At 35.0% G+C, this 144,179-nt stretch overlaps 2 protein-coding genes across 6 annotated transcripts; one reads left to right on the forward strand and one right to left on the reverse strand.

The window, feature by feature from the left end:
* The first annotated feature begins 3,864 nt into the window (after window positions 1–3,864).
* Window positions 3,865–46,739, forward strand: ZC2HC1A (zinc finger C2HC-type containing 1A). Its single transcript, XM_065895132.1, has 9 exons — window positions 3,865–3,874; window positions 4,312–4,385; window positions 6,702–6,818; window positions 10,412–10,553; window positions 12,872–13,020; window positions 25,742–25,841; window positions 26,479–26,578; window positions 39,493–39,600; window positions 46,020–46,739. Exons 1-9 carry the CDS (start codon window positions 3,865–3,867, stop codon window positions 46,183–46,185), a joined length of 966 nt encoding a protein of 321 aa, XP_065751204.1. The 3' UTR covers window positions 46,186–46,739.
* Window positions 46,740–63,989: 17,250 nt separating this feature from the next.
* IL7 (interleukin 7) lies at window positions 63,990–118,309 on the reverse strand. 5 transcript variants are annotated; one of them, XM_065895122.1, is made up of 6 exons: window positions 118,071–118,309; window positions 109,511–109,644; window positions 70,805–70,885; window positions 69,615–69,746; window positions 67,084–67,137; window positions 63,990–65,023 (listed from the first exon to the last, which is right to left on the reverse strand). In XM_065895122.1, exons 1-6 carry the CDS (start codon window positions 118,078–118,080, stop codon window positions 64,904–64,906), a joined length of 531 nt encoding a protein of 176 aa, XP_065751194.1. In that variant the 5' UTR covers window positions 118,081–118,309; the 3' UTR covers window positions 63,990–64,903. The 5 variants fall into 5 exon arrangements, with proteins under 5 accessions (XP_065751194.1, XP_065751192.1, XP_065751196.1 ...); XM_065895120.1 differs by having other exon boundaries at window positions 64,904–65,023; window positions 109,505–109,644; window positions 118,071–118,080; XM_065895124.1 differs by lacking the exon at window positions 69,615–69,746 and having other exon boundaries at window positions 64,904–65,023; window positions 109,505–109,644; window positions 118,071–118,080.
* Window positions 118,310–144,179: the final 25,870 nt, after the last annotated feature.

The following is a 144,179-nucleotide window of genomic DNA, read 5'->3' on the forward strand; positions in this document are numbered from 1 at the left end:
CTTGTAGTTGATTTCTGGTCTCATAGCATGTGCCTGAAAAGTTTCTTGATATGATTTCAGTCTTCTCAAATTCACTGAGACTTGTTTTTTGGTCTACCATGTGATCTATACTGGAGAATGTTCTATGTGCACTTGAAAAGAATGTGTATTCTGATGCTTTTGGATGGAATATTCTATATTTATTAAGACCATCTGGTCTAATGTGTTGTTTAAGGCTGGTGTTTCCATATTGATTTTCTCTCTGGATGATCTGTTCATTGATGTAAGTGGGGTGTTAAAGCCCCCTACTGTTATTGTGTTGCTGTCCATTTCTCCCTTTTTGTTTGTTAATATTTGCTTTATGTCTTTAGATGCATCTATGTTGAGTGCATATATATTTACAATTGTTATAGCTTTTTCTTGGATTGATCCCTTTATTATTAGGTAAAGTCCTACTTTGTCTCTTGTTACAGTCATTGTTTTAAAGTCTACTTTGTCCGATATAAGTATTGCTATGTTGGTTTCTTTTAAATTTCCGTTTGCATGGAATACCTTTGTCCATTCCCTCACTTTCAGTCTGTGTGTTCCTTTAGATCTGGACTGAATCTCTTGATTAGCATATATACAAGTCCTGTTTTTGTATCCATTGAGCCACCCTATGTCTTTTGATTGGAGCACTCTGTGTCCATATACATTTTAAGTGTAATTGTTGATAGGTATGTACTTATTGCCATTTTGTTAATTGTTTTCAGGTTTGGTTTGTAGTTTTGTTGTTATTCCTTCTTCTTTTGCTCTCATTCCTTGTGATTTGATGACTGTCTTTAATATTATGTTTAGATTTCTTTCAGTTTTTTGTGTTTGTATCTGTTACAGATTTTTAGCTTGGTTACCAGAGGTTTATATATAGCAATCAATATATATGTGATTATTTTAAGTTGATGTGATGTCCTCTTAAGTTTGAATGTATTTTAACAACCCTGAGTTTTTACTCCCCTTCTATGTTTAATGTTTTTGACATCATAGTCTACATCTTTTGGGTATTTCTTAACTACTTATTTTGTGTATAGAAGATTTTACTAGTTTTGTCTTTTAACCTTTCTACTAGCTTTATAAGTGGTTGGTCTACTACCTTTACAGTGTATTTGCTTTTACTAATGAGATTTTTTCCTTTGGTAACTTTCATATTTCTAGTTGTGGCTTTTTCTTTTTCACTTAGAGAAGTGCCTTTTCATTTCTTGTAAAGCTGGTTTTGTGGTACTGAACTTTTTTAGCTTTTAATATTTAAAATTTATTTATTTAATTTTATTTTTGGCTGTGTTGGGTCTTGCTGTGCACGGGCTTTTCTCTAGTCACTGTAAGCAGGGGCTACTCTTATTTGTGGTGCATAGGCTTCTCATTGCAGTGCCTTCTCTTGTTGTGGAGCATGGGCTCTAGGTGCACGGGCTTCAGTAGTTGTGGCTTGCGGGCTCTAGAGCACAGACTAAGCAGTTGTGGCACACGGGCTTAGTTGCTCCGTGGCATGTGAGATCTTACTGGCCGAGGGCTCAAACCCATGTCCCCTGCATTGGCAGGTGGATTCTTAACCATTGTGCCACCAGGGAAGCCCCTTTTTAGCTTTTGCTTGTCTGCAAGACTCTTTATCTTATCTTTCTGAATGATAGCTTTGCTGGGTAGAGTATTCTTGGTTGTAGGTTTTTTTCCTTTCATCACTTTAAATGTATCATGATATTCCCTTCTGGTCTGCAGGGTTTCTACTGAAAAGTCAGCTAATAGACTTATGGAAGTTCCCTTGTATGTAACTAGTTGCTTTTCCCTTGCTGCTTTTAATACTGTCTTTAATTTTAGCCATTTTAATTATGATGTTTTTTGGTGTGGTCGGTTTTGGGTAGATCCTGTTTGTAACTGTCTGTGCTTCTTGGACTTGTATATCTGTTTCCTTTCCTAGGTTAGGGAAGTTTTCAGCCATTATGTCTTCAAATATGTTTTCTGCCTCCCCTTTTCCTTTTGGAACCCCTATAATGCAAATGTTAGCGTGCTTAGTGTTGTCTCAAAGGTCCCTTGAACTGTCCTCATTTTTTTTTTTTTCGGTACGCGGGCCTCTCACTGCTGTGGCTTTTCCCATTGCGGAGCACAGGCTCCAGATGTGCAGGCTCAGTGGCCATGGCTCACGGGCCCAGTCGCTCCGCAGCATGTGGGATCTTCTCAGACTGGGCCATGAATCCGTGTCCCCTACATCAGCAGGTGGACTCTCAACCACTGTGCCACCAGGGAAGCCCTGTCCTCATTTTTTAAACTTTTTTTTCTCTTCAGCTTGAGTGATTTCTACTACTGTCTTTCAGCTTTCTGATCCATTCCTCCATATCATCTAATCTACTGTTGATTCCTTCTAGTATGTTTTTATTTCACTTATTGTTGTCTTCAGCTCTGTTTTGTTCTTCTTTATATTTTACAACTCTTTGTTAAGCTTCACACTGTGTTTTTCCATTGTTCTCCGAAGTTCTTTGAGCATTTTTATGATCATTACCTTGAACTCTTTATTGGGTAAGTTCCTTAGTTCCACTTCAATTCTGGTGTTTTATCTTATTCCTTTGTTTGGAACAAATTCTTCTGTCACCTCATTTGCCTAACTTGCTGTTTTTATTTCTGTGTATTTGGTAGGTTGGATACATTTCTTGATCTTGTTGAAGTGGTCTTTTATAGGAGAGGTCCTGTGCATCCCAGCAGCTCACTTCCCTTAGGGCACCAGAGCTTTATGTTCCAGGAATGTGCCCTATGTGGGTTTCATGGGCCCTTCTTTTGTGGTGGGCTGATTTCTATTGGTGGTCTAGTAGGCATGGATGGCCCCTGGTCTGATTGATTGGCAGGCTCTGCCTTTGTGGATGCTGACAGCTGCTGGTAGGTAGGGCCAGGTCACAAGGTGGCTGATTGTGAAGGCTTAGGGGTCCCTAGGCTAGTGCTGGTCCACTGGTGGGCAGAGCTGGACCCTGGTGTGGCTGGCTGAAGGTGTCTCACAGATGGTCTGCACGCTGATCAGCAGCACTGGGGCCAAGGGAGTCCAGTGATTGGTGCCTTCCCATTGGTGGGTGAGGCCAGGTTCTGGAGTTAGTGCCAGCCCTCTGGTGGGTGGAGCTGGGTCCTGGGTTCTCTGGTGGCAGGGCTGGGTCCCTAAGTGACGGGGGGAACCAAGGTGCCTATAGTCATTGCCAGCCTGCTGTTGGGTGAAGCTGTGCCCCCACAGTTAGCTGCTTGGCCTGTGGGTCCCAAGGACTGTTGCAGACTGGCTGGTGGGTAGGGCTGGGTCCTTGCACTACGAAGCTAGAAGGAGGACTCCCTAATGTTTCTTGCCAGTACGAGCATTCCTCATGGTAGAATGAGCTCCAGAAAATGGCTGCCATCAGTGTCTGTGTCCCCAGGGTGAGTCCCACATGCCTCCTCCTCTCTGGGAGGCTCTCCGAGATCAGCATGTGTGTCTTACCCCAGGCCAGTTTAAAATGACTGCTTCTGCCCTGGGTCTTGGAGCATGTAAATTTTCTGTGTGCCCGCTAACAGTGGAGTCTTTATTTCCCACAGCCCTCTGGGTCTCCCGAAAGTAAGCCCCCTGGGTCTCATCTTTTCATTGCAGGACCCCCCCGTGTTGGGGAGTACAAAGTGGGGCTTGGACCCCTTGCTCCTTGGGGAAAACCTCTGCAATTGTGATTATCCTCGTGTTTGTGGGTAGCCTACCTGTGGGTGTGGGTCTTGACTGTACCATGTCTCTGCCTCTCTTACTTGTCTCATTGTGGATCCTTCTTTATATCTTTAGTTGTGGAAGATCTTTTCTGCTAGTCTTTAGGTTGTTCTCATCATGATAGTTGCTCTGTAAATAGTTGTAACTTTGTTGTGCCCATGGAAGGAGGTGAGCTCAGGGTTTTCCTACTCATCTTCTCCATTCCACTAGCCACCAGTTATTCTTTAATGCTTTGAAGATAAATAATGTATTTAACCTTCAGATAAATTTGGTTTTTAAACTTTAGTAATTTACAAAGAGACAACCTATAAATTAAGAGACTGACAAATTGATTTGGTTAAAATAGAAGAAAACCAGATATTTCCAACATTATCAGTTTGGTTCTCCTTAAAGTATGAATTCTGTATTTGGCATTTGCCTTTTTGACCACTGATAACTTTAAGTCTTCTGCCCATTTTAATTGATGATGTTACTTATTTCAAAATGACATGACATTTTTCACGAGAACTGACAACTTACATATGAAACTAAGTGAAGACATTAAAATTTGGAAGTTTCACAGTTTGAGCCACTGAGTATATTGACTACATTCTTTTCGATTTTAGAAAATGGAAGTGTCCAAGTTGGAGAATTGTTACCTTGCAGGATTTGTGGAAGAACATTCTTTCCAGTGGCATTAGTGAGTACCTTTTTTTTTTGGAGTTTGGTAGATCTTTAATACTTCAGGACAATGGAAAGAACCTTTGGAATAATTTAAAGAGATACTGGCTAGTATTCATTGCTCAGGAGTATCAGTTCCATCTTTTTTTTTTTTTTTTTTTTTTTGCGATATGCGGGCCTCTCACTGCCGTGGCCCCTCCCGCTGCGGAGCACAGGCTCCGGACACCCAGGCCCAGCGGCCATGGCTCACGGGCCCAGCCGCTCCGCGGCACGCGGGACCCTCCCGGACCGTGGCACGAACCCGCGTCCCTCCGCATCGGCAGGCGGACTCCCATCCACTGCGCCACCAGGGAAGCCCTCAGTTCCATCTTTGTCATTCTTCCAGAGTGCTCTCTTTCCTTCAGAGTTTGACTGGTCTTCAAAACTCCTCTCTGTTAAACTATTAAAGTGTTTTCTCCCTTTGTGGGACTATTAACAAAAATAAAACCAAAATAAACTCTTAGAAATACTGTTAGAAATAATGTATTTAAAGAAGCAGAAGGCTATGATGTCTGGGATTTTCTTTAAACTTCAGGAAAAAGTGCTGGGGCTGGAATAGATGAAACAAGATTGCTAAAATGTTGGTAATTGTTGAGGCAGGGATGAGTAAATGGAGCTAATTACACTATTCTGTCAATTCTTATGTATGTTTGAAATATTCCAAAGGAAAAAATATTTTCGTTAAAAGTGCACCTAAAATATATTATGCATTCTTTAGATGCTTAGTATATACAAATAGAAGCACATTTAACTGATTTTAATATAAAATCTCTAGCTAAGTAGAGAATAAGAAAGTCAATATGCCTTATTTAACTTCAAATATAAATATGTATTTATTAATATTTTGATGTGGAATAAAGATTTTTCTTTGAGTATGGGTCTGCTGATTAGAGTTTTGCTACATTTTATTTTGCATCCTCTCATTGTTTCCAGTTTTTCTTTAAAGCAGTGAGGAATTAATGACCCAAAATGTCCACCTGACTGCAGACTCCTCTTAAATATTAACAGCTTTCTTTCTTAAACCTTTCTTGCCCACGCTTAATTCATCCATTTTTTTGTTATTAATTAGCTAATTTTCAAAGCATTAAGCTGAGTTTTCACTGGGAAAATTATGCCTTTTTTTGGTCCTCATTTATGTATTTATTTAATATTTAATTAAATGATATAATCACGATAACAACTACAATTTGTATACATCAGTTTTGGGAACAGGCACTACATACTTTTGACATATACAGCTCAATGTGAGAACAGACATTCTCTAGAAAGTCGCCCATTAGCCATCCTTTTTTTTTTTTTTTTTAATATTTAAGAGATTTTATTCTAATAGTTACAGTTACTGTGTTTGTCAGAATGATCTCCAAAAACAAGTATGTAAAACAGTGTGTATTGAAAATATTAGAGGCTCCATAACATTGAATCAGCCAGTTCTGAGGTTCCTATTTTCCCAGATAAAGTTTAGCAGCTCTGACTTGTTCATTGTTTATCAAAATACAAAAGAAAAAAAGGGCATTTAGCATCCTCTATGTTATTAGTCAACATGTTTTATTTAGGGGAAGGAGAATTACTATTTATCCAGTAGGTTAATTTGAGGTCAGTTAAGAGAGCTTCCATTATAATGTCTTTAAAATGAATATATGAATGACTGAATGAGCTGGCAGCCATATTAAAACAGCAACAACAAACCCCCATCCCCCCCACCCAAAAACTGTAGGAGTGGGACACTAGGTAGCACAAGAAAAATCCTTGGTAAAAAAAAGGTGGAAAATTTGAGTTCCAGAGAGGGGGAAGGGATGATAGTGGAGTAAGGACACAAACCTGACCACCTTGTCCTATATTCTGTGTTAACAAACTACTATTTTGTTAACTTGAGTAATCCCAACTATTATTATTATGTTAGCTTTTGTAATCCTAATGCTAATGTGTTTTCCATTTACATTCCTTTTTCTAGTATCTATTTTCAAGTATTTAGTAATAAAGGTAACTTTTTTCCCACTTCAATAGCTTTGACTTCCTTAGTTTCCTTATTCTTAGCAGTGTAAAAACCAGGAGACTATTAAATAACTAAAAAAAAATTTGGGAGAGTATTTATCAATACTTTCTTGTTGTGAGAAAGATAACTTGTAACATGCGTTGCATATATTTTTTTAACAATTTTAGCTAAAACATTTCTTATTTATGGATTATTATTTATTTCATCTTTCAGGTTTTTAAACTGGTCTCAAATGACAATTTAAAGTTTTATAGTCTTTTTGTAGAAAAGAAAATGACATGTTGTATTTCCTCATCTTGACAGAAAAAACATGGACCTATTTGCCAGAAAACTGCCACTAAAAAACGGAAGACGTTTGATTCAAGCAGACAAAGAGCTGAAGGAACTGATATTCCAACAGTAAAACCTCTTAAACCTAGGGTAATTATATGACCTTGTGAACAGTATGAACCTTGCTGCTATGTGTAATGAAAAAATTATAATAGTCTATTATACTAAGATTGAAGAATAAGCAGAATTCTGTGTCATGTTCTCAGTTTAGAAGTGATCAGAAACTTGTTTATTTTGAATTTCGACAAAAGGGAGGCCAAAGTACTGTCCAACTATTACAGGGAGGTTTTTGTAGCATTGGAGAGCCAATTGCTTAGCTATAGGCTGAGAATAGCTGAGAAGTCCTCATACATTCATTGTGAGTCGTTAATTACTTCAGCTATAATTAGGTTTATGTCTCAATATGTTACACTATTACCAGTAGTGTAATCCCTGTGGTATACAAAAGGAAAGCTATTAGTTACAAACATCTTAGCATAATAAATATTATCTTGACTGATTGATTTGTCAGCATTTATCATCTTATTATGCTTTCTGGGGAAAAGTTTTATACGTTGCTCAGTTGTTCATATATGATCATTGTCAGCTTATTTTCTTCTTTCTAACTAAAAGCAATGAATCTCCTATGCTAATCTCTCCTTAATACCACCTTTCATGATATGTTATTTGCTAAGAATAAATCACATAAATGCTTTGTCCGACATAGTTTTAAAGAATTATTTCAGTGTAATAGTCAAAATTTGAGTACCTGACTTAAATAGGTTTTTGAAACAAACTACTTTCAGTGATAATAACTTTTCCCAGTGTTACAGGAAAACATTTCCCTATGGGGCAATTAATCTTACTAATAAAATCCTTTGATAACAGAAAAGTCAGTTCATCTTTGTTTTTCAGTTTATGAATATTTAAAGGAAGGATGGAGAAGCTTGAATAAGGTACATAAATTATTATTTAAAGTTTCTCTTGGTAACCTGCCAGATGTATGATTGTATTAGCTTTAATTAGCTTAGATAAATTAATTAAATCTTGGTATAGCATAGTGGGTTTGAAAGCTGGCTCAAGGTTCAGACCGCCTGGATTTAACCCTGGCTCTGCTACTTTGTTGTGTTGGGTGAGTTCACACACAGAGGTCTTATTTGTATCTGTATCTGGTACATCAGAGAAGAGAACTGTTTTGTATAGCCTAGAAAGCTACCCTGGGCTGTTCTTTTCTCCCAGAAACTCTTGTAAATAGCTGTACCAGGAAAACCTAACTCATTCAATGATGGGTAATAAAAAACATTAGCTAAGCATTAATATAATAATATATATAATAATACTTTGAGAAGAAAAGGTGGATGAGAGCAGCAAAAATTAGTAATATTCACTGTGGAGCAGATGAATGTTGTGATCAGAAATCTCACTATAAAGTAAGAAACTCTAAAGAATCAGTCATCTCAAACATCTAAATCTGCTTTTATTTAGTTAAGATTTTTGCATCTATATTCATGAGAAAAGTGGCCTGTGATTTTTCTTTTCATCAGTTCTGTTGCTGTCATAGGACTAGTTGGGAGGTTGTTCTCTTGTTTTCTGTTTTTGAAAGAGTTTTTAAAAGACTGGTGCTGTTTCTTCCTTACATGTCTGCAAGTATTCAACAGTAAAGGCATCTGGGCCAGGAGTTTTCTTTGTGGGTCTTTTAAATAATAGATTCATTAAAAATAAATAAATATAAGACTATTATAATTTTTCTGTTTCTGGTATCTGTTTTGTGGTGTTTGTCAAGGATATTATCCATTTCATCTTAAATGTCCCATGTATTTACCATAAGGTTTTTTTTATAATATCTTCTTTTCCTTCTCATGTTTGTAAGAACTGTTTTCCATTCCTTGGTAATTTTTGTTTTCTCTTTTTTTCTAGATTAGTCTTGCCTTATAAGTGTTTTTAAAGAACAGTCTTTTGACTTTGTTGGCTCAACATATTCTTGATTTGAAAAACAAAGACATAATAGGAATAATCAGATATTTCAATATTATGACAAAATGAATTTCTTTGCAGCACACAAGCCAGCATTATGTTTAATGGAAAGATACTTAGAGGTAGTTCCATTAAAGTCAGGAACAAGATTAAGCTCCAACCAATACAGTAAGTGCTAGTCAGTAGAGTTAAATAATAACAAGAAATTAGTTGCATAGGAATTGGAAAAGAGGGGGTAAAACTATCATTATTAGGTGATGATATACCTGGAAAACCCAAGAGATCAACTGAAAAATTACTACAAACAATAAGAGAAATCAGTGAAGTAATGAGATGTAATGTTAATATACAGAAATTATCAGGTTTCATACTTCAACAAACAACTCCTTGAAATATAAAAATGATTAAAAGACACTTATAAAAGAACAACACAAAATATAAGATATTTAGGAATAAACCTTATAATAATGAAGGTGCAAGACTTCCACAAAGACTACTTTAAAAAACCACTGAAAGACACAAACGAACACTTCTTCAAATGGAAATATATCTCATTCTTGGATAGGTAGACTTAGCAAAATAGAGTCCTTAAGTTCCTTAAGTTGTTTATGAATGTAATGTTTAATTTTTCTGGTTAAAATGTAGTTTAAAAAAATAGACAAGCTGAATCTAAAGTTCATATGGAAAAATACACATATAAGAATAACCAGAAAAGATTGAAAGAAAAGCAGAATAAAGTAGGTTTACCTTAGTGGATATTAAAATATTATTATAAAATCTCAATATTTAAAACACAGGTACTGACACACATAGTCAGAACAGTACAACAGAGAATTCAGAAATAGACCCAAATGCCAAAGAGAATATGAGAAAGGTGTTCTCTCAATTCACTGGGGAGAAAAGTTAATAAAGGATGGTGAGATAACCACATAGCCATGTTAAAAAAACAAAGTAGAGTCCATATGTCATAAATCAGGATAAATTCCAAATGAATAAACAATTTAAGAATGGTTCTAGGTAGAAACATGGAAAATTTTTATTTTACCTTGGTGTGAGGTTGGGCCTTGCTAACTGAATGCAAATCTGGAGACTATAAAAGGAAAAGTAAGTTAAACTACATTTAAAAATAATTCTGCATATCGGAAGACCCTTAAACAAGGTTAAAAGAGATGTATTGTGGGGGGAGGGGTGGGGCTAGTCTCCTATAAAGAATTACTAGAAATTGTTAAAAAAAAAAAAAAAAAAGCCAATAACCCAATATATACGTTGACCAGGCTTATAAACAGTTCACAGAAAAGACAATACAAGTGATTCTTTATGATATGAAAAGATGTTTGCTCTCATTATAGGAAAAAAAGCAGTTAAAACCACAGAGAGAACTATTTTTCACCTCTCTAATCAGTTAAAAAACCAGAAGTTTAGTATCATACTACGTTGGAGAAACTATGGGAAAATAAGGAAATACACTCTTAGTGGTGGCTTAAGTGTTTGTAACACCTATAGGAGGCAATTTAGCAGTGTCTGTCACAATTAAAATTGTATTTTAAAAATTGCATATAATTTAGTTGCCTAAAATTTCTTTTCAAAATTATAAATTTGGGAGGGAGATCATTTAAGGACTCCTGATGAGGGAACATTTAAAATAATATGGTGTTTTCTTGAGTTTTATTTTAATTTATTGAAAATTGTTTTGAAACTGTTTTTTGTTTGTTTTTTTAATTTGTTTGCAGCCCGAACCACCAAAGAAGCCATCTAATTGGAGGAGGAAGCATGAAGAGTTCATAGCCACCATAAGAGCAGCTAAAGGCCTTGGTCAGGCCCTTAAAGAGGGTGGCAAACTTCCTCCCCCTCCTCCACCTTCTTATGATCCTGGTATATGTCATATTGTTGACAGAAATTGTTCATGTGGGAAAGAAATATCGATAGTATTGATAGATTTCTTATAAATTTTAAGATATTAAACTTGTAATAATTGAACCTAATGAAGCATGATCTTTAAAGTTTTCCTACAAAATAATGGTGACAATCCAGGCATTTAGGCTTATAAAGACACATCAGTGTTGGACATAGAAATGCATTATCTTTTTATCTCAATACTTTATAAAGCATTTAATATCATTTAAAAATTATGGTAGTAACTATTAAATGTTTATTGCAGGAAATTTTTTTTTTTTTTTTTTTTTTTTCGATACGCGGGCCTCTCACTGTTGTGGCCTCTCCCGTTGTAGAGCACAGGCTCCGGACACGCAGGCTCAGCGGCCATGGCTCACGGGCCCAGGCGCTCCGTGGCATGTGGGATCTTCCTGGACCGGGGCACGAACCCGTGTCCCCTGCATAGGCAGGTGGACTCTCAACCACTGCGCCACCAGGGAAGCCCCTCCAGGAAATATTTTAATCATGCATAATGTCTATTGAAATGTAGTCATTCAGTAAGATTCAAATAATTGTGTTGCCTGGTTCTTTGGTATCTTCTAATTTGGGAAGCGAAAAAAAATCATAATTTTGTTTCTAAAAATGTATTATTCTAGTGGGGTAACCACCATATAGACGGATATACCTAGATTATGCCCTAAATTCATGTATTTTTATGTTTTCTTCATTGGGTGGTTAAAAGTTTCTTGTTTATTGTTCCCAAAAGCAAGGCAAGATGCTGGCAGCAACATATGAGATAATTGAGATGATGAAAGATTTAAAATAGGACCATTGACATTTTGACAATGGTTAATGGAGTAGCCTCAAGAGGTAGTTATTTTAATATAACAAGTTAGCTGCATTAAAATTGTGTTAGTATTCTAAGTTGGGATTAATTTCTTAGTAAAGAGAAAGTTAGGTATGATCTTTATAAGGAGAGGTTGATAAACAATTTCTATAAAGGACTAATAGTTAATATCTTAGGTTATGCAGTCCATAAGGTCTGTTTCAACTCCTCAACTCTGCCACTGTTGCAAGAAATCAGCCACAGAAAATATGTAAATGAATGAATGTGGCAGTGTTCCAGAAACATGCACCAGGCAGGCTGGATTTGGCCCATGGGCCCTTGTTTGCCAACTCCTGTTTGAGTCTTAGTAATTAACTTTAATGCTATATTTCTGGACTGTTCCATTTGGGTTTGCATCTCTTCTATTTCTACCTTAATTTTCCCCATGAAGTTGAATTCTCTCTTTGTTTTAGAGGTATTGGTATATTGCATCTTATTCAACACAGTTATATTTCCCATGTTTATGTTAAGTCGGGGCGGGGGGCAGTTCTTCAGGATAATTTGGACTTCAGAAATTTTTTGATCTCTTAGTCCTGACAGAACAACTTCTTTGTTATTAGAGATTTTAGACCTATTTCACTAGTTAGCAGGACAAATTTCTGAGATTCAGATGAGTGTAAATTCTAAAGGGCAAAAAACTCCATCTCAAAAAGTAAACCTATTGAAATAAATTGAGATTTTTTTGACACTGCTAAGTTGTTATATTTATTTCTTCTCTGTATCTTATAGAGTTGAAATCTTTCACAGTGCTATAAAATTTGGTTCTTTCTGGGATAACTTTAAGATTTATTTTGTGAGAAGTTTTGTTTGTACTATATATTGCATTTGGGGAGAATATATAATCTGCAACATTTGCTGTTTCTTAAATTTGAATTAATTATGTTAGGAGATATATTTTTATTATTCCATCTGTTGGGATCTCTAAGAGAAAATAAAACTGTATAAAGTCTATTAAATTATTTCTTGACAGCTTTCCTCTAATTGAAATTAAAGATTTTAACAGAGGAGCCCAAATTAAAAATTTTTATTTTATGTAAATTTTTATTTAATGTAATGTGTTATTAACTACTTAACCTAGTCTACCTTATGAAAATATATATTTGTGATGAAAACATATGGTAATATAGAAGCAAAAAATAATTAACATTTTTCCTTTACTTATTCATTTTTATGTAGGGACGATTTATCTTTTTTTTCCCCTCAAATTTGATTCTAAGCTGGGAGAAAATTGTAGTTTATCGTATACTAGCATACTTCTTTTCTTAAATGTCTTTACTAAGTTTAGATAAGTCAGGTTGGGTGGTTATAAGAAAGTGAGAGTTTTTGCTTAGCAGTTGTTATTTATGTTATATGTCTTGAGTTACTAACTTATAGCTCTTTATGTCCCATTTCAAGTATTATGTTACTAATCTGTTTCTTTTTTCTGTTTTAGACTATATTCAGTGTCCATATTGCCAGAGGAGATTTAATGAAAATGCAGCTGATAGACATATAAATTTCTGTAAAGAACAGGCAGCACGTATTAGTAATAAAGGCAAATTTTCTACTGATACCAAAGGAAAATCGACTTCTCGGACACAGGTAATCATTGTGGTCATTTCTACAAATAAATGAGAAAATGACTTTAAGTTCACAGTTTTGTGTTTATTCTTTATAGCACATTTAACTACAGTTTCTCACCTGCTAAAATTTATATATTACTGTTCAGGGATTTAGTAAGAAATTTGAATGGCTAGTTGAGAACAAAATTTGAAGTGGACTTGAGTTAGTAAAGACTTAAAAATATACAGATTTAAAGAGGTATTAGGAAAAAAGGGAGAAAATTAGTTTAAAATAGATGCAGCAGATTCAGAGGAAACTAGAGGGGTTAGATGAATGAGAAAATTGCAATAAAAATCCACATTTGAAAATCATGTAAGTTGTGAATGTTTCCATGTTATATATGAGTAACACATTTGAGGAAATGAAAACATGGGGTTACATCCAGACTGCTACTTTTGAACTTTTAGACAAATGACATTAATGTATGTAAGCCTTCATTTCTTCATCTGTGAAGTGGTAATCTACATAACTATAGTGAGAAGCAAATGAAATGATGTATGTGAAAGCACTTAGAGAACCATAAACCATATAAGGATTTTGTTATATTAAATTTATTTTTACACTACTGTTGTTTTTCTTTAAGCATATTGTCACATAAAAACTTTGACAATATCATACTTTTAAGCACATTTTATTTTTCACAAAGCTTTCATTTGTAAACTTTTTTTTAGTACTGTAAACTTAGCAAACAGTAAATAATCAAATCTATTTTTTTGTTACTTATGAATAAAATATTGGATTAAAAGACCACATTGCAATTGAGACCTCCTTGAGAGAATCCTCTTATTGAATTTTTGTTAATATTATTGGAAATGGAGCATATCATTATTACCATCATCATTGTGGGGAAAGAATAGCGAAGAAAACTCATTTAGAAGAATTTCCAAAACAGATGGAAAGCAATGTATATCTTTTGAACAGTTAAGAACATCAATAGGATTTTGTTTTGTTTTAAGAATAAAATAGTAGAGCAAAGGAAATACAATAGAATGTGTGTATTCCAACAGCTTGGTGCCAAATGATTTGTAAATGTAAAATCCAAGTAGTTTTTAAGTTCCCACCTTAAATTTTATCAGTTCTGATACCATGCCTAGTCATATATATTTATTTCAGTCTGACCCCATATTTTCTCATCTGTATTCATTCAGGAAGTTTTTGAGTACTTTCTTTGAACCAGACACTGTACCCGGTACTGGATCTACATTAGTAAACTAAGTAGAGTACTTTTCCTAAACACGCTTAAATGCTTCCTTGTCATATTTAGCAGCTGTAATCTGGCCTGATTACAGCCCACTTTTTGATCCTGCTCTAATCAAAATAATGATACAAACACAGTGAAGATCAGGTTTTTATAGGTAAAAACAAGAAGTTCTACCGTTCAGTTAAGCTGTCATAATTCTTCACTAGGAATTTTATCAAATTTAGGCATGGTTGTATTAAAGTAGACCCATGAAGACACAGGAAACCAAAAATAGCATCTAATGTATGCTAAATTACATGTCTTGTTATTTTAAAAGAACAAATTATTTTGAAATAACTCATGCATAATTTAGATCCTGCAGTAGTCTTTCATCAGATTAGGCTAGGCTGAGTTACCTTATGAGTTTAAAGCAATACGATAAGTATTTTATGATTTAGGAATTTTCCTAATCATATTCTGATAGGAAATCATATTCTGATTTCCAAATCAGTATTCTGATTGATTCTTACCCTACTTATTCTAAAGTAATGAAGTTTTAAGTCTGGAAAGATGATATGCAAATTTTAATAAATATTTTTCTGATTATTAAAAGGATTCCTATTCTTTATGGAAAATTTGAGAACTATATATATTTTAAAAGTTATCAACATAGTTAACATTTTAAATATCTCTAAGCTGTTATTTTTTACAGCATTTTTATTCAGATTTTTCTTAGAATTTTCCCGTTATTTTCTTTGTAAATTATACACATAGAAAACAAAGCATAAAACATAAATACATACATAACCACAAGAAAGTTGAGAAATACAATATTGTTAGTCTTACAAAAGCCTCCACTAGTGTTTCACTCCCAGAATGTAATGTTCTCTCACTCCTAGGCCCCAACACCCATGAAGTAGTCACTATTTTGACTTTACATATAATCAATTTTTGCCTTTTTATATAGTCTGCAGACCACATTAATATTTTTATTTACTATAGCTTTATGAATTTTTTTTAATTGAAGTATAGTGGGTTTACAATATTATATTAGTTTCAGGTATATAGCATAGTGATTCAGTATTTTTACAGATTATACTTCATTTAAATTTATTACATAATAATGGCTATATTTCCCTGTGCTGTACAATATATCCTTGTTGCTTATTTATTTTATACATAGTAGTTTGTATCTCTTAATCCCTTATGCGTATTTTGCCCCTCCCACCTTCTCTCACTCCACTGGTAACCACTAGTTTGTTCTCTGTATGTGTGAGTCTGTTTTTTTGTTATACTCACTAGTTTGTTTTTTTTAGATTCCACATGTAAGTGATATCATACAGTATTTGTCTTTCTCTGACTTCACTTACTATGATATTCTCTAGGTCCATTTATGTTGCTGCAAGTGGCAATATTTAATTCCTTTTTAATGGATGAGTAATATTTCATTGTGTATATATGTATATACCACATCTTCTTTATCCATTCATCTGTCAGTGGACATTTAGTTTGCTTCCATGTCTTGGCTATTGTAAATAGTGCTTCAGTGAACATTGGGGTGCATATATCTTTTAGAATTAGTTTTCGTCTTTTCCAGATATATGCCCAGGAGTGGAATTGCAGGATCACATGGTAACTCTATTTTTAGTTTTTTAAGGAACCTCCATACTGTTCTCCATAGTGGCTCTACCAATTTACATTCCCACCAACAGCGTAGGAGGTTTCCTTTTTCTCCACTCTCTCCAGCATTTATTATTTTTGACTTTTAGACATTCTGACTGGAGTGAGGTGATACCTCACTGTAGTTTTGGTTTGCAGTTCTCTGATAATTAGCTGTGTTGAGCATTTTTTCATGTGTCTGTTGGCCATCTCTGTCTTCTTTGGAAAAATGTCTATTTAGGTCTTCTGCCCATTTATTTATTTATTTATTTATTTATTTTTTGCGGTACGTGGGCCTCTCACTGTTGTGGCCTCTCCCATTGCAGAGCACAGGCTCTGGACGCGCAGGCTCAGTGTCCATGGCTCACGGGCCTAGCTACTCCATGGCATGTGGGATCTTCCCAGACCAGGGCACGAATCCGTGTCCCCTGCATCAGCAGGCAGGCTCTCAACCACTGTGCCACCAGGGAAGCGCTCTTCTGCCCATTTTTTAGTTGGGTTGTTTGTTTTCTTCATGTTGAGTTGTATGAGCTGTTTATAAATTTTGGATATTAATCCCTTATCAGTCACATCATTTGCAAATGATTTTCTCCCACTCAGTAGGTAGTCTTTTTGTTTTGTCAGTGGTTTCCCTTGGCGGTGCAAAAGCTCTTAGGTTTAATTAGGTCCCATTCACTTATTTTTTCATTTATTTCCTTTGCCTTAGTAGGCATATCTAAAAAAAATATTGCTATGCCTTATGTCAAAGAGTGTTCTGCCTGTTTTCTAGGAATTTTATGTTTTCTGGTCTTACATTTAGGTCCTTAATCCATTCTGAGTTTATCTTTGTATATGGTTTGAGGAAATGTTATAATCATTCTTTTATATGTAGCCATCCAGTTTTCTCAGCACCACTTAATTAAACAGACTGTCTTTTCTCCCTTGTATATTCTTTTTTTTGTTGTTGTTGCGGTATGCAGGCCTCTCACTGTTGTGGCCTCTCCCGTTGCGGAGCACAGGGTCCGGATGTGCAGGCTCAGTGGCCATGGCTCATGGGCCTAGCCGCTCTGCGGCATGTGGGATCTTCCCGGACCAGGGCACGAACCCGCGTCCCCCGCATCGGCAGGCGGACTCTCAACCACTGCACCACCAGGGAAGCCCTCCCTTGTATATTCTTGCTTCCCTGTTGTAGATTAATTGACCATAGGTGCATGGGTTTATTTCTGGGCTCTCTATTCTGTTCCATTGAGCTAGGTGTCTTATTTTTGTGCCAGTACCATACTATTTTGATTATTGTAGCTTTATATTATAGTCTGAAGGCGGGGAGCATGATACCTCTGGCTTTGTTCTTAGCTTTATAAATCTTGGTATCTGGTAGAACTTTTTCTCCTACCTTCTGTTTTTTAAGGTAGTTTTAGCTAATTTTTGTCCTTTGCATTTTCACATAAATTTGAAATTATCTTTTTAACGTCATTGCACACATGTGCACATACATACTCACCTGTATTCGATTTTTGATTAGGATTGCATTGAATCAGCTGGGATTGAGTTTATATCTTCACTGTCTTGGGTTTTCCCAGACTCAATATTATCAGTCTTTTTCATTTTAGCTGTTGTAGTGAGTGTATGGTGGTGTATTGTTGTGATTTTAATTTACATTTCTTTGAAAACCAATAGTTTTAGTATCATTTTGTGTTCTTTTTTTTTTTTGCGGTACACGGGCCTCTCACTGCTGTGGCCTCTCCTGCTGTGGAGCAGAGGCTCCGGCCGCGCAGGCTCAGGGGCCATGGCTCATGGGCCCAGCCGCTCCACAGCACGTGGGATCTTCCCAGACCGGGGCACAAACCCGTGTCCCTGCATCGGCAGGCGGACTCTCAACCACTGCGCCACCAGGGAAGCCCTCATTTTGTGTTCTTATTGGTCATTTGTGTTTTCTGTGAAGTATCTGGAAGGTTTTTCTGGTCCTTTTTTAGGTTCTCTTATTGAATAAAAGCATGTGTTAAATATTCTCAGTCTTTTCTCAAATGTGTATTAACAATATTTTTTTCCCTTCTGTGTCTTGGCTTTTTTTTTTTTAAGGATGGCTTTTGAAAAGCAAAAGCTTAAAACTTTGATAAAGTCTAATTTATAAATTATTTCTTTTATGATATTTTTTTCTTCTTGGTTCTAAGGAATCTTTACCCTTACCAAGCTTGCAAAGATTTTTCTCCTTTATCTTCTAGAAATTTTATAGTTTTAGCTCTTACATTTAGATCTGTGGATTATTTCAAGCTAATATTTGTATGATGTGAAGTAAAGGGCAATTGTTAATTTTTTTCTATATGGATAATCTGTTGTTTCGGCACCATTTGTTGAAAAGACTTCTTTACCCAATGAATTGGCCTAAGCACCTTGTTTGATCATTAGTTGAATGTATATTTTTAGTTCTATTTCAGGACATACTGTTCTGTTCCATTCATCTGTATGTCTGTTCTTTTATCAATACCACACTATTGCCATACTAAATATTATACCATATAAGCCGTAAAATCATGTAGTCTAAATTCTTCAACTTGTTTTTTCTTTTTAAAATTACTTTGGTTATTCTAGGTTGTTTACATTTTATATAAATTTTTTTGTTTTGCTAATTTCTACAAAAGTCTACTAGTGCTTGATTGGAATTGCATTAAATATATAAATCATTTGGGGAAAATTAACATCTTAATATTGAATTGTCCAGTCCATGAATTTGTTATATTTCTTGCTTATTTAGGTGTTCTTTTTTTAATTGAATATAATTGATGTAGAACATTATATTAGTTTCAGGTGTACAACCTAATGACTCAATATTTGTTTATATTACAAAGTGATCACCACAATAAGTCTAGTTAACATCCATCATCATACATGATTACCTAATTTTTTTTCTTATGATGAAAACCAAAATTTATTTCAAGAGTGTTTTCCTTATCTTGTTTGATCTTGACGTTGTTTCTAATCTTGCACCCTACTATTTTGTTAAATTCACTTATTAATTATAATAGCTTACTGTAGATATCATAGGGTTTTTCTATGTACACAATCATGTCATCTGTAAATAAGGACAGTTTTACTACCTCCTCTTCAATCTCTATGCCTTTTTCTCCCCGTAATAATTTATTACACTAGCTAGAATTTTCAGTCCAGTGTTGAGTAAAAGTTGTGAAAGAGAGTTGCTTTCTTCCTGTTCTTAGGTGAAAACCATTCAGTTTTTCACCATTGAGTACGATATTGCTGTGGATTTTTGTTGATGCCCTTTGTCAGGCTGAGAAAGTTCTCTTCTAATTGCTGAGAGTTCTTTTTTAAACCAAGAATGCATTTTGCATTCTGTCAAACGCTCTTTATCTATTGAAATACCATAGTTTTTCTGTTACTCTGTTAATGTGATGAATTGCACTTATTTATTTTCAGATAAACCAACTTTGCATTCCATGAATAAATTCTATTTTGTTATGAATTATTGCTCTTTCTATAAATTATTGGATTTGATACGCTAAAATTTAGAATTATTGCCTCTATACTTGTGAGAAATATTGGTGTGTAGTTCTCTTCGTTTGATGTTTTTAGCTGGTCTTGGTATCAGGGTGATGCTAGCCTCATATAGATTTACAGTTATTTCCTCCTCCATTTCCTGAAAGAGCTTGTAAATTCTTTTTTTGTAGACTTTTACAGTAATGGTATTATTCCTATTGTGTATGTTTGCTAAAATTCACCAGTGAAGCCATCTAGGTATGGGTTTTTCTTTTTCTCAGAGCTTTTCATCTACATCATTTTCTTGGGTAGATACAAAGCTGTTCAGATTTTCATTTCTTCTTGGTGTCAGTTTGGGCAATTTGTATCTCTTAAGTAATTTGTGTAATTGGATTTATTGACCTAAGGTGTTAACTTCTTAATCTAGAAATATGTTGTTATATCCTCTTTTTCATTCCTAATACAGGTATTTTGTATTCTCTTTTTTTCCCCTCTGGTTAGTTTCTTTCCCTTGATTATTCTGTTTAGAGATTTTTTGATTTCATTATATCTTTTCAGAGAAACAGCTTTTGGTTTTATTGCTCTAGCATTGCTTTAGTTACATCTCAAAAATCTGAATGTGTTTTTTTTCTTATTCAGTTCAAAACATTTTTTTTTAAAAAATATTTATTTATTTATTTTTGGCTGTGTTGGGTCTTCGTTTCTGTGCAAGGGCTTTCTCTAGTTGCGGCAAGCGGGGGCCACTCTTCATCGCGTTGCACGGGCCTCTCACTATCACGGCCTCTCTTGTTGTGGAGCACAGGCTCCAGATGCGCAGGCTCAGTAGTTGTGGCTCACAAGCCTAGTTCCTCCGCGGCATGTGGGATCTTCCCAGACCAGGGCTCAAACCCATGTCCCCTGCATTGGCAGGCAGACAACCACTGCGCCACCAGGGAAGCCCAGTTCAAAACATTTTTAAATTTGTGACTTCTTTTACTCAAAGTCTAGTCAAATATGAGTCATTTACTTCCAGATACAGTCATCCGTTGGTATCTTTGGAGGACTGGTTCCAGGCACCCCACCCCACGCTCCCTGCCCCACCAAGGATAAGTCCCTAATGTAAAATTGCATAGTGTTTGCATATAACCTATATCCTTACCACATATTTTAATCAGATCATCTCTAGATTACCTATAATATCTAATACAATGTAAATGCTATGTAAATAGTTGTAAATACAGTATAAGTGATATGTAAATAGTTGTGTGCATGTGGCAAATTCAAGTTTTGCTTTTTGGAACTTGTTGGAATTTTTTTTGACCTGTGGTTAGTTGAATCCATGGATTCGGAACCTGTAAATGTGGAACCAGTGGATATAGAACCCGTGGATACAGAGGGCCAACTGTGTTTGGAGCTGTTCTAGATGTGTTGTTGTTTTAATTCTGTTCTGGTCTGAGAATATACTTGGTAAGATTTTTATCTTATTGGGATTTGTTTAATTGCCTAGCATGTGGTCTCTTAATGTTCTGTGGCATATGAAAAGCAGAGTGTATTCTGCAGTTGTTGGGTATAAAGTTTTTTTTTTTTTTTTTTTTTTTTTTTGTGGTACGCGGGCCTCTCACTGTTGTGGCCTCTCCCGCCGCGGAGCACAGGCTCCGGACGCGCAGGCTCAGCGGCCATGGCTCACGGGCACAGCCGCTCCGCGACATGTGGGATCTTCCCGCACCGGGGCACGAACCCGTGTCCCCTGCATCTGCAGGCGGACTCTCAACCACTGCGCCACCAGGGAAGCCCGGGTATAAAGTTTTATAAATGTCAGTCAGGTAAGGTGGCTGGTAGCTTCATTCAGATCTTCCATGTTCTTTTTATTCCATCAGTTACTAAGAGAAATGTGTTAAAATCTTTATGATTGTGAGCTTTTCTATCTCTCATTAATTTTGCCAGTTTTTGCTTCAAGTATTTTGAATTTCTCTTATTAAATGTGTTTTATATTTACAAATGTTATATCTTCTGTATTTATTGATTCTTTTATCATATAGAGTGTCCTTTTTTGTCTTTAATGACATTCCTTGTGTTGAAATTTGTTTCATCGATAACATAGCTGTTTCAGCTTAATTATCCTAATTTTCCTTCTATTCTTTAACTTAAATTTGTAGATTTGCATCTTCTGTAGACAGCCTATAGTTTTCTTTAATCCATCTGACAACCTCAACCTGTTTGTTGAAGTGTTTTGGCATTTACACTTAATGTAATCATTGATATGTTTGTGTTTAGGTCTGCTATGTTGCTATTTTCTATTTTGTCTTTCTTTATTTTTGTTTTTATTCCTCTGTTACTTCTTCCTTGCCTCTCGTTTTAGTAGAAGACATTTTATTTTCTCTATTGGCTTTCTAGCCATAAGTCTCTGTATTTTTTAAAATTGTTACTCTAGGAGTAACAGAATGCATCTTTAACTTAACCCTGTCTATTGATATGTTTATATACCTCTCACCAATCTTAGTGCTGTGGTTGTATATATGTAAAACTCTGTAGGCATTATAAAGCCATCAATACTCTTGATGCGTATTGTTATAAGTGTTATATTTACTGCTTTAAAATCTGTCTTTTAAAGAAATTAGGAGAAAATAATATGTGAACATATATTTATACGTATATAGGCACACACACTGTGTATATATTTATGCATACATGTATATACTCTGTATTTTATATTTACTCACATATTATAATTTCCAGACCTCCTCATTTCTTTTTATAAATCTTTGTTGCCATATTTAGTCATTTTCCTTCAGCCCGAATAAGTTTCTTTAGCCTTCTAATAGTACAGATCTGCTGGCAATGAATTCTCTGTTTTTGGTTATCTGAAAAAATGCGTATATTTTACCTTCATTTCTCTGTTGAGATTCCCTATATTGTTCATTCACTGTTACCATATTTCCCTTTAATTCTTGTGTATATGTTCCTTTACTTTTTGAACATATTTATAATAACTGTTTTGAAATTCTTAATTACAAAGTCTTACACACCTGTGCCCACTTGAATTCAGTTTCTGTTGACTTTTTTTTGCTGAATATGGGTCATGCTTTCCTGTATTCATTTTCCTTTTCTTGTCTCCCCTTTCCCCTTCCCTTCCGCTTCCCTTCTCTTTCTTGTTTCCTGAAATTAAGCCCAGAGATACACAGTTTCCAGAAGGACTGCTTTTGGATGATTTCTAATCTCTTAAAATCCTTTTTTTAAATCTATAGGAGGATTATATCTGTATCTATAAGGAGGATTATAGATTATCTATAGGAGGATTATACAGCTGCTTCATTTCTCCACCATTGAATTTGTAATCTGTTATTTTTAATTTCTTCTTCTAATTTTCTATGTTACTTTCTATAGTTTCTAATTCCCTGTTGATATTTTCAAAGTTGTCTTTTATATCTTTGAATGTAGTAAGCATAATTTTTTTATGTTATGTGTCTGATAATTGTTACATCATGTGACCTTTATGGATATGTTCTTGCTTTCTTTTTTCATTTGTGGTTCCTTATGTCATTATGTTTGTAATTATTATCGACCATTTTCTGCTGTTGCCCTTAAAATGTTATTCTCGAGGATTAATCTTGTGAAGTGCCTTTTTCAGAGAAAATTTGTACTTGTTTATTCCAGGTATCTACCAGTCTGGAGACACATTAAATTAAATTACTGGCTTTAGTTTGCTGTACCATCTAGTAATGCATAATCATAAAGCAAATCCATGTGATGGCCAGACCCTGTTACAATCTCACATGGTGTTGGCCTGGCAGTTCTTTTTCCTCTCATCTGACATTCAGTGCTTTTAAAATGATTTTTTATACTTTCCTGAGCATTAAAAATTTTTTAGTTGAAGGGTTGGTACAAATAGTACCTTTTACCATTTTATCAGAAATGAACGTCCTCCACGTTCTTTAAGTTTTTTCCAGTTTCAATAAAAAGTCTTCGTAAATATAAATATGTTACTAACACAATTTATTAGATTTGTGATCTGTATAAAAACACATGAAGTAATCACCTAACAAATACTTATATGACGAATGAAATATGTATTGAGTATAACTATAAAGTCAGAGTTTGTTCTTTTGATCATTAAAGTAAATTTATACAAAATGGTTGCTAGCTAGAGTCATCCTGAAAGCCTACCAGTAGAATTTCAGCTTGATGTTGTAGAATAGATAAAATACAGGTCAGTAAGGAAGGAGTCATATTATCTAGGTCAGGGGAACAGCAAGTTACTGAGAGACAGATGAATATGTTTTAAACAAGAGGCATTCAGAGTAGTATGAGGATTCAGTAAGGAAACTAACGTGACTAGTTTTGGTTGAAAGTAATAGGAAATATTATAGGAGATAGATAAAGTTGGGCTAGGTTCTGGTCATCTCAGATCTGACCAAAAAATTGAGTAAAATAGTAGGAGGTCTCTACGGAGGGGAAAAACAAAGCACCTTTTGAAAGGAATATTCTGCCTTTTTCTGTTTGTAAGCCATTAATTAATAATAGTAATTCCTAATATGTGATTAAAAATTTCTAGTACCAGTATATAATGCTGCCAGGGCCCTTCCTGCCTAAAATTTGACCTCTCAATGTGTAATATGCTATACCAGTATCTTTTATTAATGCTAATCATTTTCCTCTGTTTTTGGTAATTAGCACAGTATGAGTGGGTCACCAATCCTGTTTCTTAATCCAATTTTATTGACCCTATTTTTAGTAGACATGCCTCTAATATTTTGACAAATCTTTGTTAGGTCTTTTTTTCCATATTGTTAGTTTTAAAATCTTGCCTAATGTCTTCATTAGCATTGGTATTTTAGTAGGAGAGACTGACACTAACTAGAAATACCCCTTAGGTTTTCAAAGAAACAGTATATTTATATGGCTCATCTCCAGAGTCTCCTAGTCATTTGTTCATTTGACAGACAGTTATCGAAGGCTTTCTAGTTGCCAAGTGCTTAAGAAATTGCAGTTTCTGGCATTATACTGCCAAATGTCCATGTTACTTGTGTGTGTGTGTGTGTGTGTGTGTGTGTGTGAGAGAGAGAGAGAGAGAGAGAGAGAGAGAGGGACCATTTTACCAAGATTTGTTTTTGCAAAAGGTCAGATACTGAATTTTGAAGAGAGATAATATTTGAGTTCAAAATTTGTGCTTAGCAGTTTTCATTAGTAGCATATCTTAAATTTTATACTGATTATAGGTTATAAATATGATTTGATTTTTGAAAATTAGATTTAAAAACAATTTTTCTCATTAAGTCCAGAGCAATCTAAATAATGCATTGGGCTCAAGTACACATACATGCAACCACAGTAATCACCTTATAGTTGGAGTATAGGGCTAGAACTAAGGTGGCGTGAGTCTTAATTCCTATTTTGTTGTTAAGTTGGGGTGTAACCCTGGGCAAATTCACTTCTTTATCTTGGAGTGGGTGTTCAATAAGATTCTTTTAAATTCAGTAACAGAGCAAAATTTGGCTCAAGTAAGAGACAGTAAAATAAAATTAATGGTGATATCTCTAGAGAAGAGAGAAAAAATGAGAATAAACGAGATAAGCTAAAATACCCTATCTTTCTCAGCCCACATTCCGTTCATCTAACATGGTCTGGTGAGGTTAATAAAGCCAGAATTAGCTCTTTCTCTCCACATTGGGGCAATAATCCATTAATCAGCTATTGTAAAACTTGTTCAGACTGATAGGTACTCTTATGACTTTTTATCAGTAAGAAATATGACTGGATTATATATATGAAATATAAAACCATACCCAGGAACATGTAAAAATCTTGACCTTTAAAGCTACACCACTGAGTGAGCATCATTGGGCGTTATTATGGTTGGCATTGGTTGGCATTTAAAATCTTAACATTGAGGGCTTCCCTGGTGGCGCAGTAGTTGGGAGTCTGCCTGCTGATGCAGGGGACGCGGGTTCGTGCCCCAGTCTGGGAAGATCCCACATGCCACGGAGCGGCTGGGCCCGTGAGCCATGGCCGCAGAGCCTGCGCGTCTGGAGCCTGTGCTCTGCAACTGGAGAGGCCACAGCAGTGAGAGGCCCGTGTATCACCAAAAAAAAAAAAAAAAAAAAATCTTAACATTGAGGAAATTTTTTTTCCATTTCATCCATTTTGTTTTCTTTGAATGGGGAAAAGTTGCTCTTAGTTTATTTTAGCAGTACAACATCTGAGCCAAACTTTTAGTACTCCAGTTTTGAGAAGAAACATATTTTGGGAAACCTCTCTGTGAGGTGATATATTTTAACCTACACTTTCTAAATTTGGATAATTCAGGAACTAATAAAAAGATTGCTCATTTAAGGTAATGTATGCTTTTGAAATACTGGTTTACAATCCATAATCAAAGAGTGATGATGATCAAATATTTTATTTTCATTATTTTAGTATAAGCCTCCAGCACTTAAAAAGTCCAATTCTCCTGGAGCCACCTCATCAGGATCTTCACGATTACCACAGCCAAGTGGCACTAGCAAAACTGTTGTAGGTAATGAGATCCATGAAATAACTTGATTTTTTTTTTTTCTTTTAACAGTGTTGGTACAAAAGGAAATGAATATAGTATTCTGTTCTGGATTATTCAAAATAGATTTATAATTAGGATGAGATGTGGAGGATAAGTAATTATTTTGGTTTAAAAATAAAGTAACTTTCAGTAGCTTCTACATTAGATATTTTATAGTCCTTTTTTTTTTTTTTTAGCTATATGTCTACCCTCCGTGTTGTAGTGATATATCATCTCTTGAGAATAGTCAACCAAGTTCTTTTCTTGATTCTTTGACCACAGTATTTTTCCCCTCATTTCTACCTTTTCCTCTCTGAACTTGACAGTTATCCTTAATAGACAAATATTTAATGATTTGAAGAAAATATTGATTACTGAAGTGTATCTTTATTTGTATATAAATTGTAAGAAAGAAATACAGAAATTATAAATGAAGGATGTGTATGTTGTTCCCTGGAAATTTTATTCAATTTTTTTTTTCTTATTTGATAACTCATTTTGTTCTTTTGCCACAAAGATTTATTGCCACTAAAGCACCGTTTTCCTTGTCAGATGCTCTGTTTTATGTGATTTTTGTTTTTCAGACTGTCGTTAAAACTAATACCTTTTTTATTATAAGGTGTTCCTTCAGGTAAAGTGTCTTCAGTTAGCAGCTCTTTGGGAAGCAAACTTCAGACCTTGTCTCCCTCCCATAAAGGGATAGCAGTCCCTCATGTAGGGTAAGTCTACATTGAATTTAATTTATTAGTGATACATACATATATATATACACACACGAAACTAAGGTTTTATTTTGTTTAGGTAATTGGCTTTTTCATTAATCTTAATTTCTAAGTTTGTCTTTTAACATATTGCTCATCAGGAGCTGACACACTGCTATTGAGAATCTAAATTAGTATAACCAGTTAGGAAGAAAATCTGCTGGCATTTATTAGGAGTCTTAAAAACATTCATATCTTCGATTGAATAAATTTATTTCTGGGAATCTAGTCTAAGGAAATCACTTAAAATATGGTAGATTTTTATAATCATTATTTTTTAAGCACGTATCAGGCACTGTGCTAGACATTTTACATTGTTTTTATTAAAACTACCCACTGCCATAGGATGAGAGGATCAGAGAAGCAGAGTGATTCGCTCAAAGCTACACAGCTGTTAAGAGTTGGAAGCAGGATACAAATTGGAGTCTCTTTGGCAGTAAACATTGGTCTCTTTTCATGTTTTTACTATAAAGTAAAAAAAATAAAATCACCTAAATGTCTAGCTTTGTTTGAATAGTAAATTGTGAAAATCTACAAAAGGATATTATACAATCATAAAATATATATAAATTTTAAAAAGATGATCCTGCTATTATAGGAGAAGTATGTGGGATACAAACTCCATGTATACTTTGATAGAAGCTATAAAAATTTAATAATTTTAAAATACTTTTTGTCTTTCTATGGTTTTATATACATGGCTTTTAATAAAGTAGCATAATTAAGCTTTCAACAATTATTTTAATCTGGGAAAATTTGTTGATAACACTAGAGTTTTTAATAGAAGTCTTTCTATTCCAGTAGAAACTCACTTTCCATTTTGATAAACTAGAAAATTAAGGCATTGCCATATGATTATTAGAATGTGGCCTTATTCTTTATCTTTACACATACTGATAAAGTTGATTTAGGAAACATAGCATACCTTATTTTCAGATCTAGTTTCTCTCTTTGGTTTTTATGTAGGGAATATATATGATGGTATCTATCCATAGAGACTAACTTCCTTTTGTTTCCTAATTTGGACTACATAGAAAGTGTAAGACCTTAAAAAGAGTTTAATGTAATTATTGTAGAAAAAGAACGAGATCTGATTAGTTAAATGTCTTTCCTCTTTGCTGTGCTTCCAAAAAGAAGAGATAGGCTATCCTTAAGAAAGAGACAGGTTATCAGTAGAACAGGTGGTTGAAAAGTTAAAAAGTTCTCATCTTCCAGTGCTAAAAAAAAACATCGATTTTTTTTTGTTGTTTTGCTTCTCTGCTGAGTTGGCCCACTAGATATTTAACTGAAGTATAGACATAGCAATATGTTTTAACTTTACAAACAGTAGTTTCATTTAGTTGATTATGAATTAAAGGCTGGTAGTTTTTTAGTACCTTTCCTATCATACTGGTAGTTTTATCAGTTGACACTATTAAGTTGTGCTGACACTGTTTTTAAAAGAGGACATGTGAAGCTGGCTGGTAAGATGAAAAGGGTTACTGACTTTGGATTAGAAAGCTAGGCTTCTAGATCCTACTTTGCCCCTAAATACCTATATAACTTTGTGCATATCTCTTCTCTGTCTCGCTCTGACAACTTTCTGTGACTGCTTACACCTTGACAGATGATCTAAGAAAATCTGACCAACGTTTATTTATCTTTAGGAGAAAATTTTTTACTAACTAGCAAAGGCTTTAGGCACAAGAATTTTATAAGTTATGCACTGCTACAGTGCTATAAAGATTTAAAATTTTTGGTGGTCCCATATTATATTAAACTGTCAAACGTTTAAATCCCAATTTTATATATGATCCTTATGTGTTAAAGACGTTTCCAACTACTGGAAGGAGAGTGGTGATGTGTGCTTCTGATCAATATATTACTGTATTAACTGGAACATTACTGTATTACTATATTGAATAGAATCCTTCATGACTATTTAGTGGCACAGCTGGTTATGTTTTTTAGATTACTGAGGTAATGATTTGTCTCTTGCCCTTACTAGATTATAAGCTCTGTGATAGCAAAGCCCTGTGTCTGCTTTGCTTACAGATATAACTACAAAATGTAAATAGTATAATGCTTGGCATATAGGCACACAAATTTTTGGTGAATATATGAAAAAAATAGTGAATCAGTAAATTCCTCATTTGTCAATTTTTTGACCCATCACAGAACCATGGTCTGGTAGTGGTAAGAAAATTACTAGAGGTTTATATGATAATAATCATTTTTATTGACACAGATAATTCAGGATTGAGTAAAGATAGAATTAAGACATCTGACTAGCTGTGATGTTCAAGCAGTTGAGCACCCTTCTGAGATTAGTAAAATGAGTCGTTTTAGTGGCTTGATTATTTAGAGCCTGGTATATATAATCTTTATTGTGGTCAGCTTTAATCATACATATCAGTAGTCTGTAATGTTTAGCATATATTGGAGTAATACCACAGAAAAAATTATCTTTTTACTTGGAAAAATTCTCATGTTTGATAATTCTAGACAACCTGTGGGTTGACTGATTTAAACAGAATTTTTATTTAAGCAAAACATACCCCTGATAGAAAATTTTTTTCTTAGCTAAAAGATGATTTTCTTTACTCCTAGAGATTTTAGATGTATGATGAAACACAGAGCTTTTAAATAAATATTGCCATGCTTGAATTGTATCAGATTTTACATAGTCATGCCTTGAGAATTGTGTTTTGTTAATGGTTAATTACTAGCTTAAATGAATACTTCAGCTGATAATTTTCAATAGCTAAAGTATCAAATTTCAGATATTTACTTCTGTTCAGTTACTCTGAAAAATAGGAGTTTACTTTGAGATATAATGTAATAGATGTGGTAAAACTAGAGAAACAGAATGCATGTAATGAGCACTTTTTAATAAAAAAAAAAGAAATTAGTTTCTCATACTTTATATTAACAAAAGTGAGAAATAAATGTCTAGTTTTTTTGTTTGTTTGTTTTTTGTGGTACGCGGGCCTCTCACTGTTGTGGCCTCTCCCGTTGCGGAGCACAGGCTCAGCGGCCATGGCTCACGGGCCTAGCGGCTCCGCGGCATGTGGGATCTTCCCAGACCAGGGCACAAACCCGTGTCCCCTGCATCGGCAGGCGGACTCTCAACCACTGCGCCACGAGGGAAGCCCAAATGTCTAGTTTTTAAGTATATTTTTGTATGAGTGGAAGCAGGCTTTTCTTATAAGCCAATCTTTTGATGTGTGTGGTTTATGTGGACCATTATTTAGATTTTTCTGAATTTCTCTGTCTTTTATTATTGATCTAGAAATGCCACAACCTAGAATTTCAGAGTTTGGCTTCTTTTGTGGATAACAATGATTTAGGCTGTTGGACTAGGGAAGCTCACTTTGCCATGGAATTGAGATACTACATTATCTGTATAGGATTGATGAGTTTAGGATTAAAATTAATTTGTCATTAATTTTATGACAGTTTTCAAAACTTTGAGTGCCTCAAAGTATCAGAGCTATAGATGTCTACAAAGATACAAAATACCACTTGATAAATTTTTTTCCCCAAATTATTTCAGACATTATTTTTTTAATTTTATCTCTTCTGCTTTGTTACAGTCATATAGGACTGAGTGGCTTATTTTCTAAGGGTTCATTCTAATGGTATCAACAATAAACAAGGACCTTCCCTAGGTTAAAGTTTGTCTCAGATTAGAAATAGATTGATACTGTTGCCAAATATTTTTTAAAATGCTCATTCAGCTATGAGTATTTGGAAAGCCTGCCAAAGTATTGTTCCTTTCTAGATATACTAATGATATCATAGCAGTTACATGCAGCTAGAGATAGTCCTTTTAAAAAGTCTAGGTCAAATTGAAGAGTTTATCATCTATAGAAATGTATTAGCTTGACAAAAAGTTGTGTTTTTGTCTAGGAATACAGGATAATCTAGTGATATTTATCATAACTCTTTATAGTAAAATTTTAAAGATCATCATTGAAATCTGCCTTTCATTTAGATTTTCAAAATCTTAAAATACTGGCATGCTTTCAGGTATGGAATTTTGATATTTTAGAACAGGTGATCTTTTTGTACTTGTTTTTTATTTTTATTTTTTTGCGGTACGCGGGCCTCTCACTGTTGTGGCCTCTCCTGTTGCGGAGCAAAGGCTCCAGACGCGCAGGCTCAGCGGCCATGGCTCACGGGCCTAGCGGCTCTGCGGCATGTGGGATCTTCCCGGACCGGGACACGAACCGTCTCCCCTGCATCGGCAGGCGGACTCTCAACCACTACTCCACCAGGGAAGCCCCCAACAATTGTTTTTATTGGAACATTGCCACAACTAATTGTTTATATATTGTCTGTGGCTGCATTCGTGCTACAGTGACAAAGTTGAGTGTGACAGAGATGGTGTGGCTCACAGAGCCTAAAATATTTACTGTCTGGCTTTTTACAGGAAAAGTTTGCCACTCCCTTTTTTTCTGAATGAGTGAGTTATCATAGGAATTAGATATTTATAATTTGAAGGTATGGGTTTTAAGGATTCTTCATTTATTCCCAAGGATGGAACTGTTTTTAAGTCATGTGGAATATCTAGGAAGTTAGGCCAAAGATTAGTGTTCCCGTGAACCAAAGGGTTTTTTTTATAAAAAAACTTTTATTAATCCATTCAAACACATTTCTGTGGTTGAATTGAAAGAACAATAAGGGATTAAAAATACTTTCATGTTGATTCTGACCAAATCTAGGTGCCAATTTCAGGACATATCCTTGAATTTCGTATGGGATTCTATGTTATGTGTAGAATTGCTTATTCTGCACCAAATTTACCCTATGTAGGTGTGCTTGCTTGGCTTCAAAATACCTTCCTTTTTTTTCCGTTAGCAGTAGAAAGACTTCTTTTACTGCTGAATGGATTTGTTTATTCCTGCCTTAATTTCTTTCAGACCTTGGGTGTATCACTGTCATTACTGAGTTGGACCCTTTAAAAGAAAAATAGCATAGAGGCACTCTAAAAACATTGATATTGATAGTCCATAATTATTACTATCAAATTGAAATTTCTCGAACTTTGTAAATAATGTAAAAATACATTATAAAGTAGATTTCTCATTGTACTTTTTCAAAATTTATTAACACAGTAACCCCCGATGTAGATAGATGTATAAGTTCAATATTAAAATCAACAAAGGTGATTTTTTTTCATAACTTGAAACATCTAAGGCCCCTGAGGGCAGGCCAAACATGTAATAGAGAACTCCTGGTTCCTTTACTTGTTTTATTCACTTCCTTAAGTCAGTTACTGATGGTGTGCAAGACCAAGAAAGACATAGAAAAGGAAGGAACTTTGACCAAAGAGCAATCAGTTGGGTTTAAAACTTTAAATTGCTTTTGAAAATATGTCACTACTTTTGCAAAGATTTCAGTTCTTTTCAAATATCCCTTTATCTTGTTCCTGCTTTGACTTATCTTTAGTGCTACTGAAGGTATAGGGACAGAAAAGAAGGGGTTTAATAGAAAAGGAGACATGAGCAAAGAAGTGTTCTTGTTCACTAAAATAAATATGAAGATGGTAAATGGTCTGGATCCGAGTCAGTTTAGGGAACCATTTAAGTATTTGAAAGGTCTTTCATAAACTGATAATTTTACCTTTTAAATTTTTTATTGAAGTATAGTTGATGTACAATATTATATGTTTCACGTGTACAACATAGTGATTCACAGTTTTTAAGGTTATAATCCATTTATAGTTCTTATAAAATATTGGCTATATTCCTTGTGTTGTTCAGTATATCCTTGTAGCCAGTTTATTTTATACATGGTAGTTGGAACCTCTTAGTCTCTTGCCCCAAACTCTCCCTCCCTCCTTCCGTCTCCACACTGGTAACCACTAGCTTGTTCTCTATATCTGTGAGTCTGTTTCTTTTATGTTATATTCACTATTTTATTTTATTTTATAGATTCCACATATAAGTGATACCATACAGTATTTGTCTTTCTCTCTCTGACTTATGTTCACTTAGCATAATAATACCCTCCAAGTCCATCCATATTGTTGCAAATGGCAAAATTTCATTTCTTTTTAAGGCTGTATAGTATTCCGGTGTGTGTGTGTGTGTGTGTGTGTGTGTGTGTGTGTGTATTCATTACATATGTGTGTGTGTGTGTGTATGTGCATATATATGTATATATCACATCTTCTTTATCCATTCATCTCTTGATGGACACTTAGGTTGCTTCCATATCTTGGCAATTGTAAGTAATGGCACTATGAACATTGGGTGCATGTATCCTTTTGAAGTAGTGTTTTTTTGGATCTGTACCCAGGAGTGGAATTACTGGGCCATATGGTAGTTCTATTTTTAGTTTTTTGAGAAACCTCCTTACCGTTTTCCACAATAGCTGCACCAGTTGACATTTTCACCAATAGTGTACAAGGGCTCCCTTTTCTCCACATCTTCACCAATGTTTGTTGTTTGCAGTCGTTTTGATGGTAGCCTTTCTGACAGGTGTAAGTTTTGATAGCTCATTGTGGTTTTGATTTGCATTTCTCTGATGATTAACAATGATGAGCATCTTTTCATGTGCCTGTTGGCCATCTGTAGGTGTCTTTGGAAAAATGTCTATTCAGGTCTTTTGTTTGTTTTTTTTAATGTTGAGTTGTATGAGCTGTTTATATTTTGGATATTAACCCCTTAAGGGTCATATTACTTGCAAATATTTTCTGCCATTCAGTTGGTTGTCTTTTTGTTTTGTTAATGGTTTCTTTTGCTGTGCAAAAGCCTTTAAGTTTAATTAGGTCCCAGGATAATTTTAAAATGTATTTAATTACCCCAACATTGACTATTATTTCACGGTATTTAAAATATATATGTAAGCAAAATTTATATGTAAAAACACTTAAATATATAAATTCATTTATATAAAATTATATTTATTAAAAATTATAGAAAGTACATTATGTATAGATTTATGTATTATATAATCTTGATTACATTATGAAATTTTTAAATTTTATTTTTGTACGGTTAGACCTTGATAATAACATAACAGTAGCAGATTTTACTGGAACATAAGTTCAAGTGATTTGAGCTTAATACAACATATGCTAACATTTAGCCTAAGTAACATTTGAACACACACATACATATACATAGGTAGATATATCAATTGAGTTGAATTTCATAACACAGGTATGTGGTACGGTAAAATCATCATTGGAACTGCCTTTTAATTATGTTTTTAAAATCTGAAAAATACTAGCAGTTTTTGCATATATGGAAAATATGTAATATTCCCACTAGATAATTACCTTTAGATTTTTATTAGATTTTACTCATCTCCTTTGTTTTATCGTACATAAGATTTTAATAGCTCTTATCATGTTAGAGGAATCCATTTTTAAAATGTTTCTAAATTTTTAAATTTTAATTGCAATAACTTTTTTCTGAGGTAGAAAGTAAGATCTTTTATTTCTTTTTCCAAATCCACAGATGCCTTTTGTGAGATAAACACTGTTTGGAACAATAATGTTTTGATTGTTATTAAGTAATTTAAAGAGAAATCTGATTTCTTAATTAAAATTCGAAATAGGTGAATTTTCCAGTAATCTCTCACAAATAAAGCCCATAAAATTAATATTCTGAGACATGAGTCTCAGAATTAATGTTCTGAGACTAATGTCTTGGAAATTTCAGGAAATTTGATATATATACATATATTTAATGGAGGCATCTAAAAAATCCTTTAAAATGTTTTTGGGAGTATGATGTAAACACCTAATTTAAGTATCACCACACCAGCAAAATATTAATATCACCTTTTACATCAAAATGCCTTCTATGTATAGGATACTGAAGGAACAGAAAGTGGATAAAATGTGTCCTTCCTTAGAGACCCTTATTATCTAGAAGAATGAACAAATTCTTTTTAGACACTAAACTCCTTAGTAAGAACAAAGCATCAGGTCTGTCTTATTTGCCACAATATCCCCAGAATTTAGCACAGTGCCTGATACATAGTAGGTGCTCAGGGTTTAAATGAGTTTAAAAAAAAAAATCCCTTTAAAAAAACTATACTTTTTTTTTTTTTTTTTTTTTTTTGCGGTACACGGGCCTCTCACTGTTGTGGCCTCTCCCGTTGCGGAGCACAGGCTCCAGACGTGCAGGCCCAGCGGCCATGGCTCACGGGCCTAGCCACTCCGCGGCATGAGGGATCTTCCTGGACCGGGGCACGAACCCATGTGCCCTGCATCGGCAGGCGGACTCTCAACCACTGCGCCACCAGGGAAGCCCGATACTTTTTAAGTTATCAAGCAGTGATGTGTCATTCAGTAGTCATTTAAGACAGTTCTAGTTTCCTAATTTAATTTTCCCTGCTCCCTACTATGAATGGATATTGGTTGGTGATAATATAATTTGGTTGTTGTAAAACAATGAGTTCTTTGCAAACCTGTAGTTTTTCTGTTATTCACTAGCTGGAAATCCTTTATACTTCTGGTTAAAAAAAAAATTAGTAAGCTTCAGATGGCATGGCCACTTAACATTTTTACATGTGATTTTTAGAATTGCCATCCCCATTTTCATAGGATCATGTTTTACATTTCTCTGGATAAATTTTAGAAATAGTCATTCTTTGTTAGAAAGTCAGATAGGGATAAAGATAAAAATACATTATTTGATTCATTATTTTATATTTGGAATTTTTAAAGGTAGTGGAAATCATAAAATAAAATAATTAAGAAGAAAACAGAGAAAGGTTCTATGATTCAAGGAAGGGGAAAATTATATTATTTGTGAGCTCCACAAGAACAAACGTCAAATCTGTCTTTATTTACCAGACTAACAACTTTCAGTTCATCTCTGGCTTCACGAATTTTCTTTGAAACAAATCCTTCTAAAGTTTTTTTTATTGATTCCATTGCCCTGCTGTGTATAAGTGTGGGATTTGTTAGGATATTTATCAAAACTGGCAGGGTGGCCTGCATGGTCAGAATATTCATATCTAATAATGGACATTGTATGAACTATCTGAGGATTCTTTTTTGACGTTAGTCCTTACCCTGGCAGATAATTAAGAGCTTGGGGGTTGGATTACTGATGAACCAGAATAATGTCGTAAAAAATTTTTTTTTTAATATAAAGAAACAAACAGTAGCATTCTCCTTATGGGTACACCTTTATATATTTTAATAGTAAGATGGACAAGTTAGGCCCTCCACTTCGAACTGGAAGACATGTGCAAAGGTTGCATGACAGTGATACAAAATCAGACAGTGCCATCAAAAGACATGAGTTATTACCCATTTACAAGTAAGTATTTGTAACTCAGTTTGATTAATCTTTTTCAGATGTTTCCTTAAAGGCTTTATATAATGGAATACTGTAAATTTGTACATTCCTATACTTAAATTTTTTTTATTTTAATCATTTTTAAGCCAAGAAGTACTAAATACTCTTCTAGGATTTATCACACTTTGATTTTTGATGAACATTTCTATTGTCCTAAATCTGTTTTTAGAGCTTTCATTTTATTCCATTAAATTTTAATTTTTAGAGGGTTGAAATAGGAGTCACCTTCAATAATTGTTATTTTTATGAAGCTCTTTTTTAGGAGTAACATTTTTTAAAGAAGAATACGGGGAATATTACATCATATATAGCACTGTTAGATTATCTTTTAGTTAAGCAGATGATAAATTATTATAAAAAAGCTGGAGAAAAAAGAAAGAAAACATTCAATCCAGGATCCTCAGTCTTTTTGTTAGATGGTTACAAATTCCACATAAAACAGGGAAATGGTTATGACACTGCCAAGCATACTCCCCTCTGTGTACTGGCCTAGCAGACTGAGTGAGGCAAGAGTGGCAGTGGCAGTCTTGGAGCTCTCCTGCACAGGCCTTCAAGGTTTACTAATTTGGGCCCCCAAACCAAGTCTAGCCCTCTCAACTTAAAATGATGAACTTAGGGTCTCATAAGTTAAACTACTTATTAACATTGAAAAATATGTTGTTAAATAGAGTTTGCTTAGTTAAATTTTAAACCAAGGCCCGCTACAACATTCTCTTAACACTAGATTATAATAAATTTAACTAGATATACAATAAAATAAAGATGGGAAAAGTCTTTGATGCATTAGCAGCCGTCATGTGTTATTTTTAAGTAGTTAGTGATAAATCCTAGACGGAAAAATTTGTGCCCTGAGCCTTTTTCTTTGTACTCCAGCTCTCTGTACCCTCTGAAGCAGATCTCAAAGAGACAGTGATTAGCAGTGAGGTAGATTAAATGCAGTTCCAAAATTAAACCTTCTTTGTTATTGCTTGAACTACAGCAGGCAGCAGGCAGACTATAGATACATAATATGGGTAGCACTTTTCAGACTCTGGCCAGGAAGAAAAATGTGTTGACCATGTGAGACTGGGGCAACGTGTTTTAAGTACTGCTCAAAATGGTTCTAGTTCTCCAGTCTCTTAAGAATGGTTTTCAACATTCCGATTCTACTTCATAGGTGTTACTAAAAGTACACGATTGGCATTGAATAATGGCAGCTGTAGTTGATAACCTTATATTTTTCTTTAATTTTTAAAATTTTCTAATTATTTGAATAACTATTGATAATGAAGTTGTGTGTGTATGCATGGGTTTGTTTGCATTATCTATATATCTCATATACATATTATATGAAGGTGATAGGATTTCTAACAAGACTTTATTCTAGAGCCCCCCCAAAAAAGAAATGTGTCCTTCCTGATTCTCTTATAACTCTTATTACTTGGAGGAATTGCCATCCTTTGGCAATGAATTTTCAGAGATTGAGTTCCTAAAAAGGCATGTGATAGTTCTACAACATCCCTAGAGAGGCTGTATAAAAGTAGAGTAGAATATACCTCATGGATGGGCTTGCATATTGAATATAAGATTTGTAATAAGACCCACCTAAATTCAAGTTCAAACACTCTGGCCGTGTAATAGCTTTGCACTTCACTTAATCTCTGAATATGAGTTTCTTCAACTTTAAAATGGGAATAATATCTTCTGAGATTTTTGTGAAGATTAAAGAAGCAAAGTATGTATAGTACCTGCTATCATATTTGGCATGTAATGGGCATTTGAAAAATAGTAGATGTTGTTATTTCCTGCATGTATTTTGGAGATAGCCCTTTAAAATTTTGGGAGGCTCTCTCCAACTTTGCTGTATAAGTAGAAAAGGAAGAATTTCAGCCAGTTTGAGAACTTCCAATATAAAGGCATTTTTTAAAGTATCCTACTTGATCATATAACACAACATTGCTTATCTCTGAAATGAAAAGATTTGACTAAATTTCTAAAGAGTGGGAGGGAATTAACACTGTATTGAACATCTTACCCCTGGTTCTGCAACATACTGACTGTGTCTGTCACCTTGGGTAAATTACTCTTTGCCTCAGTTGCCTCCTTTGTAAAATGGAATTATTAATCCTTCCGACTCATAGGATTATTTTGAAGATTAAGTGAGTTTTATATGAAGGCAATTAGAAAAGTAGCTATACCAAACGTAGTAAGCACTGTTATATAAATGTTAATTTGTAGTGGCAATAGCCATAGTAGTAATAGTAGTATTACCACCATCAACTATGCTAAATGTTTATAAAAATTACAATTTATATATCTAACTTTCTGTAAGATAAGCGATGATGGTCATATTTTATAAATGAGGGAACTTGGACTCAGAGAGGTTGCCACTACCAGAGAGTTGTTCAGAAACAGTTGGAATTTGAATCCAGATTCATCTGAATTCCAAAGCTTATACTTTTACCATTATTACCTCATATAGTTTACAAGCTTTCTTTGATTCTGACAGTTTCAGAAAGGGAATTCAGTTATGATCCAACCACAACTTCTTCTTTACTGGTAACAGGTAGCCCAGGCTGTATAGTTGGTGAAATTAAATCTTTATATTAACCCACTTATTTTAGTTGCTCTTTCCAACAACAGACTTTAATAAATAGAATATTATCCTTTTAAAATGGTTAGCTGATTTTTTTAACCACACCTCATACGCTTTTAACATTATTATTTAACAGTTATTCATAGGCGCTTAACGAAACACATCTCTATTTTGAGGGAACTGTAGATTTCAACTTTTAAAAATTTGAAACCTTTTAGAATGATTAACTTATAAATTTCATCTAAAGAATATATACATATGTCAAATGATTTTATGTACCATCAAGATAATGTTAGTAAATGCAGAATGCTTTGGTTTATCCTTAGTATTAAGGATTTCAGTTTTGAAATAATCATTTGGATTTTAATCTTTTGAATTTACCTCTCTACAGCTTCTAATTATTATTATTTTATATTGGAGTATAATTGCTTTACAATGTTGTGTTAGTTTCTGCTCTACAATGAAGTGAATCAGCTATATGTATACCTATATCCCCTCCCTCTTGGACCTCCCTCCTACCACCCCCTCCAGCCTCCCCCATCTAGGTCATCACAGAGCACCGAGCTGAACTCCCTGTGCAGCAGGTTCCCACTAGCTCTCTGTTTTACACATGGTAGTATATTTATGTCAAACCTAATCTCCCAGTTCGTCCCACCCTCCCCTGCCCCCTGTGTCCACATGTCCATTCTCTACGTCTGCGTCTCCATTCCTGCCCTACGTATAAGTTCATCTGTACCATTTTTCTGGATTCTACATGTATGTGTTAATGTACAGTATTTCTCTTTCTGGCTTACTTCACTCTGTATGACAGACTCTAGGCCCATCCACATCCTTCACATGACCCAATTACATTCCTTTTTATGGTTGAGTAATATTCCATTGTATATATGTACCTAATTATTTTTCTAATCATGTAAATAAGCAATTCGAGAAAGAAATGCTTACTATTCAGTAGGTTTTTCATTATGCCATCTCTTTCTCTCTTCTAGAGCTAACATCAAACCTCGAAATTCCACACCACCTAGTTTGGCTAGAAATCCTGCCTCAAGTATGCTTGCAAGCAAAAGAAAAACATATACTGAGAGCTACATGGCCAGGTATGTTTAGCGCTGATATTCTAATAACTAAAATAAAAATGAGTATATGCTGCTTTTCAAGGACCATATACAAAAATTTCTATCAGGCTATTTATAGAAAATCTAATTTTTCCTTTGCTATATGATTTAATTTGGCTTTTATGTTATACACTAAAGAAATAGTTTGCGCATAAATAATGTTTGCTTATACCTTATAATCTTTATGGTAAATACTCAAGGATGTTTGTTCATTTACAGTGGATGCATTTGTTTTTTATGTCTTAATTTTAACTGCAACATGCTTATTTTTACCTCTAGAAATTGAATTGACCCTTTACACCACTGCTATTATAATTTTCAGCAGCGTTTTAATACATTTAAATTCCCCTGCTGAGATTGTGATTATCTGTGTACTTCCCTTTCTGATCTGTCACAGTATTTGTACAGCTTCGACATTCACTCTGTTTTTAAGCATATAATGAAATCATTTCAGTTATATTTATTTTTTTATATGTGTCCCAATTTATTCCAGAAAGTTTTAAGGAAAGGTACAGAAGGCCATGATGTATAGTGAGATACAGCATTTTTTTTTAAATGAAGGAAGAATAGGAAAAGGAAAGATGAGAAATGGAAAAAGGAATGGGGTTAGTCCACAAAATGTGTGTCACGAGACCCTGGAGATGGACTAGCCCTGGGCCACAAAGTGGAGTTTGAACTTTGTTTTAGGAGCCAAAGTACAGGAGAGGATAGGAGTAGTTACATGATTCATGATGTCTAAAACAGAAAAATAAATCACTTTCTCTGTGAAAGTACAACTAGTTCTGAGGCTTCAAAAATTCTCCTTTGATTTCTCATAAGGAGACACTGGATAACTTAATTGTTAACTTCTTAATTAACATCCCTACTGAATCCATACTAAATATGGCAGTGGATTTCATAGGGTGTTTTTTTTAAGATGCCCTCAATGCAGGCCTATAATGTGACATCCTATGATTCACCAAAACCAGTTGTGATGTGGGTGTGTTATGTGTAACTGTATATATTGTCTGCTTTTGTTGTAAGTATGTAACATGTACATGGTCATTATTCAGATTTAATCCGGGGATAGATTTTCAAGTATCTAAGATGCTAGCTCTCCATTCTGGTTGCCCATTAAAAAGAAGCATCTGTGGAGCTTTCTGAAAATGAACACGTCAGGGTCCCTCCCTGAGATTTTGGTTTCTTTAATTTGGAGAGTGGGATCTGGGCATCTGTCATTTGGAAAGTTTTAAGAGTGATGCCTATGCATAAGATGAGGACTGTAGAGGGATTGGTGAATTGCTGTCTTTTCAGCTAGATTCTGTAATAAATATTGTTTGTCTCACCTGAGGTTTTAATACATGTTAAATATCAAAGAAGTTAACTTATGTTTCTTAGAGTCCTGGAGTGTGGTTGTACTATGTTGTTGTATATGTGTGGAACCATGTGTTTTGAATCAATGCTGAGTATAAGATTAACATTCTTATAAAATGGAAAACTTAAATACATATGATTGAATAAAAAGATCATTTTATCTTTCCAAAGAGGTGGACAAAAGAAGTGTCAACAGGCATGAGTAAAATTCACATTAAAAAATGTTTGGTTTATTCTTTTTTTTTTACTTTTTAGAGCTTTATATGTGATAGGAAGGCTTGAGCCTTACTCACTTGATTTATACTCTGCCCCCATCCCAGACAGAAATAATTATAACCATAACAGATAGAGAATTCTCAGAGATTTACTTTTCTAGCAGTGTGATAGACTACATTTCCAGGACAACCCCTCCCACCCAAAACACCTAGAAATGCTGGATAAAAAAGAAAAAATATCTTTCTGAATGTATAGCTTAGCTCTCAGAAAAGTAACGGGAACTTCTACAGACGAAAATATAAAGGAAGCTAGAGGTCAAATTGTAAATTAACTGTCACACTGCAGCTACATTTGAGGTTTTCAGTGATCTTCACTATGTAGAGACTTGGGTTTTAAGGTCATTGTGGGAGAGAGGAGTTGACTTCTTGGACTTGTACAAAATGGAGTGTTAAAAACAACTTTTCGTTACCCTTCCCACCGTGCCTCTTGCTCTAAGCCAAGACTCTTGAAAGATTCAGTAAGGAGTCTTCTTAGACTCAGCCAGAGATACTTATATGACAGTATATTACATTTGTCACTGGAATTGTTTACAGAAATATAGGATAATAACAGGGCAGTGTCAGGTGTTTCTCTTTCATGGGACCCCTTGCAGTGGTCCTGGAGCTCGTCTTCCTTGGCTGTCTAGCTGACAGCTCAGGTGTGAGAGAATAAGTTCTCATAGGTGGGTGGGTGTAGGGACAGTTTAATGAGAAATCCTTTGTCCCCAAAGGGGACCAGTATCTCATATAACAGTTTCATAGGCATAGCTTCCAGGTTATCCTGAGGGAGATATCCAGTTTCAGTGGACTGCTTATAAACACCGTTGCCTAGAAACACAGCTGGCATTTCACCTATATTGGGTTTTCATTAAACAGAGCTAGGAAGTTATCCCAAGGTCAAATATGTACACAGAAAAGGAGAAAGAGTGTGTTAACCCTTCTCTCACAGTATTCAAAGGGTTATCTCTCAGTGAAAGGATGGACTAGGGAAAAAAAATTTTTTTACCACTCAGGAATAAGAGACTCCAAGGAAACTTGTCTGTCTCAGCCATGGCTCAGAGGGATGTGAGAATTCCCACCAATAATTCATAACTCTAGGCGCACCTTCCCATGAGTTTAAGGTTTGAAAGCACAACATCTGCATATTCTAAGAAATTCTTAACTGAAAAAATAGCTTAGATACTCTTGGTTTAAGAGCTTCCTTGGAGCTTGTAAAAGCAAAAGCAAAAAGAATCATCTCTGGTGTGAAATGCTGTTAACCCAGGCCTCCTGATTCTCACAGGTAAATAAACATGAGCTTGCAATTCTGAATTACAGAACACACATGGAAATTTCACACTGTACAAGGAAACAAGGAATCAGTCATGAAGGCAAAAAAAAAACAAACACATGTGCCCATGACTTATGATACCGAAATCATCATAATTATGACTTGTAAAATAAGTCAGTTTGAAGTATATAAGGAAATAAGACAGGGAATTGAAGTCATTAACAGTTATAATATACTATCAAAAAAAGATTAGAGCATCTTTACAAAAGAACCAAACAACTCAATATAAGGGAAGAAAAACCTCAAAAGATGGTGTTTAAATTGTAGATTAGACTCGGCTGAAGAAGAGAGGAGTGAACTAGAGGAAAGATTCGAAGACATTATCTAGAGTGTAGTCCTAAGAGAGAAGGAAAGCGTGAGAGAGATTAAAAATCATAGGTGGTAAAATAAGGTCTAAGATTTGTTGAGTCAGAGGTCGAAAGAAACTAGAGTGAGTGAGAGGCAACATTTGAATAATTTATACCTGAAAATAATCCAGGATTAATGAAAAGCATGAGTTCTCATAATCAAACAACAGCAATCCCAAGCAGGACAAATAAAATGAAAACAACATGTAGATGAATTGTAATGAAACTTGGGGAGACAGACCATGAGAAGGTCTTAAAAGCAGCCACAGCAGAAAGACGTTACTTAGACAACGTGAGGATCACCCAGCTAGAACAGAGCTCGCTTGCAACACTTGGAGCCAATAGACAATGGAATCGATCCACACGTTCAGGGTGCCGACGGAAAATAACTGTGGACCTTTGATTGTTCACCAGCTGAACCAGTGGTTCTCGAGCTTTAATGTGCATCAGAATCCCCTGGAGCACTAATTTCAACACAGCTCGTTGTCCCCACCTGAGGATTTCAGAGTCAGTGGGTCTGGAGTGGGGCACAGGTTTGCATTTATAGTAAATTCTCACTTGATGCTGATGCTGCCAGATTAGGAAATCACTTTGTGAACCACTGAACTATACTGTCAGTCTAAGAATGAAAATGAAATAAAGCTGTTTTCAGACAAAAAATATTGAGAAAATTTACCAGCTGTAGACCGTGACTAAAAGAACATTCAAAGGGAGTATCTTGGGAAAGAGTAAAGTGTCCAGAAGAGGAGGAATTTTGCAAGGAAGACTGGTGTAGAAATCAGTAACTAAGTAAATCTAAACTAATAGTACATGAAATAATAAAGATAAAACAGAAATTAATGAAATAAAAAGATTATAATGGAGAGCATTAAGGAAAAAACCTGGTGGTCAAATAGGAGCTTCCTCCCAGATGGTGCTCAGCAACTGCAAGAGATCCTGATGAGACCAGTAGATCCGAATCTTGGCTTCTGTATCTTTGTTGGCAGGAGGTAGAGAGGGAGCTTCAGGATTCTGTGTGGTACTTCACCTTTAATTAATTCAAATTCTCATCAGCCTGCTGTCATCAGGTTGAATTTTGTCAGGCCCTTTGTTCTAATTTACTTCGTTGTCACAACATGCTCCAAACTCTTTCATTCTTCATCCCCTCTACTGCAATCCTAACGGCTCTGACCAGTCTCTGCCACCCTGTACCATGTCCTCTTTGCTTTATTGTTTTCTAGCTGACATGCTATATATGTTATTTATGTTGTTTCTTCTCCATAAAACTAAGCTCCCTAGGCACAGGGATTCTTATCTGTTTTGTTACTGCTCTTAACTCTAGGATCAAGAGGAGTACTTTACATAAACTAGGCTCCCAGTAAATATTTTTAAATGAATAAGTGAATGAATAACACATGATGAAGACTCACAAAACGAGAAGGTTGGTTGATTTAAAATGATAAACTTCTCAAGATGGATCAACAAAAAAGGAGAGACGGTACAAATAATATGCAGAATGAAAAGAGGAATGCAACCACAGATGCAGCAGAGATTTAAAATTATAAGAACAACTTTTTGCCAGTAACTTGAAACAGATAAAATGCACAATTTCCTAGAAAAATATAACTTTTGAAAACTTATTTCAAATGAACTAGAAACTATAATCATTAAAGAAATTGGATCAGTAATTAAACTATGCTTGCTTCCTCACTACACGAGTGCACGTACACACACATACGGTGTACACACACACACACACACACACACACACACACACACAAAATGGGCTCATGATAGTTTTATATAGTAAGTTCTACCAAACTTTTCCAGGGGAGTGAGGTGAAAAACAACATTCTTCAACTTATTTTCAAAGGTTAGTGAAACCGTGATATCCAGACTAATGAGAGAATGCAAGATTATGATCAGGCTTACTTATAAACTTGAAAATACATATAAAAATCTCCAAGAAATTTATCAAACCCAGGCCACAGATGTGAAATTCATGACACTGTAGATTCATCACAGAAAATGATTAATTTAACATTAGAAAGTCTATTAATATAATTTTTCACATCAACAGATGGAAGGGTTAAAAAATATTCGTCAAATAATAATATATGATTTACCACCTATTTTTGATTTTTTTAAAAAAGCTCTTAGAAAATTGGGAATAGAAGGGAATGTCATTAAATTGACAAGAACGCTAGATTTACTAGAACCCTACATCACTCTTCATATTTAGTGGTGGCATGTAAGAAGCATTTTCTGTAAAAGCAGAAAAAACACAAGAATGTCGGCTATAATTTCTATTTTAATCTAGCTAGTGTAGTAAAAAAAAATAAAATTACAAGACATGGAAATAAGGACACAAAACTGTTATATTTACATATATATATTATGATTATATATAGAATATCCAAAAAAAGACAAATTAATAAATAATAATGAAGTCTTTTAATAAATTTGCTGGTTTTCTTATCATTATATTGAAAGTTATTGCAGTCTGTTTATCGGCAACAAACAGAAAATGCAGTCTTCAGAAACACACACACACACACACACACACACTCTCCCTCTCTCTTTTTCTCTCTCTCTCTCTCTCTCTCTCACACTCACTCAAGGTATTTAGGAATCAATTTAAAAACCAAGCAAGAAGTTTAACTTTGATGGAGAAAATTACAAAACTTCAAAGATGTTCAAACCTAAGTAGAAATATACCTTCTTTATAAAATATAAAATTCAATATTATAAAGCTATCTATTCTCTCCTAAATCAGTGTATAAATTCTGTGCCATTTTCAAACACAGTTTATGAATCCTGACAAGTTCTTTTCATATGAAAGAACAAAAGCCTAACATTAGCCAGGACAAGTTAAAGAATAATACATGAATGATTTATGAAGCTATAGTAATTAGTGTGATACTGATTCAAGCGTAGACAAATAGAACAATGGATCATGATGGAGTGGTTAGAAAAAGACCCGATGGATTTTGTTTAATCTGAACTAGAAGAATATTAACAATGAGATTAAGCAAGCTTTTAGTTACACTTAATATTATGTTCTGTTTCCCAAGGCTTACAGATTGAAAACTACTGACATGAACTTTGTGTTTCTACTTTCTTTCTGTACCTCCCCAGGCCAGATGGAGACTATGTCTCTTCACTTAATGGTGGAAACGTTAAAGGCATTGAAGGAAACTCAGTGGGACACTTACCAAAATTCTGCCATGAGTGTGGGACTAAATACCCTGTAGAGTGGGCAAAGTTCTGCTGCGAATGTGGCGTTCGAAGAATGGTTCTGTGAACAGAATCCAAACAGGAAAAGAGCTAAGTCCAGAATTTTATGACTGTTGCTGCTTGGACATCTAGAGCACTTCCTCTAGTGATCTTGTGCTAAAATCATTCATAATACTTTTTTCAACAGTTTTTGGAGCATAATCCTTTGGCTGTGTAATGTGTGTGTGTATATATGTGTGTGTACATATACTGTATATAATAAATACCTGACAACCTGAACTGTGCCATACAAGGAGATGTTCACTTATCAGTCAGAAAATTTCAAGTGGAATCATTAACTTAGGTATTACTTTTCTGTTGTTCTTAAAGCACATTAAGCATACCTCCACCAACTCTCAAACACTAGTGCTTAGCCCTTTAAGTTTTAGGATGATCATTACTTTGAGCAGAAAATCAGAATAAACATTTTTATTGTTGGTGCCTATTTTCAGGTAGTATCATTTAGGATGGGATGCTTGGAATTTTGGAACTGAAGAGAACATTTTTAGTTACACTTAGTTATGTGAGGTCATTTTTCTGTAGAGCTCTTTAATTATTAATTTTATAAATATTTTTTAGAAGGAGAGGGGAAAAAACCCCCTATGGTCTCTGTTGCCCTTTACTCGGTGTATTATTGATTATATAATTTAGAGATCTTTGCTCAATTCTTTAAAATGCAATTATGCAATTTTTTTTTCAGAGATACAAGGCTGAAAATACAGATGTATCTTATTCTAGTTATAGCTGAATGCTTTTTTAACTCTGTGTATTAGTTGAACATATATTCTTTCTACTGCTAATTGTCTTCAAATTTCACTTTTTTCCTTTCATTTCCATAAACTCATGTCTGAACAGTAATTTTAATTTGCTACTTCATTTTTGCAAAGTTTGCATATTATTTAATAGATGCAAAAAACTCCTTGCAAAATCTTGCATTTATATCTATGTACTTGATTTAGAAGAAATCATATTAATGGATTTTAAAACAAACCATCTCACCTAATAGACAGTAACTTCAATAATTAATCATTAGTGCAGGGCATGCAGGTTTAAAAGGATTTGAATTTTAGTCACTTGAAGTATAGTTATATGTAGTCATGGGTAGGTTAAGAGAACATCTAATTTTTCCTACTCATATTTCCTTTCTAGTGTTAAGCACTGAATCACCATTCACATCACAATAAAAAGCCACTGAAAATGCATTGCTTTAATGGATAGCTGATTTATTATGTAATTAAACATTCACAAAAATGTAATTATATTCCTCTTTAACTTTGACTAAAATACCGCGTTTAGTCATTGTCACTTTCAGTGTATTTAGTATTTAGTAGTAGACATCTTTGATTGCTTGTGCAGCCATATTCAGTAATTCAGTAGTAGTTTCTGTCGAATCAAACCTAACAGAGCCTTGATCTTATTATAAAGGTACAAGCATATCTATTATAGGTAGTTTCTAACTTCTTATTTATGATTCTGATCAATTGTAAGGATCATTGTAGAAATTTGTGGCTTATAACTTTCTCTGAAATTTATTTATACATATACTTTATAATTTTATTCATTAGTTTTTTTGTTTTGGGTTTTTGTTTTTTTTTTTTCCATTTGGGCAGGGAATAACTTAGTAGGAATGGGAATTATTTACCTTATAGTTTCTTTCCTTTCTATTAATTTTTTTTCTGGTTGCCTTTACTCAGTCATATCGGTCAAAAGGAAGGGTCAAAAGTCAAAAAAAATATTACAGCTTATTCCATCAACTAGAATAAGCTGTAATAAATTTAGGAGAATAATGTACATATTAGGATTCCATTTCAATAGTTTGTTCTTCTGTTCTAATTATCATAAATCATATGAAGAAGAACTTCAAACTCTTGTCTTGATCTAGAATTGAGCACTGTCTTCTTTCAAATATATTTTTAAAGATCACATTTTTTGTCTGCCCAAGGAAGGGATAGATGAATGAGCTTAAAGTGGCACATGTTTGTTTCTCACTGAATTTTACTGTGGCAAGTAAATGTTATAATGTGCTACATGGAAATGGGTTGGTAAGAAATCATCTAATTCCAGAACCCAGAGATTATTATAAACAGTAAGTAGGTGAAATATATTTATGAATTATGAACCATGATGCAATGTATTTAAATGCATTTTTATATTACTTGCATATATTATTCTCATGTTGATTTGTTGTGCAATAGTTCAGTTTTTAAGAAATTTTCCTTGATCTATGCATCACTTATTTTATTTTTATTTATTTTCACAAGTATTTTCCATTGTGGTAGGATAAAAATATGACTGTAAGCATAAATTAAAAATGTAAAAATTGCTTATGTAATATTCTGAAAGTTATTAGCTTGGAAAAGTAAGATTATTGTGGCTGTTGTTGTCTCTTGTTCACTGTTTTTTAATTACAAATAATGTCTTCATTTTTGAACCTATTCAATAAAGACATGAAGCAAAAAAATGCTAGTTGGTTTTCACTGATGTCTTATTATCTTTTATCCAGAAACAGGTAGAAAGATAGGAATGTACTGAAATATAAAGAAAATATTTGAAGTCAGAATATAGACTTTTTAATGAGAAGAGTTTTCTTTGGCAGTATTTTTGTGCTGTCAGCTTTTAAAGAAATTATTACTATTTTATTGAATTGAAATGTTTTATAACTTCAAAGCATTATAAATATGTTTCTTCACAAGATTTTTAAGGCATAGAAACATTCTCTTCATAGCCAATAAAATTTAGCAGTTGAAAACATTAGGGAAATCAAGGTTGATAGGAAACATTATGGATATTTCTAATTAGGTAATATACAGTTGAATGGCAGAAAGTATTTGTGATGAATACTTAGTGATTTAGATCATCATATTTAAAATTTTAAACAGGAGCTGTCTCTAGTGAAAATATCAGATTAGACATGTTTAATTTGCACTCAATTTTCCTTAGTCTAGAGGTGGACACTTCCTACCATGAGTAGAAGCTTAGGGAATGAAAAAATAGAATAGGTACATAGCTACAGAAAGTCAGCAGAACTCTTATGTCTTTATTAGCATTGCAGATATATGTATTTTTATATGCTAAGTATATTTTCAGTTTTTTAATGGTGAGTGTAATTTTAGTACTAAGATAGGTTGATTTTTTTCAACTGACTATGTTATTGCATAGAGCGGTGGAGAATCATTGAAACAAAGTTTATGGTAGCCACACTCATTTTTATTTTCATTTAGAAAATTTTTAGTTAAATATTATTGTCATGATATTCATTATTTTTATACAATTTTGCTTTTATATGTGAATTGCTTTTTTGCCACTAGAGGGTGCTTTTGGATAATTTATATTGCCAGCCTCCAGTTATTACTTGAAGGCCGCTCAGCAATAAGTATGATATTTTTTTGATAACGTGAAATTACAGAGATTTATAAGATGTAGTTTTTTGCTGTTTATTTCGTCGTGATTTTAATATCCCATATGTTTTTTGTTTGTTTGTTTTTAAGAAACCTAGTGTAGCTCATTTTGGGTACCAGCCTGGCAGTTTTTGATAGAAATATTTCATATTAACACCTCACATAATTTTGTTAGCAAAATTATGTATCTCAAACATATTACTTATGCACATTACCAAATAATTCTTGTACTATTACTTTAACATTTCATCTTAATTGTATAACAGTTACAGTCTCCTTTTAAGTTGGGGATTTTTTAATTTCCTTCAATCAGCTAGTCTTAACATTATATCTAACATGCGCAAGTGACATCGATTTAGATAGGAGCTAAATAAGTGGTTAGACCAACTAATGTAAGATGCACAAAGCTAAAACTTTCCAAACAGTTAAAAAAATGCTTTACATGTTCTTAAATCTATGAAATGCGAGGAATCAAGAGATATAAGTAAAATGTGATTTAGTCCCTGTCTTGAAGTTGATAATTTATTTGGAAAAGCTGTTATATAAACAGACAATTACAACTTAGGACAAAAAGAAGGATTTTTAAAAATTGAAGTATAGTTGATTTACAGTGTTGTGAAAGGATTCATCTTAATGGAACTTTTCCTTATAGAAGTACCAACAAAATGCTTTATTAAGTGTTGAAGCTTCTTATCACAAGTCATACAGTTGACCATTTCCTATTTTCTTTTTTTTTCCTTCCTTGTCCCAATGCTTAGGAGAAAACTTGGTAGAATATAAGTGAGAGCTGCACCACCTTTTAGTGGGGAAAAGGCAAGTGGCAGTGGAGAAGGATATGTGTGTGGTGGGGTCTGTCAGAGCTGTAAAATGTGAACTATGTGGACTGTCCTGAGGACTGAGGAAAATCAGTAACTTTTTCACCATAAAAGTTACTGAAAATTCCAGCTGTTCAATCTTATCTCACATAACTCTTCACTTTAACTTTCACTGTCCTTTTTTTCCCCTGTCCTTTTTTTTTCTTTTCTCCTCTCTTTGCTCCATTTCTATGCCTGTTTTGAATCTGCAACAATAAGGCCAGGGATAGGAGGCTGCCAGTGTTGGTGAGTAGATTATACTTGTCAATGAAATGCTGATTTTTACTCATCAAATCAGCGATTTTAAATTATAATAAAACTGAAAACCGTCTGGGGCATTAAGATAAATGTCCTTATCTACTGATGGCGGAGATATAAGTTGATGATACTTTTTGAAGAAGCGGACTAAATTTACTTTAAAAGCCTTAAAAATACACATGCCTCATAACCCAGTAATTTTATTTTTAAGATGTATTTCTTCTTGAAGGAGTAATCTAAAGAAAAATATGCAGAAGACATTTAATAGTACTACTATTTGTAGCAATAAAAATTAGTTAATAAAGCACTTTCAAATAATTTTTAATGGCATGATGAGGTTATGTTTTATTAGGACAAATAGCCTAAAATAGGGAATGTGTGTAAAATATGATTCCAGCTATATAAAAGATTGCACAAATAGGCTTGAAATACATTCCTTATCATATTTTCCTTGTTTCTACTAAGTATTTGTGATGTTACATATACATAGAGTGTTCTGCCTATGTTTTCCTCTAAGAGTTTGATAGTTTCTGTCCTTACATTTAGGTCTTTAATCCATTTTGAGCTTATTTTTGTGTATGGTGTTAGGGAGTGATCTAATCTCATACTTTTACCTGTCCAGTTTTCCCAGCACCATTTATTGAAGAGGCTGTCCTTTCTCCATTGTACATTCCTGCCTCCTTTATCAAAGATAAGGTGACCATATGTGCATGGGTTTATCTCTGGGTTTTCTATCCTGTTCCATTGATCTATCTTTCTGTTTTTGTGCCAGTACCATACTGTCTTGATTACTGTAGCTTTGTAGTATAGTCTGAAGTCAGGGAGCCTGATTCCTCCAGCTCCATTTTTCGTTCTCAAGATTGCTTTGGCTATTTGGGGTCTTTTGTGTTTCCATACAAATTGTAAAATTTTTAGTTCTAGTTCTGTGAAAAATGCCAGTGGTAGTTTGATAGGGATTGCATTGAATCTGTAGATTGCTTTGGGCAGTAGAGTCATTTTCACAATGTTGATTCTTCCAATCCAAGAACATGGTATATCTCTCCATCTATTTGTATCATCTTTAATTTCTTTCATCAGTGTCTTATTTCTGCATACAGGTGTTTCGTCTCCTTAGGTAGATTTATTCCTGAATATTTTATTCTTTTTGTTGCAATGGTAAATGGGAGTGTTTTCTTGATTTCACTTTCAGATTTTTCATCATTAGTGTATAGGAATGCCAGAGATTTCTGTGCATTAATTTTGTATCCTGCTACTTTACCAAATTCATTGATTAGCTCTAGTAGTTTTCTGGTAGCATCTTTAGGATTCTCTATGTATAGTATCATGTCATCTGCAGACAGTGACAGCTTTACTTCTTCTTTTCTGATTTGGATTCCTTTTATTTCCTTTTCTTCTCTGATTGCTGTGGCTAAAACTTCCAAAAGTATGTTGAATAAGAGTGGTGAGAGTGGGCAACCTTGTCTTGTTCCTGATCTTAGTGGTAATGCTTTCAGTTTTTCACCATTGAGGACTATGTTGGCTGTGGGTTTGTCATATATGGCCTTTATTATGTTGAGGAAAGTTCCCTCTATGCCTACTTTCTGCAGGATTTTTATCATAAATGGGTGTTGAATTTTGTTGAAAGCTTTCTCTGCATCTATTGAGATGATCATATGGTTTTTCTCCTTCAATTTGTTAATATGGTATATCACATTGATTGATATTTGTATATTAAATAATCCTTGCATTCCTGGAATAAACCTCACTTGATCATGGTGTATGATCCTTTTAATGTGCTGTTGGATTCTGTTTGCTAGTATTTTGTTGAGGATTTTTGCATCTATGTTCATCAGTGATATTGGCCTGTAGTTTTCTTTCTTTGTGACATCCTTGTCTGGTTTTGGTATCAGGGTGATGGTGGCCTCGTAGAAGGAATTTGGGAGTGTTCCTCCCTCTGCTATGTTTTGGAAGAGTTTGAGAAGGACAGGTGTTAGCTCTTCTCTAAATGTTTGATAGAATTCGGTTGTGAAGCCATCTGGTCCTGGACTTTGTTGGAAGATTTTTAATCACAGTTTCAATTTCAGTGCTTGTGATTGGTCTGTTCATATTTTCTATTTCTTCCTGATTCAGTCTTGGCAGGTTGTGCTTTTCTAAGAATTTGTCCATTTCTTCCACATTGTCCATTTTATTGGCATAGAGTTGCTTGTAGTAATCTCTCATGATCTTTTGTATTTCTGCAGTGTCAGTTGTTACTTCTCCTTTTTCATTTCTAATTCTATTGATTTGAGTCTTCTCCCTTTTTTTCTTGATGGGTCTGGCTAATGGTTTATCAATTTTTGTTTATCTTCTCAAAGAACCAGCTTTTAGTTTTATTGATCTTTGCTATCATTTCCTTCATTTCTTTTTCATTTATTTCTGATCTGATCTTTATGATTTCTTTCCTTCTGCTAACTTTGGGTTTGTTTTTTTTGTTTGTTTTTCTTTCTCTAATTGCTTTAGGTGCAAGGTTAGGTTGTTTATTCGAGATGTTTCCTGTTTCTTAAGGTAGGATTGTATTGCTGTAAACTTCCCTCTTAGAACTGCTTTTGCTGCATCCCATAGGTTTTGGGTCGTCGTGTCTCCATTGTCATTTGTTTCTAGGTATTTTTTGATTTTCTCTTTGATTTCTTCAGTGATCACTTTGTTATTAAGTAGTGTATTGTTTAGCCTCCATGTGTTTGTATTTTTTACAGATCTTTTCCGGTAATTGATATCTAGTCTCATAGCACTGTGGTCGGAAAAGATACTTGAAACAATTTCAATTTTCTTAAATTTACCAAGGCTTGATTTGTGACCCAAGATATGATCTATCCTGGAGAATGTTCCATGAGCTCTTGAGAAAAATGTGTATTCTGTTGTTTTTGGATGGAATGTCCTATTAATATCAATTAAGTCCATCTTGTTTAATGTATCATTTAAAGCTTGTGTTTCCTTTTTTATTTTCATTTTGGATGATCTGTCCATTGGTGAAAGTGGGGTGTTAAAGTCCCCTACAATGAATGTGTTACTGTCAATTTCCCCTTTTATGGCTATTAGTATTTGCCTTATGTATTGAGGTGCTCCTGTGTTGGGTGCATAAATATTTGTAATTGTTATATCTTCTTCTTGGATTGATCCCTTGATCATTATGTAGTGTCCTTCTTTGTCTCTTCTAATAGTCTTTATTTTAAAGTCTATTTTATGTGATATGAGAATTGCTACTCCAGCTTTCTTTTGGTTTCCATTTGCATGGAATATGTTTTTCCATCCCCTTACTTTCAGGGTGTATGTGTCTTTAGGTCTGAAGTGGGTCTCTTGTAGACAGCATATATATGGGTCTTTTTTTTTGTATCCATTCAGCCAGTCTTTGTCTTTTGGTGGGAGCATTTAATCCATTTACATTTAAGGTAATTTTGATACGTATGTTCCTATTCCCATTTTCTTAATTGTTTTGGGTTTGTTATTGTAGGTCTTTTCCTTCTCTTGTGTTTCTTGCCTAGAGAAGTTCCTTTAGCATTTGTTGTAAAGCTAGTTTGGTGGTGCTGAACTCTCTCAGCTTTTGCTTGTCTGTAAAGATTTTAATTTCTCCATCAAATCTGAATGAGATCCTTGCTGGGTAGAGTAATCTTCTTTTTTCTCCTTCATCACTTTAAATATGTCCTGCCAGTCCCTTCTGGCTTGCAGAGTTTCTGCTGCAAGATTACCTGTTAACCTTATGGGGATTCCCTTGTGTGTTATTTGTTGTTTTTCCCTTGCTGCTTTTAATATGTTTTCTTTGTATTTAATTTTTGACAGTTTGATTAATATGTGTCTTGGCGTGTTTCTCCTTGGATTTATCCTGTATGGGACTCTCTGTGCTTCCTGGACTTGGTTAACTATTTCCTTTCACATATTAGGGAACTTTTCAGCTATAATCTCTTCAAATATTTTCTCAGTCCCTTTCTTTTTCTCTTCTTCTTCTGGAACCCCTATGATTTGAATGTTGGTGCATTTAATGTTGTCCCAGAGGTCTCTGAGACTGTCCTCAGTTCTTTTCATTCTTTTTTCTTTATTCTGCTCTGCAGTAGTTATTTCCACTATTTTATCTTCCAGGTCACTTATCCGTTCTTCTGCCTTGGTTATTCTGCTATTGATCCCATCTAGAGTATTTTTAATTTCATTTATTGTATTGTTCATCGTTGCTTGTTTCATCTTTAGTTCTTCTAGGTCCTTGTTAAATGTTTCTTGCATTTTCTCTATTTCCAAGATTTTGGATCATCTTTACTATCATTATTCTGAATTCTTTTTCAGTAGACTGCCTATTTCCTCTTCATTTGTTAGGTCTGGTGGGTTTTTATCTTGCTCCTTCAGCTGCGGTGTGTTTTTCTGTCTTCTTGTTTTGCTTATCTTACTGTGTTTGGGGTCTCCTTTTTGCAGGCTGAAGGTTCATAGTTCCCGTTGTTTTTGGTGTCTGTCCCCAGTGGCAAAAGTTGGTTCAGTGGGTTGTGTAGGCTTCCTGGTGGTGGGGACTAGTGCCTGTGTTCTGGTGGATGAGGCTGGATCTTGTCTTTCTGGTGGGCAGGTCCACATCTGGTGGTGTGTTTGGGGGTGTCTATGGACTTATTATGATTTTAGGCAGCCTCTCTGCTAATGGGTCTAGTTGTGTTCCTGTCTTGCTAGTTGTTTGGCATAGGGTGTCCAGCACTGTAACTTGCTGGTCATTGAGAGAAGCTGGGTGGTGGTGTTGAGATGGAGATCTCTGAGAGATTTTTGCCATTTGATATTATGTGGAGCTGGGAGGTCTCTTGTGGACCAGTGTCCTGAAGTTGGCTCTCCCACGTCAGAGGCACAGCACTGACTCCTGGCTGCAAGCTATACAGACAAAATCTCACACAGAAGCATACACATGCACACTCACAAAAAGAGGAAAAGGGTAGAAAATAATAAATCTTGCTCTCAAAGTCCACCTCCTTAATTTGGGATGATTCTTTGTCTATTCATGTATTCCACAGATGCAGGGTACATCAAGTTGATTGTGGAGATTTAATTCGCTTTTCCTGAGGCTGCTGGGAGAGATTTCCCTTTCTCTTCTTTGTTCGCACAGCTCCTGGGACTCAGCTTTGTATTTGGCCCTGCCTCTGCGTGTAGGTCGCCGAGGGCGTCTGTTCTTCACTCAGACGGACGGCGTTAAAGGAGCAGCTGATGCGGGGGCTCTCGCTCACTCAGGCCAGGGGGAGGGAGGGGTGCAGATACGGGGCGAGCCTGCGGCGGCAGAGGCCAGCAGGATGTTGCAGCAGCCTGCAGCGTGCCGTGCGCACAAACTGGATTTTGAGAAATGTATTTAAGTTAATGTAATTATATCCATCTGGCAGAGCTAATTTTAGGATTAGCAGTAATGTGTATAAAATCTTTGCCACAAGGTCTGACACTTAACTGGTTTTCAATAAATGATATAAATTACTTATTATATAATTTTGGATATATGTACATGTTATATGTTCCTCAAATAATTATTTAATTCCTATTATGTGCCAGGCACTATTCTAGGGGCAGTGAACAAAACAGTCAAAAGTCCCTGACCTTCCTCCATTCTAGTGGAGGAAGATTGAAAATAAAGAAGATAAATCAATAAGTATATGTTGTATTAGAATGTGATGAGTGCTATGGAGAAAAATGAAGCAGGGAAGAAACGGTTAGAATGAGATAGGAGGGAGAGTGGACATGAGTGGCAGTTTTAAGTAGGGTGTTGAAGGATGATGACAAAGTGACATTTGAGCGCACAACTTCAAGAGGGATGAGCCCTTACTGTTTGTCCTTTTTGTTTACTGTGTTGAATTGTTTGTTGGATCGTTCCCCCTAATTTTAAGTGCTTTCTGTTAAGAGTATTTAATATCTTGAAGCATGCAGGTGGACAAGAGAGAAAAGAGTATTTCATGCGGAAGATAAAAAAGAACAAAGGCTCTGAGGTAGGACCCCTGGAAATATGGAATGGTGTGAGCAAGGAACAGAAGATTAGAAATTTAAGGTAGCCAGATTGTTCATGCTGTAGAAGCCACCAAAATGATTTTGGCTTACTCAGAGTAAGATAGGAATAGGGAGTGACATGATCTGCCTTAAGCCTATACTCTGAATATGTGTTCTTTGGCCCCTAAATGAATGAGAAATAAAAGGCAAAAGAAAATAGTCGTCACCCATTCTATCCTAAAATGTCCGTGTGTATCGATCAAATTAAGTTCTCTTAACACTCAGCTTCGTGAAAGAATTACATGATGCAATTTAGAGTTGAAACAAACTGAAACTTTCCAACCACACCTGAGTATAACAGAAAATGAGCTACATCATTTCACAGGTTTCCATTCAGTAGAAATGAAGCCCTATTTGTTATTGACGCAGCTATTTTGTCTTACTTAGGGAGGCAAAGTTTAGTCATTAATTTTACCTTCTTAATATAGTACCTAATATTCATAAACTTATATTTCATTCTTACTTCCTCATTCATCAATGTAAAATAATCTCAACATAACCTTCAAATGTGAGGAACAGAGATCCTTCTAAGATACCTTGAAAAGCAGGAGTGAGGGTTACTAAAAGATGCATGTGGACTAAAACTGGAAGGTCATTAGGTCCTGAGGAAGCTCTAAGTATTGGTCCATCTGCCAGCCTCTATGCTTCTCTTAGCTCATCTGTCCATTCTCTAATTGCCGATCTTCTTCACTCACTCCTGTGTACCTTTCTTGTTCTCCCATTCCTTAGCTTGCCAATGCCCAACTTAATAAAACCTTAAAACATTCTATTTCAGACTTAACTTTGGGCAAATTTATTTAGGATTGTGGCTCAAATTTCTGGAACAGAGCACCTGAACTAGTTCCTCTTCTCAAGCTATGTGACATAAATCAGAGATCATTACCCAGTCTATCAATTAGTTGTACTTTGAGTAGATGCCCTATACCCTCTTCCCATTAGTTGGGATAGAGGCATGAGTTCACGTGGTTAAGAACAGAGTCACTTAGCAGAAGTCATGGGTGGTGCAGACTCCATTACAGGAGGCGTGGATATGTCAGGGAATGACTGACATGTTTAGAAAACAAGTATTTGTTTATATTTGTAATAGTCTTCAAACTAGCAAATTTGAAAACTGAAGTGAAATGTTTTATGTAGAAAATTTGTTAGTAACTCTTTATTAGTATTAATCTGGTGCAAAGATTCTCAATGGCAGTAGGGAGACAAACCTCTGGGAAATGCGTATCCAAATTTTCTGATGATATAGTGGAGTAATGTATAGTTTAAAAAAGCAAATTCATTGTATCTCTTACTTTCATAATACCTCAAAAAGTAAAGCTTGACAAAATCTTGGCTGGTTGGGGTTATGTTGAAGGTAAATTAAGAATTTAAAAAGTGATTTTAGAAGTTTCTACATTCATGGAACACATGACTTCTATTTACAGATGACATGATTTTCTATGTAGAAAATCTCGAGGAATCTACCAAAAAACCTAGAACTTAAAAGTTTAGTTCTAACAAGGTCATAGGATCCAAGGACAATATACAAAACTCAGTTAATCCTATATGGCAGCAATAAACAATAGGGATTTGAATTTTAAATACAATAGCATGCAGGCACATACACACACAAATAGTTATGCATAAATGTAACAGTATATGTGTATGCTGAAAACTATAAAGCACTGATGAAAGAACACAAAAATTAAGGATATATATACTGTGTTTATTAATTCAAAGAATAAACATAGCATAGATGTCAGTTCTCCCCAGTTGAATCAATGCAATCTCAATCAAAATTCCAGCAAGTTTTTGGGTTTTTTTGGGGGGAATGGAGTTTGTGGTTTGACGGCCTGATCCTAAAATGTATATGGAGAGGCAAAATAACTAGAATAGCCAAAACAATTCTGAAAAAGTAAAACTTGGAGGACTCATTCAACGCAATTTCTAGATATTATAAGGCCATAGTAATCAAGTCAGTGTGATTTTGTAGAAAAGATAGACATTTAGATCATTGGAACAGAATAGAGCATCCATAACTCAATCCACACAAAAACAGTCAACTGAAATTTACAAAAGCACAAAAGTAATTCAGTTGATAAAGTATAGTCTTTTCAACAAATGGCAAATGATTGTCCATATGCAAAAAAATGAACCTTAATACACACCTTATATTCATACAGAGTGAAGTAAGTCAGAAAGAGAAAAACAAATATCGTATATTAATGCATATATGTGGTATCTGAAAAGTTTGGTATAGATGATTTTATTTACAAAGCAGAAATAGAGACACAGATGTAGAGAACAAATGTATGGATACCAAGGGGGAAGGGGGTGTGGGATGAACTGGGAGATTGGGATTGGCATATATATACTATAGATACTATGTATAAAATATATAACTAATGAGAACCTACTATATAGCACAGGGAACTCTACTCAGTGCTCTGCGGTGACTTAAATGATAAGGAAATCCAAAAGAGGGGATATATGTCTACATATAGCTGATTCACTTTGCTGTACAGTAGAAACTAACACAATATTGTAAAGCAACTACACTCCAATAAAAAAAATAACTCAAAATTAGTCATAGACCTAACTGTAAAACATATGTCTCTAAAAACTTTTAGGACCGTAGTTTCAACTCTCTCTCTGGGACAGTTCAGCAATGGCTGGAGACATTTTTGATTGTCACTACTTGGAGAAGGATGCTATTGGTGTCGAGTGAGTAGAGGCCAGGGATGCTGCTAAACATCCTACAATGTACAACATAACCATACCCACAACAAATAATGCTAATTTTTTAGTTTGGATAAATGTACTATGGTTTTGTAAGATATTAGCATTAGAGGAAACTTGGTAAAGGGTATATGGGAACATGCTGTACTCTTTTTGTAACTCTTCTGTGCATCTGAAATTATTTCAAACTAAAAAGTAAAGCTTGTGTATCACTACTTTAGGGTAGCAGACTACTTCAAAGTCAAACATTTGGTAATTTCATAATTTATTTCTATGACAGCATCATGTACTATAGTTGAAGCATTCTGTTTTGATTTCTGTTGCAAAATGACTTGAATCCTTCAATGAAATTTATTAAATGTGTAAATATTGCCAGTATGTATTAAATGCTAAAATTTTTGAGACTAAGAAAATATTTTCAAAAGTCTTCTCTTAAAAGGGGGTCTTCTTTGATTATCTAACCTAAAATACTACCTCTTTTCACCAGTCTGTTTTTTTTTCTTTTCCATTAGAACTTGTTTTCTGTAGTAATTTTGTTTATTTATTGTTTACTGTTTCCTCTCCTAGAATATATGCTTCATGAAAGCACAGACTTTATTGTACCAATAGGATCAGGACCATCACATTAGAGATGGGTGCTTATAAGTAGTTGTTGAGTGAATGAATTATCTATTTGTGTTGCATCTTCCTGTTAAGTGGTCAGTATTTAAAAGTTGGAGCTTCTTCTTTAAACCCACTGGCTCTGAATATATTAGTCCCAACCCTAGTAATTTCCCCTGAGTGAAACTCTTTCCTAAGCAGAAAGATGTATTGGTCTACACACTTAAGATTTTTCACAGCAAAAGACAAATCCCTTTCCTCCTTTCTGTTGGGAAGGAGGCAAGGAGATGACAGAGTAAATAACTGTTGTTTTGTACTTTTCTGTCAGATCTTTCTGGTTCTACTAGAAGGCTTTTATCTCACCATATTGGATGCCCTGCAAACTAAGCTCCTTTTATTTGTGATAGTATTTGGACCACTGCCAGGACAATTTATTAGATTTTCTTCTGTTTAATTATTTTTTTTAAGTAAAATGCTCCTGTTAGAACCAGATTATTTCAGACATAAGAAAGTTTGTGATAAGCATCAAAGATGGAAATTGGCAAACACATGTCCACTTTCCACATGGTAGCATCTGGTGATTGAGTTATTTGCTGAGCTTAGCAGTGGAGACACAAACAAAGGAATTGTCAACCCCACCTGGGAACGTGTGAAAAGACTTCAGAAAGGGTGGGACCCTTAGAATGAGCCTTGAAAGAAAAGGAATAAATCAGCATGCAACAGTAGCTAAACTTAAATTGTGAATATTGCCACTTGTCTACATTTTCTTCATTTTAAATGTGATAGAAAATTAATTCACCTTTAGGATGGTATCTTAAAGAACACTAACCAATCCCCCACTTAGAAAATTTCTTATACAGGAAAATGTACTTCTTTCTTACCATTTTGTAAGGAGAGGTAGAAAAACAAACCCCCAGTTTATTCCTAAGTGAGAATAACCATTTTTGCATCTTTCTCAAATACTAGTTTTGTGGATCTAGATGAATACATATATTTTGATATCTAGACATTAAAAACTGTTGGAATTGGCAATTATCAATGTATCTACCTAGTTTGTTTCTCTTATTCTGTAAGATTTCCTATTAGGTCAGAATCAAGACTGAAAGATTTTTCACAACTAATAGCGTTTAGAAATCAAAGAAAGTTCCATTGAGATTGTGAGAAGATGACGTTGAGGGGTCATGTTCATTTAAATTAGTTATGTTTTAGGGCCTTATCTATCTTTAAGTAATCTGTATTATAAAAATGTATTTTCTGGATTATTTAAATAGGTTTTATTAATTAATTTACAATTCATCTTTATTAACTACCATATGCATGGCTTTATCCATTAGGTGCTGAAGGAAACAAAAGGTCATACATTCTTTCAGGGGAGAGAAAACATTTTAAACAACTGTGAATAGAAAAATTAATAATAATTGTATTTAAGATAAAGTAGTAAGAGGAACATGATCAAATAATAATGCACAACCCAGGCAATTAAGTTCTATGGGCAACTAAAGGAGGAAACATTAGCGTTAGAGGCAGACTTTTGAGATACTGCGTGTTCAGTTCCAGACCACCGCAATAAAGCGAGTCACGTGAATGTTTTTGGTTTCCCAGTGCATGTAAAAATTATGTTGACACTACCCTGTAGTCTAAAAAGTGTGCAGTAGCATTGTGTCTAAAAGAAAAAGCAACGTACATACCTTAATTAAATACTTTATTGTTAAAAAATGCTAAGCATCACCTGAGCTTTCAGTGAGTCATAATCTTTTTGCAATAGTAGCATCAAAAATCACAGATTACCATAACATATAATAATAATAAAAAAGTTTGAAATATTGCGAGATTCACCAAAATGTAACCAGAGACATGAGCAAATGCTGTTGCAAAAAATGGTACAGATAAACTTGTTTGACACAGGGTTGCCACAAATTTTCAATTTGTAAAAAACCCAGTATCTGTGAAGTGCAATAAAGCGAAGCACAATAAAACAAGTTCATCCCTTATCTACAGCTATCATGGAAGTCACAGCAATTGAGAAGAAAGGAATTAAGATGCCCCTAGAAGTTTGAGGAGGATCTGAATAGAATTTGGAAGAACTTTCTAAGCAGTAAGAACATAATGACTAAAGGTATGAAGATTGCATTGACAGAGTACTATACAAACCGTAGAGTAGAAATGTGTGTTTCTGGAGAAATATTTACAGTAGATTTGATGAGATGTCTTTCTTAAACTGGCTGTCAATGAAAGAATGGCTTAAAGAAAAGAAATGCTTCTAATTGTAATAGAACTATCTTAATCCTGAAAGGAGTACTTCCTTCAGCAGATCCCTTTAAAGCTTATTTTAAAAGACTTCTAATGGAGTTCCTTTGTATAAAGCAATATTCCTCAAAGTGTGATAGGTTAATGGTTTTTACATAAAAGTGTTCTGTAGTCAAATTGTGGAAATGCTATGTTAGTGTTAAACTTTTTTAAAAAAATCTTTATGAGTTTACAGAGTTTTAAATTACTTACATGAATTATGAGTCTCCAAGAGAAAATTATCTGACCTCAGAACTCTCTGGGGTTTTTATTATTATTATCATTATTTTTAATAATCAGTAAGTTTTAGTGTTTCTTGAGACAAAGTTTAGAAAACGCTGATTGAAAGCATCCACATACATATTTGAAAGAAAATGTTCATTGAGATAAAACAAGTCTAACAGGGGGATAGAAATAATAAAATAATATAGTATCCAAGGTCATTATTAACCAGCCTGCCTTGTCTTTACTTACCTTGCTAGTAGCTAGGAAACACAGAAGGGAAATATAACCATAAAAGCCTGGGTATTTTTTTCCAAGCATTTGACACACCATGCTGAATAAAAATTTTTGAGTACGAATTTTCTGTAAAATTCAATTCTATCATAAAGAAGTGATAAAAATCAAGGTCAAAGGTTAAAATAAAATGGAAGAAAATTTTAATAACTTGTAACAAAGCATTTTAAAATATTGTTCCTTATTTTGCCACAATCACAGAATTTTTTCAACACTGTTGGGAACGTTACAGACAGCCTTCAAGGAAACATCTTAAAGAACAGTTTTAAGTTTCCCTTTAGAAATTTAAAATTTCACCATTTCATAGCTGATGGTTTACCAATAGCACCAGTTCATCAGGGTGGAAATGTACCACATAGTTGACCTGTTTAGTGTGTAAGGAAGAATAGCCTATTTTGAAAAGTCCATCTGAAGAAAAAGCTTGCTAAGAATCATTTGCTCCTACAAAGTGTTAGTAAACTCCCTTTTCTGGAGTTAATAATGAAAACTAAATAGAAGACATAGCTGAGTCAACACCTCATTAATGGGGTAATCAGTGAATTCTATACAACAGTCTGTACAATTCTATACAGCTACCTGCACCAGTGAGGAAGAAACTCCGTATAGGTTGGGGAGAGTGAGAAAGAGATGCAGAGAGACAGACACGAACTGAGAGGAAGGTCTTACCTCCACACATTGAGGATGGCACCTGAGCATCGTCAGTAGATCAAATAAAGCCAGTCAGCTCTTAACCAGGTGGTGATGAGGCTGTGGTGGCTATTTTAGAACTTTTGGCTTGCCTAGAATAGTGTTTTCAGTTCCCTTTATAAGTAAGTGAAGACTGTTGGCAAACCTTTCTAAGCTGCATCTGGTATATACAAAAGTTTCTTTAAAAAGACTAAAATTTAACATGGGAAGTAAAGCAGTGTTCCTGTTCTTGTATAGTTTGGCGGTCCAGGTCTCATGTACATTCTCAATAATAAGAGAATAAAGGTTATATTTCAGTGAAAGAAATCAAATAGTGGTGCAGTATTAAAAATCTTGATCTTAAAAAATTCTGTTGGGGGAATTCCTGGGCCATCCAGTGGTTAGGACTCTGCACTTCCACTGCAGGGGGCCCAGGTTCGATCCCTACTTGGGGACCTAAGATCCTGCAAGCGCATGGTACAGCCAAAAACCAAACAAACAAAACTCCTATTGGGATTCATTAAGTGAATCTGACAGTGTTAATACATAGGTCATTTATTATCAAAGGAGAAATGTTATCCAAAGTAAGCAATTGTAATACTGTATGAAAATATTTTTATATACAAATAGAGTGTCAAAATTAAATATATACATTCCATTAATTAAAAGCCCAACATATATTATTCTCTTAAAAATATAGTTCCCAAATTGCAAACTCATTTAGACAAATTTTATTACACATAAATGACAAAAGTAACTAAGTACTATGGTTTAGCATCCTTAGAACAGATGACTTTCTATTTTGTGAAATTATTCTTTATCTTCATTTTAAAACATCTGTTATATCATTTATTAAAGGCACTGTGTTATACATTCGTGTTTAATTACATCTCTCAATTATCTTGGATTCCTTTATGCTACTGCTTCTTTAAGCTGTGTGACTCTTGTTCTCATGGGCCTTATGCATATCTCACTGTAACTCTGAAACATTTCCAGCACAGATGACAATTTCCACTCTCATTGCAGTATGCTGATGCATAGTGGGCCATAAAATTATTTTGGTAATAATGAAATGTTAATTTTTAATCCTTGTAAACTTTATACATTTCACAGAATTTATATGTCTTCTGAAAATTTTAAACAGGTTTAAAAAGTATTATTGCAACTAATATCTTACATAATTGTCTTACAAAAATCAGTTCAGAATTAATACCGATTCATATATGTCCTCATGCATGTGAAATAGTTCGTTGATTGCAGCGTTTGGTTTCCACTGCTTATGTCCATCTTCTAGCACTACAGTAAGGATTTCTCAATTGCCGTAATCCGTTTTTACCAGGATGCATTCAGTAACTTCCAGAAGGCATTTTACCCTGGAAAATTGCATAAGCAGATAGATTCTTGGAGGATACAAATAAAGCTCTTAAGTTTTTATATTGCCACTCCGTATTTTTCAATGTTCTTTAGCGCCCCTCAAAATTTTATTCCAACAAGTTTTTATCTTTTGTAGTAGTATCTTTAGGAAACACAGGTCATTCTGTTTTTTCTGTTCCTTTAAAGATTTATTCTCTTCCTAGAGAAATAATATAAAAAAAGTTTTTAAGTTCACATTTTTATAAAAATACACATTTTAAAATATTTAATCTTTAATATCCATTATGCTAGCTTATACTAAAAATTTGGTTTAATTAAAAAGAATCTTGAATGATATTTTTTAAGACTATGGTTTCTAACTATAATTGTGATCATTGATGTGTAGGAAAGTCAAGGTTGTTGCGGTTTAAGATTTAGGATTAATTAAAGAGCTATGTTAGGTGGATGTCATTTTCACCACTGCAGCAGTGGACATAAAGAGTGCTATTTAAACTTTTGTGAGAAAGATTTGTACATTATTCAGTTGAGTTTTTTACAATGGAAAAAATGTTTTTATGGAAGGAATAATTAATACTGAAAATATTCCGTTTATTTGTCAAAGATGATTAATAAGGACATACCTGATAAAGCTTGTTCCCTAGTCTTCCCTAGAGTATGGAAGATGCCTGCCTCATAAGCTAGTTTTCACTCCCTGACAAAAATCTTAATAAGGGCTACCTGTACAACCTACAGAAAGTGGAGAAAGAGATACCTCACACGGAAAAGACATATAAGAGAGTAGCTGTACATATACTCAGTTGTATTTCCGTGAGTCTCTGGGAAGTGGATTAGTACAGGGTTGAGTAATTTCTTCATTTAGATAACAACCAGTTATTGGGTGTTTGCTAGGTCAGGTATTGTGCTCAGTGCTATACATACATTATTTCATTTTATCTACTTAATAATTATGAAATTGATGATTTCACCTTTCACATTTGAGGAAACTGAGATGTAAACAGGATAAATAAGCCACCATGGTCACACATCAAGTAAATATAATGACTGGGTCTTAAGCTTGTTTGTCCTATTTTTAGTTTAATCACATTCAGATCTCTTTTAGCTATATATTTAGTAACAGTAACACATACCCTTTAAAAGATTAGAGGACAGATTTCAAAGATAAATATGAAGGAGAATTTCTCATATTCTTCTCTTTAATGAGGGTCCTAGGACATCTTTAAAAAGTACAAATCGAAGTTTATGTGACTAAGCAGGTTTGAAATACATAGATGTGAATATTTCATGACTTTTCTCAAAGATCAAGATTGAACATTCATTAAAAAGACAAAAAAACAAAGAACCATGATTTTGCCTCTGTAATCCTGGGAGCACAGATGTTATCTCCTTTTTCTAAACTTTCTTTCTAAATTCCCTTAGCCAGAGGCCCTCAATGTATTTATTTATATTGCTCAGTTATTCATTTCAACTATTCCACTTCAGGTGGAATTCCTAGAGTTTCCTGAGTCCCAGGGTGTGCAGACTCACACTGCTTCTCTAAGAGGAATAAGGAATTTCCATATATATATATATATATATATATATATATATATATATATATATAGTGGTCAAATAACATAATAACGGAAGTGTGAAAAAGGAATCTATCACTCTCATGAACCAGGTGTGTTCATTTTTCTATGTCTCATCCTAGTTAATATTTATATCATTGTAATGTATAATCAGATTTAATTAAATATTCTGACTTTTTCATTCATATTTTCTACATTGTAATATAATTTTGTGTAATAATCTAATAGAATGTGTGCAAGTATATATAAATATAGAATATTCAAATACTATTATACATATACAGTATATACTGTACAGTCTATACTAATAAAATAGGTATAAAATGGGTTCTCATTTTTAGTATGTATTTCTTTACTATAGTAACATTTTTTCATTGTATCTTGTTGTCTAGTTTATTTTCTCCTATATTGTTCATGTCCTTTGCTATTACCTACTGAGGTTTTAATTTTGTTTCTTTTTAAAAAATCAATACTCTGACTTTTTCCCTAGCTTCTTTAATTTTAAAATAGTGGTTTTTAAAAATTCAGTTTAAAGGGATCCAATTTCTAAGGGGTAACTCCCTTCTCCTTTTACCAACATTATAATGAATATTTTCAAAATCGAGCATATAAAAGGAAACAATTCAAAGAGAAATATTAAGGAATTAAGTTGAGTAAAAAGCTGATAAGAAAACTATACAATCACTCTTACCAAATTCTTAGTGGGTTGGGCTTCACCCAGGGAAGTTGATTTTCTTCCTTTACCCTTAAAAACCAAGTCATATTTACAATATTGATTATTAATCCTTTATTACTCCTTCCATTAATATAATTGCTAATTTTCATATTACTCTCAGCCCATCTAATCTGTTTGAATATCTACTCTAAATTATTTATTGTTAGTGTGGCAGAATACTAATTTCATTTAGAACTTGAATAAAAGGGAGAAGGGAGAAACAAGAGAGGTTAGTCTTCCGAATAACCTGGATGCATAATTTTGCAAATATGCCCAGCACTGTGTTAATTGCTGTGAGTTATGAAAAGCTAATATAGAAGGGTATACTAACAGAGACAAAAAATTAGAATTTTAATCAACATGAAAATAACATTAGCATTAAGTTGTTAAATCCTTAGCATAAATTTTATTAAGCTTTACCCATCAGAAGCAAAATGAGATAACTATAAAAAGCTTGTAGCATGCCTAACTCACGAAGAAAATTCAATATAGCTGACCATCTTTAACATCTTGCCTTCTCATTTCAAGAAAAATTTGGATTGTAGCAGGTTAATTTTGTAACATAATTTTATTTAATTTCAAGATTAGTTGATTTTGGAATATGGTAATCAATGCAAAGCTCAACACATGAGAGAAAGAATTGCAAATATACAGCATACCTATAACCTTTAACCCTTTCTAGGCCAAGAGGTGATATCGCTAGTTTGCTCTGCATTCTTTTCAGTTAAGCCCTGACTTGAAGCTTATGCACAACATAAGCCATTACTAAGTAACTGGATGTGTAAGCAACATGAAACGAACTTGCTATTCCTGCATTAGATAGTACAGTAGTCTCTCTGTATTTGTGGGAGATTGGTTACAGGACCCCAGTGGGTACCAAAATCCAAGGATGAATGCTCAGGTCCCTTATATAAAATAGCACTGAATTTGCATATAACCAGGCACATGCTCCTGTATACTTTAAATCATCTCTAGATTACTTACAATACTCAGTATAATGTAAATGCTATGTAAATAGTTGTAAACACAAAATAAATGCTGTGTAAATAGTTGTTGATGTGTCTTGACAAATTCGAGTTTTGCTTTTTGGAAATTTCTAGAGATTTTTTTCTGAATATTTTTGATCCACGGTTGAATCTGAGGATGCGAAACCCATGGATATGAAAGGCTGACTGTACTTTAAATCACTATAAATAAGGATTAAGAGATGGTAGGCTAGAATGTAAAGTCTTCATGAATCTTAAGCTTGGCCTTAAAGGATGCATAGAACAAGAGAGATCAGATTTACAGAAAAGAGAACAGTAGAAATTCCATATAAGGGACTAACATTAGTAAGGGGACAAGATTGGAAATAAGCTTGGCAAATCCACAACACCAAGAGGAGACTGGCTTGCATCAAGTAGATAATGTAATGATAAATGAAGTGGTCCAACTTATACGGTCCAATATATATTTTCATCACTGTCAGTAGGGCTCAAGGACAATCTTACCATTTTACCTTCTATGGGCAACTATGGGAGTAAAACTAATAATAATAATAGTAATTATAAAACATTTATTGAAACTTTTTAGTACTAAAAAGTACTAAAAGTATATTATGTCATTTTCACATCCTATAATGTAGATACTATATTTTTCTCCACTTTGCAGATGAAGAAACTGTTGTCTAGTCTCAAGATAATGTCTTCCAAATTTTGTTTTATTGTTTATATTTCATGACCACTAGCAGTGAAGTAGGAAAAACTTAGCCCTATACTTATCAAAATTATTGAGGCAAAAAACTTGAAAGTTGTTGGACATAAATATGCCCAATTTTTATATACAAATATATTTGTTAAATACATTTGATTACCCGTTTTATTGGCTATGAGTTCTTATAAGTGTGTACATATATGGATTAAAATTAAGACATTTTAGAAATAAAAATTTACCATTCCTCACCCAACTTATCACACTAGCCTCCTTGAAAGTTATTATGACAATAAAATTTATTATTTTCTTTCATTTATTTACTTTCCTTTTTTCTTTTCTTTTTTTCCTTTTTTTGCGGTATGCAGGCCTCTCACTGCTGTGGTCTCTCCCGTTGCAGAGCACAGGCTCTGGACGCACAGGCTCAGCGGCCATGGCTCATGGGCCTAGCCGCTCCGCAGCATGTGGGATCTTCCCGGACCGGGGCATGAACCCGCATCCGCTGCATCGGCAGGCGGACTCTCAACCGCTGCGCCACCAGAGAAGCCCTATTTTTCTTTTTTAACTGAAGTATAGTTGACTTACAATGTTGCTTTCATTTATTTTTAGTACCTTTTTAAAAACAATTTCTTTGCCTTAGCCAAGAGATGAATAGGTATTTTACAGGTTGAGGCTTTCGTCTTCTAGAATTGAGTAAATGTATTTCAATTTTCTTATAAGCACTTAGATTTCTATGTTAACGGATTTGATCATCAGAGAATGACAGTATCTTATCACTGGAGTTGTTTACATTTTTGTTCAAACAGTCCTCAGCTTACCTTGTTGGTGCAGTTCAACAGTGTTAATGTGCCCTGTGAAACTGTTGATAGGTGAAGATTGAAATCGTCACTGATATTCATTTTAAGGAATTGCTTCAACTTTCGAGCAGCACGATATAAAAACGAAGCTTCCTATTACAGAAAAAACATCAGAAAGGCTGTTTCAAATAAAATATTAAGAAGTGATAAGCTTTCCTAAGGAGCCTAAGGCCAGAACTGTATTGCTAAGTAACACCCCACCTCCACCCCAGTTTTCTTCTATTCCAGTTAATCGCATGACTGAAGAGCAACTAGACTGAAACTGTTTAGCTCCCAGGTGACAGCCTAAAGTGTCTAGAACCCAGTTTAGTGATTATCTGACTTTTTAAAGTCTCTTTTCTTTGCTATGTGTGATCTTATCGCTTATGAGTGAACATATAACAAGTTTATTCAATTTTAAACAATATAACTAAAGGAGAGGTCTTCTGGAAGCAATAATAGGGAAAGGTATGTGTGACTTTTCTTATTGTTATTATTTTTGCCCTTTTTGAGCTATGGACAAATAGCTGGCAATAAGAAAATAAAGGGCCTATTCACCTAAAACAAGTTTTTCAAATATTTAATGTAAGAAATTTTTAAAAAAGAAGAATTTATGGATATACTCTTAAATGCCATGAAGTTAACTCAGCTATTGTGAGTTTTAAAAAAGTCTATTGAATAGCACACTAGTTTCTGCAGAAAGAGATGACACAAATTTTTGTTGGAAGTTCTGTAGATTGTAATATTATACCAAATAGAAGTGGTAGTGGTTTGAAGATAAGCAAATATTGAAAGAAAAATTTTCAAAACGCCTACAACTAAATTACACCCGTTACTTGTGTGTGTGTGTGTATGTGTGACAAGGATTTTCCTGCATAAAAATTTTAGAAATAAGAGATGTGTCTTTGAATTCAGCAGTTCTTCTAGTATTTTCAAGGTGAAAATGAAATGCTAAAATTAAAAGGAATATTTATCAAATAAGCATAGGGCTATTTGTAAAAGAAAAGTGTAAAAGACCATAGTATAACTTAACATATCAATGGGAATTGTCGGGTTAGAGCCAAAAGACTGTGTTATTAATATAATAAATATAATTAACAGAGATATAAAAAATATAAGCTTCTATGAAATCAAGCTTGAATGACATATAAACTCCAAATAATTGTCATTACCTTATTATCATCACATGAATGTTTTTTAAAAAAGTTAGGTTCGTTATTCAGGCAATTGCTATCAAAGTCTATCATGCTGTCCTGTAATAAATAATATAAAATAATATGGTTAAACTGGGGACCTTTCTATCATGTAGTAATTATAAAAATAACAATGTTATAATACTTGGTATTTATATGTGCATTTTAAGGAAAATAACTTTAGTCTGACTTAGCTGACTAGGCAGGAAGAATAGTTATCTATAGTTGAAGAATAAACAAGTATATACACAAACCCTCACGTATTTAGAGCTTCCCCCAGACTCCATAGGTTAATCTCAGAAATCATTGAGAGAAACTGGCTTTTTGGGGGAAATAAAAGTACCTATTTTAGAAGTTATACTATATAGACAACATACTATAAATTTTGAAATCATGAAGTTGAGATCCATTTAAGAGGTTATTTGGTCCAATTTCCTGTCACTATCAAACAGCAACAAAGGGAATTTACTTTAGAATGAAGGCAAAGCCTCTTGACAGTGAGTAAAGTTGAAATTCATTCTGCAGTATTTTAAATAATCCAGTTGGGGATGTTTGAGGTAGAATTTAGCTGAGAAGAAAGTGAGATTGAATATGTGCATTGTCATTGTCATGTAAGAGGCGGGGAAGGCGGACTGGCACATTCTCATTTTTCTTTTCTAAGGAATGTAGTATTAGAAGGTGGGGATTAGCTGAATCAAGAATGTACTTGAGGGCTTCCCTGGTGGCGCAGTGGTTGAGAGTCCGCCTGCCGTTGCAGGGGACACGGGTTCGTGCCCCGGTCCGCGAAGATTCCACATGCCGTGGAGCGGCTGGGCCCGTGAGCCATGGCTGCTGAGCCTGCACGTCCGGAGCCTGTGCTCCGCAACGGGAGAGGCCACAACAGTGAGAGGCCCACGTACCACAAAAAAAAAAAAAAAAAAAAAAAAAAAAGAATGTACTTGACATATTAGGAAGAATTTCCTAAGGATTCAGATTCTTTATGCACAGGATTGGACTAGCTCTGTCCAGCAAACTAAGCATTCCATGATATCAGAGCTTCTAGAAGGACTTCAAGCAATTTTAGCCTATGTGTTGTCATCTAAGGAACAGATAAAAAGTGGAGTAATGGCAGGATGTAATCATGAGCTTCTAATCTTCATCTACCTCTCAGAAAAATATGCATTACTCTTCTCACCACTGAAAAGCATAAATGGTCTCTGGATTCATCTTGACTTTAAATGTATCTGTTTTATCTATAGGAATTACAGCCTGAACACGTAATCATTTATTTAACCATTCAACACTTACTACAGGCCAATGGGCAAAGTCCTCTGCCAAGCTTGATAGGGGAACAAAGACAAGAAAACATAGTCCCATTTTCTTATGCCATTTGATGTAAAGGGCAGATGCTGCATCCTTGGACACTTGTACATCACTTCTTATATTTGTAAAAGTATGCTTATGTAAACAGAAGATTTGTTAGTGCCAAACATCCCAGTCATACTGCAAATATCTCAAGTGCAAATAGATATATTTTTCTATAACTATCCTCATGTTGCCATTATACATATTCCTGAAACGATAGTAGAAAATTAATGTTTGCCTGTTAAATCATTTTCCTATTGACTTGCATTTAACCCTAAGAAGGATAATAAATCATGTATACATTTCTCTCTGATAAAACATGCTTTTCATTTTTGCCATGCCATCCATCAAATAAAGAAGATAAACAAATGTGCAGCTAATCTGTATGATGTTTTCCAATTTACCAAAAATATTATATGAACTAGTACCTATTTCTTGGAGCATTTTAATCAATTGCATGACACACGAGTATTTGAAAAGCCATATTGGTTAAGCCACTTCATTGCTCCAGGTATTTAACAAAACTCATTTTTGGCAGATACAGAAAGGGTGTTTTTATACCAGGTAATTTGTTTGCCAGATGTGTACAGCAGTAGATAAAACTCTCACTTAAAAGTTTGACTCAAAATGTTGACTCCTATAAAAGTCACAATTATAGTTGACTAGTTGACTTTAGTGCATTTTATGAATAGATTTAACATAAGCATACATGAGTGCCAACTACAGTTGCTTTCTGAAATTGTTTCCATTTAAGCCCTGTGAGAAGGGTGGCTCAGACTAAGATATGTAGAATCATGGAGTTGGAAAGAAACTTATATATCTATCTTTTGATTTAACAAATAGTAGAAGTACTTTATCAGTAATAGTTTCTTACAGGCATCTTGACATATTTGAATATTTCTTCATCTTTATTATGAATATGAAAGAAACAAGCCAAGATCACATTGACTGTGAACTCAGTATTTTCCAGTGTAAAACATTATGTTACATAAGTTGTTCCTAAAATATCTAACGTTTTTTCGATTTGTAGAATTGCATTTTCTTTCATTTTAGCGTAGTTTTCTTCTATCTTTGAATTTTTTTCTAATGCATGCACAGTAGCCCCTTCCCCAGAAACACTAATTATATACACAGCTGATTTTCTATTTCACTTTTTTCTTTTATATATTTATCTTTGATTTTTTTAAGATTCAATTTTGTGTGGTTTTCTCCAACATGTCTTCCATATGCCTGTTCTAATGGGGAACTCATGGTTACATGTGTTCTAAGTGAACTAATGTCTATTTACTGCCCATAAATGATTCTCATTGGCAGCTACATAACTGATAGCTGTCTTCTTTCTATTCTCCTTCTATTTTGTAGGTCTGGGCTTGAGGATTGGGGTTTTGACATGAAGAAGAAAGATTCGGTCTCGTGTCTTACTATTCTTTGAAAATGATCTTGGTCCCTACAGAAATCTTTTTCATTTCTGATTATCACTATCACAGCACACTCATGGCCCAAAGTCTTATGGCATATAAAGACTCATTTGGAGGACCTTTTGAAAAGTGAAACTTATTTTTAATGAAATCTGTAGCCTGTATGAAAATTGAAAAAGTCTGTATTGTTCTTGGAATCCTATTTCAAATGTTACAAATTTTACCATTAGGTAGCTTACCAGATTATTGTAAGAATTGGTAGTTAATTCCTTGCTTAAATTAAAAGTCATTCATTTATTCTTCAATCAAATACTTGTCAAACATCTACCATGTGCCATATAGTAGTGAAGAGAGAATTGTGATCAAAATCACAGAGGGTTCCTTCCTTCAAGAAATTTACTGTCTGGTGGTAAAGACAGACATCAATCCAATAATCACAATCAAATCTCAAATTAATAATTGTTATGAATAAAAAGTATATGCTACCATAAAGCCTATAAAGAAGGATTTTACTTAGGAACCTCAGTAAAGCCTTCCCTAAGAAAGGAACACTTCAACTGAAATCTGAAGCATGAGTAAACTAGAGAAAAAGAAAATAGAGGAAGCGTAAAGATGTAGAAAACAGCATGTATGGCTTCAGTTAAGTGGGAGGGAATAATGGCAGATAGGCTGCTGGATGAAAGAGAGCAAGGGAAACCTGGTATATAGCTGAGAAAGCAAGAGAAATCACCGGTTTCATACGAAAGAGATCTGGAGGAAACTAAATTATGCTGGGGCTTAAGGACATGTTAAGGAGCTTTGTCTTGATCCTAAAATCAATAATTAATGACTAAATACCTTTTTCAAAGTTCATATTAATAGCAGCATGGTAAATGGTTTGGAAAGGTTCAAGAAAGTATGTGTGTGAATCTTTAGGAGACAATTACATAGTGCTTGAAATAATGGTTTATTGGACTTGGTGGTGGGAAAGAATGTAGAGATAGGTGAAAAGACTTGAGAAATATTTAGAAAGCAAATATAACACTATTTGAGAATTAAAGTTAAGGAAGATTGACAGACCAGGGATGATTCCTGGGTTTCTGGTGTGTGCAGCAGGATATACTGTGTTGCCATTCACTGAGATAGGGAATAGTAGTAGAGATGGTGTGAATAAAATATGTTTGGTTTTAAATAGATGAAGCTTGAGTTTACATTCAGAGATCCAAGAACATACATAAAGAAGCCAAAAAGTTAGAAAACCTGGGGAATAGACTGTTTTAAGAAGGTGGTGATCCATAATATACAATGGTAACCGAAAGGTCAAGTTGTCTTGTACAAAATCTATTCACATAAAGAAAGCAAGTCTAAATTAGAAAAACAGCTGATAATAGATGGTAAAATGAAGTATTAAGCAGATATGATATTTGTTTTGAGATAATATTTATAAGCAAGAACATATGCTTATAATAAAACATGCTTATAATAAAAATCTTTCAAAAGAAAAAGGTGTTATATATAAGCATATATTCAAATGTATATGCATATGCACAAACATGAACATATGTATAAGAATTGACTAATTAATCTTCATTTAACTTGCTGGGATAATCAATATTCTACTCCTTCTGTAAAATATATTGACTAATGCTCACAGTATACCAAAGACTCCCAACTCCAGTTTCTGATATACTCGTGTTTTTGCATTCACAATTGGAGTTGCATATTTACTAAGTCAATTCCTTAACACTAAGTTATACTTATTATTTAATTAGATCACTTAATTTAATACTATATAAGTCAAAGAATATTAGAATGAAAATACAGTTGTGTGTAGGACTTCCAGTTTCCAGTCTGGGAGGTAAGGAGCTTAGAAGTCACCATTCCATCATAACAAGTAAAATGCTGAACAAACTGAAGAATCAGCAGCTCTTCTTATATCTGTCAGAGAAGTGAGGTCACAGGGTAAACTGCCTCCCCAAATATTGGAGAAACAGACAGCTGATGCAATAATTACAATTTAGAGAACCAGAAACCCAGGAGCGGAAACCTCCATGTGAACCAATGCTGGGATAGAAAAACCTGAACTGTAATTGATGAATTACTGGAAGCTCAGAATGGACAAGTCTTAGAGATAAAATTCCAAGGGGACCTAACACTGGAGGTGCCCCCTTTGCTCACACTTTTTCTGAGCTTTACTTATAGGAGTTCTATGAGATCCTCACAGTGAATATGAGAAAAATCCCCATGTGCTTCTGGCAGAGAGAGGAAAAAAGCATTGATTTTGAAATATGCCAGAGTGTTATGGTATTCTTAACAAGGCCTCCCCTTATGAGAACCTAACCTGCTGGAATTTTATCAGAGCCTAACCTATCTGGGGTAAGGGAAATACCCAGCTCCAGTCCTTGCTAGATATCCTTTCTCACCTAAGTGGGTAGGTATTGAGAAGCACTGGTAAAGTTTACAATCCAGGGGCACAGACTCATCAAAAGACTGAGACCTAATCAAAGGACTATAGAAAGCTTCCCATCTCCCCACACCTTATCACTATATTACTAAAAGCTCATTTACCACTGGTTTATTTATGCAGAACATCATGTCCACCTTCCAACAAAAAATTACAAAGCATACTAAAAGGCAAAAAACACAATTTGAAGAGACAGAACAAGCATCAGAACCAGAGAGAGATATGGCAGTGATGTTGAAATTATCTGACTGGGAATTTTTTTTTTTTTTTTTTTTTTTTTGCGGTACGCGGGCCTCTCACTGCCATGGCCCCTCCTGTTGCGGAGCACAGGCTCCAGACGCGCAGGCCTAGCAGCCACGGCCCAGAAGCCCAGCCACTCCGCGGCACGTGGAATCCTCCCGGACCGGGGCACGAACCCGCGTCCCCTGCATCGGCAGGCGGACTCCCAACCACTGCGCCACCAGGGAAGCCCCTGACTGGGAATTTTTTAAAAAAATTATTATTATGCTATGACCTTTAATGGGAAAATATGCAGAAAAAATGGATAATGTAAACAGAAAGACAGAAATTCTAAGAAAGAATCAAAAAGAAATGCTAGAGATAAAAAGCACTGTAATGGAATTATGGGCTCTTTATTAAATTAGACATGGCTGAGGAAAGAATCTCCGAGCTTGAGCATATGACAATAGAACTTCCAAAACTGAAAAGAAAAAAATAAAAAAATACCAGGGGAAAAAATGGAACAGAATATCTAAGACTGTGGACAACTACAAAATGTGTAACATATGCATAGCAAGAATATCAGAAGAAAGAGAGAAAGGAACAGAAGCAATATTTGAAGCAATAATGGCTGAGAATTTTTCCCAAGTCAATGCCAGACATCAAACCACACATCCAGAAAGCTCACAGAACACCAAGTAGGATAAATGCCCCAAGTCATATACCTAGGCATATCATATTCAAACTTTAGAAAATCAAAGATAAAGAAAACATCTTGAAAGAAGCCATGGGGGTCGGCGGGGGAAAATTACTTACAAAAAAGCAAAGATAAAAATTGCGTCCAATTTATCTTCTGAAATCATTCAAACAAGAAAAAAGTGAAGTGAAATATTTAAAATATTGAGAGAAAAACCCACCAACCTAGAGTTCTGTACTCTGAGAAATTAGCCTTCAAAGGGAAAAAAGAAATAAAGACTTTCTCAAACAAAAATTGAGGTAATTTGTTGCCAGTAGAACTGCCTTGAACAGAATGTTAAAAGTTCTTTAGAGAGAAGAAAAATGATACAGATCAGAAACTCAGAGCTACATAGAAAAAGAAAGAGCATCAGAGAATGAATAAATGAAGAAAAAAGTAAAAACTTTAATCTTCTTATTCTGAATTGCTCTAACACTTTGATTAAAATAATAATGGCAACAATGCATTTAACTATATATGATTTGATTACATATATACATATATATACATACATATAAAATACATGCTTATATACAAGTGAAATCAATGAAGCAGTGATATGAGGGACAGGAGGAAAGAAAAGAATTACTGGGGATATTTTGTTATTTTGAGGTACTTGTACTACTTGTGAAGTGGCACAGAGTTATTTCAAAGTGGACTTGGATTAGTTGCAAATATATATACCAAACTCTAGGGCAACCAGTAATGAAAGTTTAAAAAGAAGTATAATTGTTATGCTAAGAAAGGACAGAAATGGAATCATAAAATGTCACAATCATAAAAGATAAAGTGTGAAGACAAAAATAGGAACAAAGAATAAGAGCGAAAAATAGAAAACAGTAAAAAACATACGGTAGATATTGGTCCAACTATATCAATAATCACTTTAAAATGTCAACAGTCTAAATACACCAATTAAAAGACAGAGATTGTCAGAGTGGGTCAAAAAAACACAACCTAATTATATACTCTCTATAAAAAACCTACTTTTAATATAAAGACACATATAGATTAAAAGTAAAATGAAGAAATATATACTATGCTAACATTAATGAAATGAAAGCAGGGTAGCTATGTTCATTTTAAACAAAGCCAACTTCAGAGCAAGGAAAGTTATCAGGATGAAATGGACATTACATAATGATAATGGAGACAATTGTCCAAGAAGATATGATAATTCTTAATGTGTATGCGGCTAACAACAAAGAGTCTAAATGCATGAGGGAAAACTGATAGAATACTAAGAGAAGTAGATGAATCCACTATTATAGTTGAAAACTTTAATATCTTTCTATCATAAATGGACAGATTCAGCAGGCAGAAAATCAGTAAGGACATAGTTGAACTTGACAGCACAATCAATTAACTCTATATAGTTGGCATGCATAGACAACTTCATACTTCATCCAACAGCAGCAGATTACATAGTTTTCTCAAGAACACATTGAATATTCTCCAAAGAGAGCAAATTATGGGCCATAAATTGAATCTTAACAAATTTAAAAGAATAGAAATCATATAATGTCTGCTATTAGATCACAATAGAATCAAACTAGAAATCAATAACAGAAAGACAGCTGGGACATCCCAAAGTATTTGGAGATTAAACAATATACTTTGAAGTTATATGTGGATTGAAGAAGAAATTTCAAGAGAAATTTTAAAATATTTGAAATAAATAAAAATATAACATTGAAATCTATAGGATGCAGTGAAAGCAGTGCTTAGAGGGAAATTTATAGTATTGACTGCATGTGTTAAATAAGGAAAGTATCTAAAATCAATAATCTAAGCTTCCACCTTAGGGAACTACAAAAGGAGAGAAAATTAAATCCAAAGTAAGCAAAAGACAAAAAAAGAAAAGTAATAATAAAAGTTAAAGCAGAGATCAATTAAATTGAAAACAGGAAATCAATAAACTCAACAAAACAAAAAACTTCTCCTTTGGAAATATAAATAAAATTGATAAGCCTTAGCCAGATTAACTAAGAAAAAAAAAAGACACAAATTTCCCAATATCAAAAATGAAAGAGGGGACATCATTACAGATCCCATGAACATTAACAAGGATAATAGATACTCTAGATGATAATTGATAATCTAGATGAAATTGACCAATTCCTTAAAAGATACAATCTGCCAAAATTTACCAAGAAATAGGCAATCTGAATAAGCCTATATCTATAAAAGCAGTTCAATCAATTGTCAATAAGCTTACAAAACAGAAGCACCAGGCCCAGATGGGTTCACTGATTATTTCTATCAAACTCTTGAGGAAGAAATCATAGTTATTGTCTATAATATCTTCCAGAAGAAAGAAGCAGAGGGAATACTTCCTATCTTGTTATATGAGGCCAGGCTTACACTAATACCAAAACCAAATGAAGACAGTACAAGAAAAGAAAACCACAGATCAATATGTCTTGTGAAAATAGATGCAAAAATCCTCAACAAAATATAAGAAATTGAATCCAACAATGTATAAAATAATTATACACCATAACCAAGTGATATTTACCCATATATGTAAGACTGGTTCAACATTCAAAAAAATCAAAGAATGTAATCTATCACTTTAAGAGGGTAAAGAAGAAAAATCACATGATCAAATTAATAGATGCAGAAAAAGGAGTTGACAAAATCCAACATCCATTCATTAAAAACAAAACAAACAAGGCCCCCCCCCCAAAAAAAAACCTCTCTGTAAACAAGGACTAGAGGGGAACTTCTCCAGCTTGATAAAGAGCATCTTCAAAATCCTATAGCTAATAGCATACTTAATGGTGAGAAACTCAGAACTTTCCTATGATCAGAACAAGGCAAAGATGTCCCTCTCACCATTGCTTATCAACATTGTATTTTGAAAAAACCTAGGTGATTCAATATGACAAGAAAAGGGGAAAAAAAGATATAAAAATTAGGAAGGCTGAAATATAGCTGTCTTTTTTACTAGATGACATTGTAATTTATGCAGACAATCCTAAAGAATCAACAGAAAAAAAAAAACACACAAACCTCCTGGAACTAATAAATGATTATGCAAGGTTGCAGTATACAGAGTTAGACAAAAGTTAATAGTTTTCTTCTATACTAGCAATGAACAAATGGAATTTGAAATTAAAAACACAACACGTTTAGAGTACTTAGGTATAAATGTAACAAAATATGTACACGATCTTTATGAGGAAAACTACACAACTCTGGTGAAAGATCAAAGGAGACCTAAATAAATGGGAAGATAGTCCATGTTCATGGATTGATGGATTGGAAGACTCAACGTTGTTAAGATGTTTGTTATCCCAGCTTGACCTATAGATTTATCATAATCTCAAAAATCTCAGCAAGTTATTTTGTGATATCAAACAACCTGATTCTAAAACTTATATGGAGAGGCAAGGAGAGGACTTGTTTACTAAGGTTGTTCATACAGACAGGTGGGGAATCAACAGATTAACATTCTGTCATTTAATGACTGCATTTGTGATTAGGCTTACATCCACAGTGACTGATTTCTTAAGAACTTAAATGTTTTTATATATCATTTAATATCAGCATTCTAGCCAGAGGTGATTTTACCTAGACAAGATGAATACCGAGATAGGAGTGTAACGTTCTCTTGCCACCTAGGGTCCCATAAAAGTGACCCAGCATATATTGAAACCATAGATTCCTGCCTTAGCTATATCAAACCTCAGACATTTTTAAAATTGAGACATAATTGACATATAACCTTTGTTTCAGGTGTTCAACAATAATTTGATATTTTTATAAATTGCAAAATGATCACCACAATCAGTCTAGTTCGATAAGTTTAGTTAACATCCATCACTACACATAGTTACAATTTTTATCTTGTGATGAGAACTTTTGAGGTTCACCCTATTAGCAATTTTCAAAATATACAATACAGTATTATTAACTGTAGTCACTGTGCTGTACATTACATCCCCAAGACATAATTCCCAGTTTTCTGGGATCATTCTGGATTATACCAGAATTACAACATGTTTGGTTAGCTCCCCCTTGCATTCTTAAAAGTGTTTCAGTTTGGACAATAACGTATTTTCTCACCCTATTTGTACTATGGTGTTTTGATTTTGGTTTGCATGATATAGTTTTCCTATCTTTTAACTTTTTTAATTATTTTGCACGTAAAAATATTTTAATGTCATATATATTACTTGCTTATCATTATTCAAACAATACTGAGATATATAATGAAAACCTTAAAATTTTTCTCCACTGCCCCCACTAGAATCACCTACCTGAGGTGATTCATATTAGCAGTTTGATAAGAATACCCTTCTTGCTCAAAAAACCTATGCATATGTGTAATGTACATTCATGCATACAAAACTCACACATATACATGCATATATAGGGATTATGAAGGCACTTTCCTTTACCATTTAAAAATATAGGATCATAATATATACATTACTCTTCAGCTTGTTTTTTATTATTTTCACTTTATATTATGAGCATCACTCTAAGTCAAACATATCTAGAACAGCTTTTTAAAAATAGCTATATAATATTCTACATTAAGTGTATTCCAAGGTTTATTCAACCCTTCTCTTATTGATGAAAAAAGTCAATATTTGCTCCAACAAACAATACTACAATAGACATCTTTGTGTGTGTATGTGTGTTTATATATTTGTATGTGTATATTATCTCCTTTTATATTAATGTTTGCATTTTTGTAGAATTGGTTCCCATAATTAAGACTTGCTGAAGGAAATGGTATATTCATTTAAAAATCATTATGTTCAGTAAAAATGATTCATGCTTCTACCAGCAAATAAGAGAGCCTGTTTTGTCACATCCTTGTCAGCACTAGATGTCATAAGCCTTTCACAATTTTACCAATCCTGATATGTGTAAATTTATGCCTCATTATAGCTTAAATTTTCACTTCCATGACTACTAGAGAATGAGCATCATTTCATGTTAATTGACAGTTTGCATTTCCTTTTCTATGAATAGCCTGTTCTTAACAATTTTCTTAGGTTGTCTGTCTTTTACTGATCAGTTTCTACATTTTATATAAGGACTTTTTAAAAATTTTCTATGTTTTGTTTCAGGTGTATTTCTTACATAATGCATTTTTTTTTTTACAATTGGTTTTAAGTTCAGAGATTAAAATAATTCATATTTATTATCAGATATTCTTTACTATTTCTTTATGTTCCTTTTCATTTGTTTTTTAATTTTGGTATATCGTTGGCTTTAGCAGTTATTATTTGTTATGAATAACTATGCTCTGATATTCAAGAAATGGGGGAGATATTTAATAGCTAAAACGTTTCCTACTAAATTTTATGCTAAAATTCTAAGGTGAATATACAGTACTATTAATTAACAACTATAAGTTAATTAATCAAAACTCTGAGGCTACCAAAGTGTGGTTATGTTATTTCCAGTCCTTCCTGTGACCAAGAGTAGCCAAAGTAAAGCAATTCTAATGAAATTTATTGTCATTTTGCTTCTCATTTAACTTACATTCATAAAATAGTATGTTTTATATTGCGTGTCTCCATAGTACATAAACAATAGCGGAAATAGAAAGTTAAGTGCTTTAACAATTAATATTGATGGTCATTCTGTAGAGAACAGGCCAGGAATAAAAGCAAAAAACACCAGTCCAAAAATAACATTGAAAATGACTATATTATCAAATATAGTGTATCAAAATAATATAATAAAAGTACCTTCAATATGCTTTTTATGCAGAAAAGTTAGAAAAGAAAATTTGTTAATGTGAATTTCAACTTGTGAAAATACCTCTATAGAATTTCTTTGATGAGGCACAATTATAAAAAAGTCAATCATACAAAATACTATATATAAAATAGATAACAAGATCCTACTATATAGCACAGAGAATATATTCAATATCGTGTAATAACCTGTAGTGAAAAAGAATATGAAAATATATATATATGTATAATGGAATCACTTTGCTGTACACCAGAAACTAACACAACACTGTAAATCAATTGTACTTCAATAAAAAAAAATTAAAAGTCAATCAGCCAGCAAAATTCATTAGAAACTCTTACAGTGTTATGAATACGAAACAAAGGGGGATACCACGAAAGGGTAATGAATAAATCTTAGTTTTATTATTTATTTATTTATTTATTTGCGGTACACGGGCCTCTCACTGTTGTGGCCTCTCCCGTTGCGGAGCACAGGCCCCAGATGCGCAGGCTCAGCGGCCATGGCTCACGAGCCCAGCCGCTCCGCAGCATGTGGGATCTTCCCGGACCGGGGCACGAACCCGTGTCCCCTGCATCGGCAGGCGGACTCTCAACCACTGCGCCACCAGGGAAGCCCTAAATCTTAGTCTTAAACCTATTTTTTATCTTGTGTAAAATTGTATATGCCTTGCATGTCTTTTCTGGAAGTGAATATATTTGCTATATTTATGGGATGCCTTTCCAGTGTTAGCAACACCCCTTAGATACATAACTTGATATTTTATTCATTTATGTTAATCAAGGTGTGGCTAGGTAAGCTTGGGGATAAGAAACAGTGTTCCAGGACTGGTATTATTCAGCAATTGTCAGATTTCCCTAGATATCAATGTTCATGTCAAATAGAAACACTGAATAATTACTGAAACCTGGCAGCATATTCATCTATAGCTGGTGTAGTGCCACAGATCAAGAAGTTGTGCATATCTACTCTGGATGTGTAGGAATGTTATTATGAGACATATATAAAAGTTTCATACAGGGCATCCATTCTCTATTTCTTCTAAATAGACTGTAGTCCTACATCAGTGCAAAGGGAAGAACACTGAAACTGAGGTGTGGATAACTACATCTTAACATTTCCACTATTTGCATTAAATAATTTTTCAGCAGTAATGGACTTCAGAGATTATGCAAGCCAAATTTCTAATCTTATGAATTAGAAAAGTAAGGCACAACAGCAGTTAACTGACTTGTTCAAAGTCTCAAAGACAAAGTGGCAAAGCTGGGACTCTGACCCAAACATTCTCATTCCAGAACAGTAGACCTATAACACCATGCTGACATATGGTAGCCTCTCCTTGAATTTACTCATCTGTAAAACTGAGTTCGTTGAACTTGAGAAGTAGTTTTCATACAGGATTACCCCAGGTAATCCTGGGGTTCCACAGGATGACTTGGGGGGCGCTTATAAATAGGCATGAGATGATGCATGATAGTCAAGGTTCAGGGCCTCACTGGAGTTCTATGTAGGGGTCATTTGAAAAAAAAATTTCATGGATTAATAAAAATTTGAAATCACATTTATTAATGATTTACTTCCAAGTTCTATAGATGCGAAATCGTCATGTATAAGTTTGAAGTTCAATAGAATTTCACCCTGATAAATCAAGCAATTTATAGTCTCCTCTTTTTCTCTCCAGCTGCTGGGGGATATTTCAGTCCCACTACTCCTTTTGGGAACTTTGCTCTAAGAACTCCATCAACTCACTTAGTATTTACTACTTTTTATTTACTTGTTTCTGGTGCAAGAACTACATTTCATCAGTTTTTAAGTTTTCCATTGTATCTTCATAAAATCAAAGAGTTACTGCTTGATTGACAGTATCAATAGTCACACATTCCCAAACTTTCAGAGGACATCCACTGTCATATGTAAACTCTGAATACTGAAATAACCATCTTTCTGAATGTTTCTCATCTCTAATTTATTTTATATGAGCCATATGAATTATCTTTCTAAATCCCAGATCTAATTCTATGAAGTTTATGAAGTTTAAAAAACCATCAATGGCTCCCTATTACCTAGTCCTAGAAAATCAAGTTCACATTCCTCAGGTTGCCACACAAGGTCTTCCAAGATCTGATCACAGCCTAACTTCCAAACTTTATACACTCACATCTCAACCAAAGCTCAAGCCACATAGGTCATTGACCGTTAAAGGCAACTCCCCAACTCCCATACCTAATAAGTTTCTGTCTCTAAATATTTTTATCTTTAATATCAGCATTATCCCATTGTGTTATAATTCTTTATTTAAAAGTTTGTCTTTCCTTCAAAACTGTGATCTTACAGGACTGGGACTTTGTCTCGTAGACTGGTCTTTTTTATACTCATATTCAATATCTGACAGCTTACGAACAAGGGATTAATTTCCAAAATATACAAACAGCTCATATAGCTTAACATCAAAAAACAAACAACCCAATCAAAAAATGGGCAGAAGATCTAAAAAGACATTTCTCTAAAGATGACATACAGGTGGCCAACAGGCACATGAAAAGATGCTCAATTTCAGTAATTATTAGAGAAATGCAAATCAAAACCACAATGAGGTATCACCTCACACCAGTCAGAATGGCCACCATTAAAAAGTCCACAAATAATAAATGCTGAAGAGAGTATGGAGAAAAGGCAACCCTCCTATACTGTTGGTGGGAATGTAAATTGGTGTAGCCACTAAGGAGAACAGTATGGAGGCTTCTGAAAAAATTAAAAATAGAACTACCATATGATCCAGCCACTCCTGGGCATGTATCCGGAGAAAACTCTTAATTCGAAAAGTTACATGCACCCCAGTGTTCATTGTAGCACTATTTACAATAGCCAAGACATGGAAGCAACCTAAATGCCCATCAACAGATGAATGGATAAAGAAGCTGTATATATATATATATATATATATATATATATATATATATATATATATAAAATGGAATATCATTCAGCCATAAAAGAGAATGAAATAATTCCATCTGCAGCAACAGGGATGGACCTAGAGATTACCATATTAAGTGACTTCAGACAAGACAAATATCACATGATATCACTTATACGTGGAATCTTTAAAAATGATACAAATGAACTTATTTACAAAACAGAAATATACTCACAGATATAGAAAACAAACATGGTTACCAAAGGGGATGGGGGGAGGGGAGGAGAGATAAATTAGGAGTTTGGTATTAACATATACACACTACTATATATAAAATAAATAACCAACAAGGACCTACTATATAGCACTGGGAACTATACTCAATATCTTGTAATAACCTATAATGGAAAAGAATCTGAAAAAGAATGTATATAGAGATATATATCTATATCTCTATCTATATATGTATAACTGAAAAAAATTAACAACTTGCAGGTAATGACTAGCAGACATTTTGTAGATGCATACAAAATTGCATTAAAACCTGGACTCCAATCTTACTTCCTTAAGACCTACCCATTTTTCAAAGTCCTATTAAAATTGTAATTCTCCAGTCACTAGAGTTCTTAGAGTGCATATCATACATCTTTGAGTTGGCAGATTATAATCGGCAGATGCTTAATAAATGCTAAACTGAACTATTAAGGAACAGAAGTTAAGATTTTACAGAGATCTAGAAAAACTCATTGCAAATCTGCCAACGTATGCACAATGATCATTTTAGGAGATTTTAATCACTCATCCATCTTAAGGTTAATATGCAGTAATGGTTACATATTATGTCATAAGCATGGCAATCAGCAATTAACAAATGTGCCAAATATAAAATTCTAATCACCGGTGCTTGTATACTGTATTCTCTAACTGCCTTACTACTTGCCTGAACTTTATATATTACTGTCCAACTATAGGACTCATAGGATTTTATGAATGAGAGAAAATGAGCAGCCAAGTACTAGACTGAATCTATTTAAAGATTCTGCTGAGCTGAGGTGCGATGGTCACGGGTAGAACAAAGATAGAGATTTACTGAAGAAAAATGTCAAGGAAAGCAATATAACCAAGCATGGTAGACCAAACTATCATGCAGAGTCTCAAGTGCTTTATTCTGAAAGCAAAACTGTAAACAATGCCTGGTCCAGCAACAATAAGCAAGACATTAGGTAAGTTACATGTGCATGTATTGGTAGCACATAAACCAAGCGTGGTAAGAAGTCATGAGTATAACTAGTATGGTAAAACCTGTAAGTCATGTAATAAATTTTACAATGTCACACATGTACATTAACATCTTTACACTATAATTTAAAAATGACATTTCAAGTTTTTTATATAAATATAGTAAAGTATGTGCATTCAGTCAATAACTGTTTTTGAGGGGTCTACTCTGTGCTAGGTAATATTCTAGATGCTGGAGGATAGTGATTAACAAGAGAGTCTCTGCCCTCACAAATAAGAAAATTTCAGATAGTAGCAAGAGGTATGAGGAAAATGAAAGAATATAAGACATTGCAGGGAGAGGAGAGACCACTCTAACTCTAGAAGGAAGTGAATTTTATGCTCATCAATTCACTTTTCACCGCAGAGTCTGCATTTTTCTTTTAGTTGGTTGGATTTTGTGGCTACTGTAGCAGATTTTTTCTTCTTCTTTAAGAAAAGGCTCATGAGTGCTCTGTCCCCTACATTTTGACATGGATGCATAATTTTCTACCCGTGCACTTTATACTTAAACAATAACTTGGCTAGGTATAAAATTCTTCAAGTCACATTTTATTTCCCTCGGAATTCTGTGGCTATTATTCCATTATCTTTTGTATTTAGGTGTGGAAAAACTGAAGCCATTTTGATCACCGCCCCCTCCCCCCCCAGGATGATGTGCCGTTTCTACCCGAACGCTTAAATTATTCTTCTTTTATCTTGAAGTTCAGTCATGCTACCATGATATAATGTACTGGCAATCATTTTATATTAATTTTTAAATAGTATATGATATTCCCCTTTGTTAATTCCATTGTTTCAGTCATTTGGAGGAAAATTTTCCCCTGTCACAAATTATTTTACTTTTCCATTTGAGGGTTATCTTTTGTAGGAACATTTATCTATAAATTGCCTTATTACTGTCCCTGGTATTTCTATATAGTTGCCCTGTTATTTTCATCTGAAATTTACTGTGGCCAACTCTGTTCTAATATTTATTCTCTACTCCTTATCCTATGACACTTTTCTCACCTACCAGACAACATTGTCTTTTCTCAGCACTTCTAAATGAGGACATGGTATTGTCTCTTCTATCTGCTCTTATGAAGCCCGGGAACACAGGGTGGATGGATAGGGGTGTGTGAGGGTGGTAGTAAAGCAGGGGAATGCAAGAAGGCAAAGTTATGGTCAGTTGTATTGGTGAGCAAGGATGTGCTCCTTTTTTAACAATTTATCTTTTTAAGTTCATTGTGGGGTTTGATGAGCTGCCTTTCTTGGTGAGAGAGTGGTCACTTGGTCTTCAAGATTTCCTTCCAATTAAGAGTGAAGCGTTTTGCTTTTGACAGAGACTATGATATTCAGGGGTCATTTGCCCACTTCACTTGGCTTTCTCCAGCAGACATGTCCACTGCCTCTCTCCAAGGTGGAGTACTACTGAGATCTGTTTCAGAATTTTACCCACTTTTGTTACCATCTATATGAGTTTTCTATGACTGCCATAACAAATGTCCGCAATCTGGGTGGCTTAAAACAATAGAAATTTATTCTCTCACAGTTCTGGAAGCCAAAGTTTGAAATCAAAGTGTTGACAGAATTCCATGCCGCTCTCCTAGCTTTAGGAGGCTGCTGGTGTTCCTTAGCTTGTAACTGCCTAACTCCGATTTCTGCCTCTGTCTTCACATGGCCTTTTCCTTTTGTCTCTTTCCCCCTCTTTTCTTCATTTCCAAGGACGCTTGTCATTGGATTTAGGACCCACCTAATCCAGGACTATCTCATCTGGATATTCTTAAATTAATTATATTGGAACAGACCCTTTTTCCACATCAGGTCACATTCACAGGTTCTAGGTGTACATATCATTTGGGGTGCCACCACTCAATTCACTACACTATATTATTATTTTTGGAGGGGTGTCATTTTAGGAGATGCTGTTAGTCATGTGGGTTCTTGAAAGATTTTTCTCATTCTCGGGCTGCCAGCTTTCAGTGACTTTTTTGCATAAAGTGTCTTTTACTTAGTTTGATTCTCTATTTTATACTTTCGTAAGGTTTTAGGTACCCAATTTTAGCTCATTATAATGTGCTTCCGTCTGTCATCTTACCCCACCAGTACATTTTACTTTATGAATGACAGGGATACATATACCTTTAGACTCTATTGTGTAATCATTAGATTAATATGTTAAGTCCATTATGAAGGTCAGAATCTATGTTATATCATTTCTTTGCTGTAATGAGTAGTTTTAAAAAGAGTATGATATGCCATCAAAATAGGTATGACATACTTCAGCAGATTGAGAGTACTCATGATGTCATATCTTTTCAATTTTTCCAATTAAACTAGTTCTATCTCCACTTGCTAAATTTGTAGAAATCTCAAATTTTTGAGATTTCTTTTTGTTCTCCTGAATTGTCCAAGAATACAGAGTTTGTCCAGTGAGAACAAACTAGGTTTCTTTCCAAATGCCATCTAGAGAAAACAAGATTATCTGATCCATTCACAGCTTTTGGTTTATGCTTTTCCTGTTTTTTTTTTTCAAATTTTTGTTGCAGCTAAAAGGTATCAACACAGAAAACCAGTGTAACATAGTTTGATGTTCTTGCTGGTCCAGATACCTGTACAAGCTCCAACGGTGCACAGGTCTGAGTCCCAAATTTATAATTATCTAATTCATACTTATATGCCCAGCATTGTCTCCAAAGAGATCTGCAATGTCAGGGTTCTCGGATCTGAAAGTGATGCCAATCCTTACACTCTTTTCCAGAGTAAACTTTTCTCAACAGATATCTTGAACCTGGCGTTGAGTTCAGGTGACCAGTCAGTATTCTTTTCTCTCATGATGAATTCACCCTGTCAGTGAATATCAGTCAGGAACAATTCACTCTTTCGTAAAGACTGTCATGGGACCTCAAAAAAATAAGAGGTTGGGTTCTTAATCTCATTCTGCCCAGGAAACTACCTATGGAAATGTAATTATTTCCTTCTTAGCAACCAGTTGTGCATAAAAAAGCATATTGGACCTGTAGAATTTACGTCACCATAAAATAAGTATTACTAGTCTTCATTTATTTTTAATTAATTATTTTATTTTGCATCTTTTGGTAAAAAGAATAAACTGTACTTTCTTTTTAAATTGAAGTATAGTTGATTTTTAATGCTGTGTTAGTTTCTGGTGTACAGTAAAGTGATTCATATATATATATATATATACACACATATATATATATACCTTATACATTTTCATACTCTTTTCCATTATGGTTTATTACAGTATATTGAATATAGTTCCCTGTGCTATGCAAAGGACCTTGTTTACCTAAAAAAAGGACAAAGTTCACATATATCCCCTCCCCTCCATCCACAGTTTCCTCTATTATTGATGTCTTGCATTAGTGGCGGCTTTGTTACAATTCATGAATCAATATTGTTACATTATTATTAAGTTCATTGTTTACATTTGGGTTCACTCTTTGTGCTGTAAAGTTCTGTGGGTGTTGACAAATGTATGCCATGTGTCCACCATGAAAGTGTCATATTGAATAGTTTCACTGCTCTAAAATTCTCCTGTGCAGCACCTATTCTTTCCTCCCTCCCACCCTTCTCAATCTCTGGAACCGTTAATCTTTTTACTGTCTCCATATTTTTGTCATTTCTAGAATTTCATATAGTTGGAATCACACAACAGGTAGCCCTTTAACACTGGCTTCTTTTGCACAATATGCATTTGAGATACCTCCATGTCCTTCTGTGGCTTGATAGTTCATTTCTTTTTATCATTGATTATATTCCACTGAATGGATATACCACATTTGTTTATCCATTTACCTGTTGAAGGACATCTTGGTTGTTTCCATTTTCGACAATTATAAGTAAATAAAACCTCTATGAACATTGGCATGACAGTTGGGAAGAACATCTTAACAATAGTGAGTCTTCCTATTGATAAATATGGAATATCTATTTACTTAGTTCTTTCATCAGTTTTATTGTTTTACTCATATATATATATAGTACTTACTTTGTTATTGTACTTATTTTTACCTGATTACTTCATTATCATGCTAATGTAAATGGTGTTGTGTTTTTAATTTCAAATGACAATTGTTCATTACTGGTATATAGAAATCAATAGTCTTTTGTAATTAACCTTGTATCTTATAACTGTACCTTTCTATAATTACCTATTAGTTCCAGGAGTTCTTTTGTTGATTCTTTTGGTTTTTTTTTTTGTCAAGACAACCATGTCATCTAGAAACAGAACACATTTTTATTTCTTCTGTATGTATTTTACTTCTTTTTCTCATTTAATTAGATTAGCTATATTTCTCAAATGATGTTGATACGAGTGGTGAGAGGATTACATCATTAACTTGTTCTTAGTCTTAAAGGAAAGCATCTAGTTTCTTACAATTAAGTATGGGTGTTGGCTGTAGATGTTTTGTAAATAAATTTTACCAGATTGTGTAAATTACTCTCTATTCCTAGTTTGCTGCAAGTGTTTATAATGAATCCCTGTTGGATTTTGTAAAATCCTTTTCTGCATTTATTGACATGATTTTTCTTTTTAGCCTGTTGATATTTTTGATTAATTGATTAAATTATATTAAATTGATTAAATTATAAATAAATTAAATTATCAGTTATGGAACCAACCTTGCATACCTGGAGTAAATTCCAGTTAGTCGTGATGCATAATTAATACACTATTGGAATTAATTTGCTAATATTTTGTTGAGTTTTTTTTCCCACCTACGTTCATGGAAATATTCATCTGGAGGTTTCCTATCATGTAATGCCATCATCAGGTTTTGGTATTAGGGTGATGCTGGCCTCATAGAATGAGTTAGTAAATATTCTCTCTGTTTTTACTTCTACAAGAGTTTGTAGAGAGTTGGTATACTTTCTTCCCTAAATGTTTGGTAGAATTCACCGGTGAAACCATCTGAACCTGGAATTTTGTGTTTTGGAAAGTTATTAATTGTTGATTCAATTTCTTTAGTGAAGAAAATAGACCTATCCAGATCATCTATTTCTTCATGTGTGAGTTTTGGTCACTGTGTCTTTTAAGGAATTTGTTCATTTATCTAAATTATCAAATTTGTGGGCATAGAATTGTTCATAATTCATTAGGCAAGGTTCTCCAGAAAAACAGAACCAATAGGGGGTATATACATACATACATACATACATATATATATATATATATATATATATATATATATATATATATATATATATAAGTAATTAGCTCATGTGATTTTGGGGACCGGGAAGTTCAAAATTCGCAGGATAGCTCAGTAGGCTGGCGGTTCAGGGAAGTTGATGTTGGAATCTTGTATCTGAAGGCAATCTGGAGGCAGAATTCCTTCTTCCTTGGGAGAACACAGTCTTTACTCTTACAGTCTTCAAGAGACTGAATGATGTCTTAGTCTGCTCAGGTTGCTATAACAAAATACCACAGACTAGGTGGCTTAAACAATAGATATTTATTTCTCACAGTTTTGGAGGCTGGAGAGTGCAAGATCAAGGTGCCAGTCAAGTTGGTTCCTGGTGAGAATCTTCCTGGCTTTCAGAGGACCATCTTCTCACTATGTCCTCACATGATGGAGAGAGGAAGCTCTGGTGTCTCTTCCACTTCTTATAAGGGCACTAATCCCATCATGAGTACCCTACTTTCATGACTTCATCAAAAATTACCTCCTGAAGTCCCAACCTAATACCATCACAGTTGAATTTAGGGCTTCAGTATATGAATTTTGGGAATAATACAGGCATTTAGTCCATAACAAACAAGGATCATCCACATCATGAAGGTAACTTAACCTGTTTTCTTCATAGTCTATAGATTTAAATGTTAATATCATCTAAAATATACCTTCACAGCAACATATGGACTGGTGTTTGACCAAGCAACTGATTACCATAGCCAAGCCAAGTTGACCCATAAAATTAAACATCACAGTAATATTCCTTTATTATTATTTTAATATCTATGGAACTAGTAGTAATGACCCGTCTTATTTCTAACGTTAGTAATTTGTCTTCTTTCTTATTTTCTTGGTGAGCCTGGCTGGAGAGCGGTTTACCAATTTTATTCATCTTTCAAAGAACCAGATATCAGTTTCAATGAGTTTCTCCATTAATTTTTTGTTTTCAATTTGTTCTCTAAATATTGTTAATTCTTTTCTTCTGATTAATTTAGCTTTTTTTAAACATCTTTATTGGAGTATAATTGCCTTACAATGGTGTGTTAGTTTCTGCTTTATAACAAAGTGAATGAGGTATACTTATACATATATCCCCATATCTCTTCCCTCTTACATCTCCCTCCCTCCCACCCTCCCTACCCCACCCCTCTAGGTGGTCAAAAAGCACTGAGCTGATGTCCCAGTGCTATGCAGCTGCTTCCCACTAGCTATCTATTTTACATTTGGTAGTGTATATATGTTCACGCCACTCTCTCCCTTTGTCCCAGCTTACCCTTACCCCTCCCCATATCCTCAAGTCCATTCTCTATATCTGTGTCTTTATTCCTGTCCTGTTCCTAGGTTCTTCAGAACCACTTTTTTTTTTTTTTAGATTCCATATATATATGTTAGCATATGGTGTTTGTTTTACTCTTTCTGACTTACTTCACTCTGTATGACAGACTCTAGGTCCATCTACCTCATTATAAATAACTCAATTTCATTTTCTTTTATGGCTGGGTAATATTCTATTGTATATATGTGCCACATTTTCTTTATCCATTCATCTGTCAGTGGACACTTAGGTCACTTCCATGTCCTGGCTATTGTAAATAGAGCTGCAATGAGCATTGTGGTACATGACTCTTTTTGAATTATGGTTTTCTCAGCATTTATTGTTTCTAGATTTTTTGATGATGCCCATTCTGACTGGTGTGAGGTGATACCTCATAGTAGTTTTGATTTGCATTTCTCTAATGATTAGTGATGTTGAGCATCCTTTCATGTGTTTGTTGGAATTCTGTATATCTTCTTTGGAGAAATAGCTATTTAGGTCTTCTGCCCATTTTTGGATTGCATTGTTTGCTTTTTTTGATATTGAGCTGCATGAGCTGCTTGTAAATTTTGGAGATTAATCCTTTGTCAGTTGCTTCATTTGCAAATATTTTCTCCCATTTTGAGGGTTGCCTTTTCGTCTTGTTTATGGTTTCCTTGGCTGTGCAAAAGCTTTTAAGTTTCATTAGATCCCATTTGTTTATTTTTATTTCCATTTCTCTAGGAGGTGGGTCCAAAAGGATCTTGCTGTGATTTATGTCATAGAGTGTTCTTCCTATGTTTTCCTCTAAGAATTTTATAGTATCTGCCATTACATTTACGTCTTTAATCCATTTTGAGCTTATTTTTGTGTATGGTGTTAGGGAGTGTTCTAATTTCATTCTTTTACATGTAGCTGTACAGTTTTCCCAGCACCACTTATTGAAGCGACTGTCTTTTCTTCATTGTATATTCTTGCCTCCTTTATCAAAAGTAAGGTGATCATATGTGCGTGGGTTTATCTCTGGACTTTCTATCCTGTTCCATTGATCTATATTTCTGTTTTTGTGCCAGTACCATACTCTCTTGATTACTGTAGCTTTGTAGTATCGTCTGAAGTCAGGGAGCCTGATTCCTCCAGCTCCGTTTTTCTTTCTCAAGATTGCTTTGGCTATTCGGGGTCTTTTGTGTTTCCATACAAATTGTGAAGGTTTTTGTTCTAGTTCTGTAAAAATTGCCATTGGTATTTTGATAGGGATTGCATTGAATCTGTAGATTGCTTTGGGTAGTAGAGTCATTTTCACAATGGTTGATTCTTCTGATCTGAGAACATGGTATATCTCTCCATCTGTTTGTATCATCTTTAATTACTTTCATCAGTGTCTTATAGTTTTCTGCATACAGGTCTTTTGTCTCCCTTGGTAGGTTTATTCCTAGGTATTTTATTCTTTTTGTTGCAGTGGTAAATGGGAGTGTTTCCTTAATTTCTGTTTCAGATTTTTCATCATTAGTGTATAGGAAAGCATGTGATTTCTGTGCATTAATTTTGTATCCTGCTACTTTACCAAACTCATTGATTAGCTCTAGTAGTTTTCTGGTAGCATCTTTAGGATTCTTTATGTATAGTATCATGTCATCTGCATGATTAGTTTAGTTTTAATTTGTTCTCTTTTTTCTATTTTCCTAATATGGAATCTTAGAGAATTAACTTACCTCTTTCTTCTTTTTTAATATACGCATTCAATGTCCTAGGTACTGCTTTTACTGTGTTACACACATTTTGTTAATATGTATTTTATTGTTATTTAGTTCAAAATATTTTACAATTTCTCTTGAGACTTCTTCTTTGATACATATGTTATCTAAAAGTGTGTTTTTTAATCTCCAAATATTTAGGTATTTTCCATCTGTTTTTCTGTTGTTGATTTCTAGTTTAATTACATTTTGGTTTGAGAGCATAGTTTGCATGACTTCTATTTTCTAAAAACTTGTTAAGGTATATTTTGTGACTCAGAATATGTTCAACCCTATTGAAAATTCCATGTTAACTTGCACAAAATGTGTATCGTGTAGTTGTTGGATTAATTATTTTACAAATGTCAATAGGTCTGGTTAATTTACAGTGCTTTTTAGTTCAATTACATCCTTACTGATTTTCTGTCTGCTGAATCTGTCAATTACTGCTAGAGGAGTGTTGAAATCTCCAGTTATAACAGTAGTTTTATCTATTTCTTCTTGCATTTTATCAGTTTTTGCTCCCAAGGTTTCAATGCAGTTGTTAGGCACAATCACATTAAGAATTGTTATGTGAGCTTCCCTGGTGGTGCAGTGGTTGAGAGTCCGCCTGCCAATGCAGGGGACACGGGTTCATGCCCTGGTTTGGGAAGATCCCACATGCCGCGGAGCGGCTGGGCCCGTGAGCCATGGCCACTGAGCCTGCGCGTCCGGAGCTTGTGCTCCGCCACTGGAGAGGCCACAACAGTGAGAGGCCCGTGTACCGCAAAAAAAAAAAAAGAATTGTTTTCTTAGAGAATTGACCCCTTTATTATTATGTAATTCCCCTGTTTATTCCTGAGAGATTTCCTTGCTCTGAAGTCAGCTTTGTCTGAAATGAATATAGTTACTTCAGCTTTCTTTTGATTAAGGTTAACATGACATATCATTCTCCATCTTTTCACTTTTAACCTTTATGTGTCTTTATATTTAAATTGGGTTTTGTGTAGACAACATAAAATTGGGTCTCATTTTTTTTCATCCACTCAGAGAGTCTCTGTCTTTTAACTGGTGTATTTTTATTTCATTTTTACAACTTTACAAAGTCATTAATTTTTAGTTTTTTAAGGAACCGCCATACTGTTCTCCATAGTGGCTGTATCAATTTACATTCCCACCAACAGTGCAAGAGGGTTCCCTTTTCTCCACACCCTCTCCAGCATTCACTGTTTGTAGATTTCTTTTTCTTTTCTCTTTTAGATAAAAGGATCATTTTTATTTATTTATTTCATGCAGTTTTTTTTTTCTGACAAGTTGATTAAGATATAATTCACATACCATACAAATCAGCCATGTAAAAGTGTACATTTTAATGACTTTTAATACAGTCACAGAAGTGTGCATCCTTCCCCATAAAATGTCAATGCTACTCTCTCACTTCATCCTACCTTCCCCTTCCCATGCCCCATGCTCTCAAGTCTGCTTTCTACGTCTGCTTCTTTATTCCTGCCCTGCCACTAGATTCATCAGTACCGCTTTTTAAAATCACATATATATGCATTATGATACAGTATTTGTTCTTCTCTTTCTGACTTACTTCACTCTGTCTGACAGACTCTAGGTCCATCCACGTCTCTACAAATAACTCAATTTCATTTCTTTTTATGGCTGAGTAATATTCCATTGTATATATGTACCACATCTTCTTTATCCATTCATCTGTTGGTGGACACTTAGGTTGCTTCCATGTCCTGGCTATTGTAAATATTGCTGCCATGAACATTGTAGTATGTGACTCTATCTGAATTATGGTTTCCTCAGGGTATAGGCCCAGTAGTGGGATTGCTGGGTCATATGGTAGTTCTATTTTTAGTTTTTTAAAGAACCTCCATACTGTTCTCCATAGTGGCTGTATCAATTTACACTCCCACCAACAGTGCAAGAGGGTTCCCTTTTCTCCACACCCTCTTCAACATTTATTGTTTGTAGATTTTTTTTTTACATCTTTATTGGAGTATAATTGCTTTACAATGGTGTGTTAGTTTCTGCTTTATAACAAAGTGAATCAGTTATACATATACATATGTTCCCATATCTCTTCCCTCTTGCATCTCCCTCCCTCCCACCCTCCCTATCCCACCCCTCCAGGAGGTCACAAAGCACCCAGCTGATCTCCCTGTGCTATACGGCTGCTTCCCACTAGCTATCTACCTTACGTTTGGTAGTGTATATATGTCTATGCCTCTCTCTCACTTTTTCCCAGCTTACCCTTCCCACTCCCCATATCCTCTAGTTTTTTGATGATGGCCATTCTGACCAGTGTGAGGTGATACCTCATTGTAGTTTTCATTTGCATTTCTCTAATGATTAGTGATGTTGAGCATCCTTTCATGTGTTTGTTGGCAATCTTTACATCTTCTTTGGAGAAATGTCTATTTAGGTCTTCTGCCCATTTTTGGATTGGGTTGTTTGTTTTTTTTGGTATTGAGCTGCATGAGCTGCTTGTATATTTTGGAGATTAATCCTTTGTCAGTTGCTTCATTTGCCGTTATTTTCTCCCATTCTGAGGGTTCTCTTTTCTTCTTGTTTATGGTTTCCTTTGCTGTGCAAAAGCTTTTAAGTTACATTAGGTCCCATTTGTTTGTTTTTATTTCCATTTCTCTAGGGGTGGGTCAAAAAGGATCTTGCTGTGATTTATGTCATAGAGTATTCTGCCTATATTTTCCTTTAAGAGTTTTTATAGTGTCTTGTCTTACATTTAGGTCTTTAATCCATTTTGAGTTTATTTTTTTGTATGGTGTTAGGAAGTATTATAATTTCATTCTTTTACATGTAGCTGTCCAGTTTTCCCAGTACCACTTATTGAAGATGCTGTCTTTTCTCCATTGTATATTCTTGCTTCCTTTATCAAAGATAGAACTACCATATGACCCAGGAATCCCACTACTGGACATATACCCTGAGAAAACCATAATTCAAAAAGAGTCATGTCCCACAATGTTCATTGCAGCTCTATTTACAATAGCCAGGACATGGAAGCAACCTAAGTGTCCATTGACAGATGAATGGATAAAGAAGATGTGGCACATATATACAATGAAATATTAGCCATAAAAGGAAACGAATTTGAGTTATTTGTCGTGAGGTGGATGGACCTGTCGTCTGTCATACAGAATGAAGTAAGTCAGAAAGAGTAAAACAAACACCATATGCTAACACATATATATGGAATCTAAAAAAAAAAAAGAAAAGGTTTTGAAGAACCTAGGGGCAGGACAGGAATAAAGATGCAGACATAGAGAATGGACTTGAGAACATGGGGAGGGGGAAGGGTAAGCTGGGACAAATTGAGAGAGTAGCACTGACATATATACACTACCAAATTTAAAATAGATAGCTAATGGGAAGCAGCTGCATAGCACAGGGACATCAGCTCAGTGCTTTGTGACCGCCTAGAAGGGTGGGATAGGGAGGATGGTAGGGAGACGCGAGAGGGAGGGGATATGGGGATATATGTATACATGTAGTTGATTCACTTTGTTATACAGAAGAAACTAACACACCATTGTAAAGCAATTATACTTCAATAAAGATGTTAAATAAATAAATAAATAGAATAGTTCCAAGAATTTCCAATATCATAAAAAGAAAAAAGTCATTAATAGAATGAAAAGACTTACCTCTTAAAAGGTTACTTTTCCTGTTAGATTGTAACTGATTCAGTCATGCTGCTAAATTATATACACAGGAAATTTGGTTTATCTTCTAGCATAACTTGATTAATAGAGAACTAATTTAGTCTTTATTTAGTCAATTTAAATCTTTTCTCAGTTAATTACAGTTATTTAAACATAATATACTTAGACATATTTCTAAAGTAATATGCGACTAGAATTTGATCATTTATTTTCTTAGCTGCCTCTGTTAACATACCGATCAAATGCAAGATCAACAGATATTAGGGGAGAGAGACTTTAAAGAATTAAAAAGTTTCTGAAAAGGAGAGAGAAAGAGTATTAGATTTGATTTTGGAAAGATAACTCAAGTGCCAGTAAAGAGGACAGATGCACTCAGGTGACAGGGAGATCAGCTGGGGCTTACTGAAGGCTATAGAAGTGGTTCCAGTGAAATTTTATGATTGCCTGAACTAAGACTAAGCTAGTGGAAGTCAACAGAGTGAATGACTTATACAGATGTTAAGGAAATATACTATTCTGTAGGATTTGGTGATGGATGAGATGAAGGAGCAAATGTATTAAGAGGGAGTCCAGGTTTTGATGACTAAATGATTGGGCAAATGTTGCTCCCTAAGACAGAGAATGTAGAAGGAGGAACAGGCTAAAAGTGATGATAATCAGTCTTCCATTGTGCCACATACATCTGGGTAGAGATTTCTAATTGGTATTTGACTTGAATGGTTTTAAAGTTCACAAAAGAGGTATAGACTTGAGGGTATTTGAGAGCTATCTATGGAATTTAAATCTGTGAGGGCCCCTGGAATAGAGACAGAGACAGAATTAAAGATATTAGAAATGATAAAAAAAATTATAAACTATTAATCATTAGATTTTATAATTTAAAGGGCAGCCCTTTATATGCCTACAATTAGAATGAGTCATTCCTAGAAAGTATTTGGCCATATTTATCAGCCTTTATTATTTTTACCAGACTCTGTTTTGGTGGCTAAGAATTACATCATTCAATCATATGAGTCATATTTAGGCAAAACGATTTTTATGGATAAAATAATGTTGTATAACATCTAAAACTAGCTCATATTGGATATCAGAAAAGTACTTGACATTTGATTCATAACAAATTTCTAAACAAATAGATGTTCAACAAAAAGAGACTTCTTAGCCTATTTGAAACAAGTTCTGGATTTCCATCAAATTATGGTGTCAATTTACAATTCATAAGTTATTTATTATACATTATCACAATTCATATTATTATTTACATGAAAAACTACAACGTGCTTCGTATTGTGCTGAGCATTCTGTGGGATACAAAGATGAATCAGATGTAAACTGTCCTTAAGATACTTATAGACTTGTATGGGGAACTAAGACACAGACTTAGGTAAGTATACAAGGAGTACAGAGTTAAGAATCACAGACAATTTTAAAATGAAATTAAGAGAACAATCCTATTTGCAATAGCATCAGAGCCACATAAAATATTTAGGAATAAATTTAACAAAATAAGTTCAAAGCTTACAGTCTGGAAACTACAAAACATTGTTGAAAGAAATTAAAGAAAATCTAAATAAATGGGAAAACATCCTATATTCAAGGATAAGAAGCATTGTTATGCATTGTTAAAAAGGCAATACCCATCAAATTGATCTATAGGGACAACAAAATCCTTAGCAGAATCCCAGCTGACTACTTCTGAGAAATTAAAGAGATGATTCTAAAAGTCTTATGGAATTGCAAGGGACTGAAACAGCAAAAACAATCTTGAAAAGAACAAACCAGAAGGATTCACACTTTCTGCTTTCAAAATTTAATCCAAAGCAATGGTAATAAAATTCTGGTAGTGGCACAGGATAAATATGTATATAAATGGAATAGAATTGAAGAGTCTAGAAATAAACCTATACATCTACAGTTAACTGATTGATTTTTGACAAGGTGCTAGGACTAATCAATGGGGAAAAGAATAGTCTTTTCTTCTACAAATATGGTTTATTTGTTGTTTTATAAGATAATTATTTTTGAATAAATTTCACTCCAGTCCTTGATTATATATCTTTTGGCAACAGATAGCTTATTATTAATTATTATTATTATTAACTTAGAGGCATAATGTTTGACACAGAGCATTCCACATGATAGAAGATTGATAAATATTTATAAAAGGAGGAAAATAATCAAGTTAAGGCCAGTAATGAAGGAAGGGAGGAAGAGGAAGAAGAAAATATAACATGATTTCTTTTCCCTGTCTCAAAAAATTTGCGCACTACGATAGACCCCAGAGATAATTAAATTTTCACATTTCATAGGGAATTTAAAAGTACTAACAAGGTTAAATGAGCTATCCAAGATCACAGTGCTTGCTAATAACAAAGCTAGTAACAAATTAGGTCTTCTGATCCTTCACTCAGTGTCCTTTACACTGCACTGCAATGCTATTTCACTGAAAAGAAATTTAATCAAGGCTATCAATGAAAATATATTTTTCCATGCTGCAAAAGATTGCTTTATTTCTCCTTAAAATAGATGTTTAATCATGGATTCTAAAATAAAATGGATAACTTTAAAATAATGGCTAATTGTATTTATTGTGTAGCTTTTCTTACTGTGGTTGAGCTAAATACTGAAAAAAACAAAGAAGGCTCATAGAAGCTGATACCTGCAGAGTGTAATATATGGCTTTGCAGATTTTATGCAATAGAATTTAGGTATCAGATTAAAATCAGGGTACTATTCTAATTTTTCCTTTAACTTTATGAATTCTTTCCATACGCGTCAAGAACATACGTGAAGTTATCCAGTGGAATTCCCAGATCGCCAAAATTCCTCAAAAATAGGAGCCTCTGGGAGTAGGGCCCAGAAATTTGTGTTTTAACAAGGCTTTCAGTTCATCTGAAAGATGCTAAAGTTATGAATCACTGCCTTAGTCTACAACCATCAATGATTTACACCTAAATCACTGAAGTTGTTTCCTACTGTCTCCTTGCTTTCCATTCTAACACACAAATTATCTACATGGTTGCCAGAAAACAGTTATAAGATAAAAATCTGATGATGTTATTTCATTCTTCATTCATTCATCAAATATTTATTGAGACTTCTAACCCTTCAGGGTACAGCAGTGAACACAAAGAACAAAGATTTCTATTCTTGTGGTGGTTATATTCAATGCCTTTTATTCCCCTCCAAATTCCTCAGTGACTTCCTAGTGCTTAGATAAAAAATTCAAACTCCTTTTTATAATAGGCCCAGCACTCAGTGGTCTAGGCTTCCTCTGAGGATTTGGTTCTCTTCTTGTATCCTGTAACCCAACCACACCATGCAGTTGCTTTCTTACCTACATTCATTTGCAAGGTGATCTATCCCCTTCCCGGGGGAGACCCCCAACCCTGTTCTGCTCCATTTTGCAAAACCTACATGCATTTTAAGATTCAAGAATTATTTGTGACCAAAATTCACAAGAAGAAATAGATGATCTGAATAGGCCTATATCTATGGAAGAAATTGAATCAGTAATTAATAACCTTCCAAAACAGAAAGCACCAGGTCCAGATGGGTTCACTGGTGAATTCTAACAAGTATTTAAGAAAGGAATTAGACCAAATTTCTACAATCTCTTTCAGAGCATAGAATTAGAGGGAGCACTTTCTAACTCACTCTATGAGGCTACCATTACTTTAATAGCAAAATGAGATGAAGACATGACAAGAAAAAACTACAGGCCAATATCTCTCATCAACATAGATGTAAAAATCCTCAATAAAATATTAGCATATCCAATTCAGTAAAATACAAAAAATAATTATACACCAAAACCAAGGGGGATTTATTCCCAGCATGCAAGGCTGATTCAACATTGGAAAATCAATTAATTTAATCCACCACATCAACATATATATTTTTTAAAATCACATGATCTTATCGTTTGATGCAGAAAAAGCATTTGACAAAATCTAACACCAATTCATGAAAAAAACTCTCAACAAACTAGGAAAATAGGGAACTTCCTCACCTTGATAAAGACTATGCAAAAAAACTACAGCTAATGTCTTACTTAATGGTGAGGAACTCAAAGTTTCCCCACTAAGATCAGGTAGAAAGCGAGGATATCCCCTCACACCACTCCTTTTCAAAACTGTACTGGAAGTACTTGCTAATGCAATAAGTCCTTGTTAATGCGATAAGTCAAGGAAATAAAAGGTATACAGATTGGAAAATGAAGCATAAAGCTGGAAAAGGCAAAACAATGAGACAATATAAATATCAGTGGTTGCCAGAGGTTGGGGGGAATGGAAAGATAAATAGGCAGAGCATAAAAGGACTTTTAGAGAAGTGAAAATACTCTGTATGATATTACAACACAATGACAGATATATGCCATTATACTTTCTCCAAATCCATAGAATGTACAATACAAGAGTGAACCGTAAGGGAAAACTGTGGACTTTGGGTGATTATGATAAGTCAATGTAGGTGCATCCTTCATAAAAAATGTACTTCATAAAAAAGCGAGTAATGTTGATAATAGGGGTGGCTATGCATGCGTGAGAGCATGGGTACATAAGAAATATGTACCTTTCTCTCAATTTTGTTGTAAACCTAAAACTGCTCTAAAAAGTTGTCTTTGAAAATAAGTCAAGACAAAAACATTCATGTGTTCTATGAAGTCTTGACTGACCTCCTCCCTAAAGAGGGAAATGGCAGCTCCCATTTTGATGCCTACATTGTGCCCTATTTTATATGTAATTCTATTTTATAGATGTGACTACATAAAATAAAATCTGTATATCAAAAAAACAAGATAAAAAGTAAATGATAAACTGGAAAATGTTTTCATCAAATATGACAGTCATAAAGTTATCATACTTAATATATAATGAGCTCTGACCAAGTGATGGGAATATCAATAAAAGCCAATAGGAGAATGGCAAAGGATCTTGAGGGCTATAAGGGAGAAGATATCCTTAAGCTGGTCTCCGCCTTGTCCACTGTTATTGCCTCTGTCCATGCCACTGACTCGGCCATGATTACAGGTGTGTGGAGTTTTGTGGTGTAATTATTGCACAGAGGAATGGCATCACCAGAGTTTTGTACTGCATTTAATTCTAAAGCTTTTAAACAACAGAATCCCTATGTAGAATAAATATCAACAATTGATTTAATATAAGTGATGAGGAACCATAAGAGCCAAAACAATCTTTAAAAAGAACATAGTTGGAAGACTCACACTTCCAATTTTAAAACTAACTACTGAGCTACAGTGATCAAGACTGTGTGGTACTGACAAAAGGATGGGTATATAGACAATGGAATGGAATTGGAAATCTAAAAATATACTCATGCATTTTGGTACAATTGATTTTCAATAAAGATGCCAAGACAATTCAATGTGGGGAAATAGTCTGTTCAACAAAAGGTGCAGGAACAACTGGAAAAGAATGAACTTGGACCCCTATCTCGTATCACGTACAAAGATTAACTAAAAATAGATCAAAGACCTAAATATGAACTAAAGCTATAAAACTCTTAGAAAAAATGTAAGTGTAAATCTTTGTGACCTTGGAATAGGCAATAGTTTCTTAAATATGACACCAAAAGCATTACCAAAAGAAGGAAGAATAAATAAATTGGACTTTATCAAAATCAACTTTTGTGCTTTAGAGGACACCATAAAGAAAATGAAAAGAAACACAGAGAATGGGAAAAAATATTTGCAAATTGTACATCTGATAAAGGTCTAGTATCCAGAATATATAAAAAACTCTCATAACCAAACAATAAAAAGATGACCCAATTTAAAAGTGAGCAATGTATTTGAAAAAAAAAAATTCTTCAAAGAAGATACACAAATGGCCAGTAAGAATGGTCAATATTGAAAAGATGCTTGACATCATCAGTCATCAGGGAAATGTAAATCAAAGGAAAAGTGAGATACCACTTCACACCCACTAGGATGACTAGAGTAAAAAAGTCAGACAACAAGTTTTGGTGAGGATACGGGGGAATTGGAACCCTCCTCATACACTGATGTTATGAGTGTAAAATGGTACAGTCATTTTGGAAATAGTTTGGCATTTCCTCAAAAGTTAAAAATAGAGTTACCATATGACCCAGCAATTCCACTTGTAGGTGTATATCAAAGAGTATTCCACAAAAACTTGTACAACTAACATTTGAAGAAGCATTACTTGTAATAACTAAAGAGTGGAAACAACTTATCCATTCAACAGATGAATGATAAACAGAAATGTGGTATATACATTCAACAGATTATTGATCTATAAGAATAAATGAGGTACTGATTCATGCTATAATATGGGTGAATCTTGAAAACATTACGCTCAGTGAAAGAAGTCCAGTACAAAAGGCTGTGTATGGTATGATTCCATTTGTATGAATTACCTAGAAAAAGCAGATCCATAGAAACAGAAAGTAGATTAGTGGCTACCAGGGTCTGCTAATGAGGAATGGAAAGATAGAGTAAATGGTTTTATCACTCTTTGAGGTGATGCAAATGTTCTGGAGGTAGATAATGATGATGATTGCACAGCTTGTGAATATACTAAAAGCCACTAAATTGTACACTTTAGAGAGTACATTGAATTTTATCTCAATGCAAAATAAACACAGAAAACATAAACGATGGATACATGTTGAAAAAAAAAACAATCAATGTCACTAGCAGTCAAAGAAATGTAAATCAAAGCAGAAGGTTATTTTTCCACTACCCTGGCAGATATTATCAAAAATAAAAATGCTGACAAAAATGATGATCTCATATATTGTTGTAAGAACTGTAAACTGATGGGTCCTTTCTGGAAAATAATTTGGTAACATGTATTAAGAAGCTTAAAGTGCTGATTCTATTTAACCTAGTCATCCCAGTTCTAGGAATCTGAATTCCTTATTTAGTAGACCATATAGAAAAAGGACTTTTGTTATTTATTATGCACCTCCCATTCCCTCTGAGCTAGGTGGAAAAATGAGTCTCACTCTTACCCTGGGCCCTATTTGGACTCTATGTAATAGTTCCCATCATTCCTATTTTCTTACTTCTACAACTCAATTCTACCTTATTGACCTGCACTGGATGATTTTAACAGTATTCAGAATATCTGTGCAGCTCCCTGTCACCTTTCCCCACAATTCAACCAGTTCAGTCACCATCTAGTGTCCCTGATACTCTTCTTTCATTATGTTCTCATCATAACTACCTTGTGTTTTCCCTCAAAAAACAAACAAACAAAAAAAAACAGGGCTATTATCTGCTTTGCCTCATAATAATGAGGGCTTTTTCTGGAACCTGATTGCTTGGGTTTGAATTCCAGCCTTGCCACTTGCCAGCTATGTGGTCCAGGTCTCAGTTTTCTCATTACATGGAATTATCGTAAGAATTATATAATTATTACATGGAAAGTAGTCAGAGCAGTTCTGGCACATAGTAAACCCTGAATTTGTGTTAGTTGTTATTATTATTATCACCTCATAGAGATATTATGAAGCTCAAATAAAATAATGTGTATGAAACTGTTTTTTAATGCACTGCTATTATCATTTTGTATTATAGTGACATGTGTATAACTTATCCTCATAAATTATAGAAAAGCAAGGACTATCTTATTTTTAATGGCTCACATTGCACATAGTAAATGCTCAAAATTTGCATTGTAATTCAATGTTACTTTTATGATCAAATCACTATTGACTTTTGGTTGTCTAAATACCATCACATCAAGACCACTGACAATCTTGTTATAACATATATCCACTTGTGTCTTCCACTACGTCAGCAGTCTTTTCAAAGTGGAGTCCACAATGAACAATCCACTGCAAGTATGGGAGGAAAATTTTTAGGAACTCTATCTACATTTTTTCCTCATCTTTTGTAAATTTTCATTATTTGGTATTTATCATTACTAATGTGTGCAAAATTACTATGAAAATGCTATGACATATAAATAAATGTTAATGTATATTGGAAGTGCAGGCTCAAGATAGTTTTACTAAAGGGTGTACCGTCTAAAAAGTCTGGAGATCAGCACACTATCCCACAATATGGTTTCTCTCCTAGGATCAAGCTGATCTATTCAACTCCTCCTAGAACACAGTTTATATCTCTTTGTTTCCAAATCTGACTCACAACCAGTCTTTCTGAAATGAGAGTATGGCAGCCACTCCTTTTCAAGCTGCAACTTGCCTTCTTCACACCAAGACTTAACCATCACCAAACGAAAGCTCCTTAAAAGAAGGGTCTGTATCTGGTCCACCTTTGTGTCTACTGCCACACCTCCACCACCCCACCACAAAAAAGGGGTTTCCATAATAACTGGCACATAATAGGCTCCACATAAATGTTTGCTGAATGAATAAACTGGCAGAGAGATTGCTATTGGAAGGCAGGAGAGTGTGCTGGTTAACAGCAGAGGCTCAGATCCTGGCTCTGCCACTTAACTGGGTGGCCCTGGGTCTCAGATTTTTCCTCTGTGAAATGAAGGTAATAAGAGTAAGTAACAAGTAAAAAACATTATCTTAACTCATAATGATTAATTTAGTAGCATAATTTAATGCAAAAAATGCCCCAATTAATGAAATATAAAATGGGGCAATTACCATGTAGTGAGCACTTTTTTTTTTTGTCAGTGGACAAAATCAGCATTTCTCTGTGATACAGTGTTCAATACATATCATCTTGAGTTTCCCATATCCCTCCAAGAGGTGTAACACTGAATTTCCCAAGGTGCCATGCCACTTCTCTATGAGTATGCAGAAAAGACAGTAGAGTGGAAGGAGGGGAAAGGTTAGACAATTTCCTCCCATCTTATGAACATCTGAGATGGTTTTCCTTTGTCATTTGGGGTTTCAAGTACTGGTCACTGTTAAAACAACACATCCCATTATTTTAATACAGCTCTTAAACTGTAAAAAAATTAATTTTGGTAGATGACTTATTTGTCTATGTTGAAAACCCCAAAGAACCAATAGCAACAACAACAACACCTCCTGGAACTAAAAAGCAATTACAGAAAGGGTTCAGGATACAAGGTTAATATACAAAAGTCAATTGTTGTCCTATATACCTGCAATAAATAATTGGAATTTGAAATTCAAAACAGAACACCGTTTACAAAAGTACCAAAAATACAAAATACTTAAATATAACTCTAACAAAATACTAACAAGATCAACACAAGGAAAAGTGCAAAATTCTGATGAAAGAAATTAAAAAATTAAATAAATAGAAAGATATTCCATGATCATGGATAGTAAGATTCAATATTGTTAAGACAGATAAGATGTGAGTTCAGATACCTCACCAAAGAAGATATATAGATGGCAATAGTATATGAAAAGATGTTCAACATCATATGACATTAGGGAATTGCTAATTAAGACTACAATTAGGTACCAAGACACACCTATTAGAATGGCTAGAACTTAAAACACTAACAACACCAAATGTCAGGAGTTCTCATTCATTGCTGGTGAGAATGCAGAATGGTACACTTTGGAAGACAGTATGGCAGTTTAATACAAAGCTAAACATAGTCTTACCATATGATCCAGCAATCATTCTCCTAGGAATTTATCCAAATGAGTTGAAAACGTATGTCCACACAAAACCCTGCACACGAATGTTTATAGAAGTTTTATTCGTGACTGCCAAAAATTAGAAGCCACCAAGACATATCCTTTAATCAGTGAATGGATAAACAAACTGTAGTACATCCATTCAATTGAATTTTATTTAAAAATAAAAAGGAATGAGCCATCGAGCCACAAAAAGTCATGGAAGAACTTTAAATACACGTTGCTAAGTGAAAGAATCCAGTCTAAAAAAGCTACGTACTGCATGACTCCAACTATATGACACTGTAGAAAGGTTAACCACAGAGACCATAGCAGATCAGTGGTTGCCATGGGTTCAGAGGCAGGGAGGGAAGGAGGAATCAGTGGGGCACAGGTAAGTTTTAAGGGCAATGAAACTATCCTGTATTATACTGTAATGATGGATCCACAACCTGATGCATTTGTCAAAACCCATAGAACTGTGCAGCACAAAAAGTAAACCCTAATGTCAACTACAGAATTTAGTTAATAACAATTGTATCAATATTGGTTCATCAATTGTAACTAATGTAGCACACAAATGCCAGGTGTTAATAATAGGGGAAATTGTGTAGAGGGAAAGTGGGTATATGGGAATTCTCTACTTTCTCCTCAACTTTTCTGTAAACCTAAAACTACTCTAAAGAATAATAGCTATTATTTTAAAAGTCCATAGTAAGTTAAAAAAAACAGCAAATTTTATATATATACACATGTATAAAAATACCTAAGGATATTCATGTACACACTTTCAGATAAAATAAAATAACTATACAACTTTTTCACAATAATTTTTAAACATTATATTCTGTTATTTTCCTTCTCCTAATATAATATGTTTTTACAGGGACCATCAATGGGAGGTGAGGAAATGCAGATAATTATGCTAAGTTATGTTCAGAAAAATTTTGGTAGTGAAGGACAGCTGTGGGAGTCTGAGGTCTAGGAAAGAATTCTTTTTACAGGATATAATAATGCCAACTTAAAAAGAAATATTGTTAGCAGCCTATTTCAAGGAATATAAATAAATATTAGAACACAAAACTGCATACCAACAGTATATTTCAATTTTTCCCAGTGAGTTAAAACGTGAGGAAAACAAACACATACCAAATCATTGATGTTGACCATTAGAACATTCTGATAGGCTCCGCCGTCTTTACCTTCAATATCACAATCAGATGATGCTACTGGCAACAGAACAAGGATCAGGGGAGGAATTCCAAAGATATACCTAAAAGAAACTAAATTCAACAATAAGTAAGAATAAGCTAAATGTCATAAGTCATATTATATCATTTGATGGTGGTATTTCAATTGGCCTGACCACTTATTTCTAATAAGTTTTAAAATGTATCTTGGTTTTACATAGTGTAGGAAGAACTCTAAAGTTCAATATTATGTAACTACCAAAGAAAGACAATATTTTAGAGTCTAGGTTTCTTTCAGTTTTTATTCAAATAAAACTCTTTGGGAATATGCAGAACAAGTGTGATGACAGCAAAATCTCTTTGCCTCATCAACAGAAAAACAGGTAAACTACAGGTTAATAATTATACATTTTTGAAATTTTTTGATCTAAGGCACGGGATTGTATATTTATGTAAAACTTGATGGTTGTTCAAGTGTCCAGCTGCTTCCTGGAAACAACATCGCAGGAAGTTTATCTGCATGGTACTGCACGGTGATTATATTCTTTCTTTTTAATGATGGATCCTAGAAGGCTTACCCTCCTCAGAACTGTGACAAAGTTGATATTTATATTATGAGACTCCTTATCTTTTCAGTATCTTCTTTTTCTAAATGCCCAGAGACTGACATTCTCTTCAAACACAGCCCTGTTTAGCTTCTTGACATGTTAGGAAAACCCAATAAATAAATTCATACCCTGTTAACTAATGATTTATATCTGTTTTTAAATAAGTCTTCTCATTTAGGGGCAACTGTTAATCAAAAGGAATGAAATTATAAATGGTATCATTTTGGGCAGTAGTAATACACTGCTAGAAAGCCAGTGATTCCCTGAGGCATTAAAATCTGGTTTTATAGGGACTGATTTTATTTCTTCATAAGCCTGCTGGAGTGTCTTGTTTGCATCTTTCTGTAAACCTCAAGTATTGTTGACAATATATGTCCTGTGATTTTCCCCAGTGAACTTTAACTGTTCTTGTTGAGTGCAAGATATTTCACATGTATGCCTTCTCCTGATTAAGATTACAAACAATACTCCTTGGAATCCAAGGAACTAATATTGTGAAAACAACCTAAAGACTGTCAAATATATCATAAATTTCCCATAACATTCTCATCTATTACATCATTACCTGTCATATAAAAATTAGTAGCTCTCCCCAGTAAGTTGTGTTCCATTAGTGACCTATATTTTTATAATAGAGAATGTAGCCTGGGCAGCAGATAGGGGAACAAACATGAATCCTACATCTAATCTTAATATGTCACTGACACCTAACAAGGTGAGAGAAACAAGATGAGATGTGGAGTCTATTCAAACTCTGCCACTAAATTTCTATATGCATGATGAGCAAGAATTCGCTTTGGAGATTAATAATGATGATGAAGCTAGTTACCTTTAATTGAGTACCTGTCATGTACCAAGCACTGTTCAGTGCCTTATACTTACTATCTAAGGAGCAAAAGGGTCCTACCTGCTAGTTAATCTTTTTATAAAACATAAATAGTAAGGTGCCAGGTCTGGATTCTAACCTGAGCTGGTTACTTCACCAGGATTTGATCAGAAATGCCCATTATCTTCTGATAACATGTCATCACTTTGGTCTTCTGAATGAAAGCCACTTCCATGTACTATTATACAGCCTCTCTTTCTTCTACCACAGTCCCTTCCTCCTGAAGATTCTCAAACAATGATCAATTGCTAATTATTTACTGAGTCCTAGCTTTGTATAGATTGCACAGAGCCAAACTTTTTACTTTCTCTGTCATCTTAGAGATGTCCAGCAGGGATACTTTACGAGGAGTATATGGTAAGGAAAATTTATACAGCATATAACTTGAAATGAGCTTTAAAAGAAATATAACAAAATAATTAAATACTAGAATGCAAAAGAGACATTTTTACTATTATACATAAACGTCATTTCAAAGGTCCACATTTTATGTTTTAATAAAGGAGGAGTTTTATTTTCTATGAGCACTAGTTGTTGTGCCCTCTTCACTCCAAATTTCAGTAATTAGTGCTCCCAAAATTCACATCGACCCATTTACTCATTGGATGGCATTTTGTCAATGCTTTCAAATGATGGCTTAGTGGAAAATTCAGTCTTTTTTGAGTAACTAGTTTCTCAATTCTAAAACAATATTTGCCTTATCTGGAAAGCATGTCTTTGGTTGCTGTCTTTGTTGTTAAATAGGCTAGCCCCAGATAGACTAGGGCAATGCAAAGTACAGAGGGAGATGCAGGGTTTTGTGTTGGTATGCCAATGAGTTGTGTGACTGACTGAAGGACAGAGCCTCATAAAAGCTTCACTTTAGACTAAATGATCTCTTAATGTGGCTTTCAACTCTCAAGCACCTTAATTCTAAGAACCTACCTAGCCATCCAAATACAATAACTCTTTAGATTTGAAATTGCCTGACCAACAATGTTGCAAACACACCCAGAGCTTCAAATCCACATCTCAGAGGTTCCCAGCTTTCTCATTAATGACTTACAGTTTGGTCTGCAATTGAAGTCTTTTCTCCACACCACATAGACAGTAACATATTAATATTGCCTAGTTTGGGCCGCTTTTGACATTGTTGTCACAATAGAAAAGGACTCTGCTTTTATTTTTGTTTTAGATTATACATAGATACCCATTCCTTCCCCCCACCTTGAACTTTCCCTTAGGTTACAAAAAAGACAAACCATAAAGAATAATGCAAGGCAAGCTTGGGCTTGTGGAATTTTCTTCAGATTTCCGGAAGGGATTGAAACTGGAGAATTTGTTTTCAGTAGGGAATTTGGTTAAACCAGAATGATGGCTGTCTAAAAAAAAAATCTTGTTGGTTTTTAAATTAAGCCAAATAATACATTTAATCTTCAGATGCTTAAGTTATGGGGTCAAAGTGAACATGAACAAATTAGTTTCAACAGTCCTTCAAATCCAATCTTTCCTTAGTGTTTAAGACCAATCAGTGTTTATTGATTGTCTATTATAGACATTATATAGACCTATTTTCCCTGGGATTTTAAAGAAATGGTCAAAAGACATTTAAGATGGAATTAAAGACATTATCTGAATATATAAGACTTGGCTTTAATATGAACAATTGGCACAAGTAAGTGAGTAAAAAAGAAAAAGTGAATAAACAGTAGGCAATAACCATATGTTATATGAAAATCAGCTTTTTAAGGTTACAAAAATGAATGTGATTATGCTCACATAAAGAATTCTAATACATTCCACAAACATATTAAGATTGGATTATAAATTCTATCCACAAGTCCCATGATAAACAACAGTTAAAGATATTTCTGAAGCCATCCTAGAATACTGCATACAATATTTCATTTAATCCCATAACCATTTCTTGAGGTAAGTACTACCAATCACTAACATTTTTGCTGGTGGAGAATCTGGGACCCAAACATTTTTCCCCATATAAAATATGTCTTGTAAGAGGCATGACTCAAATCCAAAAGTCTAGAAACTAAGCTGTTAGCCACTGAGCTGCACTGCTTCCTATAAAAATAACTGCATGTGTGTAGTCAAGGGAAATGTACAAAAGTCCATCTTCCTCCAGATGAATCTCACTACAGCGCTTCCTTGGCCAATTCCTGAAACACGGCATCACGTACTCCTATTTCAGGAAAAAAGACACTGATTATTTGCTTTATTGCATTAGGTTATGTGTCAGAGATGAGGCCAGAAAAGCAATCTCACATCACGTGTGTGACATCAACATGTAAGGTGGTCCTACAAAATAACATTTTCCATTTTTGTTTAAGGTATTGCAACACTGATGTGGTACCCTGTGTAACCCTTCTTTATACTTGTTCAGGCTTTTTAATCTTTCTCAGTTCTCTGTTTTTATTGCTATTCCATTTTTGGGTCCTCAAATATGATTAAATTATCTAAACTAGATAGCACAATTGAGGACCACATAGTACGTCCTCAACTACTTCAACTCCCAAAAGAAGAGGCAAAGTAAAAGGAGAAAAAGTAACCCACAATAGAATTAGAAATGAAAAAGGAGAAGTAACAACTGACACTGCAGAAATACAAAAGATCATGAGAGATTACTACAAGCAATTCTATGCCAATAAAATGGACAACCTGGAAGAAATGGACAAATTCTTAGAAATGCACAAACTGCCAAGACTGAATTAGGAAGAAATAGAAAATATGAACAGACCAATCACAAGCACTGAAATTGAAACTGTGATTAAAAATCTTCCAACAGTCAAAAGCCCAGGACCAGATGGCCTCACAGGAGAATTCTATCAAACATTTAGAGAAGAGCTAACACCTATCCTTCTCAAACTCTTCCAAAACATAACAGAGGGAGGAACACTCCCAAATTCCTTCTACAAGGCCACCATCACCTTGATACCAAAACCAGACAAGATGTCACAAAGAAAGAAAACTACAGGCCAATATCACTGATGAACATAGATGCAAAAATCCTCAACAAAATACTAGCAAACAGAATCCAACAGCACATTAAAAGGATCATACACCATGATCAAGTGGGGTTTATTCCAGGAATGCAAGGATTCTTCAATATATGCAAATCTATTAATGTGATGAACCATATTAACAAATTGAAGGAGAAAAACCATATGATCATCTCAATAGATGCAGAGAAAGCTTTTGACAGAATTCGACACCCATTTATGATAAAAACTCTTCAGAAAGTAGGCATAGAGGGAACTTCCCTCAACATAATAAAGGCCATATATGACAAGCCCACAGCCAACATCATCCTCAATGGTGAAAAACTGAAAGCATTCCCACTAAGATCAGGAACAAGACAAGGTTGCCCACCCTATTCAACATAACTTTGGAAGTTTTAGCCACAGCAATCAGAGAAGAAAAGGAAATAAAAGGAATCCAAATTGGAAAAGAAGAAGTAAGGCTGTCACTGTTTGCAGATGACATGATACTATACATAGTGAATCCTAAAGATGCTACCAGAAAACTACTAGAGCTAATTAATGAATTTAGTAAAGTAGCAGGATACAAAATTAATGCACAGAAATCTCTGGCATTCCTATACACTAATGATGAAATATCTGAAAGTGAAATCAAGAAAACACTCTCATTTACCATTGCAACAAAAAGAATAAAATATCTAGGAATAAACCTACCTAAGGAGACAAAAGACCTGTATGCAGAAAATTATAAGACACTGATGAAAGAAATTAAAGATGATACAAATAAATGGAGAGATATACCATGTTCTTGGATTGGAAGAATCAACATTGTGAAAATGACTCTACTGCCCAAAGCAATCTATAGATTCAATGCAATCCCCATCAAACTACCACTGGCATTTTTCACAGAACTAGAACAAAAAAATTCACAATATGTATGGAAACACAAAAGACCCCAAATAGCCAAAACAATCTTGAGAATGAAAAACAGAGCTGGAGGAATCAGGCTCCCTGACTTCAGACTATACTACAAAGCTACAGTAATCAAGACAGTATGGTACTGGCACAAAAACAGAAATATAGATCAATGGAACACGATAGAAAGCCCAGAGATAAACCCACACACATATGGTTACCTTATCTTTGATAAAGGAGGCAGGAATGTACAGTGGAGAAAGGACAGCCTCTTCAATAAGTGGTGCTGGGAAAACTGGACAGGTACATGTAAAACTATGAGATTAGATCACTCCCTAACACCATATACAAAAATAAGCTCAAAATGGATTAAAGACCTAAATGTAAGGACAGAAACTATCAAACTCTTAGAGGAAAACATAGGCAGAACACTCTATGACATAAATCACAGCAAGATCCTTGTTAACCCACCTCCTAGAGAAATCAAAATACAGACAAAAATAAACAAATGGGACCTAATGAAACTTCAAAGCTTTTGCACAGCAAAGGAAACCATAAACAAGACTAAAAGACAACCCTCAGAATGGGAGAAAATGTTTGCAAATGAAGCAACTGACAAAGGATTAATCTCCAAAATTTACAAGCATCTCGTGCAGCTCAATAACAAAAAAACAAACAACCCAATCCTAAAATGGGCAGAAGACCTAAATAGACATTTCTCTAAAGAAGATATACAGTCTGCCAACAAACACATGAAAGAATGCTCAATATCACTAATCATTAGAGAAATGCAAATCAAAACTACAATGAGATATCATCTCACACCGGTCAGAATGGCCATCGTCAAAAAATCTAGAAACAATAAATGCTGAAGAGGGTGTGGAAAAAAGGGAACACTCTTGCACTGCTGGTGGCAATGTGAATTGGTTTGGCCACTATGGAGAACAGTATGGAGGTTACTTAAAAAACTACAAATAGAACTACCATATGACCCAGCAACCCCACTACTGGGCATATACCCTGAGAAAACCAAAATTCAAAAAGAGTCATGTACCAAAATGTTCATTACAGCTCTATTTACAATAGCCCAGAGATGGAAACAACCTAAGTGCCCATCATCAGATGAATGGATAAAGAAGATGTGGCACATATATACAATGGAATATTACCCAGCCATAAAAAGAAACGAAATTGAGCTATTTGTAATGAGGTGGATAGACCTAGAGTCTGTCATACAGAGTGAAGTAAGTCAGAAAGAGAAAGACAAATACCATATGCTAACACATATATCTGGAATTTAAGGAAAAAAATGTCATGAAGAACCTAGGGGTAAGACAGGAATAAAGACACAGACCTACTGGAGAACGGACTTGATATGGGGAGGGGGAAGGGTGAGCTGTGACAGGGCGGGAGAGAGTCATGGACATATACACACTAACAAAGATAGTAAGGTAGATAGCTAGTGGGAAGCAGCCGCATGGCACAGGGATATCGGCTCGGTGCTTTGTGACTGCCTGGAGAGGTGGGATAGGGAGGATGGAGGCGAGGGAGACGCAAAAAGGAAGAGATGGGAACATATGTATATGTGTAACTGATTCACTTTGTTATAAAGCAGAAACTAAGACACCATTGTAAAGCAATTATACCCCATTAAAGATGTTAAAAAAAAAAAAGTAACACTATCCTTAAGCTTCTAGTGAACTCTACTGGAAAAAAATCATTATCAACATCACTCATAATTATTATTATTAGGAGTTTAGAATTCTAATATTTTGGTTGCTGATAACTTATGATGCACGATTAGCATAGATATACTTCAGGAAATAGAGGTTCCTTGTTAGTAATGGGCACCTTAGCTTCCTTTTCTTGTTTTACCTCTCCACTCCAGATCAGAGGTGATGGAAGGATTGGATCTGGGAGTGGTCCAGAAAAAAGCAATTGCAGGAGATCCATGGGCATTGTAAGGAAAACAGGAATATACCTAATTTCTAATTCTATATTAAAGTTCTGGAGGACGCCCATTACAAATCTTCTATACGCTAAACCCGCTCCCCACCCCCCTTTACTTTGCTACTGATCAGGTACTTCTTGACTATGTCAATTTTTGATGCTTTAATACCTGTGAGTAGGGATAGGTCTCTTGATCTAACGATGCCGCCAGGAAAGGGCACAGACCAGGCATCAAACACAAGAACAATCTGCTCCCCATTCTGGCACCCTCCCGCACCCGTCTCCTTTTGCTTAAGGAAGTATTTACTATAAAAGAGTAGAATTTCCCTCAGCAAATCCTCTCCACTCACATCTCTTTTCCCCCTTTTTTCTTCCCGTCAGCTTTTGGACCCGTTACCTTGGCCATATGGCTGCCAACGGGAATCTAGCTCGCCTCAACTCTGCCCTTGTCCATTTTAAGTCCGTATTTCGCACAGATAAAATAGACTAAATCTCGGCAAGGGTCTAGAATTTAGAATTATGCCTGTTAATCCTGCCTCCGTCCATGAGTATCCATATAGGAAAGAAACCAAAACCCGAAAGTGGCCTTGTGCCAGCCTGAGCACTTGGGTTCCCAGCAAAAGACACAAGGTACAGCCCCAGTTGGAAACTCCCAGCCTCAATGAGGAAAAACGGGGTTTTCCAGAGACCTGTCCCCTTGAGGTTTAAAAGCGTGTCCCGTGGGAGCTTCGCTTTCGCTTCTCTAAGGGGTTGGAGCTGCAAGAGCCCAGATCCTCGCCGATCCCGGGGCACCTGTGAGTACCGTGGCGCGACCAGGAGGCCGGGGAGGGTGGGTTGGGCGCCGGGTTGACAGCGGGCAGCGCTGGCGAGGGGAGACTGACGGAGAGCATTGGGATCTGGGCGCGGGCTGCCACCGCTGAGCGGCTCGGAGGCTGCAGCGCCCGGTCTCGGGACAGACCCACGCAGCCCGCCAGGCTCAGCAGCCCCAGGTGCAAGTGGTGATGGGCCAGAGTACTCGGGTGAGGCTGCCGGCTGCCCAAGGGCAGAGCAGCCAGGGCTCTCCACAGATCCAAAGTGCAAGGCCGGGCTCTTCCCGGACGCGCCTGGGCGCGGGGCCCCGCAGCATGTCCCAGAGTACCCTGGCGTGCCGCGCGAGCGAATTTATGCGCCCGGGAGAGGAGCGCTTACCATGGAACATGGTCTGCGGGAGGCGGGCGTGGTCATGATGACCGCAACTGCAGCAGGAGCAAGCTCTCACCGCCCATAGTCACTCCCAGGACCCTGGTCTTCCGCGGAGTTGCCGGGAGTCCGTGCCGGCTAGGGCAGTCTCTGCAGCTGGTTCCTCCTACCCACGCCGCGCCTGCTGTTTCATCCATCCCAAGGGGGGCGTCACACACCACGGCCCGGCTCTGCGCTTTGCCTTTCCCATAACTTCCGTAGGATCAGCCGACAGTGTACTTTCAGTTTCTACTTTGCGCTTGGTCTGCAGGTTCGATCTCTGAGTTAATCACTGGGGCACCTTCATCTCCCCGCACACCTCCTTCTCCTGGTCATCTGCGTCCTCCCCTAGCGCTTCCTGTGCACCTGGACCAGGACCAGAGGAGGGCGCGGAGTCCCAAAGCACCGCAGAAGGAATGAGTTAGCCTTCTGAATCGGGGTGATTCGAGGCAAAGACTTTCCAGATGACCTCTAAACCGCTTTGGCAAAGGCGGGAGACTAGGATCTAAAAGCATCGGTTGCTAATGTGTCCACAGAAGCCACAGATGTGTAGGGCGAAAACTGGGCTATTGCAAGCGGACGCCAGGGAGGAGCCGTCGCAGCTCTTGCCGCGGATGTGGTGGTGGACGACGCCAAGTCAGTCGTCTTGTTTACAAAAAAAAAAAAAAAAAGGAAGTAAAGAATGATTAAGAGGGCCACGGGCCACGCCCTCAGCCTCTCTAACCTCTCTAGTCTCCTTCCTCTCTGTCTTTTGTACATGCACCTGCCCAGGTGAGACCTCAAAGAAAAATAACCCGGTGTGTCCACCTAATCTGGTAAGTGCTATCTTTGGACTTGATAATCAAAGCCCAAATTAGGTGGAGAAAGTGGAGACTGACAATAGATGGTAACAATGACTGCCTCGTGTGCATTTATCTGAATTGGCTAATAAATCAACTTATCCATCTTGACTGTCTGTTACAGAAAGGTTAATTTTTTTTTCTAGGTCTGAATTATTTAGGTATTTTCTGTTTTCATTTGATTTCTGATATTCTGCAGAAATCCTGCTTAAATGAAGGTGGGTAACGCAAAGTAATCGCAGTGATAATAGTGTTATGGCTATCATTTATCTAGCATTTGCTCTGTACTAGTATCGTGCTAAGTCTTTTATGTATGTCATCTCAAGCAAAATTTTCTGTGTGGTAGACAGTTTTGTTATCTGCGCTTCACAGACGTAGGAACTGAGACTTCCTTAAGTATCTGCCAGATTCACTCTGCTGGTTAGTAACAGGGTTGGGACACAAACCTACTGTAAACCAGCTCTAGAGTCCACACTTGGACCCCTGTGTTAGAAGTCCTGTGAACAATGTAGACATTGATGCCAGGAGAGAGACAGGGTCACATATCATGTGAATGTGCCTTTGCTCCAGTATGGGGACCTCGGAAAATTTCTGGAATTTGTGAATTCTGAATTGAGACCCGAGCAGGTCAATTAACTTGGCCATGTGAACATTCCAGATTCTGCCATAGTGTGAATGAAGAAAAGAGGAAAAGAAAGGAGAAAAATAATGAAATAGAGAGTGAGGTGGTGTTGCTTAAGGCTGAAACTTGGATTTCTATTTCTCTTTTAGTCTCACTTCTCACATCCAACCCATAGGCAAGTCTTGTCAACTGTACCTCTAAAATAAATCCCGAATCTATTCTGTGAATTGCCTAAGGGTAAACCATGAAAACCCTGCTGTCTAGGGGATCTTCCAGCTTTCACTCTTGCCCACAACCCTTTCATTCTCTTCATAGCAGCAGCATATTTATTTACATTTGCCACCCTCTGTGACCACTCTCTGGCCACTTCCCACTGCACACTGGGCTTTCAAGGCCCTGTGTGATCTGGGCCCTGCTGTCCTCTGTGACTCCCTCTGGGACCCATGGCCTTTGTCCTCCCTGCGTTCAGCCAAGCTGACTTCCACTTAGAACATTTTCTAGTACACAGCCATGCAGAAAGTTACGGAATGAGAGGGGACAACTAAGTGACATGTATGAGTGAGAACATGTGTGGAAGGGAAAGTATATGAAGGCAGGAAGGGAATAGGAGGAAAGGGGAAGAGAACAAGGGAAACAAATGAGAACAGGAGACAGAATGCGGTGGGGAAAGCCAAGTATTTCCATCTGACTGGAACCTAGCCTGGAGGTGGGGAGTAGAGAAACAGAAGGCCAGAATAACTGGTAAAAATGAATGCTGTAACTAAACACAACTAGCTTGGCTATTGATTTATTTAAAATCCCTGACAGCAGCATTGAGGTATGTAATTGCACACAGCCTGCAGGTTTTTAAAATTTTTTTTAACACTTCAGGGACAGATAAAAGAGCATCCAACAATAACTTGCTCAACAGGAAATCCATCTTCCTTTTTCATGCAATCATCATAAAACCTGGTTGAACAAGGGCTTGTGCATAACTGAACTTTTGGGGAGCATGATCGGAAATTATTCAGAGCTCCAGGAGAGGAGATGTAAACTCCACACTGGACTCTGACCCCAAACGTGAAGAATCACTCTGAAGACAAAATTCGTAAAGCATTTGGCATTTTTATTGTTATATGAAAATTGGCACATTCCAACTACATCAAGTTATTTTCGTCTATGACAGAATTAATACCATTTGAAAAAAAAATCCAAATGTAGTCTTAAATGCGTGTTTGATATTTTGATAAACTGAACATTATTTTTCATAAGACAGATAAGGAAAAAATAAATGTTTTATGAATTTTTATATGCCAATGTTTTGTAATAGAGAAATGGAGTGGTTACCTTTATGTTCACTCATAGACACAAGAATTGTGCAGAAAAGCCAATATGTAAACAAAGTAGTATATAGTTTATGAATTATAATCAATAAACATTAAGAAGGAAGACATTTTCAGAATGATTAGTACAGTGTACTGAAAAAAATGGAAACAAAGCAATATGAATATCAACTCAAAGAGAGAATTGTTAAAGATTAACTAATGTCTTTTTAAATGTTCTACAATCTTCAATCTAAATAGTTCATTATGGGTAACCTGAAAATCTTTTCTTGATAATTATCTGTAGTATTTTTACCCAACTTAATACGACCATTCTTTGTAGTCTGAGATCTGAATGCTAGATATCATTCTGTCTATAGATATTTTCTGAAGTTCCTGTAACTTAATTTTCCAGGCATAATATTCAACATATTTCAAACACACACACACGAAGGACTTCTTCATGGTCATGCCGTGTTCTGTGTAGAACACATGGGGCCTGTGCTTAGAAAGGGCTCTGGGTTTGATTTAATGCTCTGCAGTCGCTGTCTTGAAATTCTTAATTATTTTTGGACAAGGAGACTCTCATTTTCACTTTGCATTGGACCCCACAAATTCTATAATTGGTCATGCATACTCACACATATTAAGCTACACATGGTGAATAGCAAGGCATGTCTTCAGGTGGTTTCAGTCTGGTGGAGAAAACATGTTAAACATGTAATTTCAAGGATAAAGAATATTATGTAAAGGAAAGTTTGAGATGTATTTCAAACCAGAGGATTAAGGCAGTCTAGACTAATTTTAAAAATTAGTGGAACTAGCCTCCAGAATAGGTTAATTTACATCCAATGGAAAGATAGCTATAAGTGAATAACCTATAATTCTAAATCAGATATGTTTGATTTTCAAGCATGAGCTTGAGGATGAATTTTAAGTTTTGTCAAATGACTACCTAGCATCTATTTACATGGTAATGTTTTTTTGCTGTTGCATTCCTGAATAAACCACAAATTTACCATAATGCTAAATTCAAGTTGTTAATATTTTACTTAGAAGTTTGCAATTATATTCATAATTGGAGTGTTTGTTCTTCATATTATATTCGACTGAGCCAGGGCCATTTTTGTCCAATTTTCTTAGCTTCATAAAAGGATTTGGGCATTCTGTTGTTTTCTAGAAACTGTAATGTTTAAGCATTCATTATATGACTGATTTGAGTTCAACAATGAAACATATTTAATTTCATGGGATGAAGCCCAGGGATAGGATGTGACTACCAGTTTCAAACATTTCAAGAGTGAAAATAAAAAGGTTTCTTCTGAAGGCTGAATCAAAATGGCCCCATCAAAATATCAGGAACTGCTGGAAATGTGTATGTCAGCATTATCAATGATTGCTTGAGCCATGGAAATGAATGAAATCATTCAACCTGCAATTTCAAAGAGAGAAGAGAGAGACAGTCAGTGCAAGGAGGAAGCTTGAGACATGGGCATTAAGGGTAGATGGAGAATTAGGTGCCAACAAACTGACAAATAATAGGTCGTGAAGTAGGAGAGACATTAGCATCCCAGAAAGCAGAGGGAGATAGAATTTCAAAACAGATTAAGTAGTCAGTATTTCCAAATGTCACAAAGAGATTGAACAAAATGAAGTTTGAAAAGTGTGCCCACTGAGTTTGGCATAGTAGAGATTGTCTATGGTCCTCATGACAACAGTTTGAGAAGAGCAGTGTAGTTAAGCGCAATATTCCAGTTTCTGAGATGTTAAGGGAAGATGCAAAGAAAGTGAGAGGAGACAACTCTTTAAGATGTCTGGTGAAGATAAAAGGAATCAGATAATGGTTTGAAAGGCATGTAAAGCGTAATGGAAGTTTCTGTTTTCATGTATGAGAGGTACTAGAACATATTTATATATTAATGGCTAAAATTGGGTTTTTCTGAAGAAGTAGGAAAGGTTGGAACCGAGAAACCCAAGACAGCAGATTTATGTCTTCTCCCTTGTGTCTCCTTCGCTTTCATTTCACTCCTTAAATTCTGTAATTCTAAATAATCAGAATCCACTATAAATCCACTATGCCTAATTTTATGTTCCTTATTGAAACGTTCTCTAGGGCACTCACTTGTCTACTTCTGGATTGAGTATTGGCTAGTCTAAGAGAAAAATACTGCCCAAATTGCCTTTTAGAAGGAGCAGCTGTATCTTATGTAGTTTGCATTATCCACTCTGTTTGTACACTAATGGATGTGTTGTTGGCAATCGGAGGTCCAGTTAATTCCATTCACTGAAATAGTATATTGAATTAGCTGCACCTACACAACAGGAAAAGTACCGAAAGAGAACTGCCAAGGAGATTTACTTGCAAAAACAGGTTTGCCTTTAGGTTAATTTCCTTTTACAGTTTAATATTTGATAAAGATTTATCAGGAGAAAGAAAAGAAGGAATTGTATTAAGTCAAATTTACGTCACCAAAACAAATATTTCTCAAGGGCCTCAAAAGACCTAGATAAAACTAAAGTCATAAAGATCATAGTCTCAATCAGGATTAACACAAACCAACTATAACAATAACAACACCAACAAAGTATGAATTTGATCAAGTCCATCACTTTTCTAGATTCAACTCCCCAAAATTTCTTTGGGCCTCTAATCTTTTTTTTTTTTTCTTTCTGATAGTGATCTTTGTGGCTATTGAAAATCCTCAATTTTGTTTTGTTTTGTTTTGATTGTTTTTAGATTTTACTTTAACGTCACTGATTTAAATCTGGCGGTTATTGGAGAATGCCTGCAAAAACTGCTAGTTTCAGAGGATCATTCTTAAATGACCAATGTACCAGTACACACAACAACCATTTTTTTTGTCCTATTTTTTTATTAGATCTAATTGCAGGCCACTTAGAGCATGTATTACAAAATGAAAATATATATACTGAAAACTTAAAAAATAAATTGAGGGGCTTCCCTGGTGGTGCAGTGGTTGAGAGTCCGCCTGCCGATGCAGGGGACGCGGGTTCGTGCCCCGGTCCGGGAAGATCCCACGTGCCGCGGAGCGGCTGGGCTCGTGAGCCATGGCCGCTGAGCCTGCGCATCCGGAGCCTGTGCTCCGCAGCGGGAGAGGCCACAACAGTGAGAGGCCCGCTTACAGCAAAAAAAACAAAAAAAAACAACAAAAAAATAAATAAATAAATAAATAAATAAATAAATTGAAATAGCTTAATACATTAAGGACATATTTGTATTTGGTAAACAGCAAATTTTAAAATTTGCTAATTTAAATTAAAATAAGCTAATTTCAAAAGCTTACTTTAGGATAAAGAAAAGTTATAGTATGGGTTAGTTTGGAGTTAGAATCAAAGGAGCCTTCCTTTTCTAATCTGAATAGAAGTTTAGAAATCTCAGAGAATGAAAATGACACAGAATATCATTTTGAAAGGAGGGAAAAAACAAGAATTAGAAAATATTACATTTCACTGGCAAAAACAATGTCTTAGTTAAGACAGATCAGCCAAAAAAAAAAAAGAATCTAATGAGGAAGACATTGTTAGAAAACCTGTTAAACATTAGGGAGGATTGCTAACATAGTAAAACAAACAAGCAAATCAAAACATAGAGCCGCCATTTCATAGGACATGTTACTCAAGAAATATATAATACTCTCCTGCATTGTTTGAAGAAATCATTGTATCTTCCTAGAAATAGCCAAGGTCAGCACATCAATGTGCTCAAGTCTCTCCCAACCCTAAATAATACTTTAAAAAAAATTCAGCACATAGTTATCAAGTAATACTATGTGCCAATCACTGTTCTAGTTGTGTGGGATATTTCAGTGCACAAAACAGACAAAAATAATTCCTGTTAAGTTGAGATTACATTCTAGTGGAGGAGGTAAACAATAGACAATAAAAAAGTAAAAATTATATTTAATGTTAGAAATTTATTAAGGTCTATGGAAACCAAGGTTAGGATCAAGATAGAGAATGTGTGTTGTGGAGGGGAGTGTGCGTGGGGAAGAGTGTTGTGATTCTAAATGGGCTTCAGTGGGAAAGTGACATTTAAACAAAGACTGAAAGGTGATTGAGTGAGTCACATGGATGTCTGTAAGAAGGATCTTCTGACTCAGTTCTTTTGAACATTTGATTTGCAGTCTCAGCATACTCTATGTAATCTCGTCTTAAAGTTTCCATGAATTCAACTTTCTTCATGCCAACTGTTTTCCTCTCTAATTAATCAGTAGTATTATGGCAAAGAGTGAGAGTAGAGAAGAAATATATGATGGTCTTTTATCCGTGAGGTCTTCCCCCTTATAAAATAGCAATTCCCCTTACCATATTCCCATATATTTTTCTCCATGTCATTTATCAACATTTGACAGATTTCATGTTTACTTGTTTGTTTGTCTTTTTCTCCTCACTATAACATAAGCTACATGAAGACATTTTTTTGGTTCACTGATGTATACTTAGTTCCTAGAACCTTTCCCAGCAAATAGTAAGTTCTTAATAAATATCCAGTGAATGAATGAATATTCTACAGATAATTGACTACATCAGGGAAATAACTAAAGAATTAGGCATATTTAACCTTGACAAGAAAAGACATAATCAGGAGTACAATCAGGAGTACAATCAAGAATGTGCCAGTACTGGCTCCTACTGGCCTGGGAGAGCTGATGACAAGCATCTCTTCTCAGCTCTGCATTCAGTGACGTCCCATTGGTTGCTTGAAGCAAGCCATGGTGAGAGTACTTCTGCCACAGAAACCAGCAAATACTAAAAATGTATCATTTACCAGTACACCATTGGGCACAAGTTGTCAGATACTGGCTTAGCGAAAGAAAGCACTTTTTAACATTTAGAGCTATCCAACAATGGAATGGCCTCACAGGTGGTATTTAGGTCTATTTTAGAGATCTGCTTATTGAGGATATACATTGGAAAACTTATTCACGCGTGTAGAGTTGCTGGTCATAGGATACGTTGCTATTCTGAAAATAATCTGTCCCTTTCCCTATGACTCTAAAAATTTTGCCTACTGGTGTTAATTTTTATAAAGTTTTACTACAGTGTCTCCAGATATGGATTTCTTTTTATTTACCCTGTTTTAGATATTTGAAGCTTCTTGATTGTGGGCTGCTATCTTTTATCAGTTCTAGAAAATCTTAGATCTTATTTCTTCAAATATTTTCTCTGCCATGTTCTCTATATTCTACTTCTGAGATGTTATACTTTATCATTTTGCTCTCAAAATCTCTTACCATTTCCTCCATATTTTTCATCCCTTTGTCTTTCAGTGCTTCACACTGTTTAATTTCTTCAAATATTTCTTCTAGTTTACTATTTTTTTCTTTAATATTGTCTAATCAAATGATAAATCCCATAGAAAATTTTTTTCCAAATTTATTATGTTCTTCTGTTCTTGATTTTATATTTGGTTCTTTTTTAATGTGCTGTGCCACTTTTCATAGCTTATAGTGCCTGCTGAAATATTTAAGCTTGGTCCTTTATTTATTTATTTTTTTTTTGCGGTACGTGGGCCTCTCACTGCTGTGGCCTCTTCCGTTGTGGAGCACAGGCTCCGGACGCGCAGGCTCAGTGGCCATGGCTCACGGGCCTAGCCGCTCCGCGGCATGTGGGATCCTCCCGGACCGGGGCACAAACCAACGTCTTCTGCATCGGCAGGCGGACTCTCAACCACTGCGCCACCAGGGAAGCCCGGTCCTTTATTTTTTTATTGAATAAAGTAAGCACGTATGCTTTGTAGTCTTCTTATACCTCTACTACTTGTTTATGATAAGGGTAGAGTATCAAGTATTTGTGGGTATGTTTCTATCTCCTGTTTTTCTGCTTATTTTCACTCATGGAGTCTTATTTCTTTGTGTGTCTGGCTATGGCACATCACATTGTGTGCTAGACATTGTTTAGAAACCTCATTTGTAAGAATACTTTGAAGTCCAGAATGATGAGTATCATCCCCTAGAAGGGACTTTTGTTTTCTTTTGTCAGGTAACTGAAGGCACTTCCAGTCTGGGATCTTCTTAATCTGAGTTCCAGGTATGAGATTTCTTGGACCATCCAGATGACGAAAAGCTTGGCTATATAAGTCTATCAAAGGTTGTGTTACTTACAGTGCCTGTTTACAATAAGGGTACACTTTTTTGGTGTCTTAGTTTAAAGTAGTGAGTGGCTAATTAGAGCCTCCATTTTGAGCTCTTATTCTCTGATTCTCCTTTTTTTTTTTTTTTTTTTTTTTTTTTTTTGTATAGTAGCCTAGTCTTGATTTGTGGTTGCAATATTTTCTTTTATGTTATGAGACAGAGAGAGAGATTTAAATGTCCGTTTTTTACCTGCATTATTTACACTTGAGGGGTTTTTCCCCTCTTTTTTTGTTTTGTTTTGTTTTGTTCATGGTGTCTCTTGCTAAAAGCTGAGAAAAGTCTTCTTATCTCTTAGAAGAGGGTAGTTAGTATAAAGCTATCTACAAATGCTAAGGTGGAAAGGAGGGCTCTGGAGATCTACTCTTTTAAGCATGCAGATTTCTTCTTAACCTTCTTTATCTCTTCTCTTTACCATAGTACCTCCTTCTACTTTGCTTATTGTTCAAAGTTCAGTCCCTTAGGTTCTGTTCGTCAAGAAAATTATCTTCAAACTCCTATGAGGGGCTGGGGAGATGAGTGGAAATAGTAATAGTCTTCCTTTTCTTGGTAAGGTTGTGGGACTGGAATCAAACTAAGTTGCCTAGACACTTGTCTCCAATGCTTCTTTGTTAGCAACACTTACTGCTGCCTTCCATGCATAGAATCTGATGAAAGAATTTTTGCTAAGGAGAACCTGTTCTCTTCTAATTGATATAACTTTTTTCATCTGCTAACCTCTTGTTCTCATTGTCTTTATGGAATTTTACAAGTTTTTATTCCTTTAATTTGGGGAATGTTTCTAGACTTGGCAAAAATAAATGCACGTTTCAATCTACCAAGTTTTAAAAAGCAAATGAAATTAGGTTTTTAAATGCTTTCTATGAGCCCCATCTATTGTCATGTTTTCTGTAGCCACCTTTATTCTTGTTCTTAGATCTGTCCTTCCAATCCAAGTCCCATTTCTCTACTACTACTACAAATAATAATAAAATCAACATTTATATAAGACTTACTAAATGTCAACCATTGTTTTAAATATTTGACATGTATCAACTCATTTAAACCTCAACACTATGAGATAGCGTATCAGTTATCTAGTGCAACAATAACATTGTATGACAAACCACTCAAAAACTTAAAAATGTAAAACAATTTACAACAATAGCAACACACTGTTTTTTTACAAGTCACTGTTTCTGCTGATCTGGGCTGAGCTCAAAAGACCTTGACTTTGTTTGCTCATTTGTCTGCAGTCAGCCGTCAAGTTGTTATGGGATGGGTCTAGGATGGCCTTAGATAGGACAATCTGGCTCTTTTGTATGTGGTCTCTGATTTTTCAAAAGGCTAACCTAGGAGTATTACCATGGCCACACCAAGATTCCAAGAGAAAGAGTGAATGCATGCAATACTTCTTGTAACCTAAGTTAACACTGCACACAATCACTTTCTAATATTCTATTAGACAAAGTAAATCAAAACACTAGTCCAAGTTCAAAAGGTGGGGAATAAACTCTGCTTCTTACTGAGAAAAACTACAAGGCAAAGTGCTAAGTGAAAAAACAAAAGTGCTAAGTGTATGGATCCACAAATAGGCATTATTATTATCCTCATTTTAGAAGGAACTGAGGCTATATGGAGAGGCTAAGTAGCCAGCTCAAGGTCATGGAGGAATTAGATGGTGGCCCTAGTATTTGAATTCAGACCGTCTGACTTTAGTCTGTGTCCTTAATTCCTACGATTTACTCTCTCGCAAGTGGCATATTGAATCAGTTGAAGAGATGAAAGAGAAAGAAAGGCAAAAGATAGCAAAGGGCCTTTGGAGTAATTCTATAGAGAGAAAAAATGAGCATGCCCCATAGAAGAAAGAAGGTTACTGCAAGAAGATGACACTAAGAACCCCTTTGTTAAATTAGAGAAAGGCATGTAGCCTCTGGATTTTGGAAGGAGAGAAGGCATACTGTTAAAGGTAGCTGGCTTTCTGGAGTCTGGAGCTTATTAGAACCCATTTCATTACAGTAACCAGAAGGAGGGCACAGTATCCAAAATAATTCACAATGATAAGATCTTGGTGGTATGAATAGTTGGGGAAAGGATTTTGCAACTTCTTGTACCAGCTGCAATATTAACTGTAAATCTTGTAGCTTGGTTAATTAAGTTGGTTTATAATGCATAGGTATCCTCAAATGTGTTATATAGTGGATATTCTTAATCTTTAATTTATACTTATTAGTCCCTGCCACAGTGTCTTCCTTGATCTCAGTCTCTAGTTTTTTTTTTTTAATTTAAAAAAAAATTTTTTTTAAACATCTTTATTGAGGTATAATTGCTTTACAATGGTGTGTTAGTTTCTGCTTTATAACAAAGTGAATCAGCTATACGTATACATATGTTCCCATATGTCTTCCCTCTTGCGTCTCCCTCCCTCCCACTCTCCCCATCCCACCCCTCCAGGCTGTCACAAAGCACCGAGCTAATATCCCTGTGCCTTGCGGCTGCTTCCCCCTAGCTATCTACCTTACTACGTTTGTTAGTGTGTATATGTCCATGACTCTCTCTCGCCCTGTCAAAACTCACCCTTCCCCCTCCCCATATCCTCAAGTCCGTTCTCCAGTAGGTCTGCGTCTTCATTCCTGTCTTACCCCTAGGTTCTTCATGACATTTTTTCCCCTTAAATTCCATATATATGTGTTAGCATACGGTATTTGTCTTTTTCTTTCTGACTTACTTCACTCTGTATGACAGACTCTAGGTCTATCCATCTCATTACAAATAGTTCAATTTCATTTCTTTTAAGGCTGAGTAATATTCCATTGTGTATATGTGCCACATCTTCTTTATCCATTCATCTGATGATGGGCGCTTAGGTTGTTTCCATCTCTGGGCTATTGTAAATAGAGCTGCAATGAACATTTTGGTACATGACTCTTTTTGAATTTTGGTTTTCTCAGGGCATATGCCCAGTAGTGGGATTGCTGGGTCATATGGTAATTCTATTTGTAGTTTTTTAAGGAACCTCCATACTGTTCTCCATAGTGGCTGAACCAATTCACATTGCCACCAGCAGTGCAAGAGTGTCCCCTTTTCTCCACACCCTCTCCAGCATTTATTGTTTCTAGATTTTTTGATGATGGCCATTCTGACTGGTGTGAGATGATATCTCATTGTAGTTTTGATTTGCATTTCTCTAATGATTAATGATGTTGAGCATTCTTTCATGTATTTGTTGGCATTCTGTATATCTTCTTTGGAGAAATGTCTATCTAGGTCTTCTGCCCATTTTTGGATGGGGTTGTTTGTTTTTTTGTTATTGAGTTGCATGAGCTGCTTGTAAATTTTGGAGATTAATCCTTTGTCAGTTGCTTCATTTGCAAATGTTTTCTCCCATTCTGAGGGTTGTCTTTTGGTCTTGATTATGGTTTCTTTTGCTGTGCAAAAGCTTTGAAGTTTCATTAGGTCCCATTTGTTTATTTTTGTTTTTATTTCCATTACTCTAGGAGGTGGGTCAGAAAGGATCTTGCTGTGATTTATGTCATAGAGTGTTCTTCCTACGTTTTCCTCTAAGAGTTTGATAGTTTCTGGCCTTACATTTAGGTCTTTAATCCATTTTGAGCTTATTTTTGTATATGGTGTTAGGGAGTGATCTAATCTCATACTTTTACATGTACCTGTCCAGTTTTCCCAGCACCATTTATTGAAGAGGCTGTCCTTTCTCCACTGTACATTCCTGCCTCCTTTATCAAAGATAAGGTGTCCATATGTGTGTGGGTTTATCTCTGGGCTTTCTATCCTGTTCCACTGATCTATCTTTCTGTTTTTGTGCCAGTACCATACTGTCTTGATTACTGTTGCTTTGTAGTATAGTCTGAAGTCAGGGAGCCTGATTCCTCCAGCTCCTTTTTTCGTTCTCAAGATTGCCTTGGCTATTTGGGGTCTTTTGTGTTTCCATACAAATTGCGAAATTTTTTGTTCTAGTTCTGTGAAAAATGCCAGTGGTAGTTTGATAGGGATTGCATTGAATCTGTAGATTGCTTTGGGTAGTTGAGTCATTTTCACAATGTGATCTCAGTCTCTAGTTTTTCCACCTCCATTTTTTTTTACAGCAACCAGAGCAATTTTTCAAAATGCATATTTGATCATAGCACTTTCTGCTTAAAAATCATCAATAATCCCTTCAGAGTGAAGCCTAAATTTTGTAAGGTGCTTTATCAGGTGGCCTTTCTTTACCGCCCAACCTATTTCTTGCTGTCCTTTCTCTCCCAGCTAAAGACCTTGCAGAATTCCAAATATGTCATACACTTTCATGTCTCGTTCCCTTTGCTCACACTGCTCTTTTGGCAAGAAATACCTTGATCAACACAAATTCCTTCTTTCTTTTTTCCTGTCTTTCTTTTTCTTGCCTTCCTTCCTTCCTTTCTTCCCTCTTCTTTTTTCTTAATCTTTGTCAATTTGAGAGGTTGGCAGAGAGAACAATGCTGGAATTGGAAAGGCACATTATTAGTACTAGCTAAGGAAGTTGGGAGCAAAAGTGACCTGTGTTATTTCTGGACCAAGGCAGAGAAAAGATTACAGGTGATTCTCTTCCCTCTTCTCATACTTCTTTGTTGGCTAAGAAGGGCACAGGTTTCAAATGGAACAGCTGTAAATTGGTGGGACCTTCTTTAGGCTAGATCCCTAAGTGACTATGTGAAACAGAGCTCCCCCACAATCTGTGATAAACTTGTCACACGAATGAGAAATCAATTTTCTTGTGCTAAATTCCTGAGATTTGGAGATTAATAAAGTGCCACATTATAACCTAGTATTTATTTAGTTCTTTGGTAAAGTTCCTCTTCATGTCCTTTGCCTATTTTTCTACTAGGCTATTCACTTTGATTTATAAGACATCTTTATATGTTATACATTAACATAGACATCAACCTTTTTATGTCATTTATACTGAAATAATTTTGCCAGTTTATTAATTGCCTTTTGACTTTATGATGTATTTTCATCTTCAAAAGTGTTAAAATATTTATAGAGTAATCTATAAATCTTTGAAAATTTCTTTTCCTCATTTTAAGATGAGAAAGGCTATCTGAAATTTGATAGATTGATTTTTCTTCAGTTTTATTTATTTTTAATTGAGATATAATTGACATATAACAGTATATTAGTTTTAGGTATACTGATCTGATACATGTACATATTGAAAAATAATTACCACAATAAATTTAGCCCATTACTGCACATAGTTACAAATATTTTTCTTGTGATGAGAACTTTCTTTTAATTGAAGTATGGCTGATTTACAATATTTGTTAGTTTTAGGTGTACAGCAAAGTGATTGAGTTTTATATATATAATATCTATATTCTTTTTCAGATTCCTTTCCGTCATAGGTTATTACAAGATATCAAATATAGTTCCCCATACTATACAGTAGTTCCTTATTCTTTATCTATTTTATATGCAATAGTGTGTAACTGTTAATCCCAAACTCCTAATTAATCCCTCCCCCCACCTCTCCCCTTTGGCAACCACAAGTCTGTTCTCTATGTCCGTGAGTCTGTTTCTGTTTTGTAGATAGGTTCATTTGTGTCATATTTTAGATTCCACATATAAGTGATATCATGTGATATTTGTCTTTCTCTTTCTGACTTACTACATTTAGTATGACAATCTCTACGTCCATCCACGTTGCTGCAAATGGCATTATTTCATTCTCTTTTATGGATGAGTACTATTCCATTGTGTATATATATATATATAAACTATATGTTCTTTATCCATTCATCTGTTGATGCACACTTAGGTTGCTTCCATGTCTTGGCTATTGTAAATAGTGCTGCTATAAACATTGGGGTGCATGTATATTTTTGAATTAGAGTTTTCATCTTTTGATGAGAACTTTTAAATCTACTCTCTTAGTAACTTTCAAACATACAAAACAGTATTGTTAGCTAGAGTCACCAAGCTGTACATTACATCCCCAGGAATTATTTATTTTATAACTGGAAGTTTGTGCCTTCTAACCACCTTCACCCATTTCTCTAGTTTAATTAATTCCTATATTTAAAACATGAAATGTAATTTACTGTACTTTTTTTTTTTTTGCGGTACGCGGGCCTCTCACTGTTGTGGCCTCTCCCGTTGCGGAGCACAGGCTCCGGACGCACAGGCTCAGCGGCCATGGCTCACGGGCCCAGCCGCTCTGCGGCATGTGGGATCTTCCCGGACTGTGGCACGAACCCGTGTCCCCTGCATCGGCAGGCAGACTCTCAACCACTGCACCACCAGGGAAGCCCCTACTGTAATTTTTGTTTATGCATGGTATTGGGTAGGGATATAGCTTTGTAATAAATACATGCATCTTAAAACACTTTGCTCTCCTTTCTAAATTAAAAAGACAGTTTGAGGGTGTGCTTTTGAATTATTTCTTAACATCCTCATGACATTAAATATCCGTTCAGTACATTCAGGGCGACTTGGTCATTTAGTACTTCGCTGAAGGTCTGTCTACTCCAGGGATGCAGAGCACATCAAAGGAGGACAGGCAGGAAGCAGAGATGTTTCCCGTCATGAGGGGAAATGCCTGATTCAGTGATGCAAGCAGTCTGGAACTAGACAGGAAGCAACTCTCTTCCTCGGTACCTTTGTAGTTTGCACTTTACTTTTTCACTTAGTAATTCAGTCTTCTATGCGATAGTAAAATATAGATTGAGGGCTGAGAAGCATTTTGCCAGGCTAATGGGAAACACCCTTGTTTTTTTTTCTCAGTTGTGTAGGTGAAACAGTCTAGTAATTTACAATTGTGGGGACTTTCACTATACCTGGAGATAATCACAGTATAAAGAGTGAAAAATTATCTCACTGTTTTTTTTGCAGTTGCATGTCATGTGTTCTAAGATTTATACTAGGCTGGAGTAATACTCAGTTCTCTAACCAAGAACCTGTAGATGCTCCTCCCTTAACACAAAGTTCTGATCAGAACCATGAGATCTATAAGAGCCTACAAGACCGAGATTTTACAAATTGCAATCAGAAATGTGTCTGAGTGATGGTGGTGGGATAAAGGTGTGTGTGTGTGTGTGTGTGTGTGTGTGTGTGTGTGTGTGTGTGAAAGAGAGAGAGAAAGTACCTAACCAGATGCAGCCAGGCCAGAGTCAGGTTATTTACAAGGTTCGTCTACAGTCTTTTGCTTTAGTAGTGGGTCTTACCTTTCATAAGATGGATCCCCTACCCTGTCTTAATCTGACACCTTGCAAAGAATTTTTGGTGGCTCTGGTTTACAATGTTCTAAGAGAAAAAGAAGATAAATCTTTTTAGTACCACCAACACAGAGAGCTGATAATAGCAGTCATGTTACCAGTTTTCTGCATTTGTAGAAACATCAGGTCCTACAGTGCCAGGTTAAAATACTCCTGTCCATTATAATTCCCCAGGAAATTGCAATTCGAACTCTCCATAGAACTGGTCTTTTGGTTTAATATTAGAAAGAACTGAAAAATATTGGCATTAGTTTTATAGTTATTGTTCTTTTGAAATCCCTTGTATTTTAACATCTGGAAGAGGGGAAAACAAACCAAAACTAAACACATACATCAGTGATGTTTTTATGCATTAAAAACAGGTCTTCCAAATATTGACAGGGTCAAACTTCTAAGCTTCTCAAGACACAGATCAGTTCTTTTAATAATCTGGTCTCATTTCTCCAATTTGAAATCTTTGTAGGCAGGTTTGTATATTCCACAAATCAGAAATGATTATCATCTTTTAGCACAAATTGATACTTGTTTTAACATAAAAATTTAGTTGCAATATGTCTACCCAAAGTCAGCAGATGGTCTAAATACTTCCAGTGTTCTGTGGGAAATTACCTTGGGGCAATTTATACTTGTAGCCTCCAAGTACATCTCCAGGCGAGTTATCTGTACCAGAGGTAACAGAGCAGGTGGGCTAACATTAAATTACGATACCTTGAGCTACATGTTTTATTAAATAAATTTAAAATATACTGTTACAATCAAAAGGAAAGAATGGGATCAGTTGACAATCTGAGGATCTGAGGAAAGTCGGGTGGAAATATCATAGCTCCCGAATCCTGGGGTATCACAAACCAAGCTCGGGTTTCAACAATGATTCAGCTATTTGGAAATATCTTGATGATTGTGTCAGCCTTAAATTCAGTACTGATTTCTCTAGAAAACCATTTTGCTAACTGTAAGAGTATAAAGACCTATGGTACAAAAACTTTATACAAACAATAAATAAAATACTAAACAAATGTAAGATATTATTTTTGATATTAGTAACAGGGTATTCTGACAGCACAAATCCTTCTTGTAATTCCCATCATGGTAATGAGCTACTCAATTAGATTCATTCATTCACTCATTTAATTGTCTATTTGTTTACTATGTACCAGGTATATAGTATAGTATGAATAGAGCGGGAAAATGCATAACTGAATCACTTTGCTGTATGCCTGAAACTATCACAACATTGCTAACCAGTTATACTTCAATATAAAATAAAAAGTTAAAAAATAAATAAATAGAGCAGTGAACAAAACAACAAATATCCTGCCCTTACAGAGCTTTCATTCTGGTAAGTGGGGAGAGAAAATAAAATATAATAAGTTGCATTCTATGTAAGATGATTCTAAGTACAATGAAAAATATAAAGAAAATAAGAGGGTTTGGGAAAATCCGAAGGGTTAGGGATTGCAATGAGGGTAGGCCTAATTTTGAGCAGAGTGAGCCCTATAGATATTTGGGGGGAATATGTGAGAACACTTTTGCGTTAAGAAGAGATCAGCTTCTAGAGTTAATTTGAATGTAGAGTTATAAGGATTTGTTAACAGATTGTATATGTAGGCTGTGAGAACAGCAGGTGCAAAGGCCCTGAGGTAAAAGGGCTCCTCAATTCTTCCAGGAACACCAGGGAATCTATTGTAGATGAAGCAGAAGGACCAAGGGGAAGCAATGAGGAGGACAGAGAGGCAATGTTGGGACCAGATGTGTGGGGCATTGTAGGCAATATTAAGAATTTAGCTTTTGCTCTTAAGTGGGGAGATATTTATTTTATATGCAGGGTTTTAAGAAGAAGAATGATATGATAAGACTTACATTTTAAAATGATACTCTGGCTGCCTTATTGAGAAACAGACTGGACTGGGTTAAGCATGAAAGCAGGAAAACCGGTTTGGAAGATGTTGTAACAGTCAGGTGCAAGAAGTTAGTGACAGTCCAGGCTGACAATAGTGAGAGTTTTAGGGAGAGGTTAGGTCCTATATATAATTTGAAGGTTGAGTCATCAGAATTTGTTAACGGATTGGATGTAGGGTGTGAAGCAAAGAGATGAATCAAAATAAGCCTAAAGATTTTGATCTGAGCACCTGAATAAGTGGCAATTCCATTAACTGGGTTGGAAAGTGGGAGCATCATTTGGGAGAGAAGAAAGGCTCTGTGTGGATATGCTAATCTCAATTCTGAATGTCACTTTAGAACCTTAGATATATGAATATGTAGTTCAGGGGAAAATTGTGAGCTGCAGATACAGATTTGAGTGTTGCCCATGACAGGGTGTTACTGAAAGCCATGAATGAGGATAAAATCACCAAGGCAGTGACGTTAAAGGACTGAGTGAGGCTCTTAAGAATTAAAATGTCTGAGAGAAGAGGAAGGGCTGTAAAAGAAACAGAGTAGGAATAACCATTGAGGGTGGAAGAAAATCAGGAGCATGTCTTCTTTTTTTTTTGAAATATAGGTGATTTACTATGTTATGTTAGTTTCTGGTGTACAGCAAAGTGATTCTGTTATATATATATAAAATTTTTCATATTCTTTTCCATTAAGGTTTATTACAGGATATTGAATATAGTTCCCTGTGCTGTACAGTAGGACCTTGTTTATCCATTCTATATATAATAGTTTGCATCTCCTTGTCCCAAACTCCCAATCTAACTCTCCACCAATCCCCTCTCCCCCTTGGCAACCACAAGTCTGTTCTCTATGTCTGAGAGTCTGTTTGTTTCTTAGATAAGTTCATTGGAGTCATATTTTAGACTCTACATATAAGTGATATCGTATGGTATTTGTCTTTCTCTTTCTGACTTTGCTTAGTATGATAATCTCTAGGTCCATCCATGTAGCTGCAAATGGCATTATTTCATTCTTTTTTATGGCTGAGTAATATATCAAATCTTCTTTAACTGTTCATCTGTTGATAGACATTTTGGTCACTTCCATGTCTTGGCTATTGTAAATAGTACGGTTGTAAACATAGAGGTGCATACATCTTTTCAAATTATAGTTTTGTCCGGATACATGCCCAGGAGTGGGAGTTGTCTGGATCATATGGCAACTCTATTTTTAGTTTTTTGAGGAATCTCCACACTGTTCTATGTAGTGGTGGAACAAATTTACATTCCCACCAACAGTGTAGGAGGGTACCCTTTTCTCAAGAGCATGTCTTGAAAGCCAAGTAAAGAACCACTTTAAATGCTTCTAATTGATCAAATAAGATGAAAATTGAGAGTTGATCAGGGGATTTAGTAACATGGGGGTCAGTGGAAGCCCTGATCTGAATGTCGTTCCATGGAGTGGAAAAGACCAGAGAAGGAAAGGAACAGGGGCTGGATAGCATACACAAGGAGCAGAGTGGTGGGGTAGAATCTGAATGGAGAGATGTGGTCAAGTTTAGTATGGAAGAAATAACAAAGTGCTTGAACGCTGATGGAAATGATTTGGTATAGAGCGGGAAATTGATGATGCAATTAGAAGAGAGATTTGAGGTGCTGTATCCTTGAATAGCTGCGCTGGATGTGACCTAGTGGCTAACTAGGAGGTTGTCTTAGATAAGGATGCAGGCAGTTCATCTATAAAAATAGGAAAACAGAGTATAGGAGGGTAGTTACTATGGCAAATATGATGGTGGGAGCCTGTGAGGGTGCCTTCTGATTGTTTCAGTCTTTTCAGCAAAGGAGGAAGCATAGCCATCAGTTGAGAGTGATGACAGGAGAAGTGTTTTGGGTACATATGTAGGGAGATATTTATGAATAAAGTCAAATAGAAGAGTGTATTAGGTAATCATAATGCAGAAGTACAGGTAGGTGGGAGGTGTCTTTCTCATCATATAAGCACAGAGCAATTTGGTACATACTGTAAAGTTAGTCAGAAAATGCTGGATCCCTCGCCTCTCTCCTCATCTGCCTCTGCTTCCTGATTATTAGACCTGTAATTACTCATCCTTTCCTAGTCTAACCCATACTGCCTGCACTCTTGTGGTTTACTTATGGTCCTAGGTACTAATGATTTGCAACTTGTAACTTATTACCCGATTTTATTAATAATTAATGTTGACCATGGTGGCTATGTTTAGCTATGCTAGGATTTAAGACTAGATTTACAAGAAAGATATGTTTCTGAATCAAGTCTGTGGATTGGAATCATGAAAACATGATTATAAATTAGTACAACCACTTTGTTAATAAAGCAATATCTAGCATCTGGCCACAAAACCTTTAATTCTGTTTAAAGAGTTTTCACAAATGGGCAAGGAGGACATGTATTTTTGTGAATAGATATGTCACCTTTATCTGTTCTGTTCTTAGATGGGTAGAAAGGAGAGCAGGGAGCAGAGAAGCCACTGGAAAGGTGAACATTTTCCCATTTTTAGTTTTTATGGACAGCAGAAAATAAATATCTCATGGCTGTGGCAGAATGGTCAGTGTCAAATGAGAAAATACACCTGCAAGAATTTTTGATAACAGGCTAGACTGAATCTCTAAATTTCCACTGATAAATTTTGGCTCCAAGCTCAAAGTATCAGTGTGAGTTGAAAGAAGTGTTTTATTAATACTCTAAAATCTAAATCAAATTCAACAAAGACCATTAATAACCAAGGCATTATTCTTAATATAATGTGAGTGAAATGGGTAAGAGAAATTAGGTAAAAGTAAAGGAAATATGGACTCGAAACCAGAAGTCTTGGGTTTTAATCCTGCCTTTGTCATTGACTAGAAACCTGAAACAAACCTCGTAAACTGTGAGTACCTAAATTTCCAGTTTGAAAATGAGAGCTTGAGTTAGACACCTTCTAAAAACTCTTCTAGTTCTAAAAAATAATTCTACAAAGTGAATCTTCATTAAAGACTCCTTTTAAAAGTATCATCTATTAAAATACAAAGGTAAAATTTGTTGATGTGTTTTTTCAATTTTTAAAGAAAATAGATCTTTAGTTTTTTGATGATAAAATTAATACATGTCTTTTTTAAAAGCAGCATAGAAAACTAACAAAAGAGTGGAAAAAAAGCACATGTAATCAATCCCATCTCTCACTATTAACATTTGATGTCTATAAGGCTATTGAATAACAATAGCTATTTTGATTGGAATATATTTATTTTCTTTAAAGTATTTATTTACTGATAGAGGAAAGCTACATTTAAAAATATTAATTTTGTAACTGGATGCCTTTGTGAAACTCTCTTAAGTCATTTTAGTCAATATTTTGTTTTCTTCATGTAGAAACTTTTTTTTTTAAATTGGGGTATAGTTGATTTACAACGTTGTGTTAGTTTCTGCTGTACAATGAAGTGAATCAGCTATATGTATACATATATTCCCTCTCTCTTGGACAGCTCTCCCCCGTAATCCCATCCTTCTAGGTCATCACAGAACACCGAGCTGAGTGATCTCCCTGCGTTATCTAGCAGTTTCCCACTAGGTATCTGTTTTACACATGGCAGTGCACATATGTCAAGTTTTTATCTGCAAATAAAACTATTTAACAAATTTTGAGCCTCTACTATGTAAGGAGTCCTTTCAATTATTATGACATTATATTTCATATTCTTAGAAAACATTTTTAACAATTCCTTTGCTATTTCTAGAACACTATGTCATTTCTAGAACAGTATTAATAGCAGTGTTGAGAGTAAAAAGTTCTTAGTGAGTTTTTTTTAATCATGTTAAAGATCTTTATTAAGAATTTAAAAAAATGTAAAATAAGAGTTTGATGACTTTTTGGCACCTATTATGATTACAGAGTGTTTTTCCCATCATCATTTGTTATTTTTAGAGAGAAATTATATTAACAAGACTTCTAGTATTAAATCATTCTTATATTCTGGGAATGAGAAGAGTAGAATTCTCATTCTGGTCATATAATAGTAGAATTTCAATCAGCAATGGATTACAAATATCAACACTTTATTAACAATTTTTGCTGTTGAATTTTTATTGACATGCGACTGTGATTTTATTATCGCTGTTTTGGCCAGGTTTTGTTTCAGGGTTAAATTAACTTTACATAAAGTAGAGCTTTCCTTCTTTCTTGGTGCTCATAGAAGTAAACTTTTCCGTGAAATCTGAAAGAATTCTCTTGTAGTACGTTTTTTGTTGTTGTATAATAGCTTCATCGGTGCTTTATTTTGTTCTTGATTTGTTTTGAGACAATTTACTTCACTTATTTTCTGTGAAGAATTTCTTTCAAATAGATTTTCAAACTTATAATCATAGGGTTGAATACCTATGCCTATATAAATTTAATAACTTCTCTGGGAACTTGAAAAGGTGGGGAATTACCTGTAGACAATAGTTTATGTTATTTCGTATATTTATAATTCTCTTAAGACTATAGTTCCTCTTTAAAAACTCATCTCGTTTCTGGAGTGAATCTGTTTGCAAAGAATATGTTAGTCTAGTCTATGTTTTGCATGCTGTGTTTTCTTCACATTTTAATTAATTAATTAATTAATTAATTTTTGCGGTATGCGGGCCTCTCACTGTTGTGGCCTCTCCCGTTGCGGAGCACAGGCTCCGGACGTGCAGACTCAGCGGCCATGGCTCACGGGCCCAGCCGCTGCGCAGCATGTGGGATCTTCCCGGACCGGGGCATGAACCCGTGTCCTCTGCATCGACAGGCGGACTCTCAACCACTGCGCCACCAGGGAAGCCCTCTGTCACATTTTTAAACTATTTTATTGTAAAATAAACCACAAAGAAAGCAAAAAAGGAATGCAGAGATTAATGAATTATTGTAAACAGAATAATTTTTAAAGCCACTTTATTAAAGTATTGTTGACATATAAAAAATCTGTACATAATTAATGCATACAATTTAATGAGTTTGGGGATAGGTAGACACTCGTGAAACTATCACCACCTTCAAGGCCATAAACATATCCATTACCTATCAAAGTTTCCTCCTACCTCTTTTATTATTATAAGTTTATTTATTTATTTATCTGTGATAAGAGCACTTAACATAAGATCTACCCTCTTAGCAAGGTTTATGTATACAAAACTAATATGAATATGAAATTAGCTATAGGCACTATGCAGTAAAGATCTCAAGAACTTACCTATCTTACATAACTGAAATAAAATGAATTATAACAATTACTTAGGTCAAGAAATAGAATTTTAGTAGCCATCCCAGAAGCCCCTTCATTTTCCTATTTTCTTTTTGTTGATTTTGAATCTTATTTTTTATTAAGATATAACTGACATATAACATTGTATTAGTTTTAGGTGTACAACAAGTTGATTTGATATATGTATATATTGTAAAATAATTACGATGATAAGTTTAGGTAACATCCATCACCTCGTATAGTTACAATTTTTTTTTTTATTCTTGTGATGAGAACTTTTAAGATCTACCCTCTTAGCAACTTTCAAATATACAATACAGTATTATTACTTGTAGTCACCATCCTGTACATTACATCCCAGGACTTATTTATCTTATTGTCCCATCTTAATCATGGCTCTTCTCCTTCCAAAAGTACCCACTATCCTGACTTTTAAAAGAAGTACTTCCTTGCTTTATGATTTTATCATCCAAGAGTGTAGACCCACTTTTTAAAACTTTATGTTACTTTTAAAGTGTTTTTTTAATCTACACATTCTCTCTCTTTCCCTTTTGTTCCATCATAATAAATATCTTGAAGAACCTGAGGAATTGGATGTATAAAGTTTTTCACAGATCACCATATTTCTTTATCTTCTGAATTTCTTATAAGTTGACAACTGGATTCACATGCTTGATAACACTGTTTTGATTTCCATGGCAAGACCATTGTTGTGATGCGTTCTTTTGTTAGAAATCTTTATTTCTGAATGTTTTGCTTTTTATATGTGATGGGGAAAAATGCAACAAACTTCACTTCTAGTGCGTTGTGTGAGTTCCAGTGTGTATGGATTGGTGGTGGGGGGTTGGGGGTGGATTTTGTGTGTGTTTTACATTAAGGGTATGAAGGAGTACTTCTTTGACTTTGGATTGTTCCCCTATGGTAGCTGGGCAAGTGTTACGGACTGAATGCTTGTATTACCTCAAAATTCATATGTTGAACTCCTAATGTGGGTCGTATTTGGAGGTGGGTTTTGGGGAGGTGATTAGGTTTCGATGTGGTCATGAGGGTGGGACCCTCATGATGAAATTAGTGCCCCTATGAGAAGAGGAGGATAAGGCATACACACCAAGGAAAGGCCATGTGAACACACAGTGAGAAGGTGACCATCAGTGAGGCAGGAAGAGAACATTTGTGATACCCACTATGCCAGCACCCTGATCTTAGGTTTCCAGCTTCCAGACTCTGAGAAAATAAATGTCTGTTGTTTAAGTCACTCAGTCTGTAGTATTTTGTTCCAGGAGCCCAAGAAAATGTAAGAAGTCAGGATGGAGAAAAGTTACAGGACCTAAGGACTTTTAGTTTGGTGAGGCCGTTTTTTTTTTTTTCCTCTTTCTTGCATAACCACATTTGCATCTGTAAAAATTACTCACCCTTGCTTCTAGAGTCTGTAGATGATGAGAATCCCTTCCCCATTGCCATGTTGGAGAAATATGTTACTTTTAAAAAGAGTGTTATCATTAAATAAACCATAACAATATGCTAAGGAGTGGCTGTTCATTTTTCTGCATTTGCTTAGTCTTGGGGCAGGGACATTCTAGGGCAGAAATCTGTTTTTTGCAAGGTCTCCTCTGTTTCCAGTCCTGTTCTCCATTTACTCTCTATTAGTGAGAACTGGCAGAATTTGCTTTAGTTACTTCTCTGAAAACTGCACATTTTCAGGACGAGAAGTTGCTCATCAACCTTTGATGCTTTTCTTCACACTGATTAAAATTTACTGTACTTGGTAGTAATTCCTGCCAAAGATTTGTGAAACTATATCATTGGCAGTATTTACTGTTTTCAGAGCTGATAAACATTTTCTTTCTCATTTTTATTTCTTTTTGGTTATATCTGTCGGTTCCCAAGAGGAGGCCTTTATAAGAGGTTCTAAGGAATTGTCCATTTTTTCTTTCAAATAAAAATGAGTGAGTAAAACATGTATAAGGCACTTGGTTATTTGAACCATGAGACAATTAACTCCTTATGCAGCAGTTCTCAAAGTGTGTTCTTTGGAACCCCGTTCTATGTCATGTTAATAGGAGTTACAGGAGAAAAGTTTTTCATGATCGAATAAATGTTAATAACACAAGTGAAACAAAATTAAACAATTAAAAATTTTTTACTGAAGGACTTTTAACACCTTTAACATGCAAAAGGGCATTGTGAGTGTATAAGACAGACATAATACACAGTGTTTCCCAGGACTTATTTGAATTCAGTACCTTTTTTTCTATAAATCATCACAGAGGAAAAATAAAGTTGAAGAACAGATTATGTAAAACACTGGTATAACAGCATCTTTTCCTAATTACACGTGAAGAAGTTAAGAATAAAGGAAAAGTCTTTCATATGCAAGCCTTGCCAACTTCATCATAAAACACCCTTCATTCCCCCTCCTTCTCTGCTCCCTCCCTCCCTCTGTTAATGCAGCAAATGCTTAAATGCCCCTGATACGCACCACAGAACTGCATACTTGACTCATGCTCTCTAGTATATATATAAAAGGAACTTTTAATATGAAGGAAATAATACGTTCATCTCCCATTTTACAGTAATATTGTGAAAACTGAATGAAGCAATGCATGTAAAGTGCTATAAAAATCCAATTGCTCGACAATGAAATCTACAGACCAGCACTTTTCAAACATGCTGTTGTAATACACGGACGTGTTGAGCTTCATTGTGAAATATGTTGCAAGTTCTTAATATATCCAAGTGTGTGATATTATACGGGTTTTTTTTTTTTTTTTTTTTTTTTTGTGGTATGCGGGCCTCTCACTGTTGTGGCCTCTCCCGTCGTGGA

The sequence above is a fragment of the Phocoena phocoena genome, chromosome 17, assembly GCF_963924675.1.
Source record: "Phocoena phocoena chromosome 17, mPhoPho1.1, whole genome shotgun sequence".
In the NCBI taxonomy this organism is placed as follows: domain Eukaryota; kingdom Metazoa; phylum Chordata; class Mammalia; order Artiodactyla; family Phocoenidae; genus Phocoena; species Phocoena phocoena.

Excerpts from the sequence above, each read along its gene's own strand:
- IL7 (XM_065895120.1), bottom strand. Across the intron at positions 70,886-109,504 it reads ACATCAATGATTTGGTATGT|GACAGCATGATAGACTTTGA; the intron begins GTTTGTTTTCCT and ends TATTTATTACAG. Across the intron at positions 67,138-69,614 it reads TGTTGAACTGCACCAACAAG|GGTAAAGGAAGAAAATCAAC; the intron begins GTAAGCTGAGGA and ends TTGGTTTTTAAG.
- ZC2HC1A (XM_065895132.1), top strand. Across the intron at positions 13,021-25,741 it reads AATCGACTTCTCGGACACAG|TATAAGCCTCCAGCACTTAA; the intron begins GTAATCATTGTG and ends TCATTATTTTAG. Across the intron at positions 26,579-39,492 it reads ATAGCAGTCCCTCATGTAGG|AGCTAACATCAAACCTCGAA; the intron begins GTAAGTCTACAT and ends TCTCTCTTCTAG.